Source organism: Hippopotamus amphibius, chromosome 6 (assembly GCF_030028045.1).
Source record: "Hippopotamus amphibius kiboko isolate mHipAmp2 chromosome 6, mHipAmp2.hap2, whole genome shotgun sequence".
Classification (NCBI taxonomy): domain Eukaryota; kingdom Metazoa; phylum Chordata; class Mammalia; order Artiodactyla; family Hippopotamidae; genus Hippopotamus; species Hippopotamus amphibius.
In genome coordinates, this window is record NC_080191.1 from 39370548 (window position 1) to 39514726 (window position 144179).

Sequence of the window (144179 nt, forward strand, 5' to 3'; positions counted from 1 at the left end):
AACATAAACACATAGTAACAAAAACATAGCATTTGGGCCAGGAGAACTGATAACAATTTAAACAAAAGATTAGCCATACAGCAGAGTCATAGAACCTTTTCGTTCCTCCCAGAAGGACACAAATAACAGAGTCTGATACACATTCCTTGGTTGTTTTGCAGATGCTAAAACCTCCACCAGATGGAAGAAGCTAACTGCATGATGACCATGAGCACATAGACCCCAGACTGGCTGGAGCCTGAGGATTGATGGTGTTAACCCCTGTGATGTCACCCTGTTACCTCACCATCAACCAGTCAGAGAATTGTGCACCAGCTGATCACACACCCTGCAACTCTCTCCCTCACCTTGCCTTTAAAAACCCTTCCCTAAAATCCATCAGGGAGTTTTGGCCTTTTGAGCATTAGCCGCCTGTATCCCTTGCTTGGTACTGCACTTTCCTTCACATCTCCCCAGTGTCACTAGATTGGCTTTACTGTGCCTCGGCAAGTGGACCCAAGTTTGGTTCAGTAACACTTCCTATGTCTGCAAATGGCAATCCCATGCCTCCAACTGCTCAGGCCAAACACTTGGGAGTTGCTCTTTGTTTGTTTGCTTTGGTTTTTTGCTTCCGGGATCTTAGTTCCCTGACCAGGGATCGAACCTGGGCTTCCTGCAGTGGAAGCTTGGAGTCCTAACCACTGGACAGCCAGGGAATTCCCATTAACAGTAATCTTTTGATGTTGGACTACCTTGTTAGTTTTTTGGGTTTGTTTTTTCCTTTGGGGGGGTTACAAAAACTCCTATATATCTTGGCTCCTCCCTTCCCTCTTTGGAACAGTCTGAAGAGGTTATCTGAGAGGCTGTACCCTAGGCTTAAGTCCTCGGTAAAGCCTCAAATAAAACATAATTCTCAACTTTTAGGTCAATACCCCTATTCTTATCTCCGAATGACATTCTATATAATAAATGAGTTTGTGTACATCTATCGTCTCCCACTGGAATATTCATAAGCCATAGAGAGGGCAGAGACTTTTTTTTATTAAGTAATATATCTCCTATTCTTAAAATAGTACCTGGCACACAGTAGATGCTCAATAAGTAACTGTTAAATGAATTAAATGTGACTATATTGGGTGATAATGCAAACCAATTTTCTGTCAAAATTTCTTTTTTCTAGTGTAGGGCTATGAAAGAGGTATTTACTAACCATATGGAATAGGCCTCTCCCCAAACTTCACCAGTTTCCATAGCTACTGTGATATTTCACTAGTCCATAAATTTGCAAGGTATTTTTTTTTAAACAGGAAATCCATCTCACAATCCTACTGTGAGATGAAAAACAAATGGGTTGTCCTCCTTCTCAAAACTTCTAGGGAGAAAGACTGTCCAGCTATCACCCCTCTTCTTCTACAGAAGTGTTTCTTACAAACACCATAGGAAGCATCCGCTCAGAACAGGAAGGACAGGAAAGTGGAGCTGTTGACTGCCATGTAACCCGACATTCTCCTCTTGGTATGGTTAGCCTCTTAAGAGCTAAGAAAAGACGTTTTCCGATAACCCTTATGTAAACTTTAGACTAACCAGGAGTGCCTCAAAAAGCGTGGTATCCATAATCCGCCAGCAAGAACATAGCAGAGGAATGTTCAATAAGCTTAATTTGAGGAACAAGAGTGAGAGAAAGTGCAAGAGGGTGAGAGATGGTGAGATGATCTGAGAGTTGAGAAAGGATGATTGTGGAAGAGTGAGAGACTTTTAACTGCCAGTATAGAAGTGTGCAATCCACACCTCAGTAATTCAGGCCTTAGTAGACAGTAGGAATTATATATTAAATATACATACATATATTACATGTTTTATATTAGAAAGTTTCTACATTATTTTTTTCCCAAGAAAATTAGCTTTATGAGCCTAGGAAAATGCAAAGTTTCAAAACATAAAGTCTCACTAGAAAGTAGATAGTGAGGTCTTTCTGCCTGGGAAACAGATTCTAGAGCAGAGAGACTATGAAATTGAAATATGGTACCTTCAATAGAGTCTTTGGGATATTTCCCAAACACTGAAGCCCAGTGTCTACTTCAGAAATTAATTTACTACTTATATTCATGAGGTCGTCTTCCCCTTAGTTTCTAATCCCAGTAATAATTATCTTATTTATACATTTCTCCAAATTTAATAAAGAGATTATAAATAATTGTTAAATGGCATCCAGGTACAATTTTTAAAAATCTAATGAATGCCGACATATATATGTAAAACAATAATATGCACCACACACATGATCATTCAGTAGTTATCATTTTGCTGCAGTGAACGTGTACATTTTAGAGAATCACAGCACTTTTGTACAAACAACTAGAATAATTCAAATACCTGTAGGGCTCTTCACATGGAATCCAGTTCACCGAAGGATCTGGGATATCCTCCAGATAAGGGAAAATGGTTTCCCTGGTAAATTTCCATCCATAAAGTGCATCTTCTGGAGTCACAATGATCTGAGCACCCTATTCAAAACGAGTTAAATCAAAATTATTTCTCTATATATGTAGACAATTTAACACTCCAATCTTCACCAGCTCTCATGTCCCTCTTATAAATTATGATTAGCAGAAATAAAAGATACCTGTTCAGCTGCCTGCTTAATTGCTTTCTCCAGAATATCTATATTCTTGTTCATGAGGAGCAAGGCATCATTCCGAGAAACAGGTGTTTCTGTATGATTTGGCAGTATGACAGCATGTTCATACACTGCAGCTTTAAATGTATCCAAAGCACTGACATGCAGAAAAATGAGGGCAAAAACTGCCACGGAGGTTTGAAAAGAGGAAGTGATCATGGCCAAGGTCTAGTGAGTTCTGCAAATGGAAGTAACAGTCATGTAGTATTTATAAAGGAAGGAACATTTATGTAACATATGACTGCCAGCTCTTATTTTATAATCTCATGAATATTATGCCTGATCATTTTGGAGGAAAAAAAATTCAGTTCCATGAATACAATCAAAAAGCATTACAAGGATTGGGCATGTACTATTGATAAGATTTAATGTCAAAGTTCACGAAACCAAAATTCAAATATAGTACACTTGTACCCTTTTATTGATAGGAAGAAGATAGTAACTAAATTAACTCTCATGTGAAAAACCATAATGCAACAAATTTCATTTATTAAATTACAAAAACTAGATAACAATTTTTTTCTGTTCTGTTGAATGATCTACATCACGTTTACTTTTAGAAGGGAAGAAAAATTTTACAATGCTAGGAGAATGCAATACAGGGCAATACTGGGAACAAAATTCACCCAAACAAACACTCTGACTTACCTATTAAAGACTCTGAATGTGCACTCCGTATAAAGAAGATTTGTGTCTGGTTTGCTTACTGCTGCATCCTTAGTGCCCAAAGCACTGATTCTCCAGGTGCTGGTCCCTGGTGTTTGGCTAGAGGAGAAATCAAGAACCTCTGCTTAGGGGGTCCCAGCCTTCAGGGGACTAAGCCTCCTTCCTCCCTCACTCTTTCCTTCCCCATCCCTCTCTCCTTCACTCCTTCCGTCTTTCTTTTCTTCATTCCTTCCTCCCTCCCTCTCTCCCTCCTTCCTTCCTTCCTTGCTTCCTTCTTTCCTTCTTTCCTTCCTTCTCTCCTTCCTTCCTTTCTTTGGAGATAGATGTAAGGGAAGGGGACGTGATCACTCAGGCTGGTGATTATAAAGATCATGTCTGTTATAACCCAGATATGATGTAATTTTCATTTTTGTTAAAAGCAAATAACCACATAAATGAGATTTTAAAAAAACACATACATTTTGTGACCTCTGATAACCTCCTAGGACATATTCTCCCTTCCCCAGTCCCAATCCTATCACACAAACATTTAGTGGGATTTTTTGGGTTTTGACTTCATTTTTTAACTTGAGTCTCTTCATTCAGATACTTCATTCAAATATGGCATAGAAGAGTAGAAACAAATAGGTAAAATTCTTTCATGTTTTCCCTCATACTGAGATACAATGCTTTACATAGGTGAGGTCTAAGGACTATAAACTAGGTCTGCTTATATTTTCTGCTTTGAATAGAAATTTTTAGTAAAGAAATAACCTGTTACCTCTATAGAATAGAAAACTGAAAAACATTTTTAGAAAAACGGTCAAGGCTTTTAGTGGATAATGTGAAAGGAAAGAGATTTTTATCACCTATTTTTCTATAGTAGGTTGTTTGTGCCTTTAGAGTCTACGGAGCAAGTAACGCATATGCCCATACTTTACAGGCCAGGATTCTGAGGCATCAAGAGGCAGAGTGACTTACAGCAGGGTGTAGGACTTCTCATTCCTGATTCCAGAAACTTCCCCTGACACCCAAGACATCACGCACCTGTCTGCGCTCTGTTAAGGTCTGCATCCACGTGTGTCAACACTCACTTGCATCTTTTAAGGAACCCCATTCAAAATGAATACCTTAGGAAGACCACAGATAAATCTAAATACTGAATGAATACTTGATGTAGTTGAGACCTATAAGCTCTTACATTTCTACAGGTATCAATACAATTTAGATCATTATCTACTTTCTTGTGATTTAATCTCACCAATTAGTAATACTTCATTACCTCTTTTGCTTGGAAGTAGTTAGGTAAGCTGGTGAAAATAAGCTAACAGTCTTTACTTTTGGAAGGTAGGAATAGAAACAATCATATCTGTCTTTTGCATCTCAGTGTCCCCAAATTTCCTGGACATTTTTCTGTGTTTGTGGCTATAAACAAGGGAAATAGTGTTTTGTTTATTCGGGTTTTTTTGGCTGGCAAGAGAAAGGGGAAATGGTTTCTGATGCAAAGTCAAGGTGATTAAGTTCTCTTTTTTCTTGGCAGCATTTCAAAATTGTCTCATAAAAACAGAATTTGAGTAACAAAGATAATGGCATGGGAGAGGCAGAAACTAGTAAATGAAACAGCAATTTAAATATGGAAATATCTGTAAGATATAAAGAAAAAAAGTGGATGATCTTTACAAACATTTGCCACAGAAGCAGCTGATATTGTTTTAAATCTTCTGAAATAAAAGACCAAATTCAGGACATAGAACTTTGAGTTTACATTTTCATGCTCATAAAGGTGATTGATTAAGCAAGGCTTGATTAACTTCTTTAGTTTAACTCTGATATAAAATGTTACCTGACAGAGGGAACATGGATTCATTATAATTCACTGCTAATAGGACCTTTTTACCAATTTGTGATTAACGGGATTGATTACAAGGGTGAAAAGTTCCAATCAATTCAAAATTATTTGGACAAAGAGCCACCATAAAAAAATAGACATAGTTCAAATATTTGTTCCTAATTGGGAATCTCTTAAAATAGTATTCCACTGGACTTCCTAGGTAGCACAGTGGTTAAGAATCTGCCTGACAATGCAGGGGACTTGGGTTTGATCCCTGCCCCAGGAAGATCCCACGTGCGGAGCAACTAAGCCCATGTGCCACAACTATTGAACCTGTGTGCCGCAACTGCTGAAGCCCACTCGCCTAGAGCCCATGCTCCCCAACAAGAGAAGCCACCACAATGAGGAGCCCACACACCACAATGAAGAGTAGCCCCTGCTTGCAGCAACTAGAGAAAGCCCTCATGCAGCAACAAAGACCCAATGTAGACAATAAATAAATAAATAAATAGGTAAATTTATTAAAAAAAAATAGTATTCAACTGGGCTTGGTTTTCTGGTTGTAATAAGAAGAGTAGAAGCGTAGTTTCTGCTTTGCACTCCACTTCTTGGAGCCTCTATTTCTCATCTAAAAGTCCAGGTAATCACACCTGCTCTATCACTTTCACAAAGTTATTCTGAGAGTCAAAGACATATGAAAGTTCTCTACAAGATCATGATGAGATGACAATAATTAATACAAAGGGAAGACAATTTAGTAACGTAATGATCCTGACTGCATAACTCATTGTTAGGTCCAGAGAACTACTATTGTTCAGCCGAACAAATCTGGTCTATCTGGAGCACTGGGCTGAGGATGGGATGGGAAACACAGGACCTGGGTACCTACTTCTGGATCCTGCCCAGCTGGGCCTGGCAGACGTACATCCTCGGGGCAGTGAAGACACAGTAAGAGCACCAAGGCTCCGCAAAGGCAAGGGGTGGGTCCTGGCTCTGGTTCAGGCCTCAGGACTTCCTGGTCCGACCCCTCCCCCCAAGTGTGAAATGACATTAACAAAGATTTGGAAATAGCATTACAGTCATTGATGGCATTTCCTCACAGGCAGCAAGGATGACACATCAAAAAATAAGTAACCAAAAGAGAAAAACCGGGCCCTTCTTTTAAAACTATTTTCTCTTGATACTGTATACCCAAAAAAGGATGACTGTACCCTAAAAAAAAGGACTTAGTGGTAAAGAACAATGTTTCTGTCCCTGTCCCCATTGGAGACTTGCATCGGTCTTCAGCAATCCTGTCTGACTCAGCCTATGAGAAAGGAAACGGCTGCTTGAGCAGAACCAGCCTGAACTTGAACCGTCTTTGGGGGCCACATTCCACTCAGGGGAGGGGTGCTCCTCCAGCTCTGGACTTGGATTGGTGTTCAACTCTTCAGACCGTTCACGCAACTCAAATCAAGAGAGAATCTGAGAGAATAATGATTCATCACAGCCTGGTGCTCCCACAATAGATGGAAAGGGTTGTGCTGTAGGAAGTTGCTAATCGCCACCTGTTTTTGACCTGATCTCACACGGTTCAAACTACCCTTCTGCTTTCTGCTCTCAGAAGTTTAGGACCGTGGTATGTCGAGCTGCAGAAGCCCCTTGGAACTGGCAGTGAGCTCCCACATTGTCTGAGGGCCCCCACTTCCTCAAAAGAAAAATAGTAACAAGCTCTCTTATTGATGATTGACTTGCACATCGTTTATGTTGTTCTGATCCAGCCCTGCCAAAGTTTATTGACTTCACCAAGAGGAACTTTCGAAATGTCTCTTAGCTGGTGCTACAAACTGAATGTTTGGGTCCCCCCACCCCCGCCAACAAATTCATATATTGAAATCTAATCCCCAGTGTGCTGGTATTAGCTGGTGAAGCCCTTGAAAGCTGATTAGATCGTGAGGGTGAAGTCCTCATGAATGCGATTCCTGCCCTTATGAAGGAGATCCCAGAGGGTCCCCTTGCCCCTTCCACCATGTGAGGGCACAGGACCACCATCCGTGAGCCAGGACCGGGGTCTTACCAGACCTGAATCTGCCAGCACCCTGTTCTTGGACTTCTCAGCCTCCAGAACTGTGAGAAGAAGAAAAAAAAAAATCTGTTGTTTTTAAGCCACTCAACGGATGGTATTCTGTTGTAGCAGCCTGAACTGAGACAGATTCAAGGCTTTTGGTAAGGTCCGGATGACTGCCACAACTGCCACAGATCCCTAGCAGCTGGGTCAAAGTCACGTGTTTACTCATGTCGGCAGACGTAGACGCCTGCATTTGAAAGGGTACATATGCTACAAAAATAAAACTTAAATCTCAGGTACTTACAGGGGAAATAAATGAAAAGATAGGTTAAAAATGGAAAAGCCTCAAGCAGTGGTACATGTATTGTTTTGGTGAGCAATATGAGGGCATCACAGTCATTCACCAACAATCCACCCACGTTGTTCTTCGTGGGCCAGAATGCGAGAAAGCACGTCTGAGGCCTGAGATGACTACTTACAGGTTTGGTCTAGGTGAAGCCCTCCACTCCCCTACGTCCTATCTGCTTTCTTTTTCCATGGACTGTGGCTCCTTCAGTCATCCCTGATTTTCTGTTTTGGTTTACTTTCTCGGGGGACAGCGGCTAGCCAGGGAAGTCTGACCCCTTAGACACCAGGAGAGGGAGTACGTATTTTATCCTAGCCTGCCAGCTCTGGTGTCCAGGTTTTTCTTTTAACTTTTCTGGCAACTCTATGTCTAGTCACAGAAGCCAGATGAAGCTACATGATTGCTACTGAACAATGACCAAATGACCAGGGGAAGTAACAGAGCAATAGAAGCTGGACATTTTCTAGACCTCAAGTGCTAAAGTGACTCACATTCACCCCGTATTTTTTCTTTTTAACATATTATTCTTCTACTGTAACACATATCCACTCTCGAACCTTCCTCCAGGTAGAGATAACTAAATTGTGTATGATCCTGCATCTAATTACAGTTTGCTTCCATGGCATGAATTTTTCCCAGTATATTGATGAGAGTCATGATGATACTGGGTAACGGTTAGTGGTATGGACCCTGTAGCCAGAATGCCTGGGTTTGAACCACGTGCTATCTGTGTGGCCAAGAGCAAATTATACTCAGGGCTGCAGTTTCCCTCACCCGCAAAATGGTGATAAATGTGCTGAATAGTTTTTGCTGTTATTATTATCTCGTGCCCACAAGATGGAGGCCCTATTGTGAGGGCAACGCCAAGTGCAGTGTTGACCCAGGTCTTTTAATCTCTCTGGTCAGATGCTCACCTGTTCTTGGCCACTAACTTGCTAAAAGAATGTCAATTAGTTCACATTCTCTATTTTCTCATTGCTCTGTCGCGTTCCACAAAGTCGTCCATGTCTCCTCTCTTCTACGTCAATCGGACCTGAATGGTTACTCCAGGAATTATTGACGTCTGTTTCTATGAGCTCACCTGGATGGCTTGTCCTCCAGCAGTCCCACAGATTCACCCTCTGATTAATAGCTCTCCCTATTTCACACATCATTCTATTTTTTTAAATCTCACACATACATACACACAAAACTTACCAAGAAACTGGATTACTTCTACGTTGCTGTTGGGAAGATGGTGAAATGGTGCAGCCACTCTGGAAAACAGCCTGGGGAGTTGCTTTAAGAACTAATCACAGCCCCACCCCTCCTGAGTGGTGCAGTCAAGCTTGGAGGTGGGGTGGGGTCACAGTGCCTCCTGTATCCTCTTGTTCCCTGTTCTGGAAGAGGAAGGTAAATGTCGGTGGAAAATTTAGAGGTCCCAGCGCGGGAAGAATTTCTTTATGAGCTGTTTCTTCAGTTTCTTATAAGCTGGGCCATTAACCAAAGTGACCATATTCAAAGACAAAGAAAAGCTGAAGTCTGTGTTGGCCTGCTTTGACGACCCAGAACATCTTATGCTTTGCTAAGTGGAATTTGTTCATCTGCTTTGCTAAGTGGAATTTGTTTATATGTGCAGTAACTGTTTGGAAGTTCTTGCTCTTCTGAAATCAACTAACCAAAGTCCTGAGAGCTGTATGAAGACAAATTCACCAGGTACAGGAATGAAAAAGTGTGGGCAGGTCTTCCTTTCTTATGCATTTTTTTTTTTTTTTGGCCAATTGATAATGTTGTTTTACCTCAAGAATACTTCTGCTTTCACAGAGTTTGCAGTGCATGCATATAATTAAATCCTGCCGCTTCCTCACTACCAGATGGCAGTGCCACTAAATGCACATCCCTGTCCTCACACTATTCGTGTTTCAGATCTCGAGGTCGGACCCAGCTCTTAGGAATGGACACACCGACAACCAGGTAACTCTAATCTTTATCGGATAAGTAAATAAAAGAAGCAAAAGCAAACCAGTAACAGCAATAGAAAACAACAGAGGAAATGGATACAGACATTCATTTCACTTAAGTTCTGAAAGTATAAGCAGGAAAAGTATTAGTATGATGCTTGCAAAAAATTAATAAACAGAAATCTCAATTAAATAAAGCTGGGAGACCAGAGGGGAAGCTCTCACACCTTGTGAGAATAGCAGAGCCCAACAGGGAGAAGAAAACTTCATCTTCTTTCCTGGCAAGAATTTAGCCCACCAAACACCAGGGGCTGTTTGTTTACCAGAGCCCTCCCAACTTCCTTTCTCCCTCTATAAAAGCACTCTCCTTCCCTTGCTCTGTGTGGACTTGTGCATGCCTTGCTATGGCTGCGAACCCTGAATTGCAATTCTCTGTTGATTCCAGATAAATCCATCTTTGTTGAAGAAATATTTGGCCATCTAGTTCTTTCAGGTCAACATGTTTAAATGAAATGGTTCCCTATACTGGTTTTAATTCTCTTAAAAAAAAAAATTCAAATTCATCCAACAACTGATTTCATGGTTGTCCTTTTTTTTCTTTTTTCTTTTGGCCCCACTGGGCGGCATGTGGGATCTTAAGTCCCCCGACCAGGGATCGAACCTGGGCGCCCTGCAGTGGAAGTGCAAAGCCTCAACCACTGGACTACCAGGGACGTCCCTCATGGCTTCCTGTCACATTATTATATTTTTGAAACATATAATAATGTGACAACTGATTTGGTATTCAAATTTATCTTGAATGACAAAAACTTAAAAATGATAATAATGTACTGCTTTTTGTATTTGTCATGCTATTGTTGACCACAATCAACAAGAAATACATTCTGGGTTATTTCAGTACTGCTGATGCAATTGCACTAAACTATAAACCAGGAGTTACTACTGAACATGTTTTCTTAGATTGTCACCTATAAATAAACTGGGATTCGAAGTGGAGCTGTGGATTTTCTCAAAGAAACTAGTGCAAATATTTTAAGAGTTGCAAGTTGTTCCTAATGAAAAACTGAATAAGTAGGCTTTTCTTTCATTTGTTAATACTTTAGATAACATTTTATTTTTTCTAAGTATGTTGTTTCTGGGTCTCACTCTCCTGCATATTTATTTCATAAACTGAGGACAGATGACAGTGATACCAAAGGAAAGCAAACTATTGTAACTCGTCTTTGGATCAGTCCCTTTTGCTATCATTGTATGTAAATAAAAGATATCGGCTTCTTTACTTCTTACTTATCAATTGTACTTAGTTAAATTAGCTGGCTATCTCAGTATTTATTACCCACCTCTTTTGCCAGCTAGATATGAGAAGGTATGTTTAACATATTTAAATCTTGATAACTTAATAAACAAGTATATAGAATATTGCATTGATGTATGCTATTTAATATTTATTGCCCAAATCAAATTTCCTATGTAAAATAAATGGATTATTTGGGGAAAAAAACTAATCATGCAATTACCATACATGTATTCCTGGGCATTTATCCTAGAGAAATGAAGACATGTTCACACAAAAACCTGTACATGAATGTTCATAGCAGCTTTATTTGTTTTACCCATAAACTGAAAACAATACAGAAGTCCTTCAATGGATGAATAAGCTGTATGTCCATACATGGAGTACTACTCAGTAAAGGACGAACTATGGGCACATGCAACAATGTGGATGGATTTTGAGAGCATTACACTGAATGAAAAAGGCAATCTCTGGGGGCTTCCTAGGTGGCGCAGTGGTTAAGAATCCACCTGCCAATGCAGAGGTCACGGGTTCAATCCCAGCTCCAGGAAGATCCCACATGCCTCGGAGCAACTAAGCCCGTGTGCCCAAAAAAAAAAAAAAAAAAATACAGAAATGGAGAAGAGATTAGTGATTGCCAGAGATCAAGGAGGGAGTGAGGTTGAGAAAAAAGTGTCAACATGGGCAACGTGGAGACTGGGAATCTTTCTTTATCTTGACTCTACCAATATATCCTGGTTAAAATATTGCACTGTAAGTGTAGCAAGATGTTACCATTGGGGGAACCTGGGTAAAGATCTCTGGGTATTATTTCTTACAACTGCATGTGAATCAACAATTATCTCAAAAATTTTTTAAAAGTTTAGTTAAAAAAATGATTTGTGATTTTTTTTAATTTGTCCTTTTTATTTTTCCTTTGGATTAGTCTGTATGTCATAAATGTATAGGTTGCAATGTGATCTTAACATAAAAGATACTTATTATTATATTCTACATTCAGTCTCATTTTTTAAAAAAGTTCTTTTAAGCTGGGCACCTTTGTTACATTTAGAAGAATATAAATATATATAAATATAAACACAAACACAGATTTCCTTTGATAGTTTTGACCTACCTTTTGGTCTCATTGTTCAAAGTTCTGCTATTATTTCTCATATTCTGAACTTTTTTGGTCATTTATTTTAATACTTTAAAATCATAAAACGAGGAAGGGGCAACGTTGTTTTTGTACAAAGTGGCTTTAAATACACTGGTATCCACAATAGATATTGACTGGAGTGTTGGGAGTGGGAACAAACAGTTCTCTCTCCAGAAAGTCTGGAATCCTTGCGTTGACCTTGAACTACTCTCTCAGTAGTCAACAACGCTGGTAACGGCAATAGGCTGACTGTCCTAAGTGACGCAAGGATGCCGGGTGGGGGCGGCGCGAGCCCGGGTGCTACGGCCCGTTTGGAGCTGCTGGATCCCTGCGGTGCTTTAATAGCGGCCCCACGTGGTACAAGTGGGAACTACAGGCATTCATCAGCATCCTCGGCCGCTGGGCGCAGACAGGCGGCCCTGCCATCGCCTGCAGCATGCGCGCAGGGAAGAAAAGCACTGGAGACGGGCCAGGACGATTTAATCAGGGCGATCGAGGCCTGGCCCTTTCCCCACTTCAGTAGGCCGGAGTCACACTCGTCCCGGTGCCGCTCCGGCAAGCGGGGGAGGGGTGACAGGCCACTTGTGCTTGACACGCACTGGACCACCCTCTGGAGTTCTCAGAGCAAAGGGCCTTGTGGGAGGAGGAGAATGAAGAGCTCATGGTATCTGTGAATATTCAGTTTTGGGAATTAATACCAAACAGTCTTCCGAAACAGTCCGTAGGTCCAGTTGCTGTCCATCTTCTCCAACCTGGGTACTGTGATCCTTTAAATTTTTTTTCTTCTCGTGGTGTGAAAGAGCATGGTTTAATTTGCCTCTTCCAAGTCTGTTTTGCTCCCATTCTCTCCCATTTCACTAAGAAGCACCGCTGACCACTCATGCCTTCACGCCCAGTCTTAGGAGTCGTCCTGAATTTCTCTCTCCTTCTCCCTCCATATCAGCAAGCCTGTTGGTTCCACTTCCAAACATATCCTTTTCTCTACTTCAGCACCACCTTCCTGATCCAAACCATTAATGTCTCTCTCAAAGCTTCCAAAGATTTCCCTCCACCCCTGGTAATTTGCATCCCCACTCATCTTGGATATGCAAACACAATGGCCATCCTGAAATATGAATTTAATTCCAGCATCCTCCATTCAAAAGCTGGTTCCTACCCACCCCCCCAAATTCCTCTGTTTACTAGATTCCAGCCATGTGGGCCACGGCCTTCTCTGACCATGTCACACTGTTTTGCACCTGCTAGGGAGGGCTCTGCCCTTAGAATGGCTGCTCATTCTCGCTCTTCCCAGCTCACTTCAAAAGCCCTTATCTAAATGAGGATCCTCACACCTAATCAGCTCCAGCCAATTACTCTTTCATATCACCAGGTTTGTTTTGTTTTGTTTGTTTTTTTGTTTGTTTCTATCATAGCATCTCTGCAAGATAACTAGAAATTCTGGTATTTATTTCTTGTTTGTTCCTTCCACTGGAATATTAGTTCCATAAAGGCTAGACTGTGTTTATCTTGATCACAGCTAAATCTGTAAGATCAAGCACAGTGTCAATTCAGAGAAGGCATTCAATAAATATTTTTGAATTAATAAATAGATAAAAAACATTTCTTCTACTAAAAAAGGGGGGTAAATGTGGCTACTACACCATGAAAATGCATCAGAAGGTATGAGAGTTGCACAGCAGAGATTCACTCACTTCAAACAACAGCATGGATTCTACATGAAGTCAGAGGAACTCCTTCCCTAACACAGAACAAGCATTTCTGTGGGCTCACTTGCTCTGGGAATAGGATACATCTTTTAGGAGTATGTTTAAAAAAAAAATGATAGAACTAAAACAGAGACATGAAGGGAAATACATAATATTATACTACGCATTATTCATAAATCCAGATCCTAATTCACAGTATGTTACAAAATTGGAGGTGTTAAGTAATATTATTCTTGTATGTTTCACACAAACAAAATTTTAAAAGAGCTGAGGGCCGCGGTATGCAATAGAGTTTTTCCATGGTAGGCTGGAATTTTGCCTTTTGAACAAAAACAAAAATCCCAGGACACAGAGAAAGCAAGTATTTTAAAAACTGATTTCACAGTAATTATTCTGTATATTTTGAGTTATCTTTATATTATTTTTAAGCATATCGAATCAATTCATTTCTTTCCCTGTTAAGAAAAGAGGTACATTTACAGAATCAGTGCCCTTAGAACAAAAAGTAAACAGAGTAAACAGGACACCCCGAGTCAGTAACATCTTCAAGGCCAAGTCTGGTCACTCAAAAGCAAAAACTTTTGTTGATTTTCAACAACTCTTCTCATACTTAAGGTTTCATATATGGCTGCTCTTCACGACAACAGTATGTGCAGCCCAACACAGGATCATCCAAAACTATGTTAACAATTTCAGGATGCTGGTGTGGAGTCCGTGGAGTTTTGAATATAAAAATTTAGAAAATCCTTCCAGTGCTGAAGTTCAAGGCCAGGAGCATCCACCTCCCAGCCCTGTATCAGTCGGGATTCCTAAGGCTACGTTTCATCAGGCAAGAGAGCAGTTCGTTCCTCCTCTGTGCCGAGGATATTTTGAAGTTTAGATCTACGTGGAAGGAAAGAAAAGGCCAACCTCAATATTTCTCACCTTAAAAAAAAAACTCAGTACCTACCTCTCCATCCAACTATTTCTGTAAGTGTGTCTATCAAATGATGAGGCTCAGAGTGCCCAGAAATCTCCAGACTGGAAGAACGGATGTAAAATGGTGTTTCTTTTCCACTCCCACAAGCCAACTTTTAAAGGGAGAAAAAAAACTCAAGAGTTGATCATACCTCCTTCTTCTCCTTGAGTGCTCCAATAGATAAAACAAGCCCATCACTAGTCCCTTTAACACAATGAAAGGTACTGGTTAGTGTCAATTACCCAAGTCATGTTTCTCCATAAACATATGAAAAATGAAATTAAAAGACTAATTACTCACACTTGTCAGAGCCCAGAAACCCTGTAGAGCAGCTGCCCATTCAAAACCAATTTTCTCATACAGAAATCCCCCCAGTGTTGGTCCTACAAAAGCACTAACAATGAAAAGAAGAAAGAGGATTATAGTGCAAAAAAAAGTTACTTCTTTTGCATAATACCTTCAATTCATTATATTGAAACTATAAACACTAACCAAAAACATCCAATTCCTGGACAGAGCATTAGGTATAATAAAATAAGTCTACCTGATAATGCTGATGTTTAAAATTTTTAACCAATCCTAAAATTATAACTGCTTCTGAAAAATTGGTGCCTTATATGAGAATTTTTAAAAGTTGATATGCATTCAAAAGAACTTTTATATTATTCTCTCCACTATTCTAGGTATTTGTCTTCAAAGTAACTCAGTACCTGCTTATTGATGATAGCTACATGGCCAGCATACAGTTATCCCTCTGGTATAGTAGAGAGTCAAAAATAAATACACAAATGAATGAATAAATGAATACATTTTCAAAACTGAGACAGGCTCTTGTTAAAGGAACTTTAAAATATCACTTAAATAAGATAAAGTATATGAGACCATTTTGATTACGTATTAAAACTGATCTTAAAGTCAGACAGCGTGGGTTAGAACGGTGGCTCTGCCTAAGTGAATTATGTGCCTTCTGGCAACTCATCTCACCTCTCAGTGTCTGAATTTCTTCATCTGTAAAATAGGGATAGCATTTTCCAACTTATGAATGAAATTCAATAGTTACTCACCCAACTGACCACATCGCACCAAAGAGACCTGACACAAGTCCCAAGGTACTTAATTCTTCTTCAAATCCATTTTCACTGCAAAGAGAGACAAGAGTGTTATCTGTGGTTAAAAGGGAAGCCTGCATGGAACAAAAGAATAATGTATGGTAGATAAACTAAACTAAACCAGGGATAATCTGGACAAACCCAACAGCAAGAACACGCCATTTCTAAAATAAAAAGCTACTCTAATTTGAAGATATTATTACAGTAATATTTACTCCAGGGTTTTCTAAAAATAATTCTAGTGCATATATTAAGAATCATGGGGGGGGTGGGATAAATTGGGAGATTAGGATTGCCATATATACATTAATAATAAGAAAAAATATCAAATTGTACACTTTAAATATATGCAGTTTATTGTGTCAATTGTATCTCAATAAAAGTTCTTTAAAAAAAGAAAAAAAGAACAAATGAATTAACTAAATGTAGATGAGATAAAAGTTTACAAATGAACTTTTTGACAATGATTATGTTTTATAAAATATATCTGCTTAAAATAGTTTCCAAAATCTTTTTGGTCACTTGAAACCGTAAACTAAGTTAAATGATGGCTATTCATTGAATATTTACATAATTTCAAAATAAGATAATATCCTGAAACATTAATTACTAAACAAAGGTCTAAGTTTATTCCCTTTGGTCTCTAATTATAGAGGAACAAAAAATATTTGGTTCTATTAGTAAGCATCCTTCTACTACATTGAAAAATTATACGATGAAGAAGCATATGACTCTGGAAATTATGAAATGACGTAGTCACAAGTTTAACATCTACAGAATGTTGGTGTGACAGAAAGTGCACAAACGCTTTTCTCAGTTTTTACTAGAAACTGAGGTTTCTAAGAGTTAAGAATTCTAATTAATATAAATAATCAAAAGCAGTAGGAAAAAAAACTGTATGCAAAGTATACAAGGAAAGTAGGGTGTGTTTCTAGTAAGAAAACGTATGAGGTATGGAGACACATTTTTGTTAAGAATTTAGTAATTCTGTCCTAAAATAGAATAACTGGTTGTTCCAGAATGAGAAAGACAAGAATAAAGGACAAAGTGAGGAGGGGGAACTGGATGAAAGTAGTCAAAAGGTATAAACTTCCAATTATAAGAGAAATGAATACTAGGGATGTAATGCACAATATGATCAATATAATTAACACTGCTGTACATGTTGTATGAAAATTGTTAAGAGAATAAAGTAATTTCTTCTGTTTCATGTTGTCTTTATCAGGTCTTTGACTACTTAAGAAAAATGAGTCTCTTCCGAATACTGTATATTATCATATGCGGAATCTAAAAAATAAAACAAACTGGTGAAAACAACAAAAAAGAAACAGACTCACAGATATAGAGAACAAACTAGTGATTACCAGTGGAGAGAAGGAAGAGGGGAGGACATGACAGGTGTAGGGGATTAAGAGGTACAAACTACTATGTATAAAATAAATACGCTACAGGGATATATTGCACAGCACAGGGAAGATAGCCAATATTTTATAACACCTATAATAGGAGTATAAACTTTAAAAATCGTGAATTACTATATTGTACACCTGAAACATATAATATTGTGAATCAACTATGTCTCAATTAAAAAACAAAACAAAACAAAAAAGAATCATGACCCACTTGCATTAAATGTTTATTAAAGTATATAAGTAAGAAATTCTTCAAATGAGATGAATGTGTAGAGAGAACGATGGGCAACTTTTAGAGAATACAGAGGCAGCTCCTTACTCCTAGGAGACCTGTTGAACTGACAGCCGCAGAGCCATCAGTCTTCTCCCTGCTCACGTTCACGCTGTGCTCCTCACCATTATGCCTACGAAACAAAAGACTGGTGGCCAAGTGACAAAGATACATGTGGTCTTCTTCCCCATTTTTGGCACAGAGACCCTAAAACCAGTAGAATTTCCTAACTCCAATGAAAGCCATTTAAAAAAAAGTGTCTTTTCTTATGTTAATGAGATGGCTTTGGGACCAGCACCCAGGTTGCCTGGAGAACAAGCAGGTGGTTAGAGAGTCGGAACTCTCAGCCCCACACATCCCTCCCCTATAGGGAGGGGAGAGGGGCTGGAGGCTGAATCAATGGCCAATGGCCAATGGTTTCAGCAGCACGCTGATGTAGTGAAGTTTCCATTAAAAATCCAAAAGGACTAGGTTCAGAAAGCTTCCAGCCTGGGAAACCAGAATGCTTTCATGTGCCACTGTGCTGGGCCCCGAACTCCATGAGGACAGAGGTTGCGTTGCTTGGGATCTCACCAGCCTATGTATCTTGTCATCTGGCTGTTGATCTGTATCCTTTAATGTCCTTTGCAATAAACGAGTAATGAGTGAACTGGTCTCCTGAGATCTATGAGCTGCTCTAGCAAATTAATAGAACCCAAGGAGGGGGGCCTTGGGAACCTCTGATTTACAGCCAGTGGTCAGGTCAGAAGCATAGGTAACAACCTGCACTTGAAACTGGCATCTGAAGTAGAGGGCACTCTTGTGGGACTGAGCCCTTAACCTGTGGGATCTTATGTTATCTCCAGGTAAAAAGTGTCACAGTTAATTGAACTGCAGGACACCCAGCTGGTTTCAGAGAAGTGCTTGGTGCTGTCAGGGAGGAAAAACCGACATGTTGGAATTGGTACCAGAATCATTTTACCTGGGCACTCGGTGCCCTTGTATGGACCTCCTCTCTGAGAGGGAAATGATGCTGAGGGCTTTCCACTGTGCTTTGGCTTTTTTTGAAATTTACTGAAGTATAGTTGATTTACAATGTTGTGTTAATTTCCACTGTACAGCAAAGTGCTTCACTTATACCTGCTTTGGCTTTTTAAAAGTATATCTATACTGAGGCATACACCAAGCCAAGCCTCTATCCACAATCCATTTTACCTAACACTGTATTAACATTACTATATATTTATAATTTATATTATTGTATTTTTGCTTATACTATTTATATCACAATATTATGTGACATGAAATCATTAAGATTTCATATTATAAAAAAAATCCAACATCCTACAAAATTGAGAAATTCAAGAAAACTTGTGATGTTTATTGCTAATCACAATATAGTTCTTTAAGCAATGGAAGTAACTTACTGTGCGCAACTGAGAATCTCTGGAAACGTTGGAATTAAACTCATTCCAGCAGAGATACCATTTATGACTAATATCAACACCAACAACCAGAGCTGACTGCAAAAGAGTTGTGGAGAAAAATTAACATTTACAGAGACAACAAAGCTTCCCACCAAGGAGGGCAGGCGGGATCTCGAAGTTTGTTTCACAGATTATATGACTAGTCTGGTTCTGACCCCCGTCTGATCCCATTTTGTTCAGCGATAGCACCTTGTAACTCCTTGCACTTTTGAGTGGGGAAACAAATCAATTCAGCCTGCTATCCCAATGTCTTTGGTCACACACGTCACATGCCTGGAGGCAACCTGCCTTCCTATCTACCATGTAAAAGCCTTTCAAAGTTGGTTAAAATGTCAGTGTTAATGTTGCTCCTTCAAGCGCTTGGCTTTGAAATTCCGTTGACTGAAAAATGGCACAGAAGGGACATGGTAAAGGGTGACAGGAACCTGCCATTTGTCCCATGTTGGGCCCTATGTCAGTTACTTCATATCCATTATTCTGAATCCTTGTAGCAACCCTGCCACGAAAGTCTGTTAAAAATGATGAAGGAAGACAATCTAGGTGATAAACAAACTTTATTTAACACTTCAAGAAGTGGACGGTCTCCTTTTGGAGAACTGCAAAATGGGATGGAAGGCATGAAGCTTCTTAAGGATAAAGAATGAAAAACAAGGAAGAGAAAAACAGAAAATATCTAACTGGCTGGGGCCACACAGTCAATCTTGTTTGGGGTGAGAGGACCAGACTTGGTGGCTTGGAGTTTGGGGGTGACTGGGTGACTGGATAGACTGCTTTTCTGGTCAAGAGGAGCATTTGCAGGGACATGAAAGTTTTCTAAGTTTTGATTTGCTGACGTGGCCCCTTGGGCAGGAGTCACTCCACCTTGAGCCTGGAAAATTATTTCAACAGTACTATCATCGGGGTTTTTTTTTTTTTTTTTTGTGGATAAGAAAACTGAGGCTCTTGAAAGTTAAATGATTTTCTCAGTTTCACACACCAAGGAACGGGCAAAGCCCAAACACAAACCGAAATCTGAAAGACTCTGAAATCATTGCTTTTTCCATATCATGTTTTGTCCCAGTGGTACCTAAAAAGCTCTAAGGAGCTCACTTTATTTTAGCAAATAAATGATAATAAACAAGCCTTAGTAAGCAGCTGTCACATGCTAAGGATGATACAGAAACAAAAAGATGTAGTTCCCACCTCAAGGAGCAAAAAGGAGTAGAAAAAACAGAGGTATATTCTACAAACTATCAGCTAAAGGTAGATAACAAATGCTATTTTTAAAATAAAGTACAAATGTGCAATTGATCACACAAAGGGAGAATAAGCATTTTTCTTATTTGATATAGATTTTAAGTATTCCTATTTGCCTAGATCACTGCTAACATCCAGTAATACTGTCAGTAAAACAATTCAATATAGTCCTAAATCTGGTAATTATTTAAATAACAAGATTCAAAGATACTAAGCATATCAATGTTACACCAAAAAATTTTTAAACAATTCCTAATGCTATTTTGCCACAAATTCAAAAGAATAAAAAACAAATTACCTCTTAATATGCAAGAATGGGGCAGGTCCTAAGAGCATGTAGCACCCTGCCGTGATTAAGTTTCCAAAAACCAGAAGCCATTTCCTTAGATGCTGGTAAAGAAAGTCCAAAGAAATTCTTAGAGGTAAAGACCTTCCATAATTCAGGGAAATAAAGAAATCATTGAAAAACACGAGTCGTGATATTAAAAAATCCAAATACATTGAAGAAAACAAAATTTTACATGTAAGAGAAAACAGGTAGATGGTAAACACAAAAGCAAGTGCAATATACCCCAAGACAGCAGGTGAGCAAAGGACAAGGATTCCTTGGAAAGGGAGTGTACTGTAGATTTCGCACATGATGAACTGTTCCAAATACAACAATTTAAAAGGCGGTCACCACAAGGAACGACCAAGTAGATGCACTGTCTAGAAAATTCACATTATTAAAAAGTACCAAATAAAACGTTTCCTTATAAACTACTCAAATGTAGGCTAAAAATTATAGGGGTATGATATCTATTCAGTTATATAAGGCTACGTCTTAAAACTAAGCTCCAAGCACTGTTTAAGACACTTGCTTTTTGTCACCTGGATTGCAAAGTAATCTTCACATAATAGGTCTTTATAAATATATACTCACATCTAATGAAGAGGGGAAACACAAAAATAAGCACTAAAGTCACAGATGCTTGAGACCTGGCTAATAGTACTAGCTCTGTATACTAGTCATCTGGACTGAATGGTTTAGACCTACTTAAAGGAGACTAGAAGGGATTTTCTGTCAGGATGGCTATGGGATAACCGATGATACATACTTACACGCCAATCCTTTCACTCCCACAGAAAAAGTAAATTCTATCCTCTCAGCTGGGTCAAGTCCTAACTACGTTTGGGCTCTACCCTAATTATTAAGGTCAAACCACTTTTTTGCATCAAGGGAACTTTTTCCTTTAGAAGCTCTAAACCAAGAGGTTTTCAACAGTTTTTAGCATAAGACTCCCCTTTTCCCCGATAAAGCCATTAAAAAGTGAATCTGCTCAGGGTGATGACAGGTTGGCAGATACTGAGACCTCACCCTGGAACCTCTCCATCAGCTCAAAACATTGAATATATTAGAATTTAAATGTTCTCACCACTCTCTCCTCCCCAAAAAAGATAACTATGGTGATGGATGTACTAATTAACTAGGTGGAGGGAATCCTTTCTCAGTGTGTTGCATACCAAATCACCATGATATATACTTTAAATATCCTACAATTTTATTTGTCAACTATACCTTGATAAAGATAAAATTTTTAGACAAGTGAATATGTTGATTCTAATCAAAGGACCTCTAGAGTTCTGGAATTACAGTTAGACAACCGCCAACCTAGACATACAAAAGTAACTCTTAAATACCAATGAAGTGTACGTACTGGCATTTTATCACTGAGTAGGCCCACCAGTGGTGAAGAAATGGCATAGGATAGTGCCAAACCCAGGAATACCAGTCCCACATATCCAGCTGGTAAATTAAACTGTAAAAGAAATCCTGTGTTAAAGTTACAAGGTTAAGTCATTTTTTAAATAAACACCTATCTTTTCCTTCTACCATTTCTTCAGCTCTTATTATCTGCCATGAAGCTACTACTAACCCTCTGCATCCTTCCCAATTTTCTCTTACTTTTGCAAATGGATTACTTTTTCTCTACGGGGGAAAACACCTCACCAGAGGTCAGAAGTCCTGGATGTTTTTGCTTTGTAGCATTTGACATTAAATATAGTATAATTATCTTTCTATGAATCACAGCGTTTTTACATGTCAACCAGCGCTTTGCAAATGTTAGTACACACAAGAAATTACCTGGAGAACTTGTTATAAGAGGTTCTTGGGCCCCAGCCCTAGAACTTCTGATTCAAAAAGTTTGGGATGGGGACTTCCTAGGTGGCACAGTGGTTAAGAATCTGCCTGCCAATGCAGGGGACCCGGGTTCGATACCTGCCCTGGAAGATCCCATATGCCATGGAGCAACTAAGCCCGTGCACCACAACTATTGAGCCCCCGTGCTGCAACTCCTGAAGCCTGAGTGCCTAGAGCCCATGCTCCACATTGAGAGAAGCCACCGCAAGGAGAAGTGCATGCACCACAACAGAGTAGCCCCTACTCGCCACAACTAGGGAAAGCCCGTGCGCAGCAATGAAGACCCAACACAGCCAATAAATAAATAAATGAATAAATAAAAAAATAAAAAAATAAATTTATGGGGGGAAAAAAGTCTGGGATGGGGCCTGAAAATCTGCATTTCTAACAAAAATCCTAGGTGATATTGACTGTCCACAGACTGAAGTGCACTGGTGTAAAAAACACAATAATCTATTCACTCCGTGTCAAAGGGATATTAATCTGTAATTAAAGAATTAGATGGTATGACACATTTTAAAAGGCTTTTAAACCAGTAAGCTACCGTGTAACTCTGTTACTGTTACCAACATGATATAAATGCCTTTCTTGGTTATCTGAGTTGTTCTCATTTTCCTTAATTTCCTTAACTAATCCTTAACTAAGCCCATGAGATCTATTTATAAGTCAGTACATGCTTTAACAATTTTTAAGACATAACTCAAGCTAAAAATTAGCCCTTTAAAGACAGCAGCAAGATACAAAAATCAGAAATGTCCTCTTCTTATTTTACAACGCGGGGGAGACAGAGTGAACCCCTCCTTCCCTAAAAGGCTGGGTGACCAATGACTGGGCAGCAAACAGCCAATTCACATGACTGATAAGGCAGAAGAAGGGCAGCAGGAAAAAAATGTGATCCAGAAACAGAAAAATACATTTCTAAAGATTTTTTACAAGTTAGACACGAACCCCTTGGGTTTATGAGAGATCGGTTACAAATTTTTTTCACTGTTTGGACACACCTCTTAAAAGGACAGAAAAATGACTCTTAAAGAGACACACTACGGATAATGTGAACGGAATGTGTCGCCGTGAACACAAAATGTTCCTCTTATGCATTACTGCATAGATGCTCACTGCTTAAGTGTGATATTATTGTTAAAACTTGAGCCCAGCACTAAAATTACAGTCCCCAAGTTTACCTGTGAAATACCCAAAACTGTCTTTACTGACTTGAAGGGGCTGTGTTTCTGGTACCTGTGCTTTTTTCATTCTAGGGCCTCAAATAAAGTGAGTATGGGCTGCAGCTAGTAGCTTTCTGTCTTTATGAACACAGATTAATTCTCCAGTATAATTAACTACCAGACTTAGTAATATACTTTATTGCATTATTAATAATCTTTTCTCAGAAATATCTAAGAACAAATTGCTATGACATCAAAATTTGAAATTCAGTATTTAATTTTCAGCACTAAAAAAATGGAGAGAGACTCTCAGTTTCTTTTTCCCATCTCAGATGAATATAGTCCACAGTCTTTTGAATATGTATGCAATAGACTAAAAAGTAAAAGGACCCAGAGGGGATCTCTTAGAAAAGAAGGACACTTCACATTAAATGAGCCACTAAGTACTCCAAATGCCTCACTGGAATCAAAACAGAGGAGAGTATCCTTATTAAGCAGCCAAGATGTTGCCCAAGCCAGAACTCTGATGACTCGAGCAGGGCCTTGGAAAAAGGAGACCGGATGAAAGGCTTCTTTCATTTGGTATACCAAATCAGAGCCCTAGTTATAGAGACATGACAGAGGGAAGGTACAGGCTGTCTTAGTGTGTAGCTCTCATTCTGCCTCCTTCTTGCACCCACTCCCAGGACTTTCCACCAAGAAGCACCCGAGAACAGGCAATTATGTCCACCTACTACAATGCGGAAGGCTTCATCACCGGGCTACTCACCTTCTCCAAAACAAAGAGGGACAGCGTAGGATCAAGGAAGCCAAAACATGAGCTGAGTGAGGTGATGACGAAGGATATAAAGGCAACCTTGGGTAAAGTGATGAGTTTCCAGAATGAGTGTTTCCCTGGATCAGACCCTTTGGGGTAAAAATAAGAAAAGCAATTAGAGTAATGACAATTGCTTAACTTTATCTTTCAATGTATTTTGAAAAGCAAAATTGGTAAGGTCACCTTTACGCAGTAATCAAAATAACCACACCTTTGAGTCTGCCTAAAATTTGCATATAAGTTAGTCTAACCTAGAGACCATTTCACTGTTCTTAAAAATAATTTCTCAAATTCAAAAAGAATCAACTGGAATCAGAGTGTGAAGAGAAGAAGTGGTCTTGGTTATAGGTCATTACCTAGAAGTCAGTGAGGCCTTCCCTAGCTGGGACAGAGAATATGTAAAGTTTGATCTGGTGCGTAGGAAAAGCCAGGTGCTTTATCAGGGAACAATGTGTGCTGAGGAGGAATCTGAGTTACTCAAAGGATATAAATCAATTTTTTTCTGCTAGTGAAAAAACACTGGATTGAAAGGGATGCTCGGGACTTCCCTGGCAGTGCAGTGGTTAGGATTCCCTGCTTCCACTGCAGGGGCACAGGTTTGATCCTTGGTCAGGGAACTAAGATGCTGCACGCCACGTGGCGAGGCCAAAAAAAAAAAAAAGAAGAAAAAGAAGAAGAAGAAGAAAGCGATGCTACTGAATCCTGTGTACATCTGTACATTTCATTTGGTAATCAAGGTCAGTTGAGCACTAAACTCACATCTCGCCAGTCCAATAGCAACACAACTTCTTCACTCTCCCAAGCACCGGGGATGATTGCTTCCCAGCCTCCAATCATATCCTATAACTCCCTTCTATTTCCCCTGCTAATTTTTCAAGCACACTTTGTAAAGTCTGGATCTAGCACTAATTATCCCACAAATTTTACCTCTGCTTCCTACTGCACTCCTAATCTATACCATGTAATTTACCACTTAAACTGTATTTCATTTTATGTGGTTTACTGTTGTTTGATGACTTTCCTATCTTCCAACAAATTTATCTGATACCACGCAAAATGCTGGGCAGACAAAGGCAAAGGAGACAAACACAGACCCTGACCTCCCAGAGAAGTTACAGTAATGCGTGGAGAGAGATAGGATGGAGCTAGGAGGATACTGATTAGAGCACATGAGAAGGTTGCCTTTAAAAACAGGGAAAGCTGTTTAGGAAAGAATTTCCAAAAGTAGTAATATGTTCTTTGTTGCATAAAGGGTGAGCTTGAGATGAGCAAGCAAAGAAAGAGGAAAGAATAGTGCAGGCATATTACCCAGGAATGGCTCATCCCAAGACTCAGAAGTGAGGGAAAACTACTCTGAGGAAATGAAAGAGCAGAAGTAAAGGTGGAGGAAGGAGATTACAGTGTAGAGAGGAGAGATCATATTGCAGAAGGATCTAGTGATAAGATAACGCAGGACTTTCTTAAGTAGGCTAAGAAGCCTGGGAAGTCATTAGAGATTCCAAACAAGGAGAGAGGATCAGATTTGTGGTTTAAAGAGACCGCTCTGTGGTCTCCTGGGAAATGGAGGCAGGGGGATGAGTTAGGAGATTGGTGCTGAGCCAGGCCAGGAAGCTCCCTGGGAGCCAGATCAGCACTGACATATCCTCATTTCTCCAACAGCACCTACCACAGTTCATTACTTGATAAATTCTTGGTGAATAATGATCCACCAGGGAGCAAAGTACAAAAAAAGCATAAAGTGTGAGTCAACTAGTTTAAGTGCTACATTTGGACTTTGTCAGGATATGAGGGAGAAAGTTAAACTGTGGTGTTAGTTTCTTAATTATTAGCCAAATATTCAATGATGAACCAAATGTGAGCCCAGCCTAAGATGTTTAACTACAGATTTGACTTAGAAAGGGGATGAGCAGCACCATGCGGCTCAGTGTGGCAGTGCCAGCAGGGAGACTTCATTGGCTGTGGATTCTGAATTGTATATTACAGGTGTTTATTAGTCACCTTGAAAATATAAACGACTGAAGATCAACTTAAATCAATTACATTTACCGTGCATATAGAAGGTATTATGGATCTGTAAAAAGTCTGGCTCTGACCCTAATTATCCCACAACTTTTACCTCTGTTTTAATTGAGGAATAACAGAACTGAAGAGAAATAAGTACCAAGTAACTAGGCTGGCATTGATTAAAGGGGCTTCAAATCATACCAAGTTGAAGGGGCGAGGGGTAGAGATGAGGAGAGCAGGCCAGGACTCGAATTACCGATGCTGGGGCCAGTCCAGCACCTAACCACAGAAGTTCTAAATACCACGTCCCATTATTAGTTAGTAAACAAAGTCTTTTTTCCTTATATGGTGTGATTGATAAAGAGTTAACACAACTCCTTCTCCTACTGCATGAGAATCTGACCTTGTGTCAGTGTCTTAGTTGTTAGCCAAGTGTTCTCCTGTGAACCCAGTCTGAGCACAGTCCAGGATGCCCTACTACAGAAATAACCACCACTACTCACAGAAAGAGGACAGGCTCTCCTCCATTTCTCTAGTTAACTTTCTAGCTCTGTTCCACTAGTAATCTGACAATGGTAAAATGCCAACTCCATTACTATGCAGTCTTGCTTATAATGAAAATAACCCCTGACTGGTAAATTTCATCGGGACAGAAGGAACTGTACACAAATCATCAATATGTAATGCTTTGTGCATCCCTGAGAGTGCTGACTCCGCACCTGGCATGTGCCTCATGGAGACCCTGGCAGCAGTGCCCATAGCATTCTTGTAAGACAGGCTGACTCCTGTGGGGCATGAGGCTGTGAAGCCAGCATGACTCCTGTTACTGCCCGATGCGGCCCTGTGTCCTCACCCTTGGGCTGTGCTGCACACACAGCTGCAAGGAACACAGGAAAGGAAGGTGTGACTTTGTCCTCCTGTCACAGAGCCTTGTAAGAAGATGGTGAATCTTTAATTATAAATCCAAGAAGACATTTGGTGGGCACTGTATATGTTTTATGATAAAAAATTTAATGTTTGCTAGTTCTATAGGTCAGAAAGAATTTATGACATATAGAAATTCATATAAACTGACAGCCTACAGCAACATTTCTGAAAGGAGAAATTGATTTTTTCAGCATGCTCTACAAATCCATTATCAATTATATAAAATAAAAGTGTGTATGTGTTACATTGGTCTCCTACAAAGACATAAAAATATTTAAATTGAAGATTCTTAAAATGAGTAATAAATGAGGTCTTACCATAATTAGGTAAAATACACATGTTGAGAGGAACCATCAGCAGAACTATGCATCCCAGAAAAATGAAAGGCACCTCATAGCCAAAGGACTGATACAAGAAGCCACCCAAAGGGGGCCCTAGCACTAGTCCCAGTCCAGAAAAAGTCTCCAGACTTCCCTAAAAATGGGAAAACAAAAGAAAATTGAGTTAACATATTTTGTTTGAAAAACTAACAAAGATTTAATGGGCAGGATCTGGAAAAAAATTCTAACTACTTTACAATTTACACCCTCCCCCTCCAAGAGGGACCAAAAATTTAAACATACATACTGAAATCATAAAAGTACTAGGAAAATAAAATATGAGTTTTTGCTTTCTAATTCTCATGGTGAGGTAAATTTTCTAATTATGACATAATTCAGAAGACACAAAAGAAAAGATGGATAAATCTGATTACATAAAAATATGAAAAACTATGGATAGCAAAAAAAAATTAAAAGGCAAATGAAGAATGGGGAAAAAATACTGACAAAGGACTAATTTCCCAAATGCATAATGAGAGTGACTATTAATGAGAAAAATCAACAATCCTATGGGAAAATGGGAAAATATTATAAACAGACTGTTGACACATGAAATGAAATACAACTAGCTCTAATGTGAACTGGCCATCTCTAAGTTGCAGGACAGCAAAGCCATACTCCAAACATGTTTAGCCACAAAACCCTGTCTTACAGAGCATGTCAATGGACTAGTATCCTTCTGAACCCTTTTTGAGAAATCTACTTCTTGGAAATGTAAACAGTACACCTGTTACAATGGCCACCACTGCATGGCAAATGGTTATAGAACCTAAAGTGAATCTATCCAGATACATATATGCATATATACATATTTACATAAGTGTATAAATATATGTGTATATATACTTAATAAAAGTGTGAAGATTTATATTTGCACAGCAAATAGTTTACCTGGTGGTCAAAACTTTCAAACTGTTGTATCAATATGGGTAAATGAGGGAATCCTTGTTACTGAGCAGATTAGACCCTGAGTTCTCTGAGGGCGGTGCCTGTTCTGATATGCAAACCAGGAGTCCTTCAGGGATGCCTGGGTCTAGAGGAGAGCACTATAGGAAAGCCAAGATAGGATCAGAGAGACAGCAGCCAAAAGCTGGGACAGGAATCTGGCATGTCACTAATACCTGGTGTCGAGGCATCTAAGCAACATATGAAAATGTACGCCAATAAGATGCTACCAGTCTCTGGATGTTTATGGTAAGATAAGAGGGCACTCCTCAGACCAACTGCATAGAAGCACTTTTAGACTTCGAGATGATCTCTAAGGTTCTTTCCATGCATCTGGGAAAAGTGGAGGAAGGACTCTAGTACAAATCTATGTACCCCAGCCACAATCTAGGCTACAGAGAGACAGCAAATACTATAGAGGGGTTTTTGTTTCTAAGTGGTAAAAAGAATATTTGGTTTTGCCCATTCAGGGGCTTCTAAGCCCAGGAAGAACACCTAAGTAAGACTAAGGGTACATTTATTGATGGCCTGTTGCTACAGGCAGAAAATGGGATAAAAGGTAAAAACAGAGAGTAGAAAAAAAGCAGGTCTAGAAGAATGGGCCCCAGCTTTGACTTGAAAGGTCAAGTAAATATTTTAGCCTACACTAAGAGGAAAATAGTAAAAGTGTATAAAATACCTACCATTACTGTAGCCACATTATTTGGAAAAGCCTTTGCAAGGATAGAAGAAGATGCGGTTATGGCTGCAGCAAAACTTATTGCATCAGTTATTCTCACTAGAAAACACATAGCAATAAACACTGGTCCTTCTGGAACTTGGTCCAATACACTGAAAAAGAATAACATGATTCTCAAATACCAAATTGATTTTGATTTTTTTAACTGTACTCACTGCAAACAGTAATACCTCAACCACAGTCACTAAAATAAATCTCTTTAGAATATGAATATTTTAAGAGTTTCTTTGTTATATTTTTAGCAGGAGGAATTTGAGTCATAATGATAGGCTCATTGCCCTTTTCTATTGATATATTTGATGTCCTTAATAATAATACTAAATAAGCCTTTTGAAAAATGTACAGTGACTCTGATTAGAACCCATGTAGAAAGACTTTGTACTTTCAGGTCTTCCCCCAAACAAACAAAGAAAAGCACAAGAAGAGGAAAGCAAAACCAGGAACCTGAGAAAGATTTCTGATGACATTATCTTAACATTCATACCTTGATGTTTTTTAGCTGATTCTTTAGGTAAGAAATTCACCTTTTTGCCTAAGCCAAAAAGTCTTTCTAGCTCAGAAAAGTGAGTTGGGTTTCTGTCACTTACAAGCACAGGAGGCCTAAAGAATAGATTTAGCAGCCAGCTTAATGGTGGTCCCCTAGAGGGCTCTTTTCTTAAGGTCAATGTCATTCATTCCACTCACTGTATCATTCAACTCCCTTCACCATTAGTCACACACCAGGCACTTCACAATCAATGGTATTGATTGATTTAAAGAAACCATTAACATTTTAAACTGAAAATAAATTATGAAATCTGTTCAAGCTCCCAAACATATCAGAACATGACTTACCCAAAGAGAACCGTAACTCCTCCTGAGACAAACATTCCTGCTACAAACATAAATTTTGCTCCAATATGTACAAGCTATAATAAATGTCAAAGAAAAGGGGTAAATTGATGACTGCTACAAGTCTATAGTGATGTAAACAAACCCACTGTATCAGGAAACAGAAGATTTGGGGAAGATATGTACAGTTAACAAAACATTATAAGTTTTTAGTGAAATGACAACACGTGTTACAAACATGGAAGAAGTTAAAAATCAATCAACTTTAAGAATGTAACTGTCAACTGAAGCACAGTTCATAAAATATAATGGTGGTTATTTCTGTACCAGTGGAAATTCTAGACTAGTAAATTAGAATAGCTCATTATACAATTTTTAAGTATTTAATACTTACATATTTTCCAAATACCAAAGATGACAGCAAGTCAAACAAAGCATAACATCCAAAGATCATACCAATAATTGTATTGCTGGCTCCTTTCTTTTCAGCCTTTAAAGAAACAGAAAACAAGGTCTGAAAGACAAATTAGCACCAATATAGAAAAATGGAGCTACTAGATCAGAGCATCACCTTCTTGTAACCTTTACCTGTAGAGTAATTTCAAGGATTATTATTTTAAAATAAACAGGGTGAGGAAGGAAAGGAAACTGTAATAAAACCTAGTTTATGACATGAAAATAGTTCACTCATCAAGCCTATAACAAATCGTTAGCTTTACGATCTTGAGAAAAAAGAACAAAGCTGGAGGTATCATTCTTCTTGATTTTGAAAATAAATTACAAAGGTACAGTAATTAAAACAGTATGGTGCTGGCATAAAGACAGACATATAGACCAATGGAACAGAATAGAGAGCTCAGAAATAAACCCACACAAATATGGTCAATTGATCTTCCACAATAGTGCTAAGGACATACAATGGGGAAGAAATATTCTCTTCAACAAATGGTGTTGGGAAAACTGGATATCCACATGCAAAAGGACGAAACTGGACCCCATCTTACACCACTCACAAAATGAACCCAAAGCAAATTAGACTTAAACATAAAATTTGAAACTGTTAAACTTCTTGAAGGAAACGGGGGGTGGGGGACTTCTTGACACTGATCTTGGCAATGATTTCTTGGATTTGACACCAAAAATATAGGCAATAAAACAAATCAGACAAATGGAACTACATCAAACTAAAAATCTTCACAGCAAAGGAAACAATCAAAAGAGTGAAAAGGCAACCTATGGAATGGGAGAAAGTTCTTGTAAACCATCTCAATATAAGAGGTTAATATCCAAAATATGTAAGACTCTCCAACAACTCAATAGTCCAAAAACCACCACAAAGAACCTGATTTAAAAATGAGCAAAGGGGACTTCCCTGGTGCCGCAGTGGTTAAAAATCTGCCTGCCAATGAAGGGGACACAAGTTCAATCCCTGATCAGGGAAGATCCCACATGCCTCTGAGCAATTAAGCCTGTGCGCCACAACTACTGAGCCTGTGCCCTAGAGTCCACGAGCCACAACTACTGAGTCCACATGCTGCAACTACTCAAGTCCACGCGCCTAGAGCCCGTGCTCTGCAACAAGAGAAGCCACCACAATAAGAAGCCCACACCCCACAATGAAGAGTAGCTCTTGCTCTATGCAACTAGAGGAAGCCCACATACAGCAATGAAGACCCACCACAGCCAATAAACTAAAAAATAAAATAAAATAAAATAAAAATGAGCAAAGAACTTGAACAGACATTTCTATAAAAAAGACACACAAATGGCCATTGGGTATATGAAAAGCTACTCAAAATCGCTAATCATTATGGAAATGCAGGTTAAAATCATTGTGTGATACCATCTCTCACCAGTTAGGATGGCAATTATTGAAAAAAAAAAAGATAAGTGTTGTTGAGGATGTGGAGAGATTGGACCCCTTATACACTGTTGGTGGGAATGCAGAATAGTACAGCCACTATGGAAAACAATACGGAGGATCCTCAAAACTTTAAAAGTAGAACTACCATATAATCCAGCCATTCCTCTTCTGGGTATATATCCAAAAGAACTGAAAGCAGGGTCTCAGATATATCTCCACCCCCACGTTCACTGCAGCATAACTCACAATAGTCAAGATGATATAGAAACAACCCAAATGTCCACTGACAGTGAGTGGGTAAAGAAAATGTGGCATATACATAAAATGGAATATTATTCAGCCTCAAAAAGAAGGAAATCTTGGCATCTGCAACAACATGAATGAACCTTGAGGAAATTTTGCTAAGTGAAGTCAGTCAGTCATAGAAGAATAAATGCTGCACGATTCCATTTACATGAAGTACCTAAAGTAGTTAAACTCACAGAAGCAGAGACTAGAATCGCAGTTGCCAGGGGCTTTGGGAAGGGGGAAGTGAGGAATTACTGCTCCTTGGGCATAAAGTTTCTGCTGTGTAAGATGAGCTCATTATGTTCTCATGACAGGAAAAGAAAAAGAAAAAAAAAACCCACAAGAGAAAACAAGGGAATTTTTGGAAGAGCTAAATATGTTTAGCATTTTGATGGTAGTGATCGCATCATGGGTGTGTGCATATGTCCAAACTCATCAAGATGGATATATTAAATATGTTCAATTTTTTGTATATCAATTATACTTCAATAAAGTCCCCCACCAAAAAAAAAAAAAAAAAAAGGAATTGTTAGCTTTAGCTAGCAAAAATTAGAATTAGAGTATAAACAAAACAAAAAACCTTGGTTAAGGAAATCTGGGCCCTGCTTCACCAGCGGAACTAAGCAAACAGCTGATCTTGACATACTTTCTTTTTCTTTCTGGTATTCATGAGATAATAGAAAATATATATATTGGTCTCTGTCCCCAGTTCTTGGCACAAAGCTCTTAATACCCTTGTAATTTCCTAAGTGATAAGAGCTCTAGGAGCAATATTGTTCTCATATTCAGTCTTTGAACCTGGTTCCTGACACCGAGCTCCTAAATCTCTTGGCATCTCCTGGGTGACAGAAGTTCTAATGAGGTGCCTCTTGGTGGACTCCTGCAGCAGGGCTGGTCACCAGAAAGACCAAGCCATGATTAGAAGCTTAGAACTTTTAGTCCCACACCCCATCCACCAGAGAAGGGCTGGAAATTGAGTTAATGGTTGATCATGCCTACGTGATGAAGCCTCCACAAAAATTCCTAAGGTAAGGGGCTCGGGGAGCTTTCAGGTTGGTGAACACATGGAAGTGCTGGGAAAGTGACTCACGCGGAGGGGACATGGACGCTCCGTGGCCCCTCCCACATGCCTCACCCTCTGTATCTCTTCCATCTGCATCCCATCTGTATACGTCATCACATCCTTTTATAATAAAGTGGTGAACATTAAGCAAGTGTTTCCCTGAGTTCTGTAAGCCATTCTAGCAAATAACTGAATACAAGGTGCAGGAGTGGGGGAGGGGGTGTCATGGGAACCTTTGATTTGTAGCCAAGTTGGACAGAAGTTGGGGGTAACCTGGAGACCTACTACTTGAGATTGGCATCTGAAGTGGCAAGGGGCAGTCTCGAGGGACTGAACTCTTAACTTGTGGGGTTTGGGCTAATTCAGGTTAGCGTCAGAATTGAATTGAATGGTGGGACATCAAGGTGGTGTCACAGAGAACGGCTTGGTCTAGGAAAAAGAACCCCACACATCTGGTGTACAAAGCATTGTGAGTGTGGCACTAGTTTAAGAATAAAGGAGAAACACAGAAGGAAGGTTTTCCTATCAGTATTACATTTAGTTATAGGATCAAATGCCACTAAATAAATAAAAAAAAAAACCCACTTTGCTGGTCAAAAAAAACTCAAGATTACTAGATCATATGGTAGTTCTATTTTTCGTTTTTTAAGGAACCTCCAAACTGTTTTCCACAGTTGCTGTACCAACTTACATTCCCACCAACAGTGCAGGAGAGTTCCCTTTTCTGCACACCCTCTCCAACATTTATTGTTTCTAGATTTTTGATGATGCCCATTTTGACTGGTGTGAAGTGATACCTCATTGTGGCTTTGACTTGCATTTCTCTAATGACTAGTGATGTTGAGGATCTTTTCATGTGCTTATTGGCCATCTGTATGTCTTTGGAGAAATGTCTATTTAGGTCTTCTGCCCATTTGTGGATTGGGTTATTTGCTTTTTTGGTATTAAGCTGCATGAGCTGCTTGTATATTCTGAAGATTAATCCCTTGTCCATTGCTTCGTTGGCAAGTATTTTCTCCCATTCTGAGGGTTTTCTTGTCTTGCTTATGATTTCTTTTGCTGTGCAAAAGCTTATGATCTAGTAATCCCACTACTGGGTATATACCCAGAGAAAACCATAAGCCAAAAAGAAACATATACCATAATGTTCATTGCAGCACTATTTACAACAGCCAGGACATGAAAGCAACCTAAATGCCCATCAACAGATGAATGGATAAAGGAGATATGGCATATATATACAATGGAATATTACTCAGCCATAAAAAGGAATGAGATGGAGCTATATGTAATGAGGTGGATAGACCTAGAGTCTGTCATACAGAGTGAAGTAAGCCAGAAAGAGAGAAACAAATACTGTATGCTAACTCATATATACGGAATCTAAAAAAAAAGAAAAAGGTACTGATGAACCCAGTGACAGGGCAAGAATAAGGATGCAGATGCAGAGAATGGACTGGAGGACATGGGGTTGGGGGTTGGGGGGTGAAGGGGAAGCTGGGATGAAGTGAGAGAGTAGCATAGACATATATACACTACCAACTGTAAAATAGATAGCTAGTGGGAAGTTGCTGTATGACAAAAGGAGATCAACTTGATGATGGGTGATGCCTTAGAGGGCTGGGATGGGGAGGGTGGGAGGGAGTTGCAGGAGGGAGGGGATATGGGGATATGCGTATAAATACAGCTGATTGACTTTGGTGTACCTCAAAAGCTGGTACAAGAGTGTAAAGCAATTATATTCCAATAAACAGCTTAAAAAAAACAAAAACAAAAACCTCAAGAACAGAAAGCTCCTTAAGCTGGTACATGAGTCATCCCAAGAACTGTTCAGTCCGGTTCTCCATTTCTGATACCACTACCAACTACCTGACAGTTGGAGACGATGAAGTATCCTTTCCTGACGTCAACAACACAGATGAAAGAAGCTCCCCCACCTCCTGACATTCTCTCTGTTCTCCTGAAACATTTGGAGTAGTTTATTGCCCATCAGTGATCCCTACTAATGTTTATAGGCTATTCTACCAGTGAGCTCCTAAATTTGCTACAGATGATATAGTATTTATTCTAAATCTACTTCTTTTGAACTTCAAATGCTACTGTTAGTTGTGATGTACAACTGAATAGACAGAAGGGTTGAAAACCTTTTTAAAACCCTGGAACTATAGTAGATTCTTGGATCAGGTTCTAGCTATAACCATTTAAAGGGTTAAAATATGAGCTTAATTTCTTTAAGATAAGGTTGGCAACTTGGCAAACTATGAAGCACGAAGCCTGAAACACACATCTGTCCTCTCGGGCAGTCAGCGGTTACACACATCTGTCCTCTCCGGCAGTCGGCGGTTATTTATCGAGAAACTTCCATGCATCACACATGGTACCCAGGAGCCAGCAGTGAATATTTTATGGTCAGAAGATCTGACTTAGATTCATCCTTTTGCCTGAGCTTCAGCTCTTCCACAAATCACTTTACTCCAAATACAGAAATGCGTGTGTGTACACACATACTCCCTTTAAAACCCATCCTCCACAACTGCCGTAATTCTATTTCTTTACCTTTTCTCCCTAACTTCAAGATAAAAATTTACTTTATCGCTTCCCATACGAAGTTATGATCATCATTCAATCCTTGTCTTTTTAAAAAATGTTCCTTGTATGTTATTATGTCTCTAAATAAACCCCACATTTCTCAGAGCAGCATACCACAGGAAACCAGATAGGTGAACTCCACTATTTCATAGCTAATCTATAGGAAGGAAAGACCCCCTCACTCTAGGAAGCACCCCTTACCCCTGAAGTGTGGTCCCTAAGTGCCTGGTGGTGGGAGAGAGTGGAGAAGTTGACCCTAGAGCATTGTAGAAACTGCTTGTGCAGAATTTCAACTCATAATCCTGAGACTCGGGATTAGCCATTTCCCTTCCATTACTAATCATCACATGAGACAATGTGGAGAAAAGAGAGATCTCACTATGAAAGATGCCTTCAATGGCATTCCTAGCAAAAGGATATAGACGGGAATACGGAGTCCACATTTCTACTACACAAAGGTCAGGGGGTGTTAGGGGGTTCATTGTGTCCCTCAAACTTCTTATGCTGACGTCCTAACTCCCAGTACCTCAGAATGTGACCTTATTTGGAGATAGAGTCTTTGCAGGGGTAATTAGTTGAAATGAGGTCATTAAGGGTGGAGTCTAATTTCATATTACTCGTATCTTTGTATGAAAAGTGGAAATTTCTTCAGAGACAAACATAGAGGGAAGATGATATGAAAAGACACACAGAGAAGCCGGCCATCTACGAGCCAAAGAGAGAGGCCTGGGACAGATCCTCCCTTCACAGCCCTCAGAAAGAACCAGACTTAATAATGACATCTCAGTTTTGGACTTCTAGCCACCAGAGCTGTGAGACAATTTCTGTTGTCCCCAGTCTGTAGTACTTTGTTACAGCAGCCCTAGCAATGTAAAATAGGTACCTCAAAGGGAATGCTTCATCAAAGGGGTGAATTAAGATGTAGAAAGAACATTCATTGGTCAAGTCACATCCATGTTCTTTGCTTAATAGATCTGAAAGGTATTTAATTCTAGAGTCTGGCAGAAAATACGTAAGAGTTACAGCAACTAACATTTATTGGACCCTCACTATAACCCATGCTGTTCTATATGGTTTCTAACAACAATTAAATTGAGGATGTATTTTTAGCTGGCCCCATTTTATAGATGAGGATACAGACTTGCAAGTTACTTGTGTCATGGTCCCAGCAGTCATGTCAGTTTCCATCTTGCACAGGTTCCCATGTTCTCTGTGGAAGCAGGATGGTGACTTAGGATGTCCTAAAATCACACACCACAGCAGCAACTGAATACTACTTTTGGCATGTGAATCCTGCTTCACATTAGGACAGCAAGAACAACTATTAAATGCAACTTTAGTTCACTTATAATCCTCTGCCAAAGGAGAAGGCGGCCAGAAAAAGGGTGAGGAGAAATAGGAATCCTGCACCAGAAGTTAAGGAGGGCCCTGTTTTCCCTTGACCTAATTAGCTCCAGCTAATAGGAAGGATAACAGAATACACAGGAGGCAGAGCAAGTTTTGCCACTGCAAAACTTAGGGTCTGTCAACCCCAAGGCTTTTATTAAAAATGAAAAAGAAGAACCCACTCTTCACATCTATACCTTTTAAAGTTAGAATGTTCTCTCCCCTGACTCTTGGAAGCAAGAAACTAAATCAAAAACTTTAATAAAAAAAAAAAAATAGCACACACCCACAGCCTGCTTCTCCTTTGTCTGTATTCCACTAAGACGAATCTAACACTACTTGCCCTCACTGAGTTCCAGCTGAACAGAGAAATGCCCTTCTAACTGGTTGGCCCACTTACTCCTGTTCTTCTCCACAGTAATTCCACAGGCTCCATCCATCATTATTTTTTTTTAACTTTTATTTTTTTATTTTTTACAATAAACTGCATATATTTAGAGTGTCATCATTTTTTTTCCCTAAACCCATAAATGCTCAGTCTACTCTGTCTTGCCCAAACACCTCTGATAACTTTTCGCTGACTACATCTTTGGCCTGCATGGAAGGACCCCTGCATTCGAGCGCCAACCTGCCTTCTCAGATCCTCTGCTCCCATCAGACCTCACTGCGCCCCAGGCCCAAGCCCCACCATTGTCCATGGTTCCCTAAGAACATGCTATTTACTTTGCTAATCTCGTGACTATCCTCTGCGGGTTTCTCACCTAGAATACCCTTGCCTCTCTTGCTCACCTTGGGAACTACCATCTCTCTAGATTCACCTTAGGGTTATCCTGCCAAGTCCCTTTCAGTCTTCCCCTTCCCTGCTTCCCTCCCACATTGGCCAGCCTCACCAGTGGTGAAATTAACCATTCCCTTCCCTAGAGTCTCCCAACATTTTGGACATCCTCTTCAAGGAGCTCCAAACACTCCGCACCACTTTTTTTTTTCACATTTTCCACTCCCAATGGACAGATGAGAGAGGGACATCTTCCTCATCTTTCTTCCAGCCCTAACACACCCAATGCCCAGCACACTCTAGGGTGGGAAGTCGTTCAGTAAACACAACTGAACTTCAGAGTCTGTTTCTTCATTTGCAACATGATGAGATTCTGACTATTCTGCCTATCTTATGGAGTTGCTATGGAAACCAAATGGGAGAAATGTGTGGGAAGCTTCACTGAAAACTAAAAAGCACCTATGGGTACAGAGTTGTACTGTTCCTTTAGCAGAGAAGCCATGTTTATTGTCTTTTGCAGCACACAGAAGGAAGGACCACATGTTATCCAAGAAGTAAGAGGACTGGGAGGGTCCCGTGCATCGTGAGCTGAGACTTTGGCAAAGAGCATGAAGCAAAACACACGGGCATATTATCTCTACTCAGCCAAGTCAGTACCATTCCTTTCCTACTATAACTCACTGACCTCCAGATCCCAGGTGGATTCTCTGGCGGTTACTGCTTGGAGTCTGTGCCATTATCCATAGACCCTAGCACCACATAAAACACTATGATTAGAAGGACCTAATCAATATTAATCAGAATTCCTCCTTGGCACAAACATTGCCACTACATTCCATATAAAATTCAAGTCAGAAAAGGGAATTTAGTGGACCATGTCTTCCTAATTCCAAAATATTAATAAACCCAAACTCCAGGAACAGAGTTACTGTCTTAACATAGATCTTTTGCAATAGCATTAAAATCTCAGTTATTCAGTGCACTTCCTTTTTTTTATCAGTTGCGGAAACCAAACAGATGAATCAAACTACACAGTAAGTACAGTAATCCTCAGAAGGTCAATTATATTTAGGTAAATTACTTCCCAAGATGATGTTATTTTGACTGAATTACTGAATTTTTTTTTCTGATATCAAATATTCTCTAAGAGGTTTTCTATTGGCTGAAGTTCTATACATCATCTTTGCCATATACAGATTTTTATATCCTCCATACTGTTAAAATGCAATATTTCAAAGGCTTTTTTAAAACATTAATAGTTCATAAGGATATTAAAATGTCTTACCTCCTTAGGGAAAAAGGGTCCAAGGATAGAATAGCACATCATGGAACCTAAGTTAATGGAAGCTGCTGATATCAGTACAAAAATCTGTTCTCTTGAAAGCCACCTGGATGTCTCCCGTTCACTTCCTGGAGGGCCATCACCTTGAAGGCAAACAGGCTGCAATTACAGAGAAGTAATTGGGACTACTGATCAAAGAACAGAAATGTCACTTCTGTGCACAGACACAATGCGCTCTGAAGATACCATTTGGTGAGCTAAGGGCTATTTTGAATATAGCACATTTGATCAAATGTGACATAATCCTTGTATATCACTGCAATTTTCAAAATATATCACTTTCATTTACATACTATTCCCTATTAGAATTTCAGTGCAGAATTTATCAAACCATCTGCTTTGTTTTGCCTTCACTACAAGGCCTATTTCTTTCACCTTTAATAGATTCCTTCAAGAAGGATAAGGTCACAGGGTGCACTCCAAAGGGTACTGTCCTCTGAAGTATAATGTGCTTTCTCAAGTTACTAGACTCAGCTGCTACAGGGACTCAATCATGTTTTAAGCACATCATGTTAGTGGTTTACTAAGAAGGTACTATTGAAGTCAAGTGAAGTGTAAGTAGGAGAAAACAAGCTAAATCATTCAACTGGAGAGGTTAATACTTACAATGGCAGCTCCTGGAAAAACAAGTGCCATAAATCCGTAAATCAGTAAGTGTTTTACACTAATTACAGGTCTTCTGCAGCAATTAATTTAATATTCATTCCCAGGGCTAAATTTCCATTTAATTTAAAGACACCAGGTCAATTACTCAGTTCCAAACATTCAGTAAATCTATTTCCTATTTCCTATTTTTAAATTAAATGGTTTTGAGAAAAAATAAACTTAAGTAAGAAAAATATATTTGAATTGCTCTATTTTTTTTCAGAAGTTGCCACTGCTGTCTAGAAAAAGAAATCTGTGCAACAGGAGCAAGTCTTAAGAATCTTTGTAAAAATTCTGGTAGCGGATGAGGAAGGTAACTGACAGAAAGTTAAAGGGGCGAGGAGGACAACAGTAGGGACTCGAAATGTAATGATTTTCTCTTGTCTAAGGGGCATATTCTTAAACACACAGTACTTAAAGGTAGAGCTATAGAAAGAAAATCAATGAGACCACTTCCGCACCATCCCAGCGCCCAAACGTCAACCCTTTTCAGAGAGAAAAAACACGCTGACCCGAACCCCATTGCCAGGACCCTGTCTTTTCGAATCTCTCGGAAACAAATCACGCTAAAGCTAATTCAATCGCTCTTAAAGTGGCAGGACCCAAGTCACAGAAGTGCATCCGGCCTCGCTGCTCTCTGTCACCTCCTGGGGGGCGTAGGCCTTCGAGGTCCCCCAGCGCGTCCATGGGCGGCGCGCGCACTCGGCGCCGCGGCTCGCCTGTCCAAGCCCGCGCCCTCGGACTCAGCCTTGAAGCAGCGGAAAGGCTGGCGGCGACTGCTCAGCCAGGCCCAGGCATCCTCGATTCCCAGATTCCCTCCCGGCAGCGCCCTGAGTTCCACGCAGCCCTGGAGGACGGGGAGGAGCTCCAGGGGGCGGGGCGAGGGCGGAGCAAGGGCTTTTTTTTTTTTTTTTTTAAAAGACAGGCGGTTAACATCCACCGCTTAGAATATGGTGTCCTTTTTCTCTCTGTATGAGATAAAAGCAAACAAAAAAAGGATGAGTCTATATTTCATATAATTGAACCCCCTATCTTAAAATGAGTGAAACTTAGGAATACCAAGAGTAAGAAAGGAAGCTTATGTAGACACAGAAAAGATAGGGAATGCCTAAACTTAAGAGCACAAATGTGAACTAGAAAATTAGGTTTATAACGACTTTTTTTTAATGTTAAGTGAAAGCAAGTTTATTTAGAGAGCTACACATTCCACAGAAGGCGAGAGCAGCCTCAACTTTTTTTTATTAAAAGTGAGTTATTCTTCACAGTGGGTATATGATGCAGTGTTTATAATCACTGAAGCCAGACATCAGTAACCTGGAAATGAATTAACTGATGTAAAGTACCCAGGAAAAAACAAAAATTTGCAAGAAATGATGGTGGAGAGGCTGGAGTACTCCTTCTGGAGGCAGAGCCTTGAGGTTCAATTCAGGGCACTTACGGTGCCCTCCTTATCCTCCTCTTGCATTCCCGAAATTCAACCAAGGACGCAGGGTGATGGAAAATATTTTTTTAATTTTTTTCAGAAATAACTAAAAAGCAAAAAGGATATGCCAAGCAGTAGCAACTATTTACGTACTATTTAAACTGTATTTACAACTATTTACATAACATTTACATTGTATTGGGTATTGTAAGTAATCTAGAAATGATTTAAACCAAATGGAAGGGTGTGCTGTAGATTATATGCAAATACTATGCCATTTTAATATAAGGGGCTTGAGCATCTGTGTTGGGGGTCCTGGAACCAATACCCTCTGATACTAAGGAATGACTATACTACCTGTTTGTGACTTTGGGCCACAAATCAGTCTCTCCATCTGTGTAACTGCGTTTATAATGCCTATCTCACAGGGCCCCTGTGAGCACTGGTGATAAAGTTTGTGAAGGACTCGGCACTTGAACGAGATGGCTGCTGTGTTACACTCACCCTCATAATTTTCTGGCACAAAAAATAGAGGCTTCACTTATCTTCAACTTATTTACTATTTGGGAAGGGTTAACATTTGAGGACTGGGTAATTCTTAATTTGGGGCCAAGGTAAAATAAAGTAACTCAAGACCATTGAGTTTCTACCTTGTGCAGAGCATTGTGAATTCAAAGATGAGTGAGTCCCATCCAGTCTCTGCCTTTAAGTAGCATATATACCTCCTTCTAGTGGATAAAACAGACACTGAGTAACAATTCATTATAATGCAGTGAGTTCTGTAAGAGAAACATATTGGAAGAACTGTTTGCTTTGGCTAAATGAGTCCAGGATGGCTTCCTGAGGAAGTGATGTTACAGTGGGTCTTGAAGATTATGTAAAAATTTCTGCGTGAGCTAAGTAGGTAAGGAGAGCCTTTAGAGCCATTCTAAACAGGGTTAGCTCTAGCAAAGTTTCCTTAGAGTGGCCTCCAGAATCTTTATGATCTAATCCCTGCCTGTTTCTCCAATCTCATTTTACTCTACATTCTTGCTCCAATCTAACATCAAGCCATAGAGGAGAATTTTTTTGGATTACTTCTTTGATGACTACACCCCCTTTTTTTGCTATCTTTCTAGATTGCTCTTTAGATAGCTATTGGATCAGTAGACTGGCTCTCTTACTTATTACTCTTTTTCGCTTCTACTTTTCATCTCTTTCTCTTTTTACTCCATTTTATTGGAAGTTTCCTTAACTTTATCTTCCAATCTTTCAACTGAATTTTTCATTTCCGTTTGTCATCTATTTTGCTCTATCCCTATTCCCATTCCCTCCCATCAGCAATCACTCTTGCATGTTTAATAAATATTATTGTTTGTATGTATTTTAATAAAATGATATTCTTGTTCTGTGTCCATCCACTTTTAATTCATATAAAGATTTCGTGGTACGTATATTCACACTCCTATTTTCCCCTCATATCTATGCCTCTCCTTCCCAATCTCCTTCTAGATTCTTAGTGTTATGGTTGTAAATATTGTCATATTCGCTTTCTGTGGCTGCTGTAACAAATAACCACAAATTTGGTAGATTAAAATAACACAGTTCTGCAGGCCATCAGTTCAACATCAGTTTCACTGAGCCAAAATCCAAAATAATCTCTTCATCTCAACATCTTTAAATTAATCACAACTGCAGGGAACTTTTTTTTTCAAATAAGGTAACATTTATAACTTGCAGGGATTAGGATGTGGACATATCTTTGGGATCCATTATCAGCCTACCACAATTATCTATTCACATTTTTATATGTTCATCTAGACATATATACATATGAAACATTTTTTTACAAGCTAAAATGAAAGAATATGGTCTCTGTTTAAACGTCACCTCCTCAGAGCTCATTGCTACTCCTTTATCCAAAATGCAGCCCCATAACCCTTTGTCCCTTCATCCTTATTTTTCTTCCTAGCATTTATATCAATCAGGGTTCCCTGTTACTATTAATAGAAACAACTTTTGCTCATTTAAGCAGAAAATGAATTTCTCATAAGTTATTAGGTAAAACACAGGGTTATCAGGAGGATTGTACACACCACTTACAGGCTATGTGCCTAAAATCACACCACAGAAGTGGTCCAGTGCACATACTACTACAACACTGTTGACCAGATATCTCTAACTGCTGCCAACACCACTGGAGGTAGGCACCGGACACTGTAGTCAGAATCTCATCCCTACTCCCCAGAATGCTGCCACCTGCGCCAGAGGGATATTAGGTGGGGCAGTTTATTCCACTTACTTGCTTCCATCGCATGTTAAGATCTGCTATGTTTGAAGTCAGGTAGTGAAAATTCTCCAACTTTGCTCTTTTCAAGAGCAGTCTAAATATTCTGGGTGCTTTGAATTTCAATAGAAATGTTAGAATCAGCTTCCAATTTCTCCAAAAAAAAAAAAAAACCCAAACAAACTCTGGTGGGATTCTTATTGGGATTTTGTTGACTCTATAGATCAATTTAGAGAGAACTGACATCCAATCAATATTGTCTTTTAATTCATAAACATGGTATATCTTTCCATGTAAGTCAATCTTTAATTTCTTTCAGAAATGTTTTGTGGTTATTATTGAAGAGGTATTACATGTCTCATGTCAAATTTATTCCTAAATATTTTCATTTTAGAAGTTATGAAAAGGGATTTTTTTACATTTACTTTTCCAATCATTTGTTGATTTTATAAAAAATTAAATTAATTTTAAATTAATTTTGTATCCTGCAATCCGGCTAAATTTTCTCGTTAGTTCAAATAGTTATTGTATAGATTCTTTTAGATTTTCTGCATAATCATGTTGTCTATGAATGAGTTTTACTTCTTCCTTTCTGAAATGTATGCTTTTATTTTTCACTTACTTTATTGCACTGACTAGGATTACCAGGAAAACGTTAAATAGAAGTGTTGAGAATGGAGATACTCACTTTGCTCCCAATCTTAGGAAGAAAACATTTGGTCTTCTACCATTAAGTATGAGGTTAGCTGTAGATTTTTCATATGTACATTTTATCAGATTATATATTTCATTTTATTGAAGATCTCATATTTCTAATGTATTGAGGGACATTAACATAAATTGGTGTTGGATTTTTATCAGAAGTTTCTTCTGCACTTAATTGTAAATAATTTTTCTTATTTATTTGGTTAATGTGATAAACTGATCAATTTTCTACTGTTAATCCAAACTTGCATTCTTGGGATAAACCCAATTTAGGACATACAATATTATCTTTTTTATGTAAGGTGGGTTCAGTTTGCTAAATTGGTTAAAGATTTTTCTACCTATGTTTATGAGTAACGTTGTTCTGTAATTTTCTTTTCTTTTGTCAGGTTTTGGTATCATGGTAATCCTGGATTTATAAAACAAGTTGGAACTTTTGCCTATTTCCAATATTTTCTGGATGAGTTTGTATGGGACTGGTGTTATTTTTCCCCTAAATGTCTGATAGAATTAACCAGTGAAACCACTTCCTTTCACTTTCTTTTGACTTATTTTCCTCTTATTTTTTGTGCTTTAGAAACTTATATCACTGATTTTAGCCCTTTCTTCTTTTCTAATATTAGCACAAAAGGTTTTAAATTTCTTTCTAGGCACTGCTTTAACTACATCCTGCAAATTATCATGTAATCTAAAATATTTTCTAATTTGCCTTATTTATTTTTCCCCATGGATTAATAAGAAGTGTGTTTCTAATTTCCAATTATTGGGGGATTTTCCAGATCTCTTTATGTTATTGATTTCTGATTTAATTTTATTGTGGAATATTTCTATTCTGTAAATTTCAACCTCTTAAAATTTATTGAAAGTTGTTTTACAGCATGGTATGCATTCCACCTTTGTAAACAGTATCATGTGCACTTGAAAATAATAATATTCTACTATTGTTGGATGTAGTATTTTATAAAAGTTAACTAGGTCAGAGTGACAGTTTTTTTTCATACCTTTTATGATCTAACTTATTTTATCTAATTGTTCTGTCAATTGCTAAGAGGGAGTTGTTCAAATCTCCAACTGTAATTTTGAGTTTTGCTTATCATACCATGTAATTTCTGCCTATATATATATATTTGTTATGTTTCTCCAGTGAACACGCTCATTTGTCATTTATGATTGTGAAATACCTCTATCATTAGTAATACTCTGGAAGTATATTTTATCTGATATTAACATAGTCACCAAAGCCTTTTTGTTTATTGGTTGCAAGGTATATCTTTTCCCACCCTTTTACTCTTAACCTGTGTCTTGATATTAAAAATGCATCTCTTCCAAAAAAAAAGGGGGGGGGGAATTCCCTGGCTGTCTGCTTTCACTGCCAAGGGCACAGATTCGATCTTTAATCCCAGCAGTCAGGGAAATAATATCCCACAAGCCGCGTGGGATAGTGACAGAATGTAGCTGATGTTTTAAAAATCCATTCTAATGATCTCTGTTTTTTAATTTGAGCAGATAGTCTATTTACATTTAAGGTGAGTATTGACATGGTTGGATTTAAGTCTACTATTTTATTATGTTTTATATCTTACCATCTGTTTTTTATTTTCTTTCTTCTTATCTTCTTCTTGTTTAATGGGAAACAATTTAAAATGGAATTACATTTTAATTTATCTGTTGTGTTTTTAGGTATATCTTTTTGAATTATTTTTTAGTGGTTGCTTAGGGTTTACAAAACACATTTTTCTAACATTTCTGGTCTATTTTGAGTTAATATTGTAGCACTTCATGCAAAACAATAAGAACTTTACCACCATGTAGGTCCACTTATCCAGTGCCAGCTCCCAATCATTTATGTTCTAGTTTTCATAAGCATTATATCTACAAATGACATAAGTCCATAATAAAATGTTATAATTTTTGCTTTAGTTACACGTAATTTTTAAAATTAATAAGAAAAAAATGTATCATGAATGATACATTGCAGAGACTTTGGGTTCCTTTGTATTCTTTCAAAGCATATTGATTTTTTTTCTTTTTTAATTTCAGCAGAGTTAATCTTCCTTGACTCAAACCTTGTAATCTGTTTCTCCAGTGATGGGAAGCAGCTGAAATCTCTGTGTATTTCTTTTAGCCTTAATTGTGTTGCTTTAAGTCTACCCCATGCATGTGGAGTTCAGGGGCCAGAGGTTTAGCTGAGTCTATACACAGAATATTGGTCTGCCTTCTCTGTCTCTCTCCTTTCTGGGATTTCCCCCTCTCCTCCGTTTTCAGCAGCTGTGGTTGCTCTAAACTCTGTCCTCTGGTCTTCAAGGCAGTAAAACTGAGGATCTCTGACTATTAATTGTTCCATGTGCCACTGACTGAGGGCTCCCCTCATACTAAAAGCCATAAAAATGGGAATTCAGCCCGTCATTCCTTTTCCCAAGTGTCAATCTCCATTCCCACCCTCCAGTTCTGTGTGCTTTTGGTCATTCTCCAATGTCTTCAGGGAGCTATTTCTAAAATGTTTAGGCTTACATTTATTACCTGCAAGAGGCTTAGTCTTGCAGAACCACTAGTAATTAATATTTATTGTATTTTATTAAACTAATTATCTGTGACAGATTGGGTGAAAAATCTTCATTTAGTCAGATAATTGTCAGATAGTTTGAGAAGCACTAAGTTCAGAGAATTTGTCAAAGTTTCTACCCAGATCCCTGGAACTATCCTGTTTCTATTATTCCCTGAACCTGACTGCTCAGCAAAGTCTTTTATTCTCTGAGCCAACTAGTAATTCCCTAGTATATTCACTTTTGTTTGTTTTATGTTGACCATAGGTTATTCTGTTGAATGCAAAGAACCATAATTGATACAATACCTCCCAAATTTTCTATAACAAACATGCTTACTTATCCTAACATAAACAAAAGTATCAGCTGTCACTTACAAATAAAGAAGTCATCTGTCACCTGGAGACACAGGAGGGCAGCTGGCATCAACTACAGCTCAGTGTCATGTGGCTGAATTCAAATGATATCAGAAAATGACTATGGCAGACCACACAGATGTTCAATATTTACTAAAATTTACTAAAATTATTGTTTCAAAATGATGACATAGACTGTCCAAACCAAACGAGTGTTTAAGAGCATCTCATTCAATTCTCTTTTCATTTTCCAGATGAACCACTTGAGACCCAGAGACTAGAAGTGTTTTGACCAAGAATACAGTCAGAAAATGGTAGAGAGGAGAATCTATATAAAGAATTCTTAAATTACCAGCCTGCCCTTTAACTTCATTGCTGGGGTTAAAACTTGTTATATATGTAGGACTTTTCCCCCCCTTTAATATAGCTCTAGTTTTAAGCACAGTAGCAGTCCTGGCTTCATTCCAATGATTCTCCAATAAGAACTGAAGTTGTCAAACATATTAGAGCATCAGGACTCATTTTTCAAAAAAAAGTTACACAGATAAAAGAACAGCTAGTCTATAGGAAGTAGCATTGGGATCTGGAATCCTGCACACCCAGGTCCTCCTTGTACCCCAAGTGAATGAATTTAACATTAATTTAGGGTTTGCTCTATTAACCACTATTTACATCATTTGTAAATTGCCTGTGTTGCTGGTTTATAATTCGTTTATTCATAAACTTTAAGTATTGCCTCTAATTATCTTCCTCAGTACATTTCATTCCTACACACCCTGAATCAACCCTATAGTGAGCAGCCAAAGAGCCCAGAAGGCTCTGTGTAGCAGCTGGTAGCAAGAAAAACAAGGGCTGAGGAAACATTCTTAGACTTAAGAACACTTAGGTGAGAATTACACAAAACCCCCAAAATTTATAGGCTTCATTCTTGGCAGTACAATAAATTAACGGCCTGTTTTTTTTTCCTTTAATAAACTGGGTTTTCAATGGAAGGTCTTACATGTTAATTTTCCAGACTGCTACTTACAGCCTTTATTAATCTATTCCACTCTTATTCATCGACTTTATCATTTTCTTTTTTATTCTCTTCCCTCTCATCAACTTCTCCTTCTCTTTTGATTCATCCCTTGATATAACAGGATTCTACGAGGAGGAGTCAAAAATTATCTGCACTCTGGCTGTAGAATTTATGGAAGGTTTAATATAACCAGAGTGTGGAAAATTTTTGACTCACCCTCATATCTTCTTTGGCCCAAACTTTTTTTCAGCTGCAACTATTTTTCTTCAGTAAGTTTAAAACCATATGCTATATGAGCCAAGGCTAGACCTATGTGTTCTGGAGCTGCAGCAGGATAATATTTTTGAGTTTTCTCATGTTTCTTAGCTTCCATTTCCTTCCGTTATATTTATTTCTACCCACAAAGGTAGGAACATTTTAAAAGTTTTCAAATTAAAAGTGGTTTCCTGGGATGCCCAAAGCCTCCAACTAACTCACAACAGGCATTAATTTATGGCAGAATTTGTCAATATGGCTTTCTTTCAGGTGTGCTGACTACCCAGGTGCTTCTTTAATCTTGTTTCATTCCATGAATTCATTCAGTACAGGCTGGTTTAGTGACTCCAATATGTAAGTCACTGTACTAAATGCTACTTGCTTTAGGACAGGAGAAAGGTAACATTAAGAACCTTTCCATATATTCTTATGTGAAGTTCTTTATAAGGTAAGTAATTACTTAACAGGCACAGTGGCAAACACTTTCAACAACTATCTCTTTTTACTCCTCACAACAATATTCTAGTAACCACTTTACTGACTCAGAAAAATGTCATTTGCCAAAGGCCATGAAGTGAGCTGGAATTTGAACTCAGCTCAGCTGGGTCCCACCACTCCATGATATAAAATCTTTCGTGAGCACTGGTTTACCTTCTGTTCCCAGCTCTGGTCTGTCTGTCTTTCTCTTCCTTTTCTTTCTTTCTTTCTTCCCTCCCTCCCTTCTTTCTTTCTTTCTAGTTAATTTTTATTGGAGTATAGTTACTTTACAATATTGTTAGTTTCTACAGTACAGCAAAATGAATCCGCTATACATATACACATACATATATCCCCTTGTTTGGATTTCCTTCCCACTTAGGTCACCACAGTGCATTAAGTAGAGTTCCCTGTGCCATACAGTAGGTTATTAGTTATTTATTTTATACATAGTATCAATAGTGTATATGTGTCAATCCCAATCTCCCAATTCCTCTCACCTCTCCTTCCCACTTGGTATCCATACATTTGTTCTCTATATCTGTGTCTCTATTTTTGCTTTGCAAATAAGTTCATCTATACCATTTTTCTAGATTCTACATATATGCGCCAATATATGGTATTTATTTTTCTCTTTCTGACTTACTTCACTCTGTTGAACATTCTCTAGGTCTATCCACATCTCTACAAATGACACAATTTCATTCCTTTTTATGGCTGAGTAATTCTACTGTATATATGTACCGCATTTTCTTTATCCATTCCTCTGTTGATGGGCATTTAGGTTGCTTCCATGTCCTGGCTATTGTACATAGTGCTGCTATGAACATTGGGGTGCATGTGTCTTTTTGAATTATGGTTTTCTCTGGGTATATGCCCAGCAGTGGGATTGCTGGGTCATATGGTAGCTCTATTTTTAGTTTTTTAAGGAATCTCCATACTGTTTTCCATAGTGCCAGATCTGGTCTTTCAAGTAAGCTTTTTGCAGTTCAACTCTGATCTTTCCTATCATTTAATCTGCTCTACATCCCCTTCTTTTTTGACATCTGTCGTGGGTTGACTTGTGTCCCCCCAAAATACATAGGTTAAAGTCCCAAACCCAGTACCCCATATCAAGACCTTATTTGGAAATAGAAGTGTTCTAGATGTAATTCATTAAGATGAGGTCATACTGGCATAGGGTGAGCCCCTCATCTAGTATAATGGTATCCTTATAAAAAGGAAAACATTTGAATAGAGAGACAGATATATACACAGGGAGAACATCACGTAAAGACTGGAGTTATGCTGCCACAAGCCAAGGAAAACCAAGACGGCTGGCAAACCTCAGAAGAAGGTATAGAACAGATCCACCCCCACCCCCTAGCCTTAGAAGTAGCTAACGCTGCAGATACCTTAATTTCAAACTTCCTGCCTTCAAAACTGTGAAAGGATAACTTTGTTGTCTAAGCTACCAGTTTGTGATACTTTGTTATAGCTGCCCTGGTGAACTAATACATCTGCACTTAGAGGATTCAGAAACCCAGATTTCTCCTGCTCTTTTTCTAACATGGCAATATTCCCTTTCTCCATTTATGCAACTTTTTAGCACAGTAAGATAGAACCAGGTGTATCACTGCCAAATGTGAGGAGTAAAGAGTTATCCTTGAAATCTATGATCTCCCTCCCACGTTTGGGCAATCATACAAATGGCTGAAGGGTTAGAAGCATAAGCTTTGAAGTCAGTTGGGCTCAAGTATCAGTTTCCACATTTACTAGCTGTGCCATCTTGGGCAACTCTCTAAGCCTCAGTTTCTTTTCCTGTTCAAGGCGGTAACACACCACTACCACGTGGAATTTCAGTGATGATTAAGGGAGAAAATATATGATAATAATTTAGCACATGAACTGGCATGTAGAAAGTACTAAACAAAATTACTTATTATCATTATTGTTTCTAAAACAAACTTCAGAATTTATTGTTCATATGTATTTCAGACACACATTTGTGTACATTATGTCAGTACTGTAATCTGCTGGTATGAGAGTGACTCTAGCTATTAAGTTCTATAGTTTGTCTTTCACCTTTGGCAGTATCTAAAATTGAGAGGGCATGACCTTAGTGAACTAGGAGAATCTATATTAGAGAATCCCTGAATCACCAGTGTGCCCTTTAACTTCATCCCTAGGATTAGAATCAGTTATATACCTAGGACATCAAAACAAAAATGTAGCTCCAGTTCTAAGAAGGCGGGTTTCAAACTGATAGAAAAAGCATTTATTAAGGTGAAATATGAAGGCCCATGACACCTGAGTTTACAGAATAGACAAGCTGCTAAAAGACAGACACCAAGTCAGTGTTGGTTGGTACTACCCTGGGAAAAATAGAATATGTTAAAAGGTATTTAATCATTTTCCCCCTATATAAATATGTTGTTTGTTAATGATTATTTTCCCATTTATGTTTCCCAAGTCTTTACCAAATTCTGTGCTTCCTCCCTTAGATTTGGGGGGGCGTGGCGGGGGGAGGGTTAGAAATCTACTAACATGCTTAGCATATTAACTTTGATTAACTTTAGATGAAAAATATGCTGAAACACTATCATATTTCCTTTCAAAAATACAAATGTGTTAAGGTAACTTCCAAAAAAGACAAGGAGGCATCCATGCCTTTGGCCTCTTTCCTTCACTTAGAATAATTTCTTTTCTTCCACCCTTCCTGTCTGAAATCCTTTCTTTCTGTTTCTTTCTTTTATTTTTTATTTTTTAGAGTTTCAAATGCTGCCACAGCCTGAAGTCCTTCTCTTACCTTCCCACTTTGTACATCCCCTGAGGCCTTTAGATATTCTCATCTTTGACTCAAATCTTAATCCCATCACAAACATGAGAGAAGCAGGAAAAAACATTCTCCTCTTTATAAACTCTGCAGTATTTTTTTTTAAAGCAAAAGCTCAATAGTTAAATGAATAAGTAAAGTGAACAATTTTTTAGGATGAGTCATGCATGGAAAGAAGCAGGTTCAACACTTTTAAAACGAAAACTTCAACGTTAAAAAATGAACAATATCAATTTATTAAAATTCCAGTATATCACTATTCTGGCTAACTCTACCTCACACTCTTACCATGTTCCTCATTTTTGTTTTCTTCACAGCACTCAAGAATCGATCGTTATCTGTTTGCTCTTCGCTGTTCACTCTATGCAAAGTGCTGGCACCTATCGCTGTCTCGGCGACTTGTCAGGAGAGGAAGTTAAAACATTCGGCTGTACTTCATGTATTTGCGCTGGAAATGCTGGTAGGGGGATGGCCAATCAATGCAAAATTCAGAATGTTGCTTCCTGGGAAAGGCAGAGTTAAAAGTGACTTCTCGAATTCCACTCCTATCTCCGCCAGTCCTGGAAGCCGAAATTAATGCCGAACTTCTCAGACTACGTTTTCATCTCTGTATTCCCAGACCCTGTCCCTACGTCTGGCGCAACTGTAGGTGTTTCAAATGCACCTGCTGAATCCCGATTTGGGCGGGATTACGAATCCAGGGGACAATTTAAAATACCAACATCAAATAAAACCCAAAAGCTTCTTTTAGAACCAACTACACTAGGAAACCGTAACCAACCACGGGGCTGGCCAGAGGTTCCACTTAATTAACAGTCGCCGGGAAAGTGGAATTTGCGATGCGCTCAGAAGTAGCGAAAACGTCTTGGCTTTCGTTTCATGAAAACAGATAAGATACCCGCGCGCGCGAATGTCACGCACAGAATGAAAAATTCACGAACGTTCAGAGTGATTTAGAAGCGAAGGACGAGAGAATGTGTCGCTCAGGGAGGCCCAGTTAGTGGGGTCGACAGGAAATTACAATTATAGTGTTAGAAAGGGTTAAAACTGGTATTCCGCCAGAGCCTAGGGTCCTGGGCCCTTACAAGATCGCGCAGACAGGAGACTTGGCCCCCTCGCGCTCCGTAGAGTGAGCCCTCTGGGCCTTCGCAGGCCACGCCCCCAGCGGGGAATGACGTGGAGAGGCTGCCCGCGTTAGTGCCGGTTGCGTGGTCCAATGACCGGCAGAGCAGACTCAGAAGGCTCGCGGGACCTCTGTCTCAGAAGCGCCTCAATCCGGAAACAGATATTCTCGAGGCCCGGCACTGCCAGAGCCAGCTCTTTCACACAGGGGAGTGCACATGCGCCTAGGGGTCCTAGGAAACCCTTAAATACCGTCATGCGGGCGCGTTGGTTCTCTTTCCCTGCCGCCGCGGAGTCGCGCGGAGGCGGAGGCTCGGGGTGAGTAGAGGAAAGCGCGGGTGATGGTTGAGCTCCCCGTTTTTTGCTTGGGATTCGTGATGGGTGTCTGGGCCTAAACTGAGTCTTTTTGATCAATCGCTTCCTTTTATTCTGTATTGCAGTGCACTCAAGATTCGGCTCTACCCGTAACCCACCGCCATGGCCGAGGAAGGGTGAGCCCGGGGCCCAGGGTGGTGGTGCGGGCAAGGCGTGGGCTGCGCTCGAGCCGGCAGCGCGCCTCTGGGTCTGCGGTGGCGTCGAAAGCACGTCTGATTTATCTGGCTGATGACTGGCAAGTCCAAGGCGTTAGGTGGTGTGCGGGAATTTACTAAAGGTTTAATTTTTTGTGTTTCAGCATTGCTGCTGGAGGTGTAATGGACGTTAATACTGCTCTGCAAGAGGTGCTGAAGACCGCCCTCATCCACGATGGCCTAGCACGTGGAATTCGCGAAGCTGCCAAAGCCTTAGACAAGTACGTGTATCAGTCTCAATACTGTGGGGTGTTGGAACCGGAACAAAACTGCAGCCGAGGGAAGAAAGCGTGAAGTTCATGGTCTTAGCACAAAAGTTCTGAATGGCATCCGTCCTACAGGAAACCTAGGAAAAGGTATCAGAACTCAGATCTTTAATGGCCCACTTAAAGTGTGTAGGTTTGGAATGGGGATGAGCGCTTGGTTATTTTTAAAGTAAAACTACAGTGTTTGAATGATGACTTAAGTTGTCGGATACCCCTTCACTCGGCTTGTGAGTGAAAGCTAACAGTCTGACAAACCTGTAGGTTTTGGGGTTAATTTCACTGTTATTTAGGGGCTAAGTGGGAACCTTCATTTAGTACTTTGTAAATGTAAACCATTACGTTACTGTGACAAACGTGGATTTAGTATGAATTTTGTAAGTGCAGTAGCTGTGAGGATCGTTTCGGATGTGGGATTACGTAGATTTACTCAGTGAGGTCTGTGGGTGGGTTACATTGGCAAAGCAACTGTTGTTAACTGTTAGGGCTGAATTTAAATGTTCTGTAAGGGCTACTAAGCCAGGTGAATTTAAGTCCATTCAGTTTGGTGTAGGTTGCCCAGTTGAATCCAGTGGAAACAGCACTTGTTGGAAAGTTTCTGTTACCAGTCTCTTATACTATTTGTATCTTTAAGACAATGTAATATTAAGAGTCTGGGCTAGTAACAAATTAGTAAAGTAGTTACTGAATGTAACATTTGTAGTTTTAAGAATTGTTGAAGACTAGATGATTCTGTGGATGAAGTTAAGGAAAATATGCTCTGCGGTAGCCACATCAGACTGAAGTTGTGTTCTCCAAGGGCTGCTTGTGTTTTGCTTTATAGCCAGTGCAGAGATAACTCTTCTAAAGCGCTGTAGTGGATTTAGACCTGAATTTTAACTTCTGCTGTTGGATTTTGAATTTCAGGCGCCAAGCCCATCTCTGTGTGCTTGCATCCAACTGTGATGAGCCTATGTATGTCAAGTTGGTGGAGGCCCTTTGTGCTGAGCACCAAATCAACCTGATTAAGGTAAGTTACTCATTGAATTTGGTTTTCCTGAAAACCAAATTAGCTTAATGAAAATTGGGCCAGTTAGGCACATGTCCAAATAAATATTGTCCATAATGATTTTTGTCCTACCAGAGCAAATTTAGTAAAGAGCTCTTTGCTTTCTGCATCATAAGCCTGGCATTGTTGGCTATGTTAAAGCTAGTTATAGAAACATTTTTATTCCTGCTGATTTTATGTTGATACAGGATGAGTCCTAGGTGGGGTGTTGGTAGGTGGTCTTGGTGCTGTACATGATGACAACTGGCTCCCTCTACTGAACTGCTGTGAGGAAACTGCCATGTCACCCTATCTGACTACAGCTACCTTTGATTTAATGTACTGTATTGTCAATAGCAATGCCTACTAGTGTGGTGATTTTTTTTTTTTTTTATTGCTAATAGGTTGATGACAACAAGAAACTGGGGGAATGGGTAGGCCTCTGTAAAATTGACAGAGAGGGAAAACCCCGTAAAGTGGTTGGTTGCAGTTGTGTGGTGGTTAAGGTAAGTCGGTATTTATGTCTGGGATGAAGGTTGTGCTGGGTAACCATGCGATAAGTCAGAAATCTTAAAAACAAAAAATGTATAATTCGTAACAGACTTGGGAAAAGTCTTGTGTCTTCCAGAAAAGGGAAATAAGCCATAATTAAGCCAGCCAATGAGTCTGCTTACCTGAATGTGTTTCTGCAGAAATTTAGAAAATGCTGGCAATAGGAAGGCCATGTTACGAGCCTTAAAGACATCGAAGTCATTAAGGTCCCTGAAAATGGCTACAAGACATTTTAATGGTGGGAAGCATTTTCATGAGACATGCTAATTCTTTTTAAAAGCTTCACTGTAACTAGTGTTAACAACTTAGTGGAGTTTCTAAGTTTTAGTAAAATCGCGTATTTTTTTTTAGGACTATGGCAAAGAGTCTCAGGCCAAGGATGTCATCGAGGAGTACTTCAAATGCAAGAAATGATCAAATAAAAAAAAAAAACTGGGCTCTTGTTCCTTATCTCTCTTTTTTTATTTGGGGCAGTAAAATAGGGTCCCTGTTAATGAACATCAAAAGATACTCATTGCAAAATAACTGAAAGCATGCGATTGGTCTCCTGGTTCTAAGTGAAAGCCTGTTCTCCCAACCAGTAAGTAACCTCAGTGTTGGCCAGTAGAGGAGCCCAAGTAAAGGAAGGCTTGCCGTAAGGTATTGGTGACAGGGTTTCTTGGGAGTGGACATTTATCACGACTATGAGGCCAGTCTAGAACCTGGAAAAATGGGTTGAGGCTAGTCATGTGTGGTGTCAATAATTTAAAATCCTAAAGCTGGACAAGTCAGAAAAGTACAAAGGTGGGCTGGACTGGATTTAGGCTGTGGGACACTAGACACTAGAGGGTACCTGAAGTCCAGGTGTGCTCATGTGCATATCCGTTCCCAGGGTCAGGGTGTCTTTATTTACCTAAATATTAGACACAGAAACAGGATGTGCTTCCATGAATTCTAGTCCCCCTAGAATCCCAGTAGGGAGAAGTAATGGTGACCCATGTACCTAAAGCCTGGATCAAGTTGGGGTTTTGGTATGAATGTGAAATGTTGAGCCGGGAAGGAATGATGGAAGGCTTAAGTTGGAATCCCTTCCTTGTAAATTGCCAGCTGGGTTACTTTGAGTTTCTGTCCCTTCGTTTGCCAGTCTTACTATACAGTTATAAGGCACAAGTGAAGGGAAAATGAATTGTTTGCTTTTAATTCTGATTTCTTTACATCAGCATTTACTTAACATTTTTAGTCCCTATACTGTATTTGGTGCTGTTTGTTGATGTAGTGGAAAAACCATACTTTTGTTTGATTCTTTATGGGAAATTGTGCAGTTCAGGCTAGGGATACTGTTGGATTACAGCAAAGTGCATTTTCATAGTCACTGGCCCTTTTTTGAAATAAGTGCTAGGAAGACTTTGTGAAGCTAATCTGTTTGCTGAATGTTACCTCTCACTGATTTGGGATTACATCAGCATTGATTTCCATATCTGCTGTCACCTGAGTTACAAAACACTGAAGGAATATTCTGCCCTTAACCTTTCTTAATGTAAGTACTACGTGGCTGAGTCCACTGTTGGAAATAAGATAGTCTCATCCTCTCATCTACCTTTACCGTGTTTTCTGGCATCTATCCTCTGCTAGAATGTTACGGTCACCAGGACAGTTATGGTCAAGCTAGCTTCTTAATGACCTTTCCCTTTTCTCCTCTTCCTGACTAAAAAAATTTATTTCTGGTCTGCTTTGGCCTTGGCCATGCTCTCCCTTAGTTGCTTATTTCTCTCTTTGCCCACGGATTCTATTGTAATTATGGAGTTCACGCTGTGGTCCTGTTTACTTCTCGAAGGCCAGCCTTGGACAGCTTCCAGTGTTTTGTCTGATCAGCGCTAGACTAATGGTGTGCACTAGACGGCACCCCATGAAAACCTTGAAGTTTTGTGTGCCTCAGTGAATTTTATCTTACCCTTAAAATTGTGGGGTTTTTTGTGAGAGGACAAGGAAGAGCTGTTGGCCTGCTAATGTATATCAAACTGCACCAAGTGTTAACATTTTTTTGTGTACCTGTTGATTTCCCAAGCCAGAGCCCTCTGCTCCTTCCTCTATCTTATAGACTCCAGGTTGCAATGGCCCCAGTTTTTCATCTGCACTGCTCAATTACAGTGAAGTGATGGTTCTTTTCATGACTAAGTCTTCTAGCTCTTTCTGCCCCTGCCTGAAGTCTTATCTTTCTCCACCTGGCAGTTTTCACTCATCCTTCAAAACCCAGCTCAGAGGAATGTAGCTGTGGCCTTAGAGTTGGGACTTGGCTATCTGTTATGTGGGGATAATGAGGGAGCCCCTCGGTGCTAACATGGCAGGGCAGAAGCAGGTGTCTTCGTTTTTTACTGGGAAAATAGTTTGAGGACATCCCTCATGTACTCAACACACTTAAGCCAAGTACTTGATAGTTGGTTTCTTGCTCCCATGGGCAGTGAGACTCCTTGTTCACTGGGCTGCAAGACAACCTCTAAGCCAAATCCATTTTTCTGTTCTTAAATCGTTAAAATTTTTGCTGGTCCTGATTTGTTAAAATTTCTATTAAATATGTATTTTTTGTGAGACGCTTTAAATTCTTTTAAAAAACCCCAGCACATCCATAGAAAAGTTGTGAAAAGGCTATGTTAGGTTGGTGTCCGTTAAAAACAAGAATTTGTCTATAATTGGATATGAAACCGTTATACAGGCAGAGGTGTTACCAACCCTAGAAATGTGGAATCATCTTACTGAAGACTAATCTAGCCCTTTAAATAGAGCTTCATTTTTTCTTTATAGATGAGAGTACAGAGTTGGGCTCAAGGAATATGTTAAGCACAAGCGGGCTTTGAGTGCCTCTTTATCTGTAGAGGAGGCGGGAGAGGATATTTAGCCAAGAAGGGGAAGAAAGATCGCAGCTTTCGTTCCTGGCTGAGGATGGGGCAGGATGATGGCTCAGTGGGTTGGGGCATTGTCCTCCCAGCTGGGGTCCTCGTAAAACAGCCCCACAGGGCAATACAGAATTTGCAGGAGTAATTTCTAGCAAGAGTAATGGAGGCAGCGGCGTGGCTGGCCAATGGAGGTGCCCAAGAGATGCCACCAGGCTTCCACCACCTCCCAGAGAGAAACTTGGGTGAAGTCCAACTCGTTGCCGGTGGCCAGGTGCTGGGAGCAGAGGGGTGGTCACAGAATTGAAGATTAATCTTAGAGAGTGGTCAGTTTTTTAGGGCTTGGGCTGCATAAATAACACATTGGTGTTGGTGGACTGGTGGTACTGGTGCTCCCCAGGCAAAAATAAATGAGCCTTTTTAAAAAAAACACGGCTTGCACTTCAGATGGCATAAGCACACAAAACTTTTATCACAAGTGAGGTGTTTCAGCCAGTTTTTTATCGAAAACCTACAGGGCCAGGTCGCAGTCTGTTGATGAAAGTTTGCGTTATGTGCTTTGGAAAGCTCAGAAATGAGGGAGGTGGATGACCTTAGGAATGAAGACCTGCACTAGAGGGGTGATCTTTACATTTCTTTTGCTCCATGTTTGCTGACCACCTTCATCACTGCGTTCCTGATTTGTTTTCAGGGGCAAATTGGCCTTGGGAAGGGAATGGACAATAGGAGAGACAGAAGTGCTTTTATAGGTAGAAGCTGAGCCTCAAGCATCCTCTTTAGGAACTTGAACTGAGGTGTGAAACGTGAAGATGGAGACTGGTGGTCATTCTGTGGCCCTGCCAACCTGGGAGGTTATGTTAACCTTGCATTTTCTGATGATAAAGGGTGCGAAAAATTGTAAATCATCAATTCAGAATGACTTTAGTTAACCCATTTAATGACAAGTTACAAATGAAAGAATCGTTATAGCTGTTAAGTATGTTTACTACAAAGGTCTTAATAGGACTTGTTGGTTGAAGGAGGGGAAAAATTAGGTGAAATGTGACACATCCACATAATGGGATATGGTGCCATAAAAATGGACAGAATGCAAGGGTATTTGTCTATTTTTTTTAAAGCAATATTCAAAGCATGTGTGGTAAAGCCACATTAATAAAAGAATGTAAATGCACATACCTTCAGAGAAGAGAAGAAAGGTTGGAAGGATATACATTAAGGTTTTAATGGTTGCTTTTGGAAAGGTGGGTATTGTGATTTTCCTTTTGCTTGTTTTTTTTTTCTTTAATCAACATGTATTGCTTTTGTAGTAAGAAAACTTTCAGATCTTTATTGGAGTATAATGGCTTTACAATGTTGTGTTAGTTTCTGCTGTAGAAAACATTCTTAGTTGAATGAATGGTACAAGATATTCTTAGGGTTGATTTTAAGTAGCATTAATATAAAACTTAAAATTTTTTTTATGTTTTGTGAATATGTGAATTTATTCACTTGTAAAGTAGCACTTGGGCAGCTTTAAAAGATTGAATTCAGACCTAGCCAGCAGAGGGCAGTAAGAAGCTAGTCACAGGGACCTGTCAGTAAAAGAAGTGGAGATAAGCTTGTACTGTGCAGCAGGGTCCCCTTAGGAAAAGATTCTTCTCTCACTCCTTGTTGGGCTTTAGTTTACTATTCCTGGTTGCTCTTGCATTTTGTCTTAATATTGCAGAATCTACACTCCCTAGCTGGTGAGGTCAATTCATCTTGTGCTTTGGGAGGTTGTCAGTAGAGGTGACTAGTTATTAATATTTTTATATATAGCTAAGAAATGGAAACTACAGCATATTTCTAGAGGAAAAGGTTTTGCTCTGTGATAGTGGTTTGTATGTTCTTGTTAGGCCTCTTTCTCTTCCACTATCCTGAGAGTTTAAAGTTACCTGAAGACCAAAAGTTTTCAGAGCAGGCCTATTTTGGAAAATGGCATTAAGAGCATTAAGGCAGCAGCCATACTCTGGAGATTATAATCCATAGTGTAGCCCCACGGAAGCAGTGACTTTGTTCCGTGCTGTATCTCTGGTGCCTAGAAGTAGTGCTTGGTGTGAGAGGCACATATTTTCTGTTTGCTTAGTTAACTTGTGGGTTTTCTTCTCAGGCTTAAACTCCCCAGCCTCTTTTGGCACTTGAATTTCTCATGTTCCTTTTTTCTGGCAACAGAAGTGAATCTCTCAAGTTAGGCCTCTTCTAGACTAAAATGGTGCCAAGTTGTCTCAGCTTCCCGTCCCTCCAGCTCTACTCTGGGGAGCAGGGCAGAGAAACATATACTATCCCAATATGGGGTACATAGCTCTCAGAGTCTGAAAAAATAATTTTAAAAGCCATTACGAGACCTGGGAACAGTAAAAAGCATGTGAATTCAGGGAAACTATTTTTACATTGCAGTAATTTCTTTTTGAAGCCTATTTATTGAGACACATGCCAACAGCACAGTATTGTACAAGTGATGTGAGTTAAACCTTACACAAATGTAGTATTTGTCTTTTTATTTTTCCTTCTTTCAACTCAGCTGCCCCCAACTAAAATTTACAAACAGATATGAAAATCCTGTTTGTACCTGGTTGGCTTGTTAGAGAATATGGGGTAAAAGGCCTGTGATATTTCACAGCGCTGCCACCAGGTTAAAAGGAACAAAATGCACATAAAAAAATAAATATGAGATCCGTAAGGGGAAAATAAAGTATTAACATATAAAATGCTGCAAATTAAAAATCCTGTCTTTTAGATTTGATGCTTGGATATACTTGGTGAGTTCCAGGAGTCAGCAGATGTTTTGCTAAATGGGTGCATGTTGTGTCTTGCTGGGAGGTACTTACCCACATGTAGATCATAAAGTGATGCAGTTATGCCGTTGTTTCAGGAGGGAGTACGTGTATAGTTTTTAAGAAGAAATAAAACCTTTCTACCCCTACCCGCAAGCTGGGGTTTTGAAATAAAATTATACAGTTCAAAATTTTATATTTCGAGTATCTGTCCTGTAAAGAGTAGCAATTTTATTTTCAAATAAACACGAAAATGATAATGTGGGTAATATTAATGTGCAGAAGCAAAGTTCAGAGCCCTACATGAAGAGGAGACAATGTATGTGAAATTTTTTTAGGTTTTAAAGTAACTTATCAAGGTGTAAAAATTATACTTATTACCTTTATTGTTGCCTAGTGTTGTCCTGTGAAGTGAGGCTCTTTTAAAGGGTTCCAGGTTGCATTGCTGCCATCTGGAGTCTTTGGTAATAGACTGCAGGGCAGGTGGAGGCTCACACTCAGTTACAGTTTGAAACTTTCCTTTTTTGGGTGGTAGTGAAAATAAAACAGGTAAGAAATGAGCTGCCCTTCAAAGAAACGTCTGTTTTGGTAAAACTGCTGAGGGTGGTTTCTCCTGTCAACAGTAGAACAGTGGGCAACAACAGTTTCTTCAATGAAGCAGAAACCTGCCTGCCGGATAAATCCCAGGACCCTTCGGGGTAATGACCATTTGCAAGTAAGAGTACAGATTATTTGTAGCAGGCGAAGGCAACGTTTTAAAAGCAAGCTGTATTTCTGAGGGGTGGGGGGAGGAGAGGGAGACAGAAAGGGAGAGAGACGGAAGGAGGGAGATGTGGGGAGGGGTGGAAGGGAGGGAGAGAGAAATGATGTATATTCAGGTTATAAACTAGTATAAAGTATATGTTCTACACATTTTCTTCAGTTAAAAAAAATGTCAACATTCACCTTTGATTTTGGAAGATTAGCATTTACTTAACATTATGAGTCATTAGTTGAAAATAAGTGTAATTGACATGAATATTAGCTGACCAGTTATACTTTTATTGCATGGGTAGAACCCCAGTAGTTACTTTCCCTGGTGAGTCTCAACTGATGGTGTTTTATTCAGGTGAAAATGCTCATAATCATTGCCAGTCCTCAGACTTGTATGTTGAAATTTTTTGTCAGCAAAGTAAAAGATTTTACCCTACCTATACAGTTTAATTCTGTCTTAAGGCATTCACATTTAGAAATTAACGGCCAGTTGGGATAAGAGATGCAAACTCTTATTTAAGGAACAAGATAGATCTAATAAGATTTATATTGCTTCATCTAAACTGGAAAGCAAACAACCAAAGCAAAATCTGCCCAACATATAAATAGAATATAACAAAACCAAAACTTGTGTGTAGAGTTGAGTGGAAGAGCATGTAAACTGTTCCTTTAACCCTGTAATTCTCTGATTCCTTGATTTCTGTTTTGACACTTAGATAATGAAAGTTAAACAATTGTGCAAATAAATATAGATATTTACCTTATCTTAACATTTTGCTATCCTGCACAATTGCCAGACGGCTTCATGCTTTTTCTTTTTTTTTTTTAGCTGCACCACAGGACATCCGGAACTTCCCTGACCAGGGATCAAACCCTGACCAGGGATCAAACCCACACCCCCTACAGTGGAAGTGTGGAGTCTTAACCACTGGACCACCAGGGAAGTCCCCCAAATTGCTTCATGTTTGATTTTAGTCCTTTGAAGAGACTACCAGGAAGGGGTTCTTAAGTACTTCTGGGCTCCAGGCTCTATTTCAGACTAATTATTTAGTATAAAAAAAAGTATATTTCTATAATATCTGTAAGATTACTTCTCAAAGTTAGTTTATTGCTAAATGATACAAAACTAGGGAATTAAACGATTACAGTCTTCTGCTTAATGATACAAGTGATATTCTTTAATACTTTCATCTAAAGTAATCATTAATGGTGAATTAATTTGTGGTAAATTATTTTCTAGAGTTAGTAGTATCATTACTCGTTGTGTTATTTTCTAGAAGTAGCTATGTGGCCTGACCAAAATGTGGCTTTGCTACTTTCTTGCTGTATTTCTGGAGAAGATGCTCTCTCTTGGCCAGAGAGAATTGGGCCTGGAGTTTAGGCCTGAAGTGACAAGTCTCTCATTGCAGACTCTACATGCAGTTAGAATCTGAATTTTGAGTTGGAAGGACCTGAAAAATGATCTCATTTGGTTCCCTCATCTTCTAGCTGAGACGACAGAGCCTCCATACTGCAGGATATGCTTCAAGAAGCCTTTGGACATGTGGGTAAACTGATGATAGGATTTGTGATTTTGTTGAAGATGAAAATATTCTATATTTAATATATGTGAAAGGAACACACTTTGTAAACTGATACGGCTGTATTGGTGAAGAGTATCGGGGATGAGGACCATAAACATCCTGTGAGTCCAGAAACACTGTTTAGTGCCTGCAAAATACGCTAACAAGGGCAGTTTGTTGGCTTCCACAGGAGGTGTGTACAGATGTGGAAGAATGTTTATACAAAGCCCAAATGTGCAAGCAGCATCTCCCAAAGGCCATCATTTGCGCTGTGCACTTTGTGTAGTTTTTCCCTGGTCTGCACTTGTTGCATTTAGTTTAGGCTACCAACAGTGATGTAGAATGATGAAGTCTCCAGAACTAGGGACCTACCACAGAACCCTTGTTGGGCTCCTAATACACAGGGGAACTAGCAGATCCAAGGATGTGTCTTTAAAGAGAAGGGAAGACAAGGGGAGCCATTTGTCCAGAAAAGAGTGATTTGAAAAAAAGCCTGTCTCACAGTGAGTAACAGGGGTGTGTTTTACAAAAGATGGCAGCTAGTTCTTTGCCTCGCCATTAGATAAAGTAAATACATGTTAGTGTTCAGAAGCAGTTATAAATAAGTTTAAAGAAGGAATATTGTTATCTGTAGTTGGTTGGTGGGGGATTGGACTTTTTAAAAATAATCTTGGATTAGGTATTCATTCTGTAGTGTTGGCAGAATGTTCCTAATTTTTGCAGAGAAGAACCTGTTTCTTAAAGATCTCTTTAAGATGAGTGAGCATAAGACACAGATTCTCATCCTAGGCTAAAATGCCGTTCCTATCCACAAAAATCTGGGGAGTCAGTTGTATTAACATGTCAGTGTTATTTATAGCAATAACAAGAGCAGAAGAAAAATATTTTTTTGAGATATGGAATTCTGGAGGATATGTTTTCAGATGCTGAAATTTAGAGATAAGAACCTTTTTAAAAATTCCTTTATTGTATCTGTGCTTCAGTAAAATTCCAAAGGAAGACTGCAACTTTTGTTATTAGCTTTTATCTTCCACTTACTTCTCTTTGAGTGTTTCTAAATTTGGATTCATTGGGGAGAAATCGATTTCCTGAGAATGCTTTAGTTAATATAAAAAATTCACATGTATGGTTGTTATTTTTAATATTTTAAAATGTTTTATTTATTTTATATGTTTAAAATATTTTAATGTCTTAAAATATTTTATTGTACAAAATAGATCCTTACAATTTAGGTAGTATGGAAACAATATTCAGAAAAATCAGAACTACCAATTTTGGTGTTTAAATAGACTTCAAAACTTCTCTGGAATAACTTCTATCTAAAACATACCAAATTTAAATTACTGTCACTGCCATCTTGATTAAAATTGGTTTTAATTTACTGGCTTAAAAGAACTGTATGAAAGAGCCAACAATCTCTAGTTGATAGTTTTATCCAACTCCACTTCTTTGAGGGTCATTTCAGTACATTCTGTGCAGTGAACAGGAGAGGGCAGCATGACCTCAGCTGTTGGAAAAGCAGCACAAACCCTTTATGAGCAGAGAAGGCTGGGAGCTGATGAAGAGCAGTTAGAGCAGCAGGTGCTGCAGTGTGTCTATCAAGCAGGATACACAGGAAACAAATGCGAAATAAAACTGTTTAATGCCTCTGAATGCTGTGGATTTTTACGCATATTTTCCAGAGGGGTAGCCCCTTCCCTTGTAAAAATGAAATGGGTCAGATGTTGAGATTTTTATGAGATTTAGAAAGCTGTACATGCCTAACAAAGGAGTTGGCTCTACAGCTGTGGGCTTTCTAATCTCTGTTTTTTTTTATGGAGTAGTAATTTTCTAAGAACACTAGACACTCATCTTCCTTATTCTCAAATTTCTAAACCGATTTTAATAATAAAAATGAATAAGTAATCCAGATCTCCGGTCAATAAAAGTACATATATGCACTCAAACTGCTACTGTCTGTTTTGTTGCAGTATTAGTGCAGAAGAGAAAAGGTTAGATTGGCGAATTCATGGACCTCAAGGTCATAAGACCTCAGCTTCTATTTAGCATCCAGTTTGGTACCTCTCCTTGAGGAGGCACCTTCCAGGGAATACAAACTTGAAGTGTGCAACTTGGATATGTTTCGCTGAAATATATGTGTGTGTGTGTGTGTGTGTATAAGTATGTCTGTAAATAAATTTACATATGTGTGTAAAGAACTTGTATTCTTTCTTAGCTTCCTTCAGGAAATTTAACCAGCTGTTGGAAGAGTACCTGGAGAATCAACGTGCATTGGCTTTAAGAAAAAAGAGGAAAAAATGAAGGTCTAAATAAAAAAGTTTTCTTGCTGCTTATGTTAGGCATTTACTGTGGTTGGGAACGAAAAGATTCAGAGGATTGTTTTAAATTGACGAGTTGCATTCCAGCCTCAACTTTCATTTAAAAATTTTATATTCTTAGAAGTCTTGTTTAGGAGATAATTCCCAAAAACGTTGCCTGTGAAATATGGATTTCTGTTCCTCACTTTCATTAACCTTTGAGCTTTAATTTCCTTATGTCTGCATATAATCTTCTTTGGGCAATGCTTTTCATCCCCCCCCCCCCCCATTTTGAGAAAGCAACCCTTCCATAAAGGCATACATTTGACTTGTGTGTACTAAAGAGAACATTTTATTAATATGCTCTTTTCCCATTAAAATCCTGGGTTAACAGATGCATAACTATAGCATTTATCGGTTCAGCAGAGATCCAGAGGTGACCTTGACAGCTTGTATCTCTGCCAGGGTTACTGTATCAGAAATAATGACTTGAGTGTGAGTTTGAATAAATGAAAACTATAGATGTTTAATCGTAATGCAGTCAGAGGTTTATCCTGGCCTCCATACACAGTAGGGAGGGAATATCTGATTTTAAAACCCATTTCACCTTTCTTTTTCAATATGTTAGGTCTCCTCATTAAATTGTGAACAACGACACTGGTACTAATTTTCATCTCTTTTGACATGCTAAGGGTTTTAAAATGGGATCTGACAGGTTCTTGGTGTGTTTGTAGGGCCGACCCGCTGGGCATCAGATTGATTAGTATGGTTGTTATAGTGTCCATACCAATGCATTGAAAAGGGGATTGCAATGGTGAATACACACACACTCAGAGGAATGCGATGGTGCATGCTTGCACACGCGCGCGCACACACACACACACACATTGTAGTGATTGTTCAGCCCACACTGGTTTTATAGTCGGTTGGGGGGCGGGGTCTTTGGGTGTGACCTGACTTTGCAGGTTAGTGATTATGAGACCCTAGAAGAGTCATTTAGCTTATTTAAACCCCAATTCTTCTCTAAAATAGGAATACTAATACTCTTAGAGTTTTTTTGATTTTGTGAACATTAACTGAGATAATAAGTGTAAAGTACTTACTTAGTTCAGTGTCCCAAACATGAATGATGGTGGTTATTATGAGGATAAAGAATTATCACGGCAGATTTAAATACACATAAAAAGTATAATCAGGCTACTTTTTCCTTGCAAATCCCTAACCTACATAAGGATAGCTTTAAGATCTGTTAAAAACTCGGGTATCCCCTAAGGAATAGGTTATAACTTTTTGTTACACAGTGCTTGAGACAATATATTTGTGTAACCTTCTCAGAAAAGTTTTATAAATAGCTTTCATAGGCCATGGACTTTATTAGGGTCCCAGTCCCCAGGGATTCATAGAAGCTGGTCTAAAGATTATAGAAAACTGTTCTGCCCAATGGGAGTTTATGTCTGTTCAGACTCCTGTTCTTGGCTTCAGCTCTCAACTGTAGCTTTGTGTCTCCATAGATAGCATGGATGTTAATTTAAGAGCATTGTTTGTGGCCAGTGGAGATTTTATCTTGAACAATATTTCTCAAACAGGAAATATTTGCACTGACATACTGGATGTTTAACACAATGTGTTCATTTTATTTCTGTAGAATCTCTTTGCTGTTGTTTTTACCTAAGAAACAAAATGAGTTTAACTATTTTGAAAATTTAGGTCTTCTTCCTTGAAAGCTTTTTGACTTTGGGTCCTTTGTGTTTTCTTTCAATTACAGTTTAGGTCTTTGAGCAGTGAGGTCCGATAATCATTCTTTCCCTGCCCTTCCTTCTGGTTGCCCACGTGCACTTCCCATATTAGCTTGTAGATTGTATACTTGATTAAGAGTTTCCTGAAGGTAGGAAACATTCTTCTTATGTGCTTTCCCTAATGCCTAATAAGATGTTTTTTTTTTTTTCCAAATGGTGCTTAAAAAATGAGGACGTGAGTATAAACTGTAGTCATATTTTGTGCATTAGGGGTATAAGCACTGCCAAGTATGATTAGGCTGAAATGGAGGTTCTTCATTCTGGAAAGATGACAATTTAGAAAAGAAATAGAAAGGTACTTTACACACTGAGTAGATAATATGTTACTCCAAGAGGTGATATGGGCTGAAAAGAGTAAGTTTCGTTAAGTGTTGAGGCAAGAGGTAGAAGGATTAGTTAAGGGAAGCTATGGGTTTTAAGGACTCTCTGAACTTTAAAGCTAATGTGAGCTGCTGCTATCTTGGCATTTCTGTCAAGATTGAGTCATTCTATTAGACTGGCAGGGCCCTGGCTTTGATAGTAGGGCAGTTCTTACATTTTCAGGAGTCAAAAAGAATGGAATGTATCAGTTATAATGATTTTGTCCTTGTCCCCAGTACCCTTTATCATCCTCCCCTAGCAAAACCCAGCCCTGGTTAATACAGTACTTTTCCTGGTCCATGCCTGAACCACATAACTAAACACCATTGCAGAAAAGCACATAACCAAACCAACTGGTTTCATATTGAATATGTAAGGATGCAGGTAGGAGGTTAGAAATCGTGGTGGCAACTTGATGTTTCTTCCTAATTATTTCTGTTTTCTCTCATTGAAATAAGAAAGCAAGGTTATGAGCCAGAGTCAGCATGAGGGGAGAAGGTGACGATCTGAGGTGAGTGGACAGTGACAGAGTGAATGGGCAAAGCATGTGACCCCACATCCCCTTGCGATACTGTCCCCGTTTCTCAATTCCCGTTTACAGCAAAACTACCCACAGGGCTGTCTATGCTGCCTGTCTTCGGTTCTGCTTCTAGTTCATCTTAAAACCATTTCAATCAGATATTCACTCAAGATTCCTCTGAAACTTCTCTTGTCAAGGTCCCTGGTGAATTACATGTTAAACTTAATGGTCAATTCTCTGTCCTTAACTTTTTTGACTTCTCAGTAGCATTTGACAGTTGACCACTCCCTTCTCTCTGAAATACATTTTTGTCTTCTGTTTTTGCTACTTCAGTGGCTCCTCCTTCTTGGTGTGCATTACCAACTCTTCATCCTGTGTCTGACCCAGTATTGGAGAACGCAGCTTTCATTCCCTGGACCTCTTCTCTGTCCACACTCACTCTCTTGGTGGTCTCATCTATATAGACGCGGAGGGCTTCCAACTTACAGCTCTGTCACAGACCTTTCCCCTGAACTCCAAAAGCATATACCCAACTGCTCACTTGTTGTCTCTACTTGTATATGTAACAGGCTTCTCTAACCAAACTTCTGATATTTCCCCAAAAAACTTACTTCGTTCCTGATTCTTCCCTGTTGCAGGAAATCTCAACTTTATCCTCTTAATTGCTCAGGCTAAAAACTTGGGAGTCTAGCTGGCCTGTTCTTTCCTGTGTACCCCACATTCAGTTCTGTCAGAATGTTGTTATTTTTACCTTTAAGATAGAGTCAACATGTGGTCATCTCTTACCCTTTTCATACAGAAAATAGAGCAGCCTGATATCACATGGTCCAAGCCCATGCTGGTCATCGCAAAGGTAGGAACATGCATTAGGTCACATTTTGGAGAAGTTTATAGACCGATGTTGCCTTTTCCTGAATACCAGGCTCCAGCCAGTCAAATGTTCATGGAAAGGTGATGGTAATAACTCACTTTTTCAAAAAAAAAAAAAAAAAAAAAAAAAAAAAAAAATAACTCACTTTTTCTATTTCCTTGGCATCTACACCCTCTGACCTTAATATCTCCTTCACTGTTATATTTATTTAGCATGTCCTGTGACTCTTGCATGATATTGATTTGTGAAATAGAATTAACACACAGACCACCAGCAGTTCACCTGTGTCAAAATAGCTCTAAAGGAGACGTCATCTGTGGAGGATAAATAAGAGGCACTTACATGGCCTAAAATAAACAGAAGGAAAAGAAATAAACCTGAGATGCTGCAGGACTTGGGAAGCAATTTTATATCAATTCTGCAATTGCAGAGAGAAACTCAGGAGAAAACCTCAGGTCCGCCTGTGATGGGGACAGCAGCAGGCCGGGCACTCGGGACCAACAGGCACAGCTGCTCAGATGTGTGTGTATTGGTCTTGTGTTTGTATTTGTGAGTGTGCACGGTGCTCATAGACTGAACATAAAGAAAAATTGTTCTTTATGATAGGACTTCCCTGGCAGTCCAGTGATGAAGACGCTATGCTTCCACTGCAGGGGGCAGGGGTTCAATCCCTGGTTGGGGAACTAAGATCTCACATGCCATAAATAAATAAAAGAAAAAAGAAAAAAAGAACAAATTGTTCTTTATTATAATTTTAACTTAGTGCAGCACCTAACAAAGGGCTTTGCATATTAAAAATGCAAGTACTAGTTGAATGAATAAATAAAAATCTATTGAAAAATGCGCATAAACTACAGCATATTAATAAATGAACACGTTCTCAGTGTTAATGTTTCGCTTGTTTCACTGATTGCTGTCTTGGAAATAGTCAATTAATAGTCAATAGTTAAGGCTATCTAAGAGATACATCGAGACACATTATCTGTTTACCTTGCTAAAGGTTAATTGCTGTGATTTCAAACACCTTTTGGATCTATCCCTACAGGAGTTATAGAAAAATCTATTGTTGATCAGTATATAGCCGTTGTGACTTACATGCGTAAATATACAAACTAGGTGCTCATGTTGTCAATAAATACTGCTTATTTATAATTTGGATCCTGAGTTTCCTTCGCCACTTCTAGCCTGAGCAAAAGTATAGATGACAGAGCAGTGAAAATCCAGTGCCGCTACTGGATGAGCAAGTAAAGGATGTGTCTCCAAACAGAGGGTCAGTAGCATCATTTTATGTGTTTATGAATTGGCATGTTAAGGAATTCAGTTTTAAACTGAATTATTAGAATTTTATCAGTGCCTCTGTAGTTGCTTCAAAAACTGATTTTATGCCATCTGAAGTTAGTAGGTAAGAGGAAAATGGAAAAATGTATTTCATATGTTAGATTCATATGTAAATTGAGTGCAGTTTTAGGCTTCAGATGAAACACTGGGCTCCTATGGAATTTTTTACATACTGTATAATAAAAGTCTGCAATCGGATACCTCACACATTTCCATTAACCTCTGACATTGAATTTGTTCTATTCTGATTGTTTTTTCATTGATACAAGTGTTTGGTGAGGAATTAAGGAGCTTTCCTTCACAAATGTTTTGTTTGATTTACAGCATTTTTGGCTGTGATAATTCGGGTTAGAATACTTTACTGTTGAAACCTTAAAAAAAAATTAGTTAAATTCCCAAAGGATAATGTGCATCAGTTCTATGTTAAGCTCTTTGTTCAGACTTACTTCAGCCTCCAAAATGTGTTTTCACTAACATTATAGCGTGATAAATGAAAAAAGTGTGTGCACAGCTTAAAACATTTGGAAATGCTTCTATAAGTTGCTTTTATACTGGCCAGTTTACTTTTTCCATAAAAGTATTCCTATTCCATGCTCTGCTGTCCCACAGGTTGCCGAACAGTGAACATGAACTCTGTAGGAATTTTATTTTTGGACTTAAAAACTGGAATTATATAGTAGACAATTTTTACTCTTGTCTAATTGAATTCTCCAACGTTTCCCCTTCTCGTTTCTTTTCCTTTGAATATTTATGTGCATTTCCTTAACTTACAGCACAAAAACCTTCCAGTTAACAAAGAGTTAAGTGTCATATTCATCCCTCATTTTCCATGCCGTTTCAATCTCCTTTTTGACCTTTCTGATCACCTTCGTTCCTCAAGCACTTAGTAGTTGTGAACCATCAAAGTACAGCATCATCACCAGGACAGCCTACATCACTAAGATGATTTACCCCTTTACACTCTGGATCTGCTCTTCCCAATATGGCAACCAGTAGCCATAGGTGGGTGTTGAACACTTGCAGTGGGGCTGTCCCGAATCGAAATGTGCTGTGAGTGTAAAACACACACTGGATTTCAAAGACTTAGTACAAATAAAAAGGATGTAAAGTACTTATTAGTAATTTTTATGTTGATTACATTTTGAAATGGTAGTATTTTGAGTTTATTGACTTAAAATGTCATATTAAAAAATTTTCGGGGCTTCGTAGGTGGCACACTGGTTAAGAATCCACCTGTCAGTGCAGGGGACACTGGTTTGATCCCTGTTTCAGGAAGATCCCACATGCCGTGGAGCAACTAAGCCCGTGAGCCACAACTATTGAGCCCACATGCCTAGAGCCCGTGCTCCACAATGAGAGAAGCCACGGCAATGAGGAGCCCATGCACCACAGCAAAGAGTAGCCCCCACTCACCGCAACTAAAGAAAGCCCGCGCAGAGCAAAAAAAGACCCAACACAGCCAATAAAATAAGTAAATAAATAAATTTATTAAAAAAAAAGAAATTTTCTTTTTTTAAATGAGGCTTCTAGAAAATCCTTTTGAAAATGTAGCTACCAGAAAATGTGGCTTGCATTATATTTAGATTAGATAGTACTGCTCAACATCAATCTTTCTCAAATCTGGTTACCTATCAGAAGCATCTAGGAAACTTAAGAAAAACCCCAGAGTTTCCTGGGTCCTACCCCAGACCTACTATATCCAAATACTGGACATGGCTCTTAGGAATCTCTACTTTTAGAAAGCTCTCCTGATAATTTTAAGGATACCAGTTAGTAGTGTACCATTTGAGAAATTCCACTCCAAATGCCCCTCTTTTGCTACCTCATGGCAACGCTTTTTGGCTTGGATCCCATGCATTGCAAGAAATGATTATGTGACTGAATATGGTTGTGGGTAAATCACAAAAAGAAGTCCCTACCTACTTGCTAAAGTAGTTTTCTTTCCTTAACCTATTTAAATTTAGAACTCTAAAAAGCAGCTTAGTGTATTTGAATAATGCTGTATCTAATTCAGCTGGGACCAGCAATGGTCATTTACTTTTCTTTCTTTTTTTTTCTTTTTAAGACTTTTAAATTACTTTTTTAAGAGCAGTTTTAGGTACACAGCAAACCTGAGAAGAAGGTACGTAAATTTCCCATATACTCTCTGCCCCCACACATATCAACATCCCTCAGCAGAGTGATACATTTGTTACAGTTAATTGATGAACCTATAATGACACATCATCATCACCCAAAGTCCATAGTTTACATTCAGGTTCAGCCTTGGTGTTGTATTGTTTGCTTTCAGAAATACCAATGGGGGTGAGGAGGAGAAATGGTATATGACTATACCAAACATTTGGTTTTAACTTCAAGTGTTTTCTTGACAGACTGGTCTGCTGATGAGCGCTCTTCAGTATCTTTCTTTCATTAGCAACATCCAAAGTGCCTTCTTTACAATTTCTACTATTTCTTTCAAATGTAGAATGGTCTTAAATATGAATATGAGGCAATCTACCTGCACTACTTTCTAGATTATTGTGATCTTTTCTTTAACCTTCTGTAGCTTTGTCACTTAATTTGGCAGAAATCATTTTTCTACTTATCTTTCCAAAGGTTTCACTTAGCTTTTCAGTTAGCTTCCACAGAGATAACAACTTTTTGTTTTTGCTCTTATGCTTTATAAGTTTATACTGTTTATTAAATTACAAAAGTCCAATAACAATTACAGCAGTCACAATCAAGTTTGGGAATAAATTTATTTGGCTTTTGTTAAGTGTAAAACTCAATGTACAGGCTTCTCAGATGTAGGTTGCTGTTGAGAACATTCAGAATACCCTGGGCATCAGTATATATGCTTAACAGAAGGAATGGATAGTATAGTGAATTAATCTGGCAAATCAGTTAATGGAAGGTCATTGAGAGAAGCTCTACTATAAGAGTAATGATATAAATAATAGTAATAGTAACTGATATTTACTGAACACTTACTATGTGCCAGACATAAACACACACACACACACACACACACACACACGTATCATACCTCACTTTCGCTCACAAACATCCTTTGAGGCATGATTTATAATTAGCTTCCTTTTATGCTGTAGGGAATTGAGATTTCCAGAGGTTAAGTCACTTAAGGTCATACAACTTTAAGTCTGGAGATAAAATTCAAACCCCAGTCAGTCTGATCCCAGAGTCAGGGACCAAATTTTAGTTTCAAAAGCCTAACCTTGGCGAGAGGGTTCATGCTGTCCCTTGCTGGAGATCTCACTTGGCCTGACATTGATCTATAGGACTGGGTCAAGGGCAGAGACTCTGCAAAGCAAGTAATCACCATAACAAATAACTTGCATGTGTGTCTTAGATCAGAGGACAACTCTATAAACTTTTTTAGAATATGATGAAGCATCGTGTAATTAATATACCTAATGTCTTAAACCAATGAATAGATTCGGTATTTTGAAGCAAATTTTGCTGAGAATATTATTTGAGCCCAGGCTTCAAGGAGATAAATAAATTCTTATCCTTATTTCTGGACACTCTATCCAGGGATCCCAAAACCAGGTATTTATCATGCTGTCTCCTTTGTGGTACTTTTCTTTGGTGTGATAAATGTGGCTTCCTGGAAAGGCTGCTTTACACCAGCCTTGAGGCAGAACCCTTTTAGCTCAAAGAAAAATAAATTGGCTTCAGAAAAAAAAAAAATCATTGTCAACCTTTTAATCCTTCCTTTTCCATCTTCTTTCTCCTGACTATGGTACCATGCATAGTTCAGTCTTCAGGGATCCATTGTTCATTTCTAGAAGAGCGTCAGATGACCCAGATGTGCACTTTGAGTGCCTTTTATATGCTTTGTCACACCCATATTTGTATGTGACAATTAATCACCCATGGATCAATCACCTACAACACTGCCCCAGGCTATCTCTGCCCCCACCACAATTTTCCTCCCACAGGAAAGCTGGGTGGATAGCTTTGTTGAGGTGTCGTTTGGTAATAAAATATTTTTCCAAGACGTTTTCCAGTAAGCTGTGGAGCACTTATAGCGATTTGCACCTATTTTCTTGTCTTAGCAACTGAATAATAGCATTTACTTTCTTTGAAGTATAATTATGCCTGAAGAAGTCATTCTATTTATTTGGTGGTTCTAGATTTTCTGAGACTTTACTTTTGAACCTACCACACTGGAAACATTTATTTGTAATGATAATTTTGATGTGAGTGTTAAAAAAAAAAATCAAGCTGTGCAGCTTTTTTTTTTTTTTTGCACTGGTAAAAGCAATCAAAATTATTCTGTAAAGTTTTCAGGTCATAAAAACTTGCCGGGGAAGTGAACAATTTTGTTAGTGCCTTAAACTAAGTTGGACATAGATTGGCTATACCATGTCATTGGAAGTTAAAAATTTCTGAATGCCAGTAAATAAGCAGTTGCCACAAGTAGGTCCAAAGGGAATAAAAATACTGAAATTTCTCTTCTGTCAAGGCTGTCTTTGGGTGTCCGTGAGACAATATTAAACATGAGTTTCATTTAATTTCAAAAACATTAGCTTTATAGTTAAATAGGTGTCACGGCGAAAAGAAATTCTGTCATTGTTTTTCACATTTCAGGGTTGGAAAACAAATTGAATATCGAGAGTAGATGGGAAGCTTGCACGTGTCTTCATAGATGGACAAACTCGAACATTTTGCAGAGGGCACGGGAATTTGGATAATGGCTCACATGTGTTTTGTAAAATAAATACTGCTTATGTAGTAGAGTAGCAGTCCTCAAACTGTGGTCCCAGGACCAGCATATTAGCATCACCTTTATTTTAGGAAGGCATATTCTCAAGCACCACCCAAATCTTCTTGAATCAAAAACTCTGAGAAATTCCGTAGCAATCCGGTGGTTAGGACTCCACACTTTCACTGCCAGAACCTGGTTTGATCCCTGATGGGGGAACTGAGACCCCACAAGCTGCCCAGCACCGCCAAAAGAAATCCAAAACAAACAAACAAACAAATAAACAAACAAACCCTATGGGGGTAGAGTCCAATGATCTGAGTTTAAACGATCCCTCCAAGTGATTCTGTATCCTAATGTTTGAGAAACACCGCCATACACAATTATTTTATTTGGAAGAAAATTTTGGCATCCTCTCTCAAAACTGTCATTTAATAGGTAAAGATGTGAGGCTTAGAGAAGTTATGTAGTTCATATAAGATGTTGTTCGAGTTGCAAAGAACAAAGTCAAACAATAATGATTTAGTTTATGGACATTTTGTATGGTATCACTGATACCAAGTCTTAGAGTGTTGTGTGGACTCTGGCATCTTTTTCACTGTCTCTTTTATTTCTAATACTTCTGACTAAAGAATAACCTTCTCTTCTCTCTTTCTACCTCATGGCTTCTGCTTACATCTTTTATTGCCTAATTGCTTTTGCTTAATGCCTTTTCTTTCCATGGGTAGTTTTGTTTCGTTTTGTCTTGTTTTTCAAATTTTGCGTAGTCTACCACCTGTATCCCATTCTGTGTATTACTGTTTAAAGTCCCTAAGAGAGAGGATCTGATGTAAATGATGGAGTTCCTCTATCAGGCCAAGCTGTAGTGCCAAACCATCTCATTCAATCACTCAACAACTCTTTATTGAGATTTTGTGTCTTTGATTATTCGGGACTTCGGAGACACAATGAAGAGGATAAACAAAATATTCAAGTCTCCACAGCTCTTAAATCTTAGTTGGGAGGCTGAACAGAAAATAGAGAATAAATATTTACAAGTCGACAATCTTTTATCTGCAATTCTGAAATTCAAAAAGCTCTTCAAACAGAAAGGTATTTCCTAACTCAGCTGGCAGCAAAACCTGACCTAACTTGAACTCCTCTGGCAGCAGAACGTGACCTGGGGAAAGGTGAAGCTATTTGTAGTCTTTGTTTATCCCTCTTGCATGAATTCCCATGAACTGTACTGAAGAAATGCTCATGTCTGATTATGAGGAGCTGTCACAAACCTGATGGGAGTATGCCATGAAGCCTTCATGAAAAGTCTAAAACAATTAAAATTTGAAAGCACAAAGTGGTCCCAAGGCTTTTGGATAAGGGTTACAGATCCGTAATCAAGGTTGCTAAGTGCTATCAAGGAAAAAGGATAGAGACAAGTGGGAAATGCTATGTAGATCCTAAACACTAATGATTGCTGTTGTCAGCATGCATCCAACTCTGGGAGCAGTCACTAACGTGTTAGAGATGAGACAATGCAATCCCCATTACGAGACAGAGGGGCTTTTGCAAGTAAAGCATGCAAAAAAGAACGTGTTAATTTCAAAACTTCTAATCCATTCCCACCATGTATTTCCTTAAATACAATGGAAAATATTATTAAAATTACAGCTTGATTATACAACAACTTCCCACTGACTATTTTACAGTTGGTAGTATATATATGTCTGTGCTACTCTCTCGCTTCGTCTCAGTTTCCCCTTCACCCCCCACCCCCTCCCATACCTCGAGTTCTCCAGTCCATTCTCTGTATCTGCATCCTTGTTCTTGTCACTGAGTTCATCAGTACCATTTTTAGATTCCGTATATGTGAGTTAGCGTACAATATTTATCCTTCTCTAAAGGGAGTCCAACTCGAGGATGGAAGATGCCTTAGAGGGGGCAGGGAGGGTGGGGGGGAATCGGGGGGGGGGAGTCAAGAAAGGGAGGGAATACGGGGATATGTGTATAAAAACAGATGATTGAACCTGGTGTACCCCCCCCCAAAAAAATTACAGCTTGTTGTAGTAGGATATTAATGCTTTTAATGCATGGAGAGTCCATGGAGATGGATTTACGTGATGTCCTTCTATAGTGAGGGCATACATATGTTTAGATAAATGGTGACTAAGTGGATTAATTAATGGCGTGGAGAAGAGAGTATAAAGAGCAAGGGAATTTGAATTATCCTTCTGTGTGTGTGGTCCAGTCTAAGCAAATTTGTGGCCTTTTCTACATGCAGAAACAGCATATGGAAATCTCCTATGCAATGTTAGTGATAGCATCAGTCTTGCCAGCTTCAAATTCTGTGCCACTGTTTATATTTAAATTTTTTCTCATACTGCATGCCATATAGTCTTCACCTGCTAGGAAGTATTAACTACTAAGCTGTTATCAACCTGTTTCAAAATACAAGTGCTGTTGACTATTGCCTTTCCTTATTTTATCTTGTGTGTAATTTGTAACAATATCTAATGTGCACTGAATGGTGTCATTAGCCCAGGATAAACCTAATGAATATTAAAGATGGATATGCATCTTGTCATAGGCTGGATTTAAACTTTTAAGTGACTTCTGGCTTTTTGATCTCTAAAAATTTTAAACAAGAAGTTATGTTTGGCAAAGGATCAGGCATTGAGAGCCACAACATCGCAGTGCTGGGTGAAAAGTTAAGAACTTCTTCCTCATCCCCCTTGGCACATGATCACACGATCTCTGCTTGGATGCTTGAAGGAATAATACTCAGCCACCTCTATTTCTTTTTACCACTTCATTTTTGCTCTATGTGGAGTAAAATGTCATATTAGGAAAACTGCCTGGTTTTGTTTTCTGAAGTTACAGTGTCTGGTCTGCTCTTCCAATTTTTGACGTATATCACCATAGCCTATCCTCATCTTTTCTTTGCCAAGTTGTCAGAGAAGTTAGTTTGGGCAACTTTTCTTCACAGCTCATGGTTTCTAAACCCATTGGTCTCCAGTAGACCCTTATTTTGTATTGTCCATTTAAAGATGTAACACCCAGATCCAGGCATTTAATGTTGTTCTGATCCACATAGAATAGAATGACAGTAAAAGTTTCCTAAATCCAGAACCATACTGTTATTTCTCAATCCTGTCATATATTTTCATATTTATGTTCTTACTTGGAGCTGTTGTCTTTGACACTTTCCTGGCACCTCACTTGGGCTGCTTTGTATCTTAGATTTTTTTTACATCCTGTCCTACAGATTCATGGTTGGTGGTGTATCTGATAGGCAGAAATCAGCCAATTTCCACACAGGAATATTTCCAAATAATGGGAAAAACTCTGATTACGTTAATTGGAATTTTAAAAGCAGGATTTTCATTCTGTTTTACATTTTTAGGGGTAACCCAGCTGGGTTAACCCTGCTGTTCACAATATTCTCATTGCTTTTTACCTTACATTTATTGATTTCAGAAAGTGTTGGTGGGGATTCATGTTCAAGATACTGAGCCCTGAACTCACAAGTAATAAATAGCTTAAAGTAGTGTTGATGCATAAAATGTTTTCTGAGAAAAACAAACAAACAAACAAAACCCTACTTTATCTTTGTATTTGTTTTCTAGAATTGACCATAAGGATGTTAGAGGGTCTTTTTTTAGCTTCTGTGTTTAGAAGAATGAGTTACAGTGTTGATTACAGATCTTCATTGCAGAGACTCAGCTTATGAGGTTAGGGAGTGATTTATAATGTTGACTCTAGATCAGATTGTCTTTGAGAAAGCTGTGCTTTCAACACCACAGGATTAAAAGTAAAAACCAAAAAAGAAAAACAATATATTAAAAACAACCCTCCTCCCAGCTCCTATTCTCAACCCCCACTCTCCCCAATATCCTGGTTTATAAACTAGTGTAAAATTGATGCTGGTGACTGATGGTCTTTGCCTCCATGTGTTGACTTCCTTCCCTACCGTTTTACTTTCCCCAAGCTTCTCTGCCTGTGCTCATTACTTTCACTCACTCTGGTTCTATCAGGATTATTAAACTGGTTGGGTCCTGCTTTGTGGTCTCTTCGAAAGGAAACTCATAGCTACAGCCAAAGACAATGGAGGAAACATCACTTTCCTGGTTTGAGCACCACATTGCTAAGGGAGTTACACTGCGTCATGAAAAATTGGTTGGTTACCAGATTTCCAAGACCTCACTCATGGATGTAACCCTTATGAAATACCAATAAAGGCAAGAATCCAAGAAAGCCATGTTAAACTCCCCGAAGGGAGTTATATTTTCGAGATAGTAAACTTTGAAATGTATTATGTATGATCCTTTTAAATATTATAACTGATTGCCTGATTATAGAGAGTGAAGTGGTCAAAAACACAAGTAAAAATATAGAATATAATAGTTTGGAAAAACTGCTATTTAAATATTCACACTGACTGGACGTGGCAATAATGTATATTGCATATTTTTTTCATAAATTAATTAGGCATTTATTTTAAATTTTAAATGTTCTTACTCTTTATCTTTTATTCCAACCTCTTCCCTCTTCCCTCATCCCAGAGTTTCCAAATTGACAAAAACTTTCTTAATTGTACCTTTACCTAACATGGATAATTTAGAAATTAGGAATTCTAATTCATCTGGCATAGAACCAAGTTACCAACATAAATGTGTGATATTATTTTTCAGAAAGATTATTCTCTTGGGAAAAATCTATTGACAATGATAAAATGCCCAGATTTTATTCTTTTAGTTGGTAATATAATCAGAAGACTTTGGGGAGTCAAATCCTTAATAAATGTAAAATATTTCCTTGGAGGAGTCTAATTATCGACAAATTATAAGGGTCTTCAAATGTGCCCCACTGTACAAATAGGCTGTATTTCCACCAAACTTGCCTAATGACCTTGTAAACTAAAAAAAGCCCAAAAAACAAAAAAACAAAAGTCAAGTGGTTTATCAATGTCCACAACACTAGCTAGTTGAAATTTGAGTCACTACTTAAGTGCATACATGTTTTTCATTATAATAATTTGCTTTTTTAAAAGGCGTATCTATATTAAATTATAAAAATTCTGTGGAACAGAATTGCCTTCTGGAAAGAGACAAGCAAATACTGAAGTGTAGGCTAGAGATGATCTCGAGGTGTAAACTCTGGATGGTAGAAGACATTACAGGACATTACAGGAAAGGCTGATGACAGAGAGCTAGAGTGGCATTTGTGATTATTATTAATTGTCCCTCCTACCAGTTTTGAGTTTCTCTGGCTCATTAGGTAACAGAGTGAACATTTTTATTTAGGTCAGGGATAAAAGATCTGTGGCACTTCAAACATGGGCCAGATTTCAGTTACTCTTTGCTCTAAGAACAATTAACTCATTCAAAGCAGTGGACAGGATTATAATACAAATGTATGCTTTAGCATCAGACTAAAAATCTTATAGTTACAGAAATGAATCTTTCCAGATAGTCACTGTGCTACTTACGTCTTCCCTAGTCTTTTCATCCAATTGGAATTATTCACTTAGAACGCGACACTTTCTCTCTTCCTAGTTCTGAAAGCAGTACAACCCATTCTTAAAAACAAAACCAAAGGAGAAAAACAACAACAAAAAATAAACAAACAAAATAACTCCTATAGTTTTGATACTTGCTTATGCCAGTTTAATGCACTAATTTCAGTTATTCCTAACATTTAAGTTCTCTATTTAGATCAGCTGTGCTCCTTTCCAAAATTACCTTAGATCCCAGTTTTTGTGCTCACAGGCACCAAAGCTTTACTGCAAGCAAATGGTGGGGGGTTGGGTGGGCAGCGGTGGTGGGTGAGGTTCAGAAGTGGGCTAGCCGGGAGCTAATAGACTCTCAAGTCAAAGAGACATTAAGGAAGTGAATCCTTTAACTTTTATGTCCGCAAACCTCCTCTCTTCCTAGTTGTTTCCCCGCCCTGGGAGGGGGCCAGTTATGATACCAGGTTCAAACAGGGGCAATCTAATATAGTCCAGGTCCCATCCGGCCATGGAAAACAATGGAAAATCTCAGAGTATGAGAATGGGAGCTGTCCAGGATTAAGGTGAGGAGTACTCAGTGTTAGAGGCAGAGCTGGAAGCTTCAAGCATTTATTTTGGAAACTGAGCTTGGAAAAAAAAAAAAGAGATTAGGGCCTAATACTAAAGATTTGCAATTTGGAAAACAATGCGGGGACCATGAGGTGTTTGGATGGGTAGGGAAGGAATGTGGTTTTCCTGGGTACCTGGAAGAACATACAATAACTTCTGAACATTGTCAAAACTCCTCATTCTGGTTCATGGTAGTTCCTCTCCTTCCATGTCTCACTGCAACCCCGGAAGTCTACCAGATATTCTGTACACTGATTTCCAGATTTCCTCCTTGACATGGATGCCAAGATGCTGATTTTTATTAAAAGAATTACAGTAAAGAAATACTGCCAGGTTTCCCCCAAATATCTAAGTAATTTTAAGGTAGCAAGAGGCCACTAAGAGGGTGGTTTTAGACTCATTACAATTTGAATTATAGAAGGTCAGAAGGGTATACATGCACCACCCTGCCCCCACTGGTTATTCTTAACTGCGGTCCTGTGTTGAACCTTTCATAACTGCTTCAAACACACAAAGTGCTACCTCACTTCATCCTCTTACCCTTCTTACCTTCCCTAGGCCTTTGTCAGCCCCACCTGGATTTCTCCTCAGTACCTTCTCTGACTTCCAGTTTTGCTACTCTCCAAGCCAAACTGCATTTCCGCTAGACAGATAACTTTCCTAAAACTCTGTAATGACATATATGGGAAAAGAATCTAAAAAAGAGTGGATATACGTATATGTATAACTTATTCACTTGGCTGTACAGCAGAAACTAACACAACATTTTTTTAAGAACTTTTATTGAGATACAATTGACATACACTAAACTGCATATATTTAAAATGTACAATTTGATATATTTTTTCTTATTAGTAATGTATATATGGCAATCCCAATCTTCCAATTCATCTCACTCCAACCCCCACCCCGCCCCCTGCTTTCCCCACTTGGCTAACACAGCATTTTAAATCAACTACACTCCAATAAAAATTGAAAACAAAAAAGAATAATTTGAGCTTTGAGAAGTGGCAGTCATGGTGCTCCACCCTGGGAGAAGAAACCAACTGCATACATTTTGAGAAAGCGACTCTGTGTCTTGATTTTATGTGGTGAATCTGCACGACACAGCTCGTTTCATTACTGAGGCTTTGGGCTCCAACTGGCTCCACTAACAGGCATTCTGGAAAGATTTTTGTAAAAATTAACTCCATGGAATATTGGGGCCTGTTGCCTCTCTGTTGGTTCTAATCTTTCTGACATGATTTTACTTGCCAAGAGTGTACATGACAGTTTTATATTCATCACTTTGATTGGAAATATTTGGAGCAGGGAAACCAATTCTATGGCTGGGGCTTTCTAGCTGCAAGGATTTCAGTGGCCTCAGATGGTTGCCACACCTTAATTCCTGCAAGTTCCCAAGCTTCCTGTCCTTGAGGTACTTTGAAAGCAAGCCTCGGAACCCTAGGAGATAATGCAAGCAATTGGTCAGCCTTCTACTGTCCACTCTTCTTGATCCTAAACTAAATTAGCATGATCTCATGTATTCTCCAAGCTTATGTTGACAGTCTATGAGGTATCAGGTTTGCCCCCGTGGAGATCACAAGGTAGTGAGAAAGTCAAATAACCAGACTGGCAATAAAATAAAGCCTCAGACATACCATGACCTGCGCAGTGGAGCATAGCGCTCTAGAGCCAGACTGCATTGGAACCCTAGCTCTGCTCCTTACTGGCTAGGTGACACTGGCCAACTAACTTAATATCTCTGTGACTCAATTTTGCTATCTGTAAATGAGAATAGTAATAGCACCGCCTTTCTGTACTATCCAGACAGGGGTGCATACGGCGTTGTTCTGGATTCGCATCGTAACTTAAAGGGAAACTCTCACAAGGGTGGGAGCCCTTGATGTCCTGCAAATGAAGGAAGGGGATGTCCTCAAATTCCTTTCAGTAGCAACCCACTTAGGGGGCACTAACCTTGACTTCCAAATTGAACAGTACCTCTGCAAAAGGAAAAGTGATGGCATCCACATCATAAATCTGAAGAGAGCCTGAGAGGAGCTTGTGTTGGCAGCTCGTGCCATTGTTGCCATTGAAAACCCAGCTGATGTCAGTGTCATATCTGCCAGGAATACCGGCCAGCAGACTGTGCTGAAGTTTGCTGCTGCCACTGGAGCCACTCCCATTGCTGGCTGCTTCGCTCCTGGAACCTTCACTAACCAGATCCAGGCAGCCTTCTGGGAGCCAAGACTTCTGGTGGTTACTGATCCCAGGGCTGACCACCAGCCTCTCACAGAGGCCTCTTATGTTAACCTGCCTACCATTGCTCTGAGTGACACAGACTCTCCTCTGCGTTGTGTGGGCATTGCCATCCGGCGCAACAACAAGGGAGCTCGCTCAGTGGGTCTGATGTGGTGGGTGCTCACCCAGGAAGTTCCGTGTGTGCGCGGCACCATCTCTCGTGAACACTCAAGGGAGGTCATGCCCAATCTCTACTTCTATAGAGATCCTGAAGAGACTGAAAAGGAAGAGCACATGGCAGCTGAGAAGGCTGTGACCAAGGAGGAATTTCAGGGTGAATGGACCACTCCAGCTCCTGAGTTCACTGCTGCTCAGCCTGAGGTGGTGGACTGTTCTGAAGGCGTGCAGGTGCCCTCTGTGCCTATTCAGCAGTCCCCACTGGAGACTGGAGTGCTCAGCCAGCCACTGAAGACTGGTTTGCAGCTCCCACTGCTCAGGCCACTGAATGGGTAGGAACAACCACTGAGTGGTCTTAAGCTGTTCTTCCACAAACTCTTAAAATGGAAATAGGTTGACAGAAAATAAGCAGTTTCTAAAAAGGAAGGAAGGAAGGAAGGAAGGAAGGAAGGAAGGAAGAAAGAAAGAAAGAAAGAAAGAAAGAAAGAAAGAAAGAGAGAAAAAGAAAGAAAGAAAGAAAGAAAGAAAGAAAGAAAGAAAGAAAGAAAGAAAGAAAGAAAGAAAGAGAAAGAGAAAGAAGAAAGAAAGGAAGAAAGAAAGGAAGGAAGGAAGAAAGGAAGAAAGAAAGGAAGGAAGATAGGAAAGATAATAATAGCACCTAAATCATAGGATTATCTTGAAAGTTAATTGAAGTGATGTAAGGAAAGTGTTTAGAACAATACCTGGCACAAAGGAAGTGCTCAGTAAATATCAGCCAATATATTCCAGCCCAGAGGAAAGTGGGGTGCAATGAAACAGAGCATGAGGAAGCTGACTATTGGTGTTACAGACTAGCATGTATGAGAACTTGATAGCCGGAGTCCACTTTGACTGGTCATGGCGTCTGTCCTGATTGGTCACGGCGTCTGTCCTGATTGGTCACTATGTCCATTTTGATTGGTGGGGAATTGTGCTGTTTGGGTTGTTTGTATTATTTATATCATCCCAGAGTCTAAATTATTGGTCCTGAAACATTAATATACACTAGAGTAAGTGGAATGCTTGCTAAAAAAAGTAGTTTCTTGGATCCCAGCCCAGAGAGTCTGATTCAGTTAACATGGAGTGGACCCAGAAATATTTTATGCAAGCATTGCAGGTCTGCTGTCTGAGAAACTCTGACTTGGAGGATCAGGGAAAGTCATCTCGAAGAAGTAACATTTAAATCAAGACCTGAAATTCTAGTACCTATAGGCGAGGAGGTGGAGAGAGTGGAATGGAGTAGGAGATTATTCTTCTCAGAGGGAGCATTCTGGGCGAAGGCACAGAATATAGGGAGAGAGGTTCAGAATGGCTGCAGTACTGAGTACAAGGGTGGAGGCAACGGGCAACGCTCTGATCATAAATGCGTTGTAAGCCATGGATTTTTATTTTATCTTTGGGACGATGAATAGGAAATCACTTCACATATTTTAAGGAAGGGTGACAGGATTGTATTCACACACCAGAATAGCTCTGGTTTTGTGCAAAGAGAAGAAGAGAAGTAAGTCAGAGGCAGGAGGCTAGCCAGGGGGTTCTCTAGTGAGAACTGTTACCTTGGTGGCCTGTCTTCTGTCCTCACTCTTGAACTTGGCACTCTCCCTGATTCTTTCCTCTCTCATTGGCCCCTGGACTTCTCTTGACTTGCTCAACCACTCAGGTCTTATTGGCTTTCTTCACATCAGGTGTGGCCTCCCTGCTCCCGTCTCTGGCAAGACAGATGCTCTGGCCTCAGTGCTTGGTCACATGGGTGCCTGATGAAGAAGAGAAAGAGGAGGGAGAGGGTGGAGGTGACCCCAGTGTAAGATGTGGGAAGGCAAGTCATGTCCATGTCTCTGTGGCTCTAGAAGTGGCAATGTGTAGTAATAGAGTCTAGGGGAGTAGTATGTAATAAGTGCTCAGTAAACACCTGCTGGAAGAAGGAGAGCTCTGTCTCCAACAGTGAACCCATCCATAAATACCTGAGGGCAATTCTAACTGCTACAACCTTGTCACTGTCAATTAGGAGTCATTTTAATTCATCCGTTTGATAAAACTTTCTTCTCTTTTTTTTCTCCTTATTCTTATTTCCTAACAGAGAAAGGCGATTGGACATCATTTTGTCCTTAGTTATTCAACCACAAAACATTGTATTTTAGCGATGCATGTTCTCCTGCTGTTGTATCTTTGGCTTTTTGGAATTACTTTGCCAAAGCAAAGAAGGTACAAATCCTAGAAACCCATTAGTCTCTAAACTCACTCCACAAACCAATCCAGAGTCATTCTCCACATTGGGATTGAAAAAGAAAGAACAGTCAGTAATGAAGAGTAGCACTTACTAGCTTACCCTTCAGATCCCATCCTTCAACTAGCACTTTGGTGCAGGATCCCAGGAGAGCAAGCAGTAGAGAATGGGAGTTAAATAAACTTCTGAAATGGCTATAATTTTCCAAGGGCCAGGTTTTAAAACCCTGGAATTAGTCCCTGGAAAATCATTTGTTCAATTATTGAAACTACGTTATGGATAATGCTTTTTCCTCCACCTGACAGGATGTTTACTAAAACTGAGTTGTACCCATTGACAATAGGGATTAGGAAGTGCCAACTGTGTGTTTAATTGTTAGCAAGAAAAATAGAATTTACTGGTAAACTGTGCAGAATTTGAAACAAAGTACCCTTTTTACTTTTGTAGGAATGTGGATGCTAACCAAACGTGTCCGCATGGTTTCAATTAAGCAGTGGAATGTTAAATGTAAAGCTAAATTGATGAAAATAACCAAACTTTCTGACAAACCAATAAATTGGAGTCTAGAACTCATTGCCCATACTGTATGGCAGCCAGAGAAACATTGCTAGATCATCAATTTTTGCTTAATTTTTTGAGTTAGTTTATACTCGAAAAGAAAAAAGGAATGCTAGGCAAGTAATTTAAATTCTTCCCAGCTATAAACAGAGAATATGCACATTGAATGTGGACCTTATTCTTCACTGTATGCAACTGAACTGATTGTTTATTCTTTTAGCAATTTCCTCCGAGAAATTTTTGGAAACCTAAGACAAAGTTTTCGGGGAACTCTCATGTCAACATTTTGGCAAATGGTCTGGCAAAATGCTAGTCATTGGACTATTTTTCTAAACTCCTCAGACAGTTCCATAGTAATCCTTAGTCTTTTAAAATAATGTTTTAATTTTCCTTCCCTCAATTTTTTTTTACTCCTTCAAGTTGCTGTCATGTTGAAATGACAGCGTTCTAAAAAAAATTATGAGTTTGGAGAAAATTCTAAATTTCTTGTTGAAGACTGAGGATAAAATTACATGGTCAGAATCTAACTCTTTGCACATTTCTGCATATATCAGAAATTTCTAATATAGAAATTTACCTCTGAATAGGTCTTTTTATTTTGTGGGAAATGGCAGGAAATAAACTGTTTAAACAAAATAAAAATGTGGAAGCTGGCGCCGTCATCTTTACTGTTGTGATCTTTGTGTGATAAGAAACGGTCACTCCTCGCTGAATCATGGCCCGGGAACCCAGCCCCCACATCTTGGTCCCCACCACCCTACAGGTTCAGAGATCTCCTGAGATCCTCTTGCTTAAAAAGTAGAACTGCTGCCAAATGTAAGGCGGAGTCTCTTGGTTTTCATGGCCCTGTCTCAGGTTCAGAGTTTGCCAGATGGACCCTGTGTTCTAATTTGGTACATTCTCAGACAAAGGCTTATTCAAAACTTATTTTATGCTATAATTTTAACAACATTGGAGAACAATCAATTTTTTTAAATTAGATGGTCATTCAGCACATTTTGTTTGGTGACCATTCAACAAGTGTTATTTCTGCAGAATTATTTTTTGGGCATTGTCATGAAACGGCTTCTTTATGTGCTTTTAGATCAAATTTTCAAACCCCTTTTCACTCTTTTTCAAATTCACCTAAAATTTAAAATCAGGCATAGTTAAAAATATTACATATTTACTTAGACTTTTTCAAAATTTCACTACCTATTTAAATGGCATCCAGAGGGGGAAAATAATCTTGTTTGAGAGGAGGTAACACAGTTTTCCCTAAATTTACCCTTGGATAGTTGTTTCTAATGGTTCTGCCTTCACTCAATTAATATTGCTGCTACTATTCCCCATTAACTGCTCTATTTAATATGTATTAAGATGCTCTCTTGATAATAAAGTATTCTAGCATTTTATGTAATAATAACCATCCAAAAGTTGTATCATCTGCACATTTGACTAGCTTAAACCTCTAAGGTATTGATTCACACCATAGATAAAAATGTTGAACATCTGAGTTCTGCAATGAGCCACTGAATATCTCCGTCCAAGTTCAGTTGACCTGAAAATATTTATTGTGCAGCCTTTGCTCAGCCTGGGGATGCAAAGATACAGAATATTACATGGTCTCTGCCCTATTTAGAATTCAGTAGAGATGATAGCAATGCACTGATTGATAAACATATTCCAGCCAGCTATGAATCCATTTAATGTGGTATTCCCCAGGTCACATTCCTGATTCTTTAAGTTTATTAAGTACCTTCTATATATCAGGCAATATGATAGGTCTTGGGAAAAAATAAAACATGGTCTGAGATCATTATTTCATCTACAAATTTATCTGAAAGACTTTATCAAGGCTTTTGCTATAATCAATATCCACTATGCCAGTTGATTTAGGATAGTTTCTACCATGTGGCTTTACTAAATTCAGACAGGCATAGCTTCTTGTAGAGAGCAAGCCTAACTCTCAAGTTGAGGATGGTACCTGAAGCTTTCTGGTACTCTGGCTCCTTAGACATCCTTCTGACTTTATCAACCTCTTTTCCGGGTTTTATATTTTTCTTTTACTTTAATTTTAGAAAAATCCATTGTATATTTGTATTTCTCATCCATCCTTTCTTTACTAGTCTTTCAAAACTCCCTGCCCTCCGGTTCCATCCAGGACTGTTGGTGGATTCCTTTATATTCTCCTTTCAAAAGTGCCGACTTGTCAGTGTTGGTTAAATTCTAAAAAGAGATCAGCATGGAACTCAGAAGAGGCTCAGAACTCAGATAGAAAACCTTGTTCCTAGTTCTAATTTAGGCTGTGACATTAGCTGTATTCTTTTGCTTCTCCGTATTTAGCACTGGTGCATTTCTATTGAATAACAGTCTATAGGGATTCACTAAAAATAATTTTAATTTTAAGAAGTTTAAAATAATAATGATAATAAAAACAACTGCAGCAACATCAATAACAGTAGCTAATATTTACAAGGCTAAGTGTTTTAAATATACCTTCTTTTAATCCTTAGAATACTTTCTGGTTGTAGGTTATCAATATTATCTCCATTTTATAGCTGAAGAAACTGAGGTTTCAAGAGGTTAAATGTCTGCCATGTTCTTAATGCATATTTTATTAAGCCTCCTTTGGATTTTTTTCTCACCATTTTATTTGTCTTATATGAATATTACAGTGATAATAGGCGTATCTAAAAATCTAAAGCCAGTTCTCATCACCATTGTTTGAATGATTTTGTGTAAATATGTGTGTGTGCGTGTGTATTCATATAAATGCTTACCTAAATAGTGTACAAAACCTGATGTAACATATAGAAATACTAAAGAAATGCTAAATTTGAAATTCGAGAGTAAAAATAATACTGTTCAGTTATTAGTAGCACTGAAGAAACATTTGAAAATAATATAATAGAAGGTTAAACAAATGGGAGAGGGGTTATAATCCCGGGCAGTCCTTACGGTTTAGTGAGAAACCAATAGGGTCCTTGGGACAATCTTTAGAAAATGCTGTTGCATAGGACGACCTCTTTTTTTCCTTTGGGCTATAACAAAGGGCATTTTGTTAATAGAGCAATTTATGTCAAATCCTTTTCTGAGCCCAGGAAGACCAGAGTTTTGCTCCCAGGTTATATTTCTGTCATCCCTCCAAGGCCAAGGTTTGAAAAAAATCTCTAAAAGCAAGATTCAATAAATACGTGAGCTTGTGAGGAATATTTAGCCACTTGGTCTTGTGACTGTGGCAAACCATTCACTTGAGCAGAACCCAAAGGGCTTTTATTTCCCGTTATGGGAAATATAATCGGGGTGGGATGGAGGAGGTTCTTTAAGGGGAGAGGTTTGTGGGTCACTTCAAAGTTACGCATGCTTACCTAGGGCTCTCTCCTTGAGGAAACTGTTAGTATCAGCATCCATGTTTCTGTTTTTAGTTTAGAATGCTCATTTTTCCTCCCTACTCAGCCCTACCTTCCTGTTTTGTTTTGTTTTGTTTTTCTGGTAGTTTTGCAGACTCAAAATGCCTCTCTCAGGACAGAGTGCAGAGGTCTGGGATGTGATGCTAAACCACCAGCTGTGATTTAGAACCACCAAGGCCTGCTGGCTGTTATTTTTCTACCCTACCAGCAGTTTGATAATGAAGGGCTATAAACTTTGAATGGTGATTCCAAGTCCCTGTAGACTGTCTGGCTTACAATTCATCCTCCACACTATTTATAGAGAATGACACTAGCTCCTGCCTTTTTTAAAAATGTAGCTTCTGGTACATTAGAAATATTGAAACATGATATTTTATGAATGTTGAAAAGCTATGATTATTGACAGCATTCTTATGTATAAATTCCTTTTTAGGATGGCCTTTCCTCATTTATTACTTACAGTAGCAAATAATCAGCCCAAATAAGTTATTTAAATATATATACCCATCACATAAAACCTGTTAAAAAACTCATCACATCATTTTGGTGTAGAGTCAGAATACATTTTCTCATACAAAAAAATGGGTTCAATTTTGATTTTTAAAAATTTAACAACTATTCACTGAGAGTTGGCTAAATGCCTTGTACTGTGCTGAGTGTTAGTAAAAAACAACAGCTCCTATAGTCAAGAAGTGTCTGGGCTAGAATATTTAATTTCCACAAAAGTAATGCTATGCTATGGTCTACTGTGCTTATTAAGATTACATTGAATATTATAACCAAAAACAGACAGTAATTTTCAAGATATGTTCTTAGTGGAACCACTGTTTAAAATGTAGGGTATTCATAAGCAATACTGCTAGGAAGTGTTCTGCAAAGACAATTGCAAAATGCTGATTAAGCAAAGCTAAGCAGGAATCTTTTCATGCCCTTCCTCCAGGAGGTGGGATGGTGTACAGTATCCTCAATTTACCTGAGCTCAGAATCCTTTTTCTTAAACATCTCCAGGAGCAGGGTCTTGTGGAACACAATTTTTAACAACGAAATATTCATTCTTAATAACTTTAAAACTTTGGCTAAAGGAGGCTTGCTGGGCTAGAAAGTTCCAAATGACAGTTCTCAGGGGACTGAAAGATCTGCTGTGTGACAGTTTGCTTTCATTGTTGGAGAGTGCCCTGAGCCTGTCAACCTTTTACCTGACATGCTATTGCTCAGAAAATCCCAGATCCTGCCTTACCTTGTTTCCTCAGCCATCCCACCATCCTCTGCTGATAAGAGATGGGAAGAATGGAAAGGGAGTGGTCAGGAGCATCACTGAGCGGTGGCAGGTACACTGACACGATGGCAAAATCCTTGGCTTGATTCAGATTGCAGTTGGGTCAGGCATCACCCCATGAATCTCCTGGAATAACTCCAAGACACTTTCATAAACCTCAGTATTTCTTTTACCAAGTGAAATGTGTCTCTGGAGGCTTTGTTTATACACAGGGATAGTGGAGGCAGCTGTGAGGGACGTGGCCGAGCTATTCCAGGCACTAGCCCTGGCCCCTTGGATTTTCCTTGTATGCAGATGCTCATTTTAGGGGAGACTTCTAATGCTGCTTTATAGCTTTCAAAGTGCTTTCCCATGGTTCATTGCATTTGATCCTTTTATCATTCCCCTGAATTAGTGTGGCAAGGATCCTTTTCACTTTAAATTTATTTATTTAATTTATTTATTTATTTATTTATTTATTTATTTATTTATTCATTTATTGGCTGCATTGGGCCTTTGTTGCTGCACACAGGCTTTCTCTAGTTGCGGAGAGCAGGGGCTACTCTTCATTGTGGTGCAAAGTCTCCTCATTGCGGTGGCTTCTCTTGTTGTGGAGCATGGGCTCTAGGCACGTGGGCTTCAGTCGTTGCGGCACATGGACTCAGCAGTTGTGGTTCACCGGCTCTAGAGCACAGGCTCAATAGTTGTGGTGCATGGGCTTAGTTGCTCTGAGGCATGTGGGATCCTCCCGGAGTAGGGGTGGAAACTGTGTCCCCTGCACTAGCAGGCGGATTCCTAACCACTGCGCCACCAGGGAAGTTTCTCCTTTTCATTTTAGAGATGAGCAATTTAGGTTTAGAGATTAAAGCACTTGCCTAGAGTTACACACTAAGGAAATAACCAAATCAGCATGAGGACACAAGTGCAGTGCTTCCCAAGAATCACCTGGAGATTTAGTAGGTCGATGACGTGGCCAGAGTTTCTGCCTTCCTAACCGTCTTCTAGGTGATTCTGATATGGCTGGTTCCTGCTAGACCATACTTTGAATAGCAAGGTTCTGGAGTAATGGCTTTACATAAATAAAAATTAATTGAAAATGTATGGTCAATTTAATTCTCAAAAGCTGTCTTACCAAGGTGTCACTTGAGTAACTCTGACTCCTGATAGCACTAGATCTGTCTCTGTGGTCATTTAGCTCTGCTGCTGCTCCTTCTCTTTCAGCCAGATCTGTCATTGCTTTGGCCGGGGAAGCTCTTGTGCTATGCTTTGCACTGAACAATCTCTTTTCTATTTCACATTCTTCATTCACATCTGTCCATCTATTTCCCATGTTTAAATAGTTCATCTCATCCTTCTACTAATTTGGATCCATTTAATTCTTCAAAATTCAAAATATATTTTTACCAAGAATTTCCCCCAGTTGAATTCAACCATTCAATCCCCATCACAGGGACTCAATTCATGAACCTATACAAATATAATATGTATTAAATTTTTTGAGTAGTCTATGATATATTCTATGTAATCCACACATCTATATAGAGTAATGTTTACTATAAGGAAAGAATAGATTTTTAACTGTAGTTCTCTTGTGGATACATTTTTTCCTAGGTAGGAGAAGTGTATCAGAATTGTATCCAGATTTAGTAGACAAGTAAGGGTACCATGATACAGATAACAATGGGAGGTAATGGTTTCTATCTGGCTTCTGGAATCACACAGGCTCGATTTGAATCCCAGAACTGCTATCTATGTGCTCTGGGCAGTTTATCTAACCTTTCTTATACAACAAAAGTAAACGATAGTGCTTACGTCTTCACATTAGATGTTCAATAAATGTTAGAACAACATTTTCTGTTTTATAGAGAATAGTTGATATATGCATGTTGTTGTCAAAACATAACGTAGTGAATCTCACTTTAATATCAATTTCATAAAATTGTATGTGAGGATAAGGTGCTGAGTCAGTAGATTAATGATTAATTGACAATTATATACCTTTGAGAGCTACAGTGTATGATCCTGGAGTCTTTGCTTTCTAAAGCTGTAAGATTTATTTTCTAATTAAAAACATTAAGATTATCCTGTATATTTACAGAGCCCCAAGTAGAATTCTTGTGTTTTCAAAATAAATGTGTATTATTTTTAAATTTGAAAGTTTCTTGTTAAAAAATTCAAAACGAAAATAATCTGTGACCTCTGTAATTATCAAGTTTGTTTTCAGTAAGGTTTGGAATATCAAACGAGATAACTCATTGTCATAGGAAGTATATATAAAGCCTTTTAAAGTAATTCTGAAACTTTTTTCGGAGTCAGAAATCTAGAGAGTGTTTGAATGTACACCATGTAGCAGAGAAGGAGGGGCAGCTTCTCGGGGTAAACCATGTCCTTTTTAACTCACAACATGCCTCTTAACATTCATGCATACATTACTACATCACGCAACCATAGTGTAAACGTGAAAATATTTATTATTGAATACATTTCAAAAAACAGTGATGCAAAGTTGAGCAAGATTACTTATTCTTGACAGATTAAATTTATATTGTGTGAGAAAATAGGCAGTCTTCTTAGCAAATAAAAAACTTCTAAATTTCAGTAACAGTGGTGTAGAAATAATTCTAAAAGTTATGTAATGTATTCAGTGATTATAATCATAAAAGCATGTATACGGATGTGGATGAACTGTCCACTCTTCTAAGACCACCTTCTTCACTGTATATCTCATGCTCTCTTTTTTTGCAAGAACAAACTCCATCAATTCTTTTCTTCCTTTCTTCCTTTCTTTCTTGGCTGTGTTGGGTCTTCATTGCTGCACGCAGGCTTTCTCTAGTTGTGGCAAATGGGGCCACTCTTTGTTGCAGTGCACTGACTTCTCACTGCAGTGGCCTCTCTTGTTACAGAGCACTGGCTTCAGGTGTGTGGGCTTCAGTAATTACAGCATGCAGCCTCAATAATTGTGGCTCTCGGGCTCTAGAGCACAGGCTCAGTAGTTGTGGCACACTGGCTTAGTTGCTCTGTGGCATGTGGGATCTTCCCGGACAAGGGATGGAACCCGTGTCCCCTGCATTGGCAGGCAGATTCTTAACCACTTTGCCACGAGGGAAGTTCCAATTCTTTGCTTTCTAGTGAATCATTCCTATCAAAAAACAAAGAGGTTATTTATTCAGTCTTAACCTGTTATGAAGAAAATCTTCCTCAGCCCCACTTTCTCTTTTAGGTTTTGCCCATTTTCTCTCTTTATAGAATAATTTCGCGAAAGAGTTGACTTATTGCCTTTAATTCTTTCCTCGTGCCTCTTGAATCCACACTAATCAGCCTTTCACTCTCATCCTTTCACTCTGACAAAACAGCTCTGACAAGGTCCCCGGTGACCTCTACGAGGTTGAATCCAATAGTCAATTCTCAGTCTTTATGTCATTCGGCCTCTCAGCAGCATTTGAGGCCCATGATCACTCCTGTGAAATGCTTTTTCCATGCCCCAGACAGAACTCTTGATCTTTCAAACATGCTCCTCCCATAGTAAATGGCAATTCCATCTTTCCCATTACTTGGACCGAAAACCTTGGTGTCTACCCTTGACTTTTTTCTCTCAAACCCCAAAATCTGATCTGTCGGCAAATCCTATTGGCTCTATGATCAAAATAAATTCGGAAATCTGGCCACATCTACCCTTGATGGATGGTACCATCATCTCCCACCTGGGTTATTACAAATCTCCCAACTTGTCTCCCTTTTTCTCCCCTGTCCTTTCCTATGGTCCATTCTCCATACAACAGCCACGGATACTTCCAAAAAGTTAAGGCATAGCATATCATTTCTTTTTTCAAAATTCTCCAATGACTTCCCATGTCACTCAGAGTAAAAGCTGATCTCCTCATGATGGGTCCTATATAATCTGGTGCTTGCCACTTCTCCCATCCAGACACCCCGAGAGCTTTGATACACATGTCAGGGATATTGAACTTATTGTGTCCTTTGCTTGGATCTCCTTGTGGCTCACTCTCTCAATTTCTTTAGGAATTTGTTCAAATTTCATCTTTTCAGTGAAGGCTTCCTTGACCTGCCTATTTAAAATTGTAAATCCTAGCCCTTTATACCCCCAGCCCTCTTCCCTGTTTTGTTTTTCTTTACTGCACTTGCTACCATATGACAAAAATATATATTTTATGTGAATGCCATCAGAGAAGGGATTTTTTCCATTGCTGTATCCCAGCACCTAGAACTTGTTCTGGCACATTATATACATAATTTAAATTATATGTAATTATAATTATATATATAAATTAAATAATATAATTTAAATAATTTAATTTTAATTTAAATAATTATATATAATTTAAAATAAATTCAGCTTAATTTGGTTTAATAAAATTACTTGCATTCATCTTATATTGAACATCCGGAATGTTGTCCAGTATTAACTGCAGAGTATTTTAGATTCCAATCCAGTGATAATCCAATGGTAAATTTCAAAGCTTGTTTAACTATTTTAGGAAATATAGGTTTTGATGGGAGAATTACTTTATGGGAAGTAATCTACATTTGTAGTAAATGCATCAAGGAACTAATATATGTGAGAAGGTCCTGGCATGGATTATCAGTGATTATCAGCTTCTCAACAGTGTTCCCCTGGCTATAAATATGGCTCACTTTCCATAGTCAATGATTTAATGAGAGGCACTGTAGTCAATGGAAAGAGCCTGAGATTTTAAGAAGCCTAGGCTACCACTCGTCTGTTGTATGACCTTGGGTAAATTATTTAACCTCGTTGGGTCTAAAAAAATGGTAACAACAGCAGGTTAATTGTGATGATTAAATGAAGTCTAAAAAATTCTTTGAGAGCAGGAACTTTGTTTTGTTCATTGTTATAGTCTCAGTAAGTATGACATGTGAACAGTGTGTATCCAATAGTTATTCAATAAAATGAATACTTGAATGAATGAATGAATGAATGAATGTGTGTAAAATACTAGACCAGTGCATGGCATAATGCAGGCACTCAGTTAATGGTATCTATATGATAATTATTATCAAAGTAACCATATATCTTTAGTTATACAGAACATTTGAAGATTTAAGAGCATATAGTAGATCCTAGCTGACTTCAACTGTTTATTGGATAGAATTGAAGATGTTTGATGGGTTTATAGATCAGAATTTTAAATGCTAGAGTTAGAAAGTATTTTTATTTGTTTTTCTCTCGATGACAAGAATCATTCAACACTGAAACTATAGCTGAGGTTAAAATAGAAGCTGCAGTACATATTAGTTAATAATGTCAAAATACAATTTCCTTGGTTTTTCCTATGAATTAGATGGTAGAACTACAAGTTAATGGTCCTGACTCTTTTAACTGAGTTGATCACCCATGGTCTCCTACGTAGTGCTACCAAAGCAGAATCCAGATGTAGCAATTACCCAGTTATACCACCTTGTAGACAGATCTCTGCTGATGTGTTCAATGGCTACCAGCACAGCGTTGGCCATATTTACTTCTAAACACAGAAGAGTTAACAGCAGAGGAACTGGAATTGAAATATCTAAGTTCTAGTTACAGGGCTACAGAAAGTAAACATATATTAAATTATTTAACTCAGTTCCTGATCTATTAAAGGTGGATAGAAAGTACATGCCTTATCCATCTTTTAATGTAATTTAGAAAGGACAAGTATTTTTTTCACTCAGGGATGCTTTGGTTTCAAGCAACAAAATAACATCTAAAGTTTGTTTAAATAAAGGGAGAGTTTTAATAAGATATCAGACATATCTAATGAAATCAACGATGAGATGTGTCATTAGAGTGTGAATGAGGTTTTGGAACAGAGAACTAGAACGCCCTCAGAAACCATAGCTCCTTAATCAACTGCCTCTTCTCTGCACCACTTGTGTTCTTATGTTACTTTGTGTTTCTAATTCATTTTCTTGGTTTTCCCCATAGATTTGCTCTGTTGTTTGGCCCATTAACACAGCAAGTCTTCAGTTGGTAGTCTTAGCCACTAATCTAGTAACTTGACAGGTAGAGTGTCCTCAGGAAACCAATTCAACTTCTCTGTGTTTTAACTTCAAATTCCCAGAAAAGAATCTCAGAGACCTCGCTTGGGTTAGGTGTCCCTCTGGTCCAATCAGTTGAGGCTCAGGTTTGGGTTACATTTCGTGCTGCTCATTCAGTGGATTCAGGTTTGGGTTACATTTCTTGCTGCTCATTCAGTGGATTCTGAGGGAACACTCTCTTTGAAATGGGGTATGGACAGACTCTTTAAAACGGTGTCAATATGCAAACAAAATGATTGGTTTTTCCAGCTTATGTCCTTAAACTTAATTTTGGAGATTAAAATTATGCATATGAGAACTCTAAATCAACCATCTGTGTGCTTTTCCCAGTATATTGATTTTTGATGTAAAACATTTATATTGTTAAGATAATTGACTTGATTATCTATGACTTGGAAAGGTTGATTTATTCAGAGAAGTGTCTAATTTACAAGTATGGAGTGATACAGTGGGGAATGTGTGTTCAGAATGCTTCATTTGAGGTTATCACAACTTTCTTCTCCCAACACCTCAGTGATGCCCACTCACTTAACTTTCAGCTCCGTTTATCTGAAATTAAATAGAAAATGAAACAAAACAAACACTGAAAAACTCTGGGAAATATTTAGATCCTTATAAAAACTCAGAAAGAAAGAGCTTGCTTGGGAAGTTTTAAAAAAGTTGTATCTCTGAGGTATATTATCTATTTCATATGATTTGTTTTTATTTCATTTTATGTAAATATGTATACACACACACACACACACACACACACATTACCAAATTAGTATTGACTGGACTCCAGTGTGTTTTTGGTTACCCGAGTACTGTGGAGAGTCTCTTCTTTCTCTTTATTAATGTCTTTGAGGTTTCTAACTGAACTTTACTCATATCTCACAGCGTATGTGGCTATAGAGAAAAGTTTGGGGTATATGGACTAGTATAAGAAAATAGAAAAAAGCCATAGATAATCACATTACATACAGGCACCAATTGTTCATACTTTATCACACTTCAGTATTTTTTTCAGTATTTTTCATGAATTGTTTTCCAGACTGCATATGTGGCTTGGTACCCTGTTTTTTCCACTTATGTGACATTTCTGTGTCATTAAACTCTTTATGAACATCTTTAATAGTGTCATAATGTTCTGTCGAATGGATATGCCATGTAGTAAAAAGTTTTCTTTACCTTTACCCTAACAATGGACATTGAGGTTGTTTTCTTTTTCTTCTTTTTTTAAATTAATTTATTTTATTGGCTGTGTTGGGTCTTTTTTGCTGTGCGTGGGCTTTCTTTTTAGTTGTGGTGAGCAGGGGCTACTCTTTGTTGTGGTGCGTGGGCTCCTCTTTGCTGCGGCTTCTCTTGTTGCGGAGCATGGGCTCCAGGTGCATGGGCTTCAGTAGGTGCAGCACATGGGCTCGATAGTTGTGGCTCATGGGCTCTAAAGTGCAGGCTCAACAGTTGTGGTGCATGGGGCTTAGTTGCTCTGCTGCATGTGGAATCTTCCTGGAGCAGGGATCAAACATGTGTCCCCTGCATTGGCAAGCGGATTCTCAACTGCTGTGCCGCCTAGGAAGCCCAAGGTTGTTTTCTATTTTACTTTATTAGAACTGCCACATGTGATAATTTTTTAATGACATTTTTTTTTTGGCTGAGTTGGGTCTTCATTGCCGCAAGCTGGCTTTCTCTAGTTGTGGTGAGCAGGGGCTACTCTTACTTGTGGTGCGTGGGCTTCTCATTGTGGTGGCCTTTCTTGTTTCAGAGCATGGGCTCTAGGTGCACAGGCTTCAGTAGTTGCAACACATGGGCTCAGTAGTTGTGACTTGCCAGCTCTAGAGCACAGGTTCAGTAGTTGTGGTGAACAGGCTTAGTTGCTTTGAGGCATGTGGGATCTTTTCTGACCAGGGATCCAACCTGTGTCCCCTGCATTGGCAAGCAGATTCTTAACCACTGCACCACCAAGGAAGTCCAGTGATAATTTTTTAGCATACAATTTCCCAATTTTTGTTATTAACATAAGGAAAATTGCTATAAAAATAATTACTTGATCAAAGTTTGTACACTTTTTTTATGCTTCTGAAACCATTTTTGAATTTCTTTCCAGACTATCTGTACCATTTTACAAGTCCATCAACAATGAAAAGATGTCTCTCCTTGCACCCTTGTAGTATTAAGTATAATCATTAAAAACGAAACAAATAAAAAACCAAAACAACCCTCTGCTACTTTTATAAGGAAAAATAGTATTCTGTTTTTGTTGACAACTGAGGTTGACATTTTTTTTTTCACATTTAGTCACTTGGATTTCTTCTGAGGAGCATCTGCTTGCATCTTTTGCTCATTTTTTTCTTTTGGGGTCCCAGTGTTTTCCTTAACAACTTTTATGAAACTTCTGTTTATTAAGTGTATAACCATTTGTCATATAATTTAGAAGTATCATGTTGCTTTACATACAGATGCTTTACATTTTTCGTTCATTAAATCTATTGTTCTTACTAGAAAATTTTCCTTCTGAGTTTTTATTTTAAAAAATTCAAACCTACAGAAAAAAATGAAAGAATGATCCACTGAGTCCTGTACCCTCTTCAGTTACATTCACTAGCTGACAATGTTTTGTTAGTTTCTCTCTCCTATTTTTTCTCTCTCATATATATGACACATATATATACATACATTACATGTATGTGTGTGAATATATATTTGTGTGTGTATATGTGTGAATACACACACAATGAAAGAGATTTATTTATAATTGTTGAACTATTTGAAAGTGAGCTTCAGACACTGGGCTGCTAAGTTCTTCACTGTGTATCTCTTAAGAATAAGGATATTCTTCAACATAACTACAATACTATTAATAATACAATTAAGGCAATTAACAATTCTGTAATATGTAATATCCAGTTCATATTTGAATTTTCCTTCTTATCTCCCAAATAAACCTTTTATATTCTTTTATTTTCATGCAAAATCCAGTCAAATTTCATACATTGCATCTATCATCTCTCTTTAGTTTATTAAATACTTTTTAAAATTTTGTTTAAGAAAGTCTCTTTCTGAAAAGAGATTAAACATTTCACCTATATATTTTGCTAGTTTTTTAATTCTTTTCTTTTACAACAAATTTTCATATCCAGTTGGAATTTATTTGGGTTACGGTGACGGCTGAATATCTCAGATTATCTTTTCTTTCTAAATAGCTTATTTTCTCCCAGCAAAATTTATAAATATTTCTTGAACTTCTCACTTATTTCTAAAATCTTATTTCTAAGACCTTATTCAGCATTTATGAAGTTCATATACATATTAACTGTTTCAGATAATATCTCTGCTCCATTGATCTTGTATCAGAATCATATGAATTTAATGATTGTAGATTTGTAATGAATTTTAATATATGGTGACTCTAATCATCAGTATTCTCACTTTCCATTGGCTTTAAAAAATATTACAGGGACTTCCTAGGTGGCGCAGTGGTAAAGAATCCACCTGCCAACGCAGGGGACATGGGTTCGAGCCCTGCCCTGGGAAGATTCCACATGCCACGGAGCAACTAAGCCCGTGCGCCTAAAAAAAAAAAAAAAAAAAAAAAAAAAAAAATTACATAAGTTTTGTTTCTTAAATAAATGTTAGAATCTTTTTTCATTTCTCCCCTATTGTATAAAGAATATCACATTGATATTTTCCTTACAATTCTAGTAATCGTCTAGAATTATCTTTTATTAAAGTTATGTATTTCTCTTACTCGATAACTCTTGGTACTTATAGGAATGTGAATCTCTATATTAACATCACTCAATAACCCTCAAAAGCTTAGGTGAATATACATGGAATATTGCTTGAAATACATGTTGTTTACCCAGTCATAGATGTTCTAAATTCTACCCTGAAATTAAGCCACAGAGGGCCACAATTCTGTCCAATATTTATTATTACCTCTCTCTTCTGCCCAAATCCACCCTCACTGTGCTTATGAAATTGTACTTTAGCATGAGGCCTTTAGCTTTGATTATTAGAAAGATGCCCCTATTAAATTTGCTGTTATGTCAACATTAAGGATGCTGTTTGTGACATTACGTAGGGTCTGACTTGTGAGAATCTGTGGGAAACTTTGATCTCTAGCCTCATTATAAGGAGTGCTTTTCCCAAATAGATGTTATGTTTTAATCTTATGGATACTGAATTGTATAGTTTATAGTTTTAATCTTATATTTGAATTTGCACTTTTGTTGTTTGAAATCATAGAGTCAAATTTGTGAACCCCATTCCTTTATTTATTCTTTCAGGTCTCTGATCAGTAATGATTTTTTAAAATTCCTAATTTCTCTACTTTTTTTCTATGAGTACACACTTGGATCCAAACGGTGTTTGCGCTACCTGCTTAAACTGCTGCTTTAATTGGTTTATTTGTGATTTTTTTGCCTTTCTTTTTAAAATGTTGCATACTTACCTATAAACTGAAGGAATGGTTTCAGGGAGCAGTAAAAGAATGGAGAGAATACCCACTATGGTAATAATGAGCTTGAGTCTCATGTTTTAAAGAGACTGTAAGTTTCAGCTTTGCTCTGTCACTGGAACAAGAGTGCTGTAAACACTTGAAAATCACTACATCCAGGCCTAGGCTGCCTTTGCTCCATTCATTCTATAAACCTTCACTCACGCCCTTCAAAATCTGAGAGAATTGACCTCATTACTATTTATAGAGATTTTACTTCCACAAAAGCTCAAGGCTCTTCAGGGGCTCTTAATATTACAGCACTGATTGCAAAGACTTAAATCAGTGCATTGTTTTATATTCCAAAATGTTCTTGTAAAGAAGGAGTGTACTGCAGTCCCTCTTCTCCAATTCAAGGAGGGGAGAGAGTTCTGATCCCATATTTAAACAGCTGCATGAAAGGAAAGGCTATTCTAATCACACTGGGCAAAGTCTCCTGACGTGTCACAGACCATTCTGCCTTCAGACAGAATAAGGTGATGACAGACTATTTACACACATGTATCAGGAGAAAGAGCTGTATACTCCTTTCCCCTTCCTGCAACTCTCTCTTTTGATGAATGGTTTTCTTTAAAAGCTAATATCCTTATGGTAATATAAGGTGCTATAAATATATGTATGCGAACATATGTACTTGTACCTCTTTTTCTCTTGGATTTTTGTAATAAGTTAAAAGTCATATTTATCATGACATCCCTTCATGTAGAACAAAGAATATAGAAAAAAAATTTTATAACATTGACTTGTGCACTTTATTTAATTAATTAATTAATTAATTGGCCTCGTGGCTTGTGGGATTTTAGTTCCCCAACCAGGGGTTGAACCTGGGCCCTTGGCAGTGAGGGTGTGGAGTCCTGACCACTGGACCGCCAGGGAATTCCTTAGAAGCTTTTTGTTGTTGTTAATACGTAGTATTGCTAGAGGAAATAAAAAGATTACCTTTTCACAAACTGAAGTAATAGGCTGATAAATTCAGGGCCAGAGGTCATGGAGATAAATGTTTGGTTTTATTCCTAGAAGGGCAGAATAGGGTTATTAAACCTCACACCATTGCATAAGAAGTTTAACCAATCCTTCTGAAGAGCTGGCAGACATTTTTCTTTTACACGTGGGGGTTAGGCCTCCATCTGGATTTTTTGTTCCTTGTGTGCTTTTAGATTTTGTGTGTATGTTCCCAAGCTTTGAAGATGTTCACTCAAAGTAATTATATCTGTGAAATTGTAGAGTATTTTGGATTAAAGTCATAATTATTCAGTTGCCTAGCTTTTCTTCCAATAAAAACGGTAACAATCAAATTGATAAGACAAGAATTTCTGAAAAGCACTTGGCTGAACTATGCAACTTTTGAATAAGAAAATCATTCGTAGGAACATAAGAAGAGAGCTGTTTTTAGCAGACTGACTTTAGATATAGGTGATATTTTACTGTTTTGCTGTCAGTTTTGGGTTTCATAGCTAGGTCCTTGCTTTATTCTGAATAGGAATCTATACTTATTGTTTTAAGGTGATACTGTGTAGAAATTATGGATTCATTTCTTTGAAGAAACACCAAAGGTGAAGGGGTCAGGGTGGAATTTTCATTATACTTTATGATCAAAGAGCTGCATTTTATACAATTCAGTAAAATTAAACTTTGACTTTAAACATAGATTTTTCACACTAACAGCCAAGTGTTGTTGCTTTTGCTTTCGATGATCTCTGTAATGCCTGTTTCTGCCTTGTGATTATTACCATTGTTGGTGGGAATTCTCCTTTCCCCTCCTAGGGTATCTTATTGGATGACAATGCCAAATCTGAAAGAGCCTCCTATCCTTTAAAAAAATGTGATGTGCATTTCGTATTTACTGAATGTTCTTGTAGCCCATATTTTTGAAAATGGGTAATATAAAAATAGGGTATGAATCACTGACAGCTTTCTTTAACCTAAATGTTTGTCATATGTACGTTTCCCCAAATCTTCCAGGTAGACATTTGCTGTCATTTTCTGGGAGTCATTTCCACGTATATGTCCAGCCTTGACAAAGCAAAAAGAAAGAACAGTGGCCAGATTTTTTCTAAGCCAGTATCTGACCTGATTATTTTCTCTCAAGGACTTATCTATCAATCAGGTTTGATCTGTAAGAAATGCTTTGTTATGTTTGAAACATAACTATTCATTACTTTTAACAGAAAAACATAAGAGCTGAAAAATGGATTTTTAAATAGATCCAGGCCATGTAACTTCAGAGTGTAATCTTTTTATAAAATATTACAAAAATCCTTCCTCTAACTTTCGCATTCCAGTTGAGCCTAATCACTTTGCAGGTTTTGATGATCCAGCAGGTATGAAGCACTATACATTAAATGCAGTGTTGACAAAGGAAATTCACTAGCAAGGGTTTCATTAACTGGGGATTAAGCTAAAACCCTTTCCCAGAATTGCCAATAAATGAGACTCTAATCTAAAATTTCACATTAAGTTTAGTACAACTAAAATGTGTGTGTTCGCACGTGTGTATGCTTGCCGAATGACTGTGTATATGAGTAAGGGCAAATCCTAAAATGAGGTTTTTTAAAAAATTTTGTAATTGGCTGGAAACGCACAAATTTTTCTGGGTATTTTGTAAGTATAATGTACTAAGCGAGAAAAAATTTTACAACTTAAAGCATACTCTTTAAATCTGTCCAAGCAGATGCAGAAATACATAATTGAGAGATTTGAAAGATGAGCTCTTTACTGTGTTACATGGGTGGATTTAGGTCTGATTTGAAAGAATATTTTTAATATTAAATTTATAGAATTCACTTTTTAAGAAGGATGTTTGTAAAGTTGATCCTGAAAATGCCATTCTGAAAGAATACTTTGAATTTTTTTTTTTTTTGTATTTTCTATATATTTGGACTTGGTTTTTTTTTTTTTTTTTTTGGCTGCATTGAGTCTTTGTTGCTGTGCACAGGCTTTCTCTAGTTGTGGCAAACAGAGGCTACTCTTCGTTGTGGTGCAAGGGCTTCTCAGTGTGATGTCTTCTCTTGTTGCGGCGCACGGGCTCTAGGCGCATGGGCTTCCGTAGTTGCAGCATATAGGCTCAGTAGCTGTGGCACACAGACTTAGTTGCTCCATGGCATGTGGGGTCTTCCCCAACCAGGGATGGAACCTGTGTCCCCTGCATTGGCAGGCAGGTTCTTAACCACTGTGCCACCAGGGAAGTCCTGGTTGTAATTATTAAACTACCCTAAAGTTAGAATGAAGATGTCTCAGATCCTATTGGCTTTTTAAAATACTGATTTAAGTAAAGATTTTTGAGACAAAATTGGTTGTAATTGCACATATCAATGGAAACCTAATTTTAAGGTTAAATTACAATAGTTGGCTATTTATTAACTGTAGTTTTAGTTAAGGTTATGAGCTTTACCAATTTTGGGTCTGAACAATTTGAACTGATATTGAATCCAATGGATAACGGCTTATTAAATTTCAGTTTGTGCTGTTGTGATCTACTTTCAATCATGAAGGTTGTGATGAGTTTGGAGATGTTTATCAAATAATTGTCCTGAGAGCTTCAAATCAACTCCATGAACAATTTGGTTTAGTTTCCCTTCTCTGAGGCTGATACATCAAATCCCACCTCTGCAAATGAGTCAACAAAAACTTTGAGAAGTTAAGCAACTTGCTTCTGGCCTTGCATCTTGTTTGTAAATGGAGGACTAGAATGCAGGTAGGTTTCCCATCATCCTGTTTAGAGCTTCCTTCATTGTATCACACTGCATTTTAATTAACTTATTAATTTTCACTTAAAAAAGGTGAACTAATTCCAAATTTATTCCCTATCCAAAATTATGGGATAGTGTAGAAACCTTCATGTACTCAACATCCAGATTAAATAATTAACAACTCATAACCAGTCTTCTTTCCATCTACACCCCAATTTACTTTCCTTCTCCCATATTATTTTGAAGTAAACCCTAGATATTACACACAACACACACATGCACATATATACAAAAGATGAAATTTAAGTTTATTCTGATTTTCCACAGGACTACAGGATTTTAGTCTCTCTAGTAAATGTGTATCTCTTTTCTCTCAGATTGAAATTCACGGTTCTCAAGAGTTTGTTAGAAGTAGAATATCATCTAATTTGCTAATTACTAATTTGCTTTTACACATCACCCACATAACAGTCTCAGAATAACAATACCAACAATATCACTGACAATATTATTGCTGAGAATTGTTTAATTTATGTGTTTGTGTATGTATGTGTCAGTGTGTGATTCTTTTTATCCTTTGGGGTATAAACTATTTAATTCTCCTTCAGTTACTTGGAGATGACAATAAACAACTACAAAAATGAAACTAGGGAATGTTCAAGCATAGGAGGAAATTCTCTAGAGAGCCTCAGAAGTGTATATGATCGCAAAGTTAAGCAGAATGTGAGGAACTGAGTAGGTAATGAAAAGCAATTCCTTTGTAATTTGCCTTGGCCCGTTGTGGTGAAATCATAAGCAGAACACCATGCATACTCCCTAGTTCTTTTCTGATGAGACAAGTGAAGCCATTACCAAAAATTTAAAAAATATTCTTAGAGACTAGGAAAATACAAGTAGGAAGGACACTAGGGGAAAAAACACTAGAATTACTCAAAATGGAGAAGCAAATGTTAGGGGATAGTTGAGTCATAGTCCTTAAGTATAAAATATTTCCTTCTCCACTAAGAATAGAAAGCTGATGAAAATGAAAATCAACCAACCATTTTTGAGTACTTTTATAAAACCCAAATAGGGCAATGTCTTCTAAGGGAGTCGAGACCTAGTTTCTATTTTTAGAGTTAATGCTGTAATAGACATTCTTAGGTTATCTTCCTAGTTCCTCTTCTCTGGCATGTGGTCTCAAAGCAGGTGTCCCTGGACAGAGCTCATTTGTTCAGGGATGGATATATGGACCTAAGCTGGGGTAGTCATATTGTCTCTTTGAGGAAATATCAATTGAGACTAAGAGTTAAGTCTCTATCTGGATTAGTCTCTTAAATATAGGAGGCGTATAAGTCTGGTATGTATGGTGTGGTCATTTTTGTTAGGTGGACAGAATTGCAACCAAAAGAAAGAAAATAGAAGAAAGTAGGTGTACTGAGAGAAATAGTGAGAAGAGGTGGAGAGAGCAGTCCCCTGACTCCCAAGAGCCTCCCAGTTTCCACCTTGATTCTTTCGGGAGGCTTAGCTGTATTTCTGCCGTTGGATTCTGTGTGACACTCCTGCACTCTATTTGTTATCTGTTAATTTTATCCTTTCTTTACTCACTACCATATGTGAAAAACATGTTACAGCTAATATTCTAGGATTCTCAAGGAGTTATGACCAAATTGATTATACTTGGCAATTTATAAAGTAACTAGCGGGATTTCTTAAACTCCCTGTGTTGGTGTTTCACACTTTTCACCCAACAAAGGATAAGAATGGATGCTAAGAAGCAAAAGAGATGTGTTGTGCTGCTTATCTTTTTTTTTTTTTAATAATTTTATTTATTTATTTATTATTTTTTTGGGGGTGCACCAAGTTCAATCATCTGTTTTTATACACATATCCCCGTATTCCCTCCCTCCCTCGACTCCCTGGTTATCTTTTATTTGCTCCTCCAAATCTATTCCCTACCCTTCCTTTTCTCTCATAGGGCTGACTTGTATAGATCTAAATAGACATCAAATATTCTCATCATTGTACAGGTTTTTTTTTTTACCTAGTTAATAAATTGTTAACATGCAATAACTTGGACTGTATCAGATTAAACTTTAAAAAATTTTTTTTAATAAATTTATTTATTTTATTTACTTATTGGCTGCGTTGGGTCTTTGTTGCTGCACACGGGCTTTCTCTAGTTGCTGCAAGCGGGGGCTACTCTTCGTTGTGGTGCGCGGACTCCTCATTGTAGTGGCTTATCTTGTTGTGGAGCACAGGCCCTAGGTGCATGGGCTTCAATAGTTGCGGCATATGGGTTCAATAGTTGTGGCTCACGGGCTTTAGAGCACAGGCTCAATAGTTGTAGTGCACGGGCTTAGTTGCTCCATGGCATGTGGAATCTTCCCAGAGCAGGGCTCGAACCCCTGTCCCCTGCATTGGCAGGCGGATTCTTAACCACTGCGCCACCTAGGAAGTTCCCAGATTAAACTTTTGAGAGTCACTACTGATCAGATGAAAGAAGGTGAAAATACATTTGAAGAACATATTACATAGTGACATTTAAATACTACTCTGGTACAAAACTTTTGGAAATAAAATGACATTTAAATTAAGAGGAGGAAAATTTCCAAAACGTTCAAGTAGCAGATTCAGTCTACTACTGTATATAATTTGAAAAATCACAAACTTTACGTCTTTATCGTTTCTTCCTAGTTCTCTGTACAAGTTTCTCTTTTTAATGTTTGGTGGGAAAACAGAATTATCTGAATTTTTACTTGACCTTTTTTTCAGTAGAGTCAGTGGAATTAAAACTCCTTGGGACTAAAAATACATAAAAACGAATGTACATGAACAGTATTTTAAAATGCACTGAAGTTCCTTAGAGTCATAGCCACCACTATTATTTGTGTCAAATAGAAAGATGAGATGGCTTAAAAAATAATAAACATTTCTTTTCTCTCAACAAAAAGCTCCATTTTCTACCTCAGATAAGGGTGGTCTCAATAGCTGATCTGACAGAGTAAATCTGAAACAAATTGCTGCCGCTATAATCTGTCTTTTGTATGACATGCTGATCGGGAAAGAAATTACAAGAGTCTCAGAAGTGAGCTGACTTAGTTGGTGAACAATACTTTCATTATCATCTAATGAGATGAATATAATTTCTTTTATCTTTATGCATTAAAATAATGTATTTTTTAAGGAACAAGTATGCTTATCTGGATAAAATAAATGATCGTCTATCTTTAATAATTTTGAACCCAATATGAATAATTCAAAATGAATACATTTTGTTTGATCTTTCATTTATTTAAATTGCTTATGATCTCTGTATGAAATGTCATTAAATAAAAGAATAGTCATGTAAAACTCCAATAAGGCTTACTTAATGTATAAGTCTACCAAACAAAGGAACATCATTGTTCAGATGTTTTGGGGTGAAAATGGAAAACTATGAATTTTTAATGCCCAAGTTTAGCTCTCATCCCTGATTTAGTACCTAATGATCATCCTACCTGCCTTCTGGAGTCATATTTTATATGACATTTCAGGGATCCCATAATAATATCATGATTATTGACCAAATCACAGGTCTAGTTATTGAGATACATCAAAAGGCTTGATTTGATGGATAAAACGAAAAGGCTTTTTTCCCCCCTACTTACAAAACAAGTCTTTATTTTAGTTGCTTATATTTGGACTTAATACTTTATTTAGTACATTTCATTTTGGTTGTCTCAACTGCAGACCTTTGACTAGCTCAAGAAATTATTCCAACTAGAGTTACAGAGGGACTGTTTCAGGTGGATTGAAATATGTTACTTGTAATATATGTTAAATAGCTATGAGAAAACAGTATTTGATGCAATAAGCAATTTTTAAAAAATATATGAGAAATTATTTAAATGGATCAGATTTGAAAAGTACTATGTTAAATCCTCTGAAACAAGTTTTGTTTTGTTTTGTTTTGTTTTAATTCTAGGATTTAAAAATCTCTTCAATAGCAAGCGATTAGAAAATATTAATTTTTCTGAGCAATTGATACAGCTAAAAATCCAAATGTACCAAAAAATGATACTTAGATTTCCTTGCAGGCCAATTCATGTTAAGTTTCAAATCTAGCAAGGAAGACCCAAGTGTGTTTTTTATTAAAGCTTAAACAACCAGCTAGTGTAATGTTCCTGAAGTTTCATCCATCATGCTACCAATTTCTTCATTCTAGGGAAACATTATATTTTCTTGTTATGTCTCAAAGACAAGAAATTCATTCAAGAAGTTTTGCAAGTCACAAATGAATAATTGAGAGAATGAAAGTCATAGGCAGCATTGTGCTTGCCTTATAAGGTGTTCAGAAGGTAGGGCAAAGAGATTTCCAAAGCATTTTATGGTAGTATGAACCATGCCCAGTTGATCCTGAAGTGGTGAAATCTATGGACTTACTTTTGCATTTTTCCTGGTCCCACAGAATTCAAAGATCATTCAACAGTTAGCAGTGGAAATAGCCCCAGAAATCACCATGCTTTTAGGTAAGGAAAATATGTCGTTATGGAGAAAGTGTAACACAATCATAGACAATTAAGACAAAGTTTCCAACAGAAATGACAGCATCATGTGAGTTTTGTAAGAGAGCGTATTGCTCTCACATTGTTGGCAGATTAAAAGTATTTGGATGTTCTTTAAAAATGAGGAAATATTTGAAAGTTAAAAATCAGACAAATGCGGGGAGTTTTGCTGTTGAAGAAATTACTCATTGTTAAGTTTAATGGAAGCAGGCTGCTATTCCAGACACGCTCAAGGAAACTCACGTTTCCCACTGGTGCTGACCCTGCTCTGGATGTCTCCTTATGCGGAAGCAGAAAGTTTTGATCTCAACATTTTAAGACTGTTCTACTCTGACTTTTTGACTCAGAAAAATAGTCAATAAAAAGTAATTAATAAAAAGTGAAATGAACATCAAATCTGCACACTATGCTTTTCTTAACCCAAAGTTAGATGTACAAAATGGGATCAAAGAACATTTTTCTTAGACAAATAACAGCCAAAACATAATTGAAAAAAAAAAAGCAAAAAACCCACAATGACTTAGGTAAAAATTGGCACAGTAAATTTTTTTTTTTCACAGTAAATATTTAATGCTTTCTGATATGGTCACTCTCATCCAGTTTTGATTTGGTTAAGTGTCAGGCTTGTTTTATAGTCATGGCATTCTGCCAGTGTTTATGATATGGATAAAAATATCATAAATTAACTGTCTTCATTTATAATTTATATTGTAAAATTATTTTGAAAATAAGGTCAGTAAACAAACAAATAACGAAAAATGGAAAGGGTTAACTGTGTCACTTTGAAACTTATCAGGGGATTAAACTGACAATAAATTTTGTAAAAAAAATCAGTGTATACGAAGATTGATCACTGAAGGTAAAATCCTGATTAGAACATTTATTTTCATAAGCATGGATCCAGACTGAACTCAGATACAATATAGTAGATCCAAATGACCATAAATTATAATATTCTATATTTAATTTTATGAATTATTATTCACTTACTGACACAACTGTTCACTTAATGCCAGTTTAATGATTACTTATGAGGATAAGACAAACCAGTTATTTCAGTGTTTCACCCTGAAAGTTACATTCTAAATAAGTTCACTGAAAGCTTTGGCACAATAAACATTTAATGCTTTCTGATATGGTCACTCTCATCCAGTTTTGATTTGGTTAAGGGTCAGGCTTGTTTCACAGTCATGGCATTCTGCCAGTATTTATTTTTCAAAACAAGAATAATTTATATCTAATCTATAGTCTATTTTGCTAGAGCTCAGAATAAATCCAAAGAGATTTTCTGCATTGATTTGAGTATTTAATTCAGAAAAAAACCAGAACTATAAAATTTAATTCCAGCAGCCCAGGACAAGTCCCATATTTAATAACTAAATTCTTACCAAGAAGTCCACTTAATGTATAATATTTTTAGGATATTTCGGACTAAGATTTATTTCAGTTGGCTTTTCACCATTTTCATGGTTATCCAGGCTTGAAAATTTAGTCATCTTTATTTTCTTTATTTTTAATATCCTTTCTGTCATCAATATCTTTGTGTATCATAAGTATCTATTTTCCTCCCTTTCCTCACAGCCGCAATCAGCCTGTATACAGAGCGCCTCATGCCTGGGTGACTCTGATTTCCCTGCTGTTAGACTTGCTCACTCCTCACTATCGTTTGTATTGATTCTTTACACCCTGGATTTCCTTTAAGTATCTAAAAATGACTCCTTTTATTTCAGACTCAAACTTCTGGATCTAGTATACAAACTGTCCAAAATCTGGCTCGTTCTATCAGCTGATATTCTCTTACCCACTTAAGCAATCTTCTTTAATCAGATCACTGCTCTCAGAATTCCCATGCAAGTTCCACATCCTCACTTTGTTCACACACTGTCTGCCTCTCTCCAACTAGAATTCCTCAGTCTTGTTATTACCACTCAGTTATTCCACATCAACCCACCTTTGAATACATATTTCAATTTCTATCTCCCTCTTGGAGCATTTTCTGGACAACCCCAGCTTATGCTGAAACTCTACATATAATTGTCTCATACAGGCTTAACGATGGAAGTTTCTTGAATTGCTTTTTTAAAATGAAGTCTTTCTCCCCAGATTTTAAATTCCAAAAAGGAAAGTTAACAGTGTATCAGCCTATGCTGAGCAATAGAAACCATTGTCAGTGAGTAATAGATGGAACTGAAATGAAATAGTGAGATCTAAAGAATCAAAAGGGCTCAAAGAATTCTCCATCAATTATACCAAATATATGCTATAGTCAGGTTTTATAGACCTTAAATTGTGAAACAAAAGAAAGGACTCAAAATGGAAACAAAGTGCAGAGATTCACATATTCCTTTGTAATTAACGTAAGGTACAACATAAAGAATTTAAATTTAAGACAGAAAAAAGTTACTCAAATATGGCTTTTCTATAAAGATAATTTATTTTATAAGAAAGTAATTAGAATTTAGCTCAAAAAAGGACCTTCAACTGATTTTAGCAACCCTATTACTTGACATAAGTAAGGTTTTTACAAAGAACAAATTTTTAAGAAATTATGTCAGTATAAAATCATCTGACAGTATTGTAGCTATTAATTTGCTTAAGAAGGTCATAAATTAAAACTAGACTTAAGAAATGTGTTTTAGTTCCTTCATCAATTCTTTGAGAGACGAGGAAGAACAGATAAACTGAACTGAATTAAGTTTTCTCTTAATTCTTATCTCCAATTTGATTTATTAAGATCAACCACTAGTTTCAGTGTTTCTTACAGAGAAAGTTTCATCTCATATGACAATTAAAGATACATTTATCATCTCATACATGTTTAGCCGACACCACGTTAGATATTCTTTGAAGGGTCTATTCCAGCCAGTTCGAAGTTGGAAATGCCTTGTTCTTATCTTTGTTCTGACTTACAAATCATAGCAGTCCTTCATTATATGGCAGAAAGTTGTTCAGTGTTTTCCTTTCCCTTTTCCTTTACAAGCTTCTCTGTTTTTCTTTTCCTTTTTTTTTTAAATTTATTTTGTTGATGTATATTTGATTTACAATGTGTTAATTTCTGCTGTACAGCAAAGTGATTCACTTATACATATGCATACATTCTTCTTCATATTCTTTTTCATTATGGTTTGTCACAGGATATTGAATATAGTTCCCTGTGCTATACAGTAGTACCTTGTTGTCTGTCTGTTCCATATATAATAGTTTGCATCTGCTAATCCCAAACTTCCAATCCATCCCTCTCCAAGTTCCACTGTTTTTCATCTTTAAGAATCAAACTGATTTTCTGAAAGTAAAGAATTTGCTAGTTCAAGATTATCCAGATTTAGTCTTTGGTAGCTATGTTAACCTTCCCTCTTTCCTCTAGAATCTGAAGACCAGAGATTCAAGCCTACTTACGCCACCTATAAACCATTGACCTTAAGCCAGATAATATCTTGGAGGCTCAGAGTGCTTATCTGTAAAACGCGTTAGTGATGAGTGCCTGCATTCATAAAGCTCTTGGGAGAATTGAGCTCACTCTGAAGTATTTGGGTACGGTTTCCCTTCCAACTTTGAAGAAATACATTTCTTGACTGAGTCTGGATGTGTTGCAATACAAAAGTTACTGAAAATTAAATTATAAAACACACTGATTCATCATTTAATACATACATTTTTGATCTGACCTTCTGTATGTGATGCAGGATCAAGAAAAGGGTTAATTGTGGTCACTGGAGAAAAGAAAAAACAAGAGACAGGAGGCTTGGATGAATTTACAGACAAACTTTACGCAGCATGAGATGTCCTTTATCTATCTTTACAATGTTCTCCATCACTTTTGGCAGCCCCGTGTTTGCATAATTCATTCACTTATTCAAATGTGTTTATTTGTTACTATTTGTTAACTATTTATTTACTTACTATTTGTTAACCCTTCATACATTATTAACCCGTTTTCTAATGGTCATGTGATAACATTCAGTTATTTCTAAGAAGTGTCAAAATTATGACCTGTTACTGTCTGATTTAATACTGATCTATTACCATTAAGTCCACTGAGCACAAATATGAAAAAAGATTAGAGGCAATAGTAGTATTATTGAACATTTGATAGTTTTAAACAAAGATATCATTATTTTCTTATATAGCAATTGTAAGAAAAAAATCCAGATGAATCTCTACTTATTATTCTTTCTTTCAGAGCCAGGGTGGTGGAAGCAGTTTGCCTTGAGGGAAGGCAGACAGGGATGTGCTGCCCTCAGAGAATTTAAAAAGAATAATACAACCAACTTTAAGTCAATCTGTTTTTTATTATCACCACGTGCTAGCAATTCTAAATAAAGTTAGCTATAAAGCACTCCTCAAAAAAAAGCTTTCGTCTATGTTTAAACAATTGATATGGTTACTGTTCAGTTGTAATTACGCGTGTGTGAGCTTCAAATTAGCACATTTTAATTACTTCTCCTTTGATAAACATCATTTTCTATGTAAAATCTCATTTGGAAAACTTCCTGTTTTATAGTCCAGTCCCAAGACACAGAGACTCAGCTTATATGCATTCATTTTTAGAGCAAGTTCTTAAGGGTTCCAAATACTTCTAGCTCACTTTGGGCACAGTTTGTGTTCACAATTCCTGTGATACTATGCAGTCTTGTTTTTAAAGTACTGGATTAGAAGTAAATGATGAGAGGATGATTGCTAAGAGGAAGAAATAGAACTTGAATTACTTTAATTCTGTCGTTCTGTGTATTCACTTCGAGTTTTTATTTATAGCTAAAACTTTCAACCTGTGGAAACATTTGAAAGCCCCTAAACCTGATTCCAAAGAAACAAAAGCAGAACTGCAGTTTCTGGAATTTATTGTGAAATGGGATTTTTATGATTCTTTGTCACACTTACCCTTATGGTTAAGAATTTTTCTTTTTGTGTATTTGTTTCTTTATGTGAAAGACACTTTCTAAAGTTAAAATTAATAAAAATGTTCTTTAATCAACTCCAAGCAAAGATAGATAAAAAATCTAACTACATTGCCTATGATTATGCAAAGGTCAATTTTGATAAAATTATTTACAAGTTTACAGAAGTTAAGCTTCCAAATTAGAAAATGTGCTGTTTATTATTCACTATTGTAATTGACTAGTATGCAGGTGTAAACTTTTTTCTCTTTTTCAAAAAATACACTTATTTATAACTGTACATTTAATATATAAAAATACTATTCATTACATTTTCCCATACTTTGAAATTTAATATTTATTTTATTTTTAATTTTTTTAACTAACATATACAAAGTTCAATAAAAGAAAAGTTAATTATTTACATTTTTTTCTCTGGTCATATTTTTGTTTCATTACATGATTACAACTGGGGATAATTTTGTTGATCTGGGTGTGTTAAAATAAAGGAAAAAATAAAACCAGAAGGAGAACCTATAGACTTTTAAATGACACCAGTGATGAACCAAACTAAATGCCCTGTGTAATTCTAACAAACAAACTGAAACAAAACAAAACATTTGAGACAATTGGGGAAGTTTGAATAGTGATAGAATATTTGGTAATATTAAGGAAATGTTAAAGATTAATGTGAATTTTATTTTAGATGTGAAATGGTATTGTCACGTTTTAAAAAGAATTACTGTCTTTTAGAGACACACTCAAATATTTAAAAAGGAAATGATGTGACTTCTTGGATTTGCTTTAAAATTCATGATGGATTTACAGTGAGTTGATAATTCTTTAAGCTGGGTCTTGGATACATGTATGATGGATAGACTCATTTCACTATTTTTGTATGACTTAAACTTTTCCAGAATAAAAAAGTTAAAAAATAACATTTTTTAAGCAAAATAGCTTTTAAGTCCAGTATGGTTTTCTTATATGAAAACTTGCTCTGGAATTGAGACGTCATTCATTAGTCAATTACTTGCTCTATCAGTTGCATATGCTGTTTCCCAAACCACTCCAAAACTTAGAGGCTTAAAATAACAACACTCATGTATTTCGGTCCTCAGTTTGCAATGTGGGCGAGGCTAGCAGGGACAGCTCATCTTTGTTCCATGCAGCATCTAATGGGGAAGTTACCTGGGGTCTGGAGGATTTGCCTTCAAGATGACTCATTCATATTGGCTGTGTTAAAGAAAAAAATATCCAGTGACATTTGTTAATGGTGGTAAGGCAGAGTTTATTCAGGACTATCACCGTAAGGATAGGGACCACTGCAGTGGGCTTTTACAGTGGGGGAGAAACATTGGGCTCAACTCTGAATATAGCATAGGCAAGTGGAAATTTGTAGCCAAGGAGCAGGGTTGAGGGAAGTGGATGGAAATTTACTAAGAGGAAACATCAGAGGTAAGAGGGATTCTGGCTAAACTAACCTAACAGGATTCCTACTGAAGACAGGCCAGGGTGATCAGACATCACCTGGGGGATGATGGCAGATGAGGAACCTGATCAGGTTCTGGTTAAACTGACTTAGTAGGCTTCTTCCTAAAATTAGATTTTACAAGTCAGTGCACAGACAGGACCAGGAAAAGTCTCAGGAGCCTGACTAAAGTTTGTTTAAGCAAAGAATCTTTGTTGGCTGGCAAGGTGGTGCTTTCTGTCCGCTTAAGAGTTCAGCCGAGGCTGTGAGCTGGGGGCCTTGGTTCCTCTCTACCTGAGCTACTTGGGCTTCCTAGGGGCACGATGGCTATGTTCCAAGACCAAGAGTCGCATGAGACAGGAAGTAGAAATCACTAGTTTCTTAAGGTCTGAGCCCAAAAGCATGGCAGCATTTCCTCTGGCTGTGGGTCAAGCAATCACACGGCCTAGATTCAAGAGGCAGGAACATAGACCCACCTCTCAACAGGAGAGTGTCAAGGATTTTGAGGCCATGTTTTAAAACTGCCCTACCAGCCTTCTTTACAGTCAATCACAGAGCCTCAGGACGGATGTCAAACTCCAGAATCGTCTTATGAAAATGACCAGAATGAATGTTACTGATGTTTGGGGCTGGAGTTATAAGCAGCTCTCCTGATGGTAGGTCTGGCCTATGATTACAGATGAGTGTAGTCTGCACATAGACAGCACTCAGGTTAAGGTAAGAAAGGGTGAAACAAATCCCTGGAATTGTTCGGCATGGCTGGGAATTAACTGTGGGGACAAGAAAGGTAAACTGTTGTTGAAGCCCTGAAGGTAACTGCCCTGCCCACATCCCAGCTGGGTTGTAGAAATACCTTCGGCTGGCTGGGCCATCAGGAACTGGCCCTCTCATTCCTCTTTTCTACTCTAGTTGTGTGATAGTGCCAAGTATTCACTGCCATCCAAGTTTGCCCGTGAATGTTGATAGAAACAGGGGATTCAGAAATAGGATGGAAATGTGGACACATTTTGTGAACAAGATTGAAGACTGAGAAAGTGACTGGTGGAAACTGGGTAAGGTAAGGGGTAGTTGGTGTACTCCTTGATTTATAACAGACAATGAAAAACTTAGATTTCCCCCCACGAGTCTGAATACATTCATCCAGCTAAAACACTCTCAAGGTTGGAACCACAAGTAAATAATGGTTTGATATATACATTTTTCTTCTGAGACTTTTTTAAGCTCATTTTGAACTATGTTTTGTGTCAACCATATCTTCTGGGAATCTTTTTCCGCTTAACTGATTTCCATCCATCTTTAAGGGATTATTTTAATTGATACATTTGCTTTGTTACCTGCTTCTGATGGAACTGTCATTTTAGACACCTCTAGATTCAGTTGTCTGTTAGACATTCATTAAGTATGTCCTGTGAATTGTGCTTGGCCCTGGAGATCCTGGCTATTGAGAATTTAAATGAACAATATATTTCATAAGAGAGGTACAAAAATGCTGTGGGAACACAGTGAAAAGGAAAAAGTTTTGCCTTGGGAAGTTGGGAAAAGCTGCATAGAGCAGGTGACATTTGAGCTGAATCCTGATGGATGGGTGGGAGCCCACTAGTTGGAGAGAGAGGAAATAACATGTTCAAATGTCCAGAGTTGTGAAAAATTCATGGCATGTTGCGTGACAGAGAGAAGTTTGATGAACTGACTCAGTGGGGAGAAATATGATTGTTGAGGTGCTCTTCCACTTGTCATTTTTTTTCCTGACCTAGACTGAGAAGAAAACATTCCAGAGGAGTAAAGCATTGTCATCAGAGCCTACCAAAACAATGGCCCCAGTAAGTATCCCCCATGCTCGTCTTGGGTACTGTAAAGAACCACATATGCTGTACCAGGGAGTTGAACTTCCACTTACAGGCAAAGGAGAGCCAATGGGAGACTTTAAGCAGGTGAAGGAGATGATCAAATGTCTTAGGCAAGTCTGTGGCGAGGAGGAGATGGGCTGTAGAGATGTGAGAGAAATGGAAGAGGCAGAGTCAACAGGATTTACTGTTTTATTGGCTAAGGAGGTGAATGAAAGAGAGAAAGGGAGGCATTGAGTTTGGGCACCTGATACTATGGTGATGTCATTTGTGGACAAACAAGGGGGAGCTTTTCTTTTTCTTTTTCTTAAATAAATTTATTTATTTATTTATTTATTTATTCACTTATTTATTTATTTACTTATTTATTTACTTATTGGCTGTGTTGGGTCTTCGTTGCTGCACACAGGCTTTCTCTAGTTGTGGCGAGCAGGGGCTACTCTTCATTGTTGTGAGTGGGCTACTCATTGCAGTGTCTTCTCTCGTTGTGGAGCAGGGGCTCTAGGCTTGCGGGCTTCAGCAGTTGTGGCACATGGCCTCAATAGTTGTGACTTGTGGGCTCTAGAGCACAGGCTCAATAGTTGTGGTGCATGGGCTTAGTTGCTCTGTGGCATGTGGGATCTTCCTGGACCAGGGACCAAACCGGTGTCCCCTGCATTGGCAGGCAGATTCTTAACCACAGCACCACCTAGGAAGTCCCCACGGGGGAGTTTTTGGAGGAGTGGGCAGTGAAAGAGATGATGTACTAGTGACGCCTGAGGAGTCTGAAGTACATCTGGGTATTGTTATGGGTCAGAGGCCCTGGAGAGGTCATGATGAAGTTTGTGGGCATGTAGGGAAGTAGCTGTTGAAGTCGTGGAAATAGATATCTTTTACATTCTTTTCTTTCATAAAATATTTTGAACTTAACTCCATTCTATTTAAAGTAATGCTTGTGTACTTTATAAGTCTTTCTGGACTTAAAATTGAGTTTTAAATAGTTTCTGTACAATCTGGTTGTTTTGACAATATATCAGTATTTCTCAGAACATTGCTTCCCAACAAATATATTTAAGATGGTTTGGGGAAGTCATGTCCTTTTAATGGTTATGTGCTCTTCCTTTAATCCCTGGATTCAATGGTTTTTCACCCATTCTTACCTCGTTCCCTTGACAAACATGTTTTTTCCTCCCAATTTTCTCTTTTTCTTCATTCTCTTGACTCATGAATGAGTATCTTTAGTCTAAGGCTTTTCTCACTCCATCATATGTCTCAGAAACCAGTCATTGTTAATCGTCTTAAGATTTCTCTTTAAGAAACGCTTTTTTCCTTTTTCCATATTGGTGAGCTGTCCACAGGCCTCTGGTTCCTACTAACTTTTTTGGAATTAAATGAGTTTACATTGTTGAATAATTCTCTGCAACCTATTGCCATTATTCAGTGCCTCAATAGAAATGATAGTAGAAGTTATAGGAAAATTGTAGCTATTGTGTGCTGTGCTCTGCTGGGCATGCATGTTGCAGTAGCAATAGCAGCAGTAAACAAAGACTTGTATATGTGCCAAGTGCAACTTTAAGGGTGTTTTAATATATATATATATTTAATATTTATATATATTATGTTTATATGTGTATATATAAAGTCACTTGATACTTACTGCAGTACCATCGGGTAGGTATTATTATCATTCCCACTTATTCCCGCAGCTAAGGAAAGTAAGACACATTGAGTATGATGTCCAAGGTCTCCAAACTATTAAACAGCCAGCTACCAGATTCCTCTCTGTATACCAAACCTGCCTTTTGCTTCATCATTTTGGTGTCCATAAGTTGTTCTTGTTCAATCATAGTGTCTTGCAAACGTGCAGCGCTGTTTTTAAGTACTGTGGGGTTTGGCACCTTTTCTAAAATCTAGATAATGTCCCAATCACATAGATCTAAGACACTTTTCTGAAACTGTCTAAGGATACTATCCTTCTGAATTATCCTAAGGATTTAATTGGATGGGTAGGCTGTTATTGTTCTTTCTGATTACAACATAAATTACTATGACCACCAAGGCTTGACCAGTATTAATGAAGACTATATTTCATTTTGTTAGGTGGCCACAGCCTCTCTTTTAAGCATGGGATTCATTTAGAAGCAATACTTTCCTCCCCATACCAGTATACATAAAGATGTCTTCCTGATATCCCTGCAGTACTCTTGGCCAGCAGTCCCATGTGAAGAGCAGCAGTGAGACAAGCCTGTTGGATGAACTACATTGATAAGGACAATCTATTTGAAATATATTCCCTGATGAATATTTCATATTATGTCAGTGTGTAGCCAAATGACATTTCTTTTTCTTTCTTTTAAAAATTTTTTTTCACAATATGATTTTATTAAACATTCTAAGAACATAATTTTTTAAGCTTTTTATTGGAATATAATTGCTTAACACTGTTTTGCCAGTTTTTGCTGTACAACGAAGTGAATCAGCTGTATTTATACATATATCCCCAGATCCCCTCTCTCCCGCAACTCATTCCCACTCTCCCTATCCCAGCCCTCTAAGTTATCACCCATCACGGAGTTTATCTCCCTATGTTATGCAGCAACTTCCCACTAGCTATCTATTTTACATTTGGTAGTGTATATATGTCAATGCTACTCTCTCACTTCATCCCAGCTTCCCCTGCTCGCACCCACCCCCCGCTGTATCTTCAAATCCATTCTCTACATCTGCGTCTTTATTCTTGCCCTGCCATTGGGTTCATCAGTACCATTTTTTTAGATTCCATGTATATGAGTTAGCATACGGTATTTGTTTTTCTGTTTCTCGCTTACTTCGCTCTGTATGACAGACTCTAGGTCCATCCACCTCACTACAAATACCTCAGTTTCATTCCTTTCTATGGCTGAGTAATATTCCATTGTATATATGTGCCACATCTTCTTTATCCATTCATTTGTTGATTGGCATTTAGGTTGCTTCCATGTCTTGGCTATTGTAAATAGTGCTGCAATGAACATTGTGGTATGTTTCTTTTTTGATTATGGTTTTCTTAGGGTATATGCCCAGGAGTGGGATTGCTGGGTCTTATGGTAGTTCTATTTTTAGATTTTTAAGGAACCTCCAAACTGTTTTCCATAGTGGCTGTACCAATTTACATTCCCACCAACAGTGCAGGAGGGTTTCCTTTTCTCTGAACCCTCTCCAGCATTTATTGTTTCTAGATTTCCCGATGATGGCTATTTTGACCAGAGTGAGGTGATACCTCATTATGGCTTTGACTTGCGTTTCCGTAATGATTAGTGATGTTGAGCATCTTTTCATGTGTTTGTTGGCCATCTGCATGTCTTCTTTGGAGAAATGTCTATTTAGGTCTTCTGCCCATTTGTGGATTGGGTTATTTGCTTTTTTGGTATTAAGCTGTATGAGCTGCTTGTATATTTTGGAGACTACTCCTTTGTCCGTTGCTTCATTGGCAAGTATTTTCTTCCATTCTGAGGGTTGTCTTCTTGTATTGTTTGTGGTTTCTTTCACGGTGCAAAAGCTTTTAAGTTTCATTAGGTCCCATTTGTTTATTTTTGATTTTATGTCCATTATTCTAGGAGGTGGGTCAAAAAAGGATCTTGCTTTTATATATGTCATAGAGGGTTCTGCCTATGTTTTCCTCTAGGAGTTTTATAGTGTCTGGCCTTACATTTAGGTCTTTAATCCATTTTGAGTTTATTTTTGTGTATGGTGTTAGGAAGTGTTCTAATTTCATTCTTTTACATGTTGCTGTCCAATGTTCCCAGCACCACTTATTGAAGAGGCTGTCTTTTTTCCATTGTGTATTCTTGCCTCCTTTGTCAAAGATAAGGTGCCCATATGTGTGTGGGTTTATCTCTGGGCTCTGCTCTGTTCCATTGATCTATATTTCTGTTTTTGTGCCAGTACCATACTGTCTTGATCATTGTAGCCTTGTAGTATAGTTTGAAGTCAGGGAGCCTGATTCCTCCAGCTCCATCTTTCCTTCTCAAGATTGCTTTGGCTATTCAGGGTCTTTTGCATTTCCCTACAAATTGTAAAATTTCTTGTTCTAGTTCTGTGAAAAATGCCATTGGTAATTTGATAGGGATTCGTTGACTCTGTAAGTTGCTTTGGGTAGTATAGTTATTTTCACACTATTGATTCTTCCAATCCAAGAACATGGTATGTCTTTCTAACTGTTTGTACCATCTTTGATTTCTTTCATCAGTGTCCTATAGTTTTCTGCATACAGGTCTTTTGCCTCCTTAGGCAGGTTTATTCCTAGGTATTTTATTCTTTTTATTGCAGTGGTAAATGGGAGTGTTTCCTTAATTTCTCTTTCTGCTCTTTTGTTGTTAGTGTATAGGAATGCAAGAGATTTCTGTGCATTAATTTTGTATCCTGCTACTTTACTAAATTCATCGATTAGTGCTAGCAGTTTTCTGGTAGCATTTTAGGGTTTTCTATGGATAATATCATGTCATCTGCAAAGAGTGACAATTTTACTTCTTTTCCAATTTGGACTCCTTTTATTTCGTTTTCTTCTTTGATTGCTGTGACTAAAACTTCCAAAACTATGTTGAATACTAGTTATGAGAGTGGGCACCCATGTCTTGTTCCTGTTCTTAGAATGATTTCAGTTTTTCACCATTTAGAATGATGTTGGCTGTTAGTTTGTCATATATGGCTTTTATTATGTTGAGGTAATTTCCTTCTATGTCCATTTTCTGGAGAGTTTTTATCAATCAATGTTGAATTTTGTTAAAAGTTTTTCTGCATCTATTGAGATTATCATATGATTTTTATCCCACAGTTTGTTAATATGGTGTATCACGTTGATTGATTTGCATATATTGTAGAATCCTTGCATTCCAGGGATAAACCCCACTTGATCATGGTGTATGATCTTTTTTAATGTGCTGTTGGATTCTGTTAACTAGTATTTTGTTGAGGATTTTTGCATCTATATTCATCAGTGATATTGGCCTATAATTTTCTTTTTTTATGACATTTTTGCCTGATTTTGGTATTAGGGTGATGGTGGCCTCGTAGAATGAGTTTGGGAGTGTTCCTCCTTCTGCTGTATTTTGGAAGAGTTTGAGAGGGATAGGTGTTAGCTTTTCTCTAAATGTTTGATAGAATTCACCTGTGAAGCCATCTGGCCCTGGGCTTTTCTTTGTTGCCAAATGACATTTCTGTGTGAAAATTTGGAAATAGCAAATTTACTGTTTTTTGGAGAGTCATGGTAATTAATAAACATGACTTCTTTTTTTTTGCAATGTATCTATTATGTTTAGCTATTTAAGAAAAATCTTTGCTTTTTAATGTCTCTTTTTTTAACATCCACATAGAAAAATAAACTTACTGTCCCAATATACTGCACTTGACCAATGTCAGTTACTGGTTATGATAGAAACCCTTTCAAGAGCAGTATTAGAATTCTATACATTCTATGAATTGTGTTTATGATGGTGAGGGTGGAAATGTGAATGGTCAGTAAAGATTTCTTCTATTTTCTGATTCTATTAGCTGCTTTAAAGGCAAAAATCATGTTGTCGTGTTGTCTACTTTCTTGTTATTATGGGAAACAAGATCATGTAGATGTTTCTCTTTCTTTTTTAAATCTTGTGATTCTCCAAAGTATATCAATCACTGCATTAAATCTTATTTTTCATTAAAAATACTGCCAGGGATTCTCTTTCAATTTTGGTCAAACAACTCTTTACTTGATTGCTTTATGTCAAATCCACATAGAGTTTCTGAAGTGGGCTCCATGCTGTCTCCATACCTGAGAGAATACTGGGTTTCCTGCCTCCTCATTTACATGAGTTCTCAAAGTCAGCATTTTGATAATGACTTATAATGAAAACAATCCTTTTAAAAGGAATGGCTCGCTATTGCTAGGGGCAGGAGGCATTTTGGGTGACTGAACAGTTTAAGTCATCTTTCTATTTGAGAATAAATGATGAAGGGGAATTTGAATGGGTTACCAAGTTATAAATTAATCTTGAGGTACTCAACTGATTGTAAACCACCTGAGCTTTCCTCTCAGCTTTTAAATCATATGATATCAATCTTTGCTCATTTTCCTCTGGGTAATTTGTTATTATGCTTATGGTAACCAACTCCATGAGACATTAACCGGCAATCCACATTACCAGTGAGTATATATTACAGTGCTAAAATAAAAATAAACTCATTGAAGAAATAGCTGGAGACCTCAACCATGCTTTTCTGTCTGCAAAGTGACATGACAGTTTGGGGATTTGTAACTGAAAATAAATTTAATTATGTCACTACCTTGCTGCTGCTAATTAGTGCCTGAGATGTGTATCAGGAGGGCAGCACAGACCAGATTTGGAAAAGAGGGCTCATTACAAAGCAGGATGAAGAAATGGTCTGCCTCTCTCACTCTTACTATCTGAAGGGACATTTAAATTAGATCCTGGAAATTCCCTTTTCTGTTTATATTAGCAAGATATTTTTCTCTTTTTTTTAGTGAAATAGGGAAGCAGCTTTATAACATTTTGCATCGCCTGCATGAAATGTTTTGCATATCTGTAACTTTTCAATTAATGTTATTTATGTTTCAATAAACCGCCATGCTACTTTTCCAGATGTTCTAATCCTTCATGTAAATGAATTTATTAGATCCAGCCACCAGACTCAATGAAATCTGCCAAATTCACTGTCTGGGCCACATACCATGGCATTTAAGCTATATTTGCATAAGCTTGTTCTGTAAGTGTAATCTTATGTATCATCTGCAGAGTTAAAGTTTCGCTAATGTAAATCCCTGGCAAATCAAATACAGATGTAGCTTTTTGCCCTCAGGGTTGAGCCTGTCAATTCTCTGCTCTCATATCTACCTCCTCCTCTGGGCTTTGCGCCCCCCATCCTCAACTTTTTGTTTTGTTTTGTTTTCAAGAGGACTCATCTTTTAAAATTGTTTATGCAAATGCATTGCAGGTACTAAACATGGCAGTGAACAATGGTTGCACCAGTCTTCTTTTAATCATTCTGCCAGACTGAAATAAGGTTGGCAAGTCATTTAAGGGGAGGTGGTTGTACCACCTGGAAAAATTTGCCCTGCCAATCCGTGGATGGCAGACAGATTGTTTCAGTTTGCCTAGAGATGTTTTAGATAAGGAGGAGTCAAGCTCAATAAATAGATTAATGTCAGCAGGCAAATTCCATAACGTGGCCAAGGTAAATTCAATAATGGACCAATAGGGAAGGGGGGGGGGGTTCGGCTTGAAGAGGCTGGGGTGGGAGTGGGGGAAGGGTCTATCTATTCATGCCCAGTCTTTTTGGTTATTGTCACAACCTCAGTGAAAGGCAGGATTCTACTTTAGTTTCAGTGATTAGCTTCAAAAACTCTTGACAGGTTTAAGCCCTGTATAAAAAGAGGGAAAATATGACGGCTGAACGTGGACAGTGTTAGTGTTCCTTGGGTTTGTTTTTGATTATTTTAAAGTCTAAATATGTTTCCTCTGCTGGTGCCCAGTTGCTATTTATTTGGCTTTAGCCTTTGATCCCCCTTATGCTGGCACATCATAAAAAACATATTCCTGCTCAAGTCTTATATATGTAGTTTGTTTCTGCTCAGGGTGTTCACCGGGCAGGGCTCTACCCACTGAATAAACCTCTCTTTGTTTTTGATAGACTCCAGGTGTTTATCGCTATAAGTTAGTAATGGAGTTAACCGCAAGAAGCAAACTGGAAAAAGAAGGAATTGAGGAAAATTTTGAGTTTGATAACTTAGGAGTCTGCCTTCTGGCAAAACCCCCAAGGGAATAAATACTCTAAGAAAAAAGGGGCCTTGCTTCTGCTTTCTAATCTAGTTGGATGAAATTGGGGTTTTAGTAGGCAGAGATATTCATTCATTTTATTTTTTCTGTGAGTTTCTTTGAAAGTGGCCCACAAGCCTATTTCCCCCCTTGCCTTTTCATCATGGTACTGAAATGAATAACGATGGCGATTCCAGAAGAGATCACTGATCTCCACATTCTTGATCTCAGCTAGAGGGATTAATGCCTCTAGCTGAGAAAATTGAGAGAAGCAATTTTCTACCTGTGGTAACTTTTTCTTTCCTCTTTTGGTGGGGGAAGGCAACAATAATAATGGGATGAATGTCTAACAACTAGTGAAAGTAATCAGAAGACTTCCCCTCTTTTCCTTTCACTTTTCAGTTGGAATTCTTATTTTTGCATTTCTTTTCTGTTTAAACAGACAAGGTTTTAGGGGGTTAGAGACCAATTTAAGGGCATTTTGTGACTGTGAACAAGATTATTGAAAAGTTTGCCCATTTGGAAATGTTTACTTTCTCTGTTTATACAAATGTATATGGTTCCTTCTGTGTTAAGAATCAAAGCTCTATTTTGGACACCTTCAGGACCCAAGAACTAAGGTCAAGTCTTCTGGGAAATGTAGATTTGCTATCACCAAACTAAGGTGCCTGATTTTTCATAAATTACTTTTTTATTTGGTCTAAGTGTTAGAGTCTTTGGCAGAATAAAAATTTGTGGCCAGACAAGAAGATTGTGGGGTTAAAAAAGCATTCAGACAAAGTGTATTACAAAAAGATACAGTGTCTGAGCAATATACGTTTCATAGACTATTGTTATGAAATAAGAAAGTACTACTTTAAGAAATTTTTGAGCATGTGTCAGATATTGTTCTAATATCTTTCCTCGAGTTAACACATTTAATTCTCCCACTGACTGATCAATGAGTTAGTCACTAATAGTATCTTTATCTACTGAGGAGGAAACTGAGGCATAAAGAATGTAGCTCATTTGCCCCAACAGCAAAAGAATGAATAACCAGGAATACATGAGTAACCAGGAATAAATCATAGGCAGTTTGGCTCTAAAGTTTGTGTTTTGTCCCAGGTTTGTGTAAGATGCAAATAAGAATGGGTTAAATTTCCTAACTTTCAGAACTGTATGCTGCTAAAACAGAATTTCTAGTTAATATTTTATTTGAAATATTTGAGAGAAATCAGCTCCATAAAAAGGATAATTTAATACTAAATGTTCTATTATCTTGCTTGACATTTTTATCACACAACATACAGTGACATGGTACATCAACTCAAAAGTTAACATGTTTGACTTTCTTTGCATAGAGTTTTATAATGTCATTTAAAAACTCAATTTGGTGTCTACTTTTCATGAACAATAAATGTGTATATTTCATCTAAACCAAAAAGAGTACTCATAGGAATATGATTTAAAGAGACAAATTCTATTCTTACTTTGGTCTTTCTAGAGCAATTAAGTTGTTTGCCCTTTCTTCCTTTCTTTCTTCCTTCCTTCCTTCCTTCCTTCCTTCCTTCCTTCCTTTCTTCCTTCCTTCCTTCCTTCCTTCCTTCCTTCCTTCCTTTCTTTCTTCCTTTCTTCCTTTCTTCCTTTCTTCCTTTCTTCCTTTCTTTCTTCTCATTTTTCTGGACTATAGTGTTATTCCAGAACAATAAGTTGTTTCTTTGTTTCTTTGTTTCTTTGTTTCTTTCTTTCTTTCTTTCTTTCTTTCTTTCTTTCTTTCTTTCTTTCTTTCTTTCTTTCTTCTCATTTTTCTGGACTACAGTGTTAATCCTATTGAAAGTTGTCAAACTCAAATTAGGTTTTTAAACTTCCCAAATAAAAAATTAAAAAATTCCTATTTCTTTATTATCTTAGAAAGAAAGGGAAGCTATTAAGTAGAAACTGGAAAGAAAATCAGACCCTAAAGAAACTCTCCAGTTAGCTTTCCCAAAAGAAAAGGAATATTTAAGGCACCAGCAATCGGGTTGGGCATTTGAGCCCTCTGTTTACATGCCAATAAAAGGACTAGCTTGGCATTCTTTTTTTTTCAATAAAGTTTTATTTTATTTTTATTATTTTTTGGCTGCAATGCACAGCATCTTATTTCCCCAACCAGGGATCGAACCTGTGGCCCCTGCAGTGGAAGCGTGAAGTCCTAACTACTGGACCGCCAGGGAACTCCTCTCGTTGGCATTCTTGATCACCACAAATCCCTACTTATTGAATCTACATTTCCCTGTTTGGAGCCATGTGGCTGAGAGGGAAGGATTGAGAAGGTAGCAAAAAGTTTCACTTTTAGGGTGCACTATTTAGTAGTATCGTGTTCTTGGGTCCTTTTCACAGATACTTCTGGGTCCATTTATATTCTATTTACAAAGACACAGAGTCCTTTTTGGACATGCTCCCACCTCTCTACTTCACAACGCACACAATGTTAAGAGTATATGTAAACAATGTCAGAATATAGCATTTCTTTCTTTCCTCTTTATGTTTCTCAGAATATATATGATGGTATTCAAATGTGTATGGAGCAGGTCTTCAGACGTCTCTGTAAAGGTCAATACAAAAGAGTTGGATGTGCCCCTGTACAGTCAACACAAGATGCCCTTTTAGGTACCTTGCAGTTCATGGGGTTTACATGGCAAAAACTTTTCCCAGGAGTGGACTTGGGCTTAGCGTGTAGGTCGACAGAAAATCTGCCATTTAATCAGCTGGAGCCCTATCAAGCAGCCTTGAAACTGAACAGTTCTCCTGTGGAGAGTACACGCAGCTGGTCCCGAAAGACTGAGGGTGACTCCAAACAGGGCCGGGGTTGCCTGCACATTTGCAAAATGAGGACAAGTAGAGGAATAAATCATTTCTGCTCTCACTCCAAGCTGCCACCTACTGCAACACCTCCATCAACTGTGATAACGACACCCCCCCACCACCAGGACAGCAGCAGCAGCAGGAAGGGACACACCCCCACTCTCTCACTGTATTTATCACTGCCTCCCTCTTCCTTTCCAGGTGCCCAACTCTTATCACAGATTTTTGTCTCAAGAAATAATATTTGGAGAGCAGTGCCAAAAGGATATGCGTTTTTATCTATGTCCCCAATTTTTCTAATATTTGCCAGGCTACCAGACTGTTGTATACTTTGACCAAGTTGCTTTGTCCCCCTGTGGAATTGACCGACCTGCGTTTGGCATCATGTCCTCAGTAAGCATTGAGGTGGGCAAGGAGAAGCATTCATAGGAAATGACTGTAGTTTTTATTGAAACGATGTTCTTAAGTGTGTTGTTTATTAATGTCTTCTTTATGAGTCCCCAAAGAGATATTTCTATCAAGCCTAGGCCAGGAAAAGCTGTCCTCTTGGGCAACTGGTATATTTCTATCGTATAGACATGAAGCATCTTGTAACTGCCAACCCAACAAATATTCAAGTAAATGAACTCTTCTTAAAATAGCAGCAAGAATATGCAAAATTCATGTTACTGCCAATTCACTTTCTTCTAACAAATGTGCTCCAATTCATTCGAAATAAAACTGGTCTATTACTGATCATGAAACATACCAAAGTCTTTAAAAGCTGTGGGGCAAACTGTTTGGATTTCAGCATTTCAATTCACGAGCGATATCTATGCTTCCAGAAAGATGAGGATAGTGATGATGATGATGTGTTTTTAGGTGATTTTGGTTTTCTTTTTTCCTTTCTTTCTTTTTTAACCTACTCTTATGATTTCAAGGATTTTTGGTTTTGGCTAATTAATAAGCAATTGGAGGTACTGAGGAGGTAAATGGTAACTTAGAAATTCTGTTGTGGTGAGGCAGAGAAATTTATCAAAGTAAAGAAAGAAAATATATCCCAGGGACCTCCAGGTTCCAGAGATTTTACTGTAGCATCGAGATGGGGTTTTTTGTTTGTTTTTTCATCTTGTCCACAAATATTTATTAGATTTTAGTTTTCCCTCTGTAAGCATTGAGGTGTTAATTGGCTGATTTACTTTATATCAATTTCATTTGAATCAAAACAGCATAGGCTTTAAATTGGGAAAGACTGGACTTTGAGAAATAAAGAACGAAAGACTTGAAAAATTAAGGGCAAAAATTAACCTCAATACCCATGCGCTAGTGGTCCTGGAGGCAGCCTAGCCTCTCCGTCACCTGTGGACTTGTAATCAATGCAAGTTCATCTCCAAGAATAGAAACTCTGGGGGTGGGGCCAATAACCTGTTTTAATAAGGCCTGCTGGTGATTCTGATGCTTGATTTAAAACGTTGTAGAATCACTGCTGTAGAACAAATTTTAAATGACTCTGTGGCGATGGTACTGAGCCAAACATTTTCTCACCCAGACTGATTATTCATAGGCCTAGTCTCTCAGATGTGGGAAGACATTCTGGAACCTTTTTGAAACATTGAAAATGTTGAAGTATGTGGGCCGAGCGATGGGATTCAGAATGTCCTGCTTGAGCAGTGGAGGAGCTGAGGGTGCGGGGCGTGGAGACTAATATCACCCTGTTTGGTCCTGAGGGATGGCTGGTTAGCCAAAGACGGGTAAGATTCCTCAAGGGAGGAACAACCTAAGACAGGCACAGTCGCAGAGGGGCCAACACGGGTGGGGCACAGACCCCCAATATCTGAGAGAGGTCTCCTGCCCCCAGGGCTGTTTTGCTCTCCACCCCCAGCTCAAATCCACACCTGCTCAACTCGGACCCAGGAAGTAAACAAAGATAATTGCCTCAGTCATGTGAGGCCTTTGATTGTTTATGAGTGTAACCTGAGAATGTAAGCCCACGAACTCAATAAAAGCAGCCTGGGATGAGTCAGCGGGGCTCTTGATCCGAGAGGTCTTGAGCCCCCCGGTCCCACTTTTCTCTTCAGTCTGTGTCTGTGTCTTCTTCAAGCTTGCGGCACCCGTCACTCGCCTCGAGTCGCCGAGCTGGTCTCGGCACTCAGAAGGAATTGTTCCAGGCTATAGTATAAAATATTTCCAAATGAAGGAAGTATCACTGATCAATTTTATATTTTCTCCTGCATTATAAGATATTGATTCAAACAAACAGAGAAGTTATTCAAGTTTTATGAATCATCAATACATTTATCTTCGTATGGTACTTTCTCTTCAAAGAGAGAATAGTTTGCTATGATTTGGTGAGCTTTTCGGTGCAGATGTATTAGCTGTGGCTGAACTGGCTAAACTGTCAAGCCCAGAGTTCTCCTGGGGGAAAGGTCTGACCCTGTGATTTAGAATTGCTGAGCAACTTCTCTAGAAACATGAAGTATTCGTAAAAACAGAAGTGAATCATATAATACCTATTAATTCTGTCCTTTTTGGGCAAGTTTTGAAATTATAAAAATAATAATGTTCATTCTATACAATAAAAACAAACATCATAATATTTTTTCAAAGGAAAATTAAAATCTCTGATAACCCCCATTACTTCTTGCCAAAGTCCTGCTTACTTATTTATTCTTCAGAGGTAGTTGCTGTGAAGTTTGGGACTCTAGCATCTTTCTAGAATTGGTTCCAGCCTATAGAAATATAAAAATATAATTTTTTTAGAACACAAATTAAAATATACATCCTATTCTGCTACTTGCTTTTTTCCTTTAAAGTATATTGTGGGACAAGTTTCTGTAGCTAGAATTTACAGAAAATATAATTATGAAGAATCCTTCAATGTACAAGGTATGGTAACACAAGCTGCTTTCCTATGAGAGGATCAAGTTCTTTGCTCTCTGTAGGTCTATAGTGTGGTTAGGAAAAACGCACAAATGTTCGTGAATCAGACCAATTAAGAGCTGAATTGCCAGGGATGATTTTACGTGTGGTTTGGTAATGAAGACATGAGAGATATCAGTAGGGCTCAATTGCCAAAAAGTTGTTTATATAAGAAGAGTCTGTTGAGATGCAAAGAATCAGGACAAGTGAAACAGAAGTGGAGGGGGTGGTGGTGGGTGGCACTAAATGTTTCAGCTTCTCTCAAGCAGGAACAAAGTCATAATAATAATCATGGCAGAACTGAGCTAGGCATCTGGAAGGATAAATTAAAAGACTGGTCTGGAGGGAAGGGGATTGTTTGGGATTAGTGGGAAATCCATTGGATTAGTGGGAGAGTGATAGTACATTTGACGTGAAGGCAGATAAGTTTAGACTTGAATTTAAATACTTAAAGTAGTTAAATAAAAATAAAAATGAAGACATTATGTTATATGCTCAAGAAGGACTATTGTTCCTTTTCACATTTATCTAATAGATACCGCATCTTTTTGAAAAGCAAACACACACACACACACACACACACACACACAAGCAGTTTCATAAAAAGTAATTTTTAATAGTATCTAACTTTGTAGGAAGGGTATTTCAATAATTAATATTCAAATCTGAACTAGCAAGATTTTATTATGTGATAATCGAGAAACTCAAGAATTGATTTGCATAAGAGTTAAACCCAGGTGAACAGACGTATGGATTTAGAAACAATTTTGGATATATGTTGAAGCATAACTTGTATCTATATTTTATCTAATAAGAGGGTTCATTCTGAACCACAATCAACTCACCATTTGTCACTCATTAACAAACACTGTTCATGGTAGTAGTTTTATTTTTAAAATGCACAAACGGAATAAGGCATATGTTTGGTAATTTTCCAAGAAGAAACTTTTTCTGACAAAATTTTACATATATATGTATATATATATATTTTTTCTTCTCCCTTTGGCCCGCAGGATTCACTGAACATTATGGCATCAAAGTATAATTGCCATTGCCTGAGATTGCAGCACTGGATAAGCAGAGTGGTAGCTGGTTTTGAAACAGGCTAAACAGTTAGCAAGATTTGTTTACTTCTGCTTCTTAGATGAAGATCAAATGAACAATTTCCAAGCGAATGGTATAATAGAAGGAGACAAGGGAAAATGAGTAACAATATTCCATTGCTGACCTTTCCCCCTGTATTAAGATGTGATGTTCAAGATTTCACAGTTTGTCTCACGGTCCTGATTCACGCATAGGATAAATACGGTTTTCCCAAGGAAAGCAGCAGAATGTCATGGTGTTACAAATGTGTATTTTTATGCCCTTAAGCCTTGTATAACATGGTTGATTATCTTCAGAAGAGAAGACAGCATCACACTCTTCGTAAGAGAAGACAGAACCTCTCCAGGCTTTTATATAATAATAAAAAATGTTGGGTGTGTTTTGTTTATTCCCCTTTTAAGGACTACACAAATTTAAATAGGCAATTTGTTTAACAAATTTCTGAAAGGATGAATTAAATAATTTCCAATAGGATGGAAACACCTTAAAGGCAGAAATTTGGAAGAAGCCAAAGAAAGCCTCAATCTTTGCATACTTCCCAATCTACCTCAGCCTTGTTTTTCAAAATCCAGTTTGTATTTTAGGATTTATAAGTATTATACCTAAAAATTTCCTCTCTTCCTCTTTCTCATGTTTCTTCTTCTTCTTCTTCTTCTTTTTTTTTTTTTTTTTTAACTTCCAAGCTTTACACTGTTGAGAATGTGGTCTACAAGTCTGGGGTGGTTTATGGGCACCATTTGTTTTGGTCTACTAATCTTTCCCAGGCTCTCCCTATTTTTAAGACACATTCTAATTTGGGGTCACATGGATCATTTATAAGGAAATGCCTTTTTGTAATCCACTTGCCCCTACATATATTTTTATTTGTAATATTTACACAGCTAATTTGACCAGAGGAGAAACTGCTCTTGGAACATGAGTGATTTCTGCACAGAGAACAAATTTAGTTCCAATCAAGATCTCCATGATTAAGAACGGGTGTGCAGGGTAATTTGGAATTCAGGGCAGCTAGCAATGCAGCACACGGGTAGATTTTTATATGTGGTGGTGAAGTGTTGAAAAGAGACTGGCTGAGACTTGAGCATCATTTGAAGTGGAAAAAGAAAAATAGCTTGTTTGGGGGCTTCCTATCATTTTCTTCCTTTGGTATCTGAAGTTTTTTTTTTCTGGTTTGGGGAAAAAGTGAGGCACTGAGGAGTCTAATCATAACAAAAAAATGGTCCCTTTATAAGCAAGGGGTATTTGTCCGATATACCTCACAAAAACCAGATCTAGGAAATTATTGATGGACTCTTATTGCCAGGATCAGAATAAAAGGAATAGAAGGTCACAGTGCTCTCTACTCCAAAATGTTTGATATTGGGTTGTTTAGAATTGTTTTGGCTGCAAGTAATACAAACCTGACATAAACTGGTTTCAGATAAAAGAAAATGATAATATTACAGCCTAGAAATCCCAGAAGTGAGACTTCAGGTCTGGCTAGTTTAGTAACTTGGAGACAGCTTTGGGGCCAGAGTTCCTTGCCTCTCTCACACTCTGCCGGGGACAATCCAGGCTGCTTCCTCTCCTGAGTGTGAGAGAGCAGCCAGAGGTAGTCAGGACTCTCCCTTCCTGGGTCACTTCCAGTGGGAGAGAGACAAAAATAATCCTATCCTTCAAACAAGGTAAGGATCTTTCCCTTCAGCCTGGCTACACCTTTGGCTCCATAGGAACAGTCAGAAGAATGCCACGTGCTCAAGACTCCAAGATAGTTGAGATCCACTGAAATACTATTTGTTTGCTGCCATTTGTGGGAAACATTTTTATGTGCCAGAATTTAAAATGTATTCTTATTGGAGAGAATGAAGTTAGTACGGGGAAGTTAGTACTTTTGCAATACAGGATTGGGAACTGGGAATAAAGAATGAATGCAATGGAACTATAGCATACATAAATTGATTTGTGACGATTGTCTGGAAACATAACCTCCTTTAAAAGCACCACTTCTATGGAATAATGTATTCTAAATTTAAAAAAATCAACTTCCCATTGAATAGATGTGTTTATTCCCCACATTCAACACAGAGTCTGGCGTGGCATAGGTGATCAATAAATACATGTTGAAAACATGTATGACTTTGGGGATACAACCCAATTGTAAGTTAAGAATGTCTGTCTGCAACTCAACCCCTCTTTCAAGGAACTTGCATTGGAAGATATGACATATATAAGAAAGTATTAGTGTTCCATAGAAGAAAGAGAATAATAAAACACTAAATCAAATACTGCTAAGAACTCCAAGTATAAGTGTACCCATTAAGATCTAAGAGCAACCAGGGGAAAAGATAGCAATTATTGCCAGAATATGTATTTTTAGGGAGTTAAATGAATGTTGGACCTGAGAAAAAAATAAAAGGCACAATCGATGTTTTATAGTATTTCTAAAAATACAACTTAATAAACTGTGAAATTTAGAAGAATTCTCACCATATGTTTGGTATTTAGGTTCTATAGCTACAGGTGTATGCTGAAAATATCAATAATAATTTCTTAAACTGGTATTGTTAACATGTGGTCAAATATTTTTTCAGCCATGTGATTGTAACGTGTTAGAATTTCATCAGCAATAATTTTAAGAAAAATATTTTTCAGTTTAAAGAACTCATAACCTCAAGGACAATGTCCTAGATGTACTTTCTTTCTGTACCAGAGTGGGACCTGGTCATGTTGGAGTAGGTCATTGCCTTTGAGTAATGAATTGAGGGACCTAGAAAGCCTCTCTTGCCTCAAAATATCTCTCCTATTTTACTGTCTCCCTAGTAAAAATCTCATCACCAGATAGTCATTCCTTTGAGTCAGCGTATGTGCTCTTTGAAAAGCTAGTTATTCACCTCTTAATATAAAAAGTAGCCCTAATATATTCTTCGCTCTCTATAATTAAACCTGCTCACTAGGGGAATTCATTAACACATTACCATTGATTGACACCTGCCATGAACTAGGTATTATGTAAATCTCTGGGTTACAAAGATAGGTGTAAGTAGTCTCTCTTTTTTTTAGAAGCCCATCATTTAGTTGAAAGACAAGCTTGAACACTGTGATGTGATGGTAAGTGTCACAGGGATGGCAAAGCTGATTCATATACTAGGTAAGAAGCATGACTATTTTGTAAGGATGTGGAAGTCCAGCATAGGGCAAATGGCAAAAAGAAGGTTCTGAGGTTTGGTGGAATGAAATTTCTAGGATAAGAAATAGGGAAAGATGTGACAAGATGAAGTAAAGATAGCACAGGTCATATCTTAATTATTTAAAGGTAGTTCTATAAGTGAAACCTTTTATAAAATAATCTCTTAAATGGAGACCTTCATGTAACATTTGTTTTAAATTTAGAATCAAGAGTGTAGTCAATTAATAACGCTTGACGATAGAATGTGTAAGACAAATGTTGCAAGATATTTCTGAATATTGTGGTGATGTCACTCTTGTTCTCCTTCATCTCCCAAATATATAACAGATGAAGGTAAAGTGACAGACATGTACACAAATGATGGTAATAACTGTAGGATTTGAAGTTACTCATGACTGGCAAACCGTCACAACATTCCTTGCTTTTTTCCCAAATACTCCTCCTCATGTCAGCAACAATTTCCTGTGCAAAATACCAGAACAATTTCTCCCAAAACTTAGCCTCACAGCCGCTCAGCCACCCAGACATTATTTCTAAATTATTATAAATATTAATTGAGACCATAAGTTCTGATGGTAAGATACAGGAATGTGTACATTGGCTGCTCAATAAATCTGGTTCACAGGACGATCTTTAATCTTAGATTACATTTATATGATTGTCAACCCATAAGAAACCACCATCCGTGTCTGAAGGCTGAGCTGTAAGACTTAAATATCAAAGCATTTGTGAGGTTCCCAGTCCTCCTTTTAAGTATGAATTATACTATCAGGGGACCACATGGTTTCTCAATCTTGATACTTATTAACATTTTGAGCCAAATAATCTTTGGAGGGGGCTGGAGGGGACTTCCCTTAGCAGCATCCTGGCCTCTACCCACCAGATGCCAGAACCTCCTTCCGCCTCCCCTTTCTCCCGACACCACCAAGTTACGCCAACCAAAAATGTCTCCTGACATGGCCAAATAGCCTCTGGGGGGCAGAATTGTTCCCAGCTGAGAACCACTAGATTATATACCATACCAATAGCCACTCTTCAGTAATGTAATTGATCTTGTTTATAGATCTATTTTATAGGGCCATAATGTGTTGAAAGGAAGTCTACCTATGACTCATTGGGAAAGAATGGCAGACCAACCAGATCAATACCCGTAGCCAACGATACATCAGAACTCACTTGACCGCAGATGACAGTGTATAACTCAATCAGGAGTAAGTTAAGAGGGTGGTGAACCATGTGGTATGATACAACGGATTTCTTTCTGTATATGACATTTTTTTCTGCTTTTAAAAGTAACACGTGTCCATTATAGGAAAAAAAGCAACATATATAGGAGTATAAAGAAGAAAATAAAAGTTAATCCTAATATCACCACCAGGAGACAATGGTTGTTGTGGTAAACTATATTATTTTTCCTAATGTTCACTGCTTTCCCATGTGATGTATGGGGTCTTCTCTGAAAGAGATTGTTCTTCTGGCCCCAGTGAAGCCAGTTTTGTCCAACTTGCTTTGACCAATGAAATATGAGTGGAAATAATGTGCTACCTCTGGGTAAAATCTGTAGAAGTCATCACATGGTTTTTCCTTGGCTCTTTGCCATGAGAAAGACAAAGTACCAAAGAAGGGCTCTCCTTTAAGAATAAATAGCAGGACAAAGAGGACACATGAAGGAGAACTACAGCTGACTCTCAGCTGACATGGAAAAATGGCAAGAATTTAACCTTTATTGCTATGCCACTGAATTTTAGGATTATTTGTTACTGCAGCATAACCTCATAAAATCTTATAGTATATTTTATTCTAGTCTTCTTATATACATATGGCTATATATAATGAATAAAATATAAATATTTAAAATATGTACATTTCTATACAAATATGTATTTATAATTGAGGTAAGTTTCACTTAACATGTTTTCTTTGTGATTGTTTTTTTTTTTTTTTTGCTTTGATAATTTTCAAGTATAATTCTTCCTCTCTTAAATGAATTTTGATAACTGCCTGGTATTCCATTTCACTAAGTCAACCCCTCCATCTTATTACACCTTTACTTTATTTTCAATTAATACTCTTACATATAACATCCCCACACAGAAATCTTTGTGTGCATCTCTGATTATTTTCTTAGGATAAGTCAAGGAATTGAAATTGCTGGGTAAAGAGGGTGAACATTTGTAAGGTTTTTAGTAGAAATTCCAGAGTTGCTCATCATAATTATCAAACTCATGGACTCCATCCAGGGTGGATCAAGGTGGTATTTCTTCACACCTCAGCAACACTGGAGATTGACATTAAATTCAAAAAGAACTTTGAAAATGTCTGAGAGCAAAATACTATCTTTTTTCAGTTTCTTTTCCTGACTTCCTAGTGAAATGACTTTTTTTCACATGCATGTCATTTTAAATGCTCTGCCCCTTATTTTCAAAATCAATAAGAAATAAGTTTACAAAACCTGATTTTCCTACTGAAGTAGGATGGCTAACATAGATAGGACCAAGGGTCCAAATCAATAATCCAATAATGAGCCCCAAGTAATTTGGAACAATAAAATACAGTGGAAATGTCAGTACAGAAAAAACTCATGTAAAGATGATTTTAAGTGGGCTTTGAAAGGAATGAAAAGGCTGAGAAGCAATGCTGTGTGTCACTCATTCATCCATTAATTCATTCAACAAATAAGAGGCTAGAAAGAGCCAGGGATTGTTCGGATGTTGAGGATATGGTTTTGCACAAGATAGACAGGTTTTCTGCCTGCACAGAGCTTGCAGCCTAATGGCCAAAGACAAACAATTACACCAACAACAGCCATTCAACTTGATGGCATCCTGATAGGACAAAGTCAGAACCAAGAGATCAGGTGGCAGGAGTTCCAAGAATGCCAGATGCCATCTTCGAAACATTCCTGTGAGGGAACGTGCCTTTTAGCAAGTGGCAGATTTAAGATTTGAATCCAAGTCTCCTTGGTGCTCCAACTCTGTATTCAGCCAAAGGTTTGTACTGTATACATTAGGAGGGCAGTATATAAGATATGTTGAAAGAGAGAATACATTGAAAAAACAGTATTGCCTTATATTTCAGGCCCATATATGTATATTTCTGGTCTAGAAAGTAGAACATGTCTTAGTTCTTTCCTGATACTGCTTTGCTAACATTTCTCTGGATGGGTCTCTGTCATGATCATCATCTCCTCTAATGATTTCCCACACAGGACACTGGAAAGTTTTCTTTCGCAAAAATTATAATTACCATATATTTATGTGCACAAATATATTTATTTTGTCTTTATGATTAAATGTTGGTTATCAAAACAGAAATGGGTTTTTATAAAAGGGATGGCTGTTCGGGTACGTAAAACAAGTTAAATCTGACAATAAGGCATGTGCTTTAAATTTCCTTCGTTTGCGGCACTGTTTACTCTGGCTGCAGCTCTGTGCAGTAAGTCAAGCTTTCTTGCTCTCCCCCATAAACTGTTACATGGTAGACTGATGTCGGCCAACCCCGAAGGAAATATCTGAAAACAGCACATTTATTTTTGATCTAATATTGATGAATCATGCCTCCAAGTTCCTCATTAGACTGTGTGGAAAAGCTTTCAAAGTCTGGGAGAACATCATAACCCGGGTCGCCAAAATTTAAACATTTTCTAGAGAGGAGACCATCATAATTTAAGTGTTATTTTGCAAAGTTGGCTTTTGTTTATCTAGTTCAGGGTCTCAACGTCTTTATTAGCTTATTTTAGCTGTATCCTAAAACAATCATTCACCAGATGATAAAAAATATATATTTTTATCATTTGTCACATTTTACACTTTAGTTGATGGTGTTGATTAGTCGACGTTTGAGTCTTGGCTAAGCAGAAAAGGCATGTCTTATGTGTATATGTTTGTTTTCTTTATTTGTGTGTGGCTGTATGAGATAGCTTCTCAGTCAAACAGAAACTTAGACAAGAAGGATAACTTCTTTCTTTGAAAGCTCAGGTAACTTCTTGAACAAAATGAAGGCTTAATAGTTGTTCATGCTCTTAGATAATTTTGGTGGGGGATAGGTTTCTGCATGTCGTTGTAGAAAGAATGATTTTATTTATTTATTATTTTTTGGGGGTACACCAAGTTCAATGATCTGTTTTTATAATTTTTTTATTGAAGTATAGTTGATTTACAATGTTGTGTTAGTTTCTGGTGCACAGCAAATTGATCCAGATACGTATATATCTGAATGTATACATATTCTTTTCCAGGAATGATTTTTATGCTTGTATGTTCTAGACTCTGCTCTGTTCTTTAGCAACACTCTAGCTGGGTGCTTCCACTCTTTTGCAGCCAGAATCTCCACCAATCCAAGCATTTTCATTCATTCGTTTTTTCATGCATTTATTTGTTTGTTTAACAAGTGACTGTGGGCAATCTGCTATGTTCTAGTTCTCTGTGTTTCACTAGGGCGAGATAAAAACCACCAAAATCCATGTTCTCGATTTATAGCCCAGAAAATCATAATACTTACATGCGTGATGCATTGTAGCTTACGGAAATATTCACTTGCATTATGTCATTTGATTCACAGCAACCCTGTGAGGTAGAGAAGACCAGTATTATTTGCATTTCACAAATTAGGTAGCTGAGTGTTGTGCTTTTAACCAGAATTTTGTCTACTGAATATTAATCTAGCATCATGAATTGAAATTTTATCTATATGGCACCTACAAATGTTGACCTAGACAATCGTGGTCTCAGTGGAGTGGTGTGGAGGAAAGGATGATTGGCTGAAAAGACAGGAGGGTGAGGAAATGGAGACAATGACTACTTAGAGACCTCTTCTGAGGAAGTGGGGGGATAGGGAGACAACTGAAGGAGGACATGAGGTCCAGGAAGATTTTTCTTAAGATTTTTTTGAAGCATATTCACATGCTGATAAGAATAAGCCAATAACAAGAAGAGTATTGATGGTGCAGGATAGAGAAGGGGGAAAATTGCAAAAAAAAAAAAAAAAAAAATTCTCTGAAGAAGCTGGAAGAGGAAAAATTCGGGGCAAAAAATAGTCTTAGAAGGAAAAAGGAGAGGTTAGTTCAGTTTAACAGGAGGAAAGACAAAGTAACAGTATGGGTAAGTAGGTTGGTAAATTTGGTGGCTGTAAAGGAGATAATTTTCTTGTAATTGGCTCTATTTTCTCTGTGAAATAAGAGAATAGTTAGCTAAGAGTGAGGGGCAAGCAGATGGTACTTGAATCATAAGAAAAAAGAAGGTATAAGACAGTCATTATATATTCCGTTCTACATTTTTAATGTAATAGTTTTTTCTTTCAATTTCCTATATAAAGATCAAAAAACACTGACTTCTAAATATTTACATATAATTGTAAAAACTTCACTATTGTCATTATTATTTATTTACTCTATATCCATCCATAGGAACGCTTTACCTTGATGTAAGGTCATATAAACTACTTGAACATCTTGTCTTACGGAACAAATTTACATTGTGGCACATGCAAAACAGTGCTTAACATGTCAAACTTTTTATTGCTGATAATGACTGTTTGCTAGTTTTGATGTCAAAATATGTGTTGAATTCATAGTGGTTGTGTTTGTTGCTGAACTCTGCAATATGTTTTACAGAGTTGAGTGATAGTCCTTAAAAATTTCAACAAAATGTTTACATTTTTAAAGACTACATTGAGGGATGGATATTGTTCAGGTCAATTCTCCATGGCATTTCTACAGGTCTTGTGACAGCTTTTGTTCCATACTGTCTTCTCAAGGCAGTTTGCCATGAACAAAAAGAGATCCTTTTGGAATAGAGGGCAGATTTGTTTTCTAACTAGGATAATAAAGATAAGGCCTCCCTCTGGAACAGGTTGGGTATATATGTTAGTAACTCTGTATAAGATTGGGGTTTTCCTAAGCTTGGAATTCCTCAGTTGTGATATAGACTCACTACAGATGCAGCACCCACCTAGACCCACCTACATCACTCCCACAGGACTTAGGGCACACAGTGAACTAACATGAACATGAAGTTCATGTTACCTGCTGTGCTGTGAGTAATGAAGTTTTTGTCTTTGACCCAGGAGTCTCATGTCTTCTGACAGCATTTACGAAACTGCGGCCAGCTAACCTGTTAACTTGCAAGTAAACACCTCAGGCTTTTCTTAATTCCTGACATTTCAGAAGGCAACATCAGCACAGCCATTTAATATCATTTAAGATACAAAGCACTTTTCATTTATTTTTTGGAATTCTACTTTTGCCCCTAATCTTTTCCTTTTTCTCTTTTGGTTTTCTTTTTTTTTTTACATTGTTTTTAATTTTCAGGATGGAATTTAAGCACCTAATTATCTCATTCAACATTTAAGACACATAATATGTTTTAAAATCCTTCAGTAACAATGTTTAAACATTTGGATTTTAAAAATAACTTTTCTTAAATTTGTTTTTTTTAAAGGATAGTTATTTCAGAAGAGTTTTCTTTTGGGTGGGAATAGTAATTGCTCCTGAGTCACAGTAAGCAATGGATTGAATTTTAAACTCTGAAGATCACATTCCAGCCAAGATATTTCCCAAGGAATAGAAGCCCATGTTCCTCCCTAAATATTAAGCAAATGACAGCAATAACTAGTAGGAGATTGCTTTGAACTGATGATGGAGAGCAGCTCACTGTGGTTTACCAAATTTAGACTTGGTAAAATGAAACCTAGTAGGTACAGACACAATGGACACCAGGGTCCGTCAATGTGGCAGGTCAGGGAGGGCCCAGCTGGCTTCTTTCAAAGGATACAACCAAAGAGAGGGTCTTGGAAGCCATCAAAGGGTGAGAGACATGAGAAGAATAAAATGCTCTAGCAATGGCAAGGGAAAATTACATCCTGTGCTTTTAGACAGCAGGATGTGGGTTGACAGAATCAAGCATGGAACTTTGCAAATCAAAATGAGTCAGGGGATAAGAGTGGTGATCAAAGGCAGGAAGTAAATAAAGGTCCCAATGCAGCTCCGATCCATGATGCACAGTGAAACCCACCTAATTGTTTCCCAACTGGAAAGCAAACATGATGAAACAAGTGAGCATGCCTAGTTCTGGAAAACTTGGTGGGTCTTAGTTGGGCCCCCTGAATTGCCCAGGTTAACACTTTACTAAGTATTATTAGCTAATTATTTGAATATGCAAATATTTATCTGTTTTAAGGAGTTTAATATAAGTGTAAGAAAAGTTATAGACCGTTAAAACACTCTTATTGTAAGATGTGCTAATTTAGTATCCATTTTGTTACATTTGTTCCTAAACTCATTAAAGTAAAAAAAATATTCGTTGAAAAGAGAAGCTTTCATAAGTATTATTTTTGGGAGGTAAATAAAATGTTGTCAAGTAAAGCTATTTTATTGTGTTATTTCTACCTGTTTATAAAAGCACTTGGACTTTGACATCTATTCTGCACAATTTTAGATGCTGAACCTCTTTAATTGAGAAAGAAGCCAGAATGGATCACTGGTGTGTAAGTAGCTTTCCTTCCTGTCAATTGAAAGGAGGCACGAGGAGCATCTTTCTCAAAATTTAATCCTCATCTTTATAGGATGTTGGCTACTCCACCAAAAGAGGTTGCCCCCAGAAGAAAAGGCAACCAGATAAATGCATGAGTCTGAAAGTGAGAAGTTGTATGAAGTTTGCTCCATCTGCTATTTATTTAATGAAAGTTTAAGGCAGGACAGGAACTTATCTATCTGTCCTTATGGAGCTTACATTATGGCAGGGGGAGGTTGACAACTCACAAATCAAATAATACATCAGGTGGTGAGAAGCACCATGGAGGACAAAAGGAACAGGAATGCTGAGGGTGGGATGGGAATGTTGTCTGTCAGATATTTTGAAAACACGCATCTGATTTTGATCTTCCTTTGTTCAAACGCTTCAAAGCCACACCATTACCTTCAGCACCAAGATCACACTTCCAAGCCTCACACACCCCTGCCTGTATGGTTTGACCCTTGACAAACACTCCATTCTCAATCCTTCAATGCCTCCAGACACACTCTTCATTTTGGTCTTATTTAATTTCGCAAATTCCCAGATTAGGTCATGCTAGCTCATGCTTCTGTGTATCTACTTGTTTATGCACCTGAAAATGCCTATCCCTTCCTCCCCTATCCTGTCTACCTAGTTAGCTCCTTCTTATCCTTTAAGACTCAGATTTAGCATCATACCTTCTTAGAAGTGCTTTCTGATCTATTTTGCCTGCTATCACAAGTCAGTTTCAAGCCTCTCCTCTTTTTAGGGCCCTGTAGAAAGGCTTCCCCCAGCTATGCAACCTGTTT

General features: G+C 38.0%; 3 protein-coding genes, 3 non-coding genes and 2 pseudogenes across 14 annotated transcripts in view; 6 read left to right on the forward strand and 2 right to left on the reverse strand.

The window, feature by feature from the left end:
* The window catches only part of LOC130855442 (pantetheine hydrolase VNN2-like), a 24474-nt gene extending 21659 nt beyond the window's left edge, over nt 1–2815 (reverse strand). For both annotated transcript variants that reach the window (XM_057739124.1, XM_057739123.1), the window contains exons 1-2: nt 2603–2815; nt 2353–2483 (exon numbers count right to left, since the gene is read on the reverse strand). In XM_057739124.1, coding sequence (XP_057595107.1) covers nt 2353–2483; nt 2603–2815 — 344 coding nt within the window. The remainder of the gene's footprint in view (nt 1–2352; nt 2484–2602) is intronic.
* A 6106-nt stretch (nt 2816–8921) lies between these two features.
* LOC130854887 (splicing regulator RBM11-like) lies at nt 8922–9637 on the forward strand (annotated as a pseudogene).
* A 1452-nt stretch (nt 9638–11089) lies between these two features.
* On the reverse strand, nt 11090–40889 carry SLC18B1 (solute carrier family 18 member B1). 6 transcript variants are annotated; one of them, XM_057739195.1, is made up of 14 exons: nt 40640–40885; nt 39294–39449; nt 30438–30557; nt 30047–30120; nt 29157–29304; nt 27466–27622; nt 24170–24306; nt 21753–21854; nt 20354–20445; nt 18760–18855; nt 15626–15700; nt 14862–14955; nt 14713–14765; nt 11090–14485 (listed from the first exon to the last, which is right to left on the reverse strand). In XM_057739195.1, exons 2-14 carry the CDS (start codon nt 39333–39335, stop codon nt 14419–14421), a joined length of 1257 nt encoding a protein of 418 aa, XP_057595178.1. In that variant the 5' UTR covers nt 39336–39449; nt 40640–40885; the 3' UTR covers nt 11090–14418. The 6 variants fall into 6 exon arrangements, 5 of the variants coding, with proteins under 5 accessions (XP_057595178.1, XP_057595175.1, XP_057595176.1 ...); XM_057739192.1 differs by having other exon boundaries at nt 39294–39433; nt 40640–40884; XM_057739193.1 differs by having other exon boundaries at nt 30438–30533; nt 39294–39433; nt 40640–40882.
* A 12354-nt stretch (nt 40890–53243) lies between these two features.
* On the forward strand, nt 53244–65306 carry RPS12 (ribosomal protein S12). 3 transcript variants are annotated; one of them, XR_009054273.1, is made up of 7 exons: nt 53244–53293; nt 53416–53466; nt 53649–53765; nt 54714–54816; nt 55239–55340; nt 55738–61760; nt 62628–65306. XR_009054273.1 is itself a non-coding variant. In XM_057738564.1 (6 exons), the coding sequence occupies exons 2-6, from the start codon at nt 53453–53455 to the stop codon at nt 55798–55800; spliced, it is 399 nt and encodes a 132-aa protein (XP_057594547.1). In that variant the 5' UTR covers nt 53244–53293; nt 53416–53452; the 3' UTR covers nt 55801–65306. The 3 variants fall into 3 exon arrangements, 1 of the variants encoding a protein (XP_057594547.1); XR_009054272.1 differs by having other exon boundaries at nt 55738–55966; XM_057738564.1 differs by having other exon boundaries at nt 55738–65306.
* On the forward strand, nt 53993–54065 carry LOC130856215 (small nucleolar RNA SNORD101). Its single transcript, XR_009054507.1, has one exon. It is a non-coding gene; the product is annotated as a small nucleolar RNA SNORD101 (small nucleolar RNA).
* LOC130856232 (small nucleolar RNA SNORD100) lies at nt 55082–55158 on the forward strand. The gene has a single exon (XR_009054523.1). It is a non-coding gene; the product is annotated as a small nucleolar RNA SNORD100 (small nucleolar RNA).
* Nucleotides 55485–55614, forward strand: LOC130856226 (small nucleolar RNA SNORA33). Its single transcript, XR_009054517.1, has one exon. It is a non-coding gene; the product is annotated as a small nucleolar RNA SNORA33 (small nucleolar RNA).
* Nucleotides 64858–84103, forward strand: LOC130854888 (40S ribosomal protein SA-like; annotated as a pseudogene).
* Nucleotides 84104–144179: the final 60076 nt, after the last annotated feature.

Coding starts and splice junctions, on each gene's coding strand:
- SLC18B1 (XM_057739192.1), bottom strand. CDS start 40,682: ATGGACGCGCTGGGGGACCTCGAAGGCCTACGCCCCCCAGGAG. Junction 24,307..27,465: donor GTGTATTTTACCTAATTATG/GTAAGACCTCAT, acceptor TTTACCCCAAAG/GGTCTGATCCAGGGAAACAC. Junction 18,856..20,353: donor CCATTCTTGCATATTAAGAG/GTAATTTGTTTT, acceptor ACTCTTTTGCAG/TCAGCTCTGGTTGTTGGTGT.
- RPS12 (XM_057738564.1), top strand. Junction 53,766..54,713: donor GCTGCCAAAGCCTTAGACAA/GTACGTGTATCA, acceptor TTTGAATTTCAG/GCGCCAAGCCCATCTCTGTG. Junction 55,341..55,737: donor GCAGTTGTGTGGTGGTTAAG/GTAAGTCGGTAT, acceptor ATTTTTTTTTAG/GACTATGGCAAAGAGTCTCA.